At 42.6% G+C, this 144,179-nt stretch overlaps 2 protein-coding genes and 1 pseudogene across 4 annotated transcripts; all 3 read right to left on the bottom strand.

Moving 5' to 3' along the window:
- Positions 1 to 4,394: 4,394 nt before the first annotated feature.
- Positions 4,395 to 6,349, bottom strand: LOC101018879 (autism susceptibility gene 2 protein). Its single transcript, XM_009203200.4, has 2 exons — positions 5,024 to 6,349; positions 4,395 to 4,806 (listed from the first exon to the last, which is right to left on the bottom strand). Exons 1-2 carry the CDS (start codon positions 5,298 to 5,300, stop codon positions 4,736 to 4,738), a joined length of 348 nt encoding a protein of 115 aa, XP_009201464.1. The 5' UTR covers positions 5,301 to 6,349; the 3' UTR covers positions 4,395 to 4,735.
- A 23,499-nt stretch (positions 6,350 to 29,848) lies between these two features.
- SNX10 (sorting nexin 10) lies at positions 29,849 to 114,007 on the bottom strand. Of its 3 annotated transcripts, XM_009203197.4 has the most exons (8): positions 113,824 to 114,003; positions 57,477 to 57,523; positions 46,241 to 46,361; positions 43,118 to 43,204; positions 39,612 to 39,712; positions 39,102 to 39,200; positions 32,214 to 32,426; positions 29,849 to 31,758 (listed from the first exon to the last, which is right to left on the bottom strand). In XM_009203197.4, the coding sequence occupies exons 3-8, from the start codon at positions 46,340 to 46,342 to the stop codon at positions 31,677 to 31,679; spliced, it is 684 nt and encodes a 227-aa protein (XP_009201461.1). In that variant the 5' UTR covers positions 46,343 to 46,361; positions 57,477 to 57,523; positions 113,824 to 114,003; the 3' UTR covers positions 29,849 to 31,676. The 3 variants fall into 3 exon arrangements, with proteins under 3 accessions (XP_009201461.1, XP_009201462.1, XP_031521189.1); XM_009203198.4 differs by lacking the exon at positions 46,241 to 46,361 and having other exon boundaries at positions 113,824 to 114,007; XM_031665329.1 differs by lacking the exons at positions 46,241 to 46,361; positions 113,824 to 114,003 and adding an exon at positions 112,747 to 113,360.
- Positions 114,008 to 132,816: 18,809 nt separating this feature from the next.
- Positions 132,817 to 133,390, bottom strand: LOC108584827 (annotated as a pseudogene).
- Positions 133,391 to 144,179: the final 10,789 nt, after the last annotated feature.

Below are 144,179 nucleotides of genomic sequence, written 5' to 3'. Positions count from 1 at the left end.
TGAATTATAAGGGTATTCATTGAAGTAATAGTTGAAATAGCATACATCTAAACATTGTTATATCCATACCCTGGAATTCCATGCAGTTATTTAAAAGGATGCCACAGATATAAATGTGCTAAGGAGGAGTGAAGTTCAATAGTCACGCATCACTTAATGATGGAGATACTTTCTGAGAGAGGTGTTGTTAGGTGATTTCATCATTGTGCAAACATCATACAGTGTACTTACACAAACCTAGATCACAGAGCTTACTACACACCTAGGCTAGATGGTGTAGCCTATTGCTGCTAGGCTACAGACCTGTACAGCATGGTACTGTACTGAATACTGTAGCAATTGTAATACAATGGTGAGTATTTGTATATCTAAGCATAGGAAACGTACAGTAAAAATACAGTGTAAAAGATAAAAAATGTACTTTGGGAGGCCGAGGCCGGCAGATCACGAGGTCAGGAGATAGAGACCATCCTGGCTAACATGGTAAAACCCCGTTTCTACTAAAAATCCAAAAAATTAGCTGGGCGTGGTTGCACGTGCCTGTAGTCCCAGCTACTCAGGAGTCTGAGGCAGGAGAATTGTTTGAACCTGGGAGGCAGAGGTTGCACTGAGCTGAGATCGCGCCACTGCACTCCAGCCTGGGCGACAGAGTGAGACTCTGTCTCAAAAAAAAAAAAAGAAAAGATATACCTGTATAGGGCACTTAGCATGAATGGAACTTGCATGACTGAAAGTTGCTCTGAGTGAGTCAGTGGATGAGTAAAGAGTGAATGTGAAGATCTAGGACATTACTGTACATTACTACAGACTTTATAAGCCCTATACTCTAGCCAGGCATGGTGATGCACATCTATAATCCCAGCTACTCAAGAGGCTGAGGCAGGAGGATCACTTGAGCCCAGGAGTTCTAATCCAGCCTGTGTAACATAGCAAGATCCCATCTCAAAAAATAAAAAGTGAAAATAATAAATAAACTCTGTATACTTAGGCCACACTAAATTATTTATTTTTTTTCCTTCTTCAATAATGAATTAAACTTAGCTTTCTATAACTTTTTACTTTAAAAACTTTTTAATTTTTTTAACCTTTTATTTTGTAATAATACTTACCTTAAAACACAGATTGTATAGCTGTACAAAATTATTTAATTTCTTTATATCCTTATTTATAGCAGCTGTTTTCTATGTTTAAAATTTTTATTTTTATTGTTTTTACTTTTTAAGTTTTTTGTTAAAAACTAAGATACAAACAGGTACATTAGCCTAGGCCTACACAGGATCAGGATCATCAATATCACTGTCTTCCACCTTCACATTTTGTCCCATTGTAAGGTCGTCAGTGCATGGAACTGCCATCTCATTCATATATATATATGGTTTTTTTTTTTTGAGACGGAGTTTCGCTCTTGTCACCCAGGCTGGAGTGCGATGGCATGATCTCCTCTCACTGCAACCTCTGCCTTCTGGGTTCAAGTGATTTTCCTGCCTCAGCCTCCTAAGTAGCTGGGATTACAGGTGCCTGTCACCACACCCAGCTAATTTTTGCATTTTTAGTAGAGATAGAGTTTCACTATGTTGGCCAGGCTGGTCTCGAACTCCTGACCTTAGGTGATCCACCTGCCTCGGCATCCCAAAGTGCTGGGATTACAGGCATGAGCCACTGCACCCAGCCTCGTCTCCTCTATTAAAATTCTTTCTTCTAGAATCCTTCTGAAGAACCTGCCTGTGGCTGTTTTATAGTTAACTTTTATACATACATATGTGTGTGTGTATATATATGTGTGTGTGTGTATAAATATGTGTGTATGCATGTGTAGAAAGTACAGTCTAAAATAATAATAAATAGTATAGTAAATGCACAAACTAGTAACAGTTGTTTATTGTTATTATAAAGTATTATGTACTTGATAATGTGGCATACTGTGTTATGTGGTACACTTTTAAATGACTGGCAATTCAGTAGGTTTCTTTACACTGACATCACCACAAGCACGCAACTAATGTGTTGCATTAAGATGTTACAATTTTTCAGCTCCATGGTAATCTTACAGGGCCACTATCGTATATGCGGTCCATTGCTGATCAAAACATCATTATGGGGCACATGACTGTATTATTAATTGAAAATATAAGACGTTGAAGAGTAACATTCAGCATTAACCCATTCGTGTAAACAAAGAGTAGATATACAGTCATGCACCACATCGTGACATTTCGGTCAACAATGGACAGAATATACAACAGTGGACCCATAAGATTAACCTGGAGCCTAGTGGCAACATAGCCATCATAATGTTGTAGAGCAATTACCTTTTTAAAAATAAATTTAGTGTAGCCTAAGTGTACGGTGTTTATAAAGCCTACAGTAGTATACAGAATGTCCTAGACCCTCACATTTACTCACCATTCACTCCACTCACCCGAGCAACTTCTAGACCTGCAAACTCCATTCATGGTAAGTACCCTATACAGGGTTTTTTGTTTTTTTTTTTAAATCATTTATACTGTATTTTTACTGTACCTTTTCTATGTTTAGATACACAAATACTCACCACTGTGTTACAATTGCCTACAGTGTTCTTTTTTTTTTGGGGGGGGGGGGATGGAGTTTTGCTGTGTCGCCCAGGCTGGAGTGCAGTGGCACAATCTCTGCTCATTGCAAACTTCACCTCCCAGATTCAAGTGATTCTCCTACCTCAGCCCCCCGAGTAGCTGGAACTACAGGTGTGTGCCATCAAGCCCAGCTAATTTCGGGGTTTTTAGTAAAAACGGGTTTTCACCGTGTTGGCCAGGCTGGTCTTGAAGGTGGGTCTCAGCCTCCCAAAGTGCAGGGATTTACAGGCATGAGCCACCATGCCTGGCCAATTGCCTTCAGTGTTCTGTTACAGTACCACGGTGTACAGATTTGTAGCCTAGGAGCAATAGGCTATACCATATAGCCTAGGTGTGTAGTAGGCTACACCATCTAGGTTTGTATAACTACACTTTATGATATTCGTGCAATGATGAAATCGCCTAACAATGCATTTCTCAGAACATATTCCCATCATTAAGAGATGCATGACTGTATATATTTGTATGTGTTTTTAAGTTACTGGAAGAATATACAAAAATATTAATAGTGCTTGTAACAGTGAATGGTATAGGAGGAAGGAAGGAGGATTCTATTTTTTATTTCATACATTTCTGCAGTGTTTGAATTATTTTTATTGAATATATTACTTTCATTATTTTTAAAAACGTCTTCTTCCCACCTTCTTGTCTTGTCTATTTCAGCCTAGCCAACTAGGTTTTCTCAGGACTGAGGTTATTTATTCCATATTAACTCTGTCTCAAGCTCATATGCATCTCCCAAGATTCTTCTTCCCAAACCACTTTAGGTTTAAGAATGACCTTTCCTAGGTCTTTAGCTTATGATTAAACAAATGAAACCATCAATAGATAGACCCCCTAATTCAGGTGTTGAATTACAAAAATGAATTTTCAGGGGGAAAAATGCTAACTCAATTGTGTTAGTTAAAATATCAATAAACATTAGCGATGACACAGTGTCATGAAGCGGAAGGTCAAAGACTTACACACCCTTCACTGGGCGCCATGGTGGGACTTAACTGGGGCAGTTCCGGTTCTGCCATTAGGACCATGAGCACTCCAATCTCAATGAAATTGTATAAGACACTGCCATTATCCCCGGATCATTGCCACGATAGACCCAAACAACTCCAGTCTATCGTGTCAATGGGTATTTGGGGAGTCTTTAACACACGGATCATTGGCAAGCTGTGTCATAAAAACCCTGTAGGAGCCGTGACCGTGTGTGGAATCAATGCACACTCGGGGACTCCCCCATGCCCGGATCATTTGCAGCGCATCGTGTCAATGCATACTCCGGGAGCTCTTACTCTGAAGCCTGTGAGTGCTGAGGAACAGTGTACACCAAAAATACTTATGAAATAGTGGTTACAGTGCGTACACAGTATTCACTTTTCTAAATGGCATGTCAGCAAGTTCAGTGTGCCACAAATAACTCCTAAAAGGCACAAAACACTCCTAGAGGCCCACCTTCACACAGGAACGGTTGGTCCATGGAATTGTGGCATGGCTGTGGGGGAGTGTAAGTTCTTCTTTACAGTAAAAAAGGGAAAAGGAAGAGACATCTCCTACGCAGTGTTGTCAGGGTTTTCAGCATAATCCCAAACACCTCCTAATTTTTTCCTGGGCATTTGATCCCCAAGATACAAGGACCTTCCCTCCATCCCTGCCTTGTTCCAAAGCACCTGGAGAGCAAGATGAGAGGGCAGAGTTAGAGGATAGGTGGGGTTGGGTCTTAAATGCGGTCCCACAGAAATACAGTGTGAACCACGTGTGTAAATTTAAATGTTCTTTGTAGCCACATTTTTTAAAAAAAGTTAATTCATGATACTTTATTTCACCCCATATACCCAAAATATTATCATTTCAATATGCAACCAATGTTTTTAAAGGATGAATAAGCCAGTTCACATTCTTTTTTTCATACAGTCTTCTTTACAATGGAGTGTGTATTTCCCACTTGGAGAACATCCTGGTCTGGCCTGGCCACACTGCAAGCACTCAGCAGCCTCTTGTGGTCAGTGGCTGCCCCAGTGAGCAGCACAGGGGCAGAGGCCCAGGAAAACCAACCCCAGGAGCGTGGATGTTCACTGCCTTCCTTCAACCACTCCAGGCAGGTGCGTCCACCTTTCCGCCTCATTTCCTTAGCAGGGCTGCAACTGCGGAACAGCAGCCTTTTCTCGGCAGCCTGACAGAATAGCTGTGTGTTGGGTTTCTGTAATCATAAAAATGACCACAAATACGCATTCGGAAAGAGGGACGAAAACTTCTCTAGGCCCAAACTGTAATGGCAGTACTAGGTCATCTTTCTTGGAGACGGAGGTGAAGGGAGGGCAAGGGGCCCCTGGGGAAGGAAAAGGTGGGGGGCGTCGAGTGCGGGGGCGGCGGCCTGACTGCACCCGCTAACTTCCCCAAACCTGCCGCCAGCTCACCTCGCGGCGTGCGGGGTCCCTGGCAGTCGGACGCAGCAGGATGGCTGGTTTCTGGGGCTGAGTCTGGCCGGACACAAAAGAGGAGGGAAAGGAGGAAACGGAGACAAAGGCGCGGGGGAGGACGAGGAGGCGCGCGCGGTCGCGGGGCGAAGCGGGGATGCGGGGCGGGCACGCGCAGCCCCGGGCTCCCGGGACTGGCGGGCGGGAGCAGGCGGAGCGGGCAGGGCGATTTGAATATCAGGCTCTGCCACACTTGGGGCGCCGCTGACAACTTCATTACCTCCGCATATAAAAATGACCGCCGGGGAATGCAAATAGCTAGCGCGTCTCAGCCGCCTGCCCCCGTTCCGCCGCCTGCTGCAGGCGGAGGCCCCGGGAGCCACGGCGGCCCGAGGCGCAGACGCGCCCTGTCCAACATAATGAACTGCCCGGCCGCGGCTCCGCCCACGCCCCCGCCCGGGCCCGCGCCGTCAAGCCCGGCCGGGATGGGGAGCCGGCCGGGTGCGGGAGGAGGAAGGGGTGGGCGGCCGGGCGCGGCTCAGAGGCCGCGCGTTGCTAGTCAGTGTCGGCAAATGCCCTGCCTCTTGACTCTGTCATCCAATTAATGCCGTGAAAATGCCAGGAAAATAAGAGTGCTCGGTGGATTCCACTAGTGACCGCGAACTCTGACGGAAAAGCGGGACCCCCGGCCTCCGTCCCGTGCGCCCTCGTGGTTAAATTGGACGCCAGCATCCCGGCGCTCCGCTCTCGCCTCTACTGCAAGCCAGCGGCAGGTGTACTGCACCCTGCTCCCCAGGCCTGCGGCCCCCGCGGCCACCTGAACGAGGCTGCGTCGCAGTGCAGGACCCGCCTCCCGAACCCTGGGCCTTCCTTGCTGGGCTCCCCGGGTGGCCACCGAGGCCAGCCGCGTGCGGGAGGGAACGCAGGCTTCACGGCGCCTCTCTTCTTGTCCTGGCTTGCTCCCTGGCAAGAAGTCATCTCCTGCCTTCTGATAGCTCTCCCTGTCACCTTGTGAACTTCTCGAGGGGAGGAGCTAGGTCACTTTTATTAATAATAGCAACAACGACAGTAGTAAACATCTACTGAGGATTATTCTATGCAAGGCACTATGCCAACTGCTTTACCTACATTATGTTTATCACAGCGATCTTACTGCTCTCCTGGAAACCAGGCTTAGCAAAGGCTTGCAAGGTGCCCAGCATAAGCCAGCTAGGGTGGAGGGAGCACAGATGAGAACCCAGGCTCCTCTGCACTCTCCATCACTCTGCAGTATTTTCCCCGTCCTTCTTACAGCTCACACAACTGTCCAGCACTCCTTCCTCCCGCGACCGCATCACCCCCAGCCATTTTAGGCCAGGCCAGCCCCCACCGCCCCCATCCCCCCACCCCCTCACCCCCTCCCTCTCCTTGGCCCAGAAGTAAATCCTAAGTAGCCTAAATCGGTTATGACCAACCCCTACCCTTGCCCAGGCATTGGCTTAGAAAAGGGTATGTGACCAGTCCTGGCCAAGGCCAAGCCAGGGGACATCTGCTGGGATTTTCTGGGAAATGCTTCCTTGTTCTAAGAAAAGACACCCGTAGAAGCAGTTCCAGTTTCTTCTGTTGTATAATGTGTATCTCCACCACCTGGCAACCACCGAGGAGCCAGAGAACAAAGTTAGTCTTTGCAGAGATTTACAGCGTTAAGTGAGCTAACTCCAGTGTTAAAGTTTAGGAGAATCATGTTTTAGTCCTATCTCTACCTGCGATGTAGTCATCGTGTTTATTCAGGGACATATTTAAACTTATCTCCTTTTTGAAACATGACAAGATATGAAGATGTAAACAAAGGAAAACTCCAGAAATTTCGTCTTGTCTCCATTAGAGTGTGTTTCTAGGCACTTCAGTGGAACCTGTCACTTCCAGCTTCTCTTCCTGGGCTCTCACCTCTTAACTCATTCAGCTTTTTCTCCCAACTCCCTTTTCCCTCAAAATAGCTCTTTGCCTACACAGCCAAGGCATCTGTTCCCTCCAGGAACATCAGAACCCCCCTTCTAACCATCCTGCACCCACACACCCAGGCGTCTGAGCTTGACTGCCTTTGAAATGTTTACTGGCCTTCAAGTAGTCTCTGAAGAATTTGCATCTAATTTTGAACTTAGGGAAAATCAGGCATAACCAGTCACTTACTAGTTTCCTTGGCAACTGCTTTAAAACAGACCTGAATTGGAATGAAAATGGCTTTTTATGGTTTCACTAAAATCATACACACTTTTCATGAAAATATACCGAAAAAACTATAAAAAATATATATGTACTATATGCTTTATTAATTTATCTGGAATCAATACACAGTAACTAACTCAAATATCTGTTCCCCACTGCTGAGGAAAGGCACCCCACACTCCCTTAGCAAGACATTTAAGACGCTCCACAATCTGCACCTAACCCAGCTCCAGCTTTATTTGTCTACTACAGTACACCCCCAAATCATGCTATTGCATTTCCTCTCCCATGACATTCTCTAGAATGCCCTTGAACTTCATGTCCAACTGTTCAAATACCACCGATCCTTCCAAGTCCAGATTAAATATCACCTCTTCCAAGAAGCTTTTCCTGTTCTTCACATATAATGACACAAATTGAGTTACTTAGTGTTTTTTTTCAGCAATATTTAGCATATTTTATTTACTGATACCCAGTATTGTTAAAATAATGCACATTTCCTAACAGTTGGGGGGCTTACATATAACCATGCAAACAATTAAAATGAGTAGTAAATATTATCAGCAGAATTAAACTCCCAACTTAAGGCTGAGCTGTTCTCTCAGATGTGATAAAATAAAGCTTCATATGCTGCTTGTTTTTCTTAGGATAACTTTGATTTCAGTAATAGAAAACCTGTCTGTAGTAGCTTTAAAAATGAAAAAAATGTGGTATCTCATGTAGGAAGTCCCAAGGTAGCAGATGCTAAGTTTGGTTAATTTAGTGGGTCAAAAATGTTTAATGTTGCCAAGTTTTTCTCGTCTTTCCGAAACTGCCATCCTCAGCTTGCCGACCTTGTCCTTAGCTAGTTCTCCTCAAGGTCTCAAAATGGCTGCCATAGTTCCAGGCATCACTTTAAGACATGGAAAAGCCAGACAAAAAAGTTGACTGTTCTCTTAAATTTTTTAAGAGTGGAGAAATTATACCAAAGATCCCTCAGATCTTTTCTCATTGGCCAGAACGAGGGCACACGACTATCTCTAAACTACCACTGGCAAGGGAGGCAAGATTATCAGAATTGATGACTAATCAGGATTTAGCCTTGAATTACATTGAGGGTAAGGGGAGCCGTGCAGGAGAGCAGGGAATTGACAGGACAGGCAGTGCCAAAACAAAAGCTGAATTTTAGCCAGTTTCCCAGTCATCAATTTCTGCAACCAAACCATCCCAAAGCTTAGTGGCTTAGAAAATTTTTTATTTTTTCTCTAGAATCTGGACAGGGCTCCTAAGGATAAGGAATAAGGGAGGCTGGCTATTGAGTAGGCACTAAAAGTATCAGGAACTTTTTTTTTTTTTTTTTTGAGATGGAGTCTTATTCTGTTGCCCAGGCCAAGCTGGAGTGCAGTGGCGCGATCTCAGCTCACTGCAACCTCCGCTTGCCTGGTTCAAGGAATTCTCCTACCTCAGCCTCCCCAGTAGCTGGGATTAAAGGCACACACCACCACGCCTGGCTAATTTTTGTATTTTTAGTAGAGACAGGGTTTCACCATGTTGGCCAGGCTGTCTCAAACACCCAACCTCAGGTGATTCTCCCATATTGGCCTCCCAAAGTGCTGGGATTACAGGCCTGAGCCACTGAGCCTGGCCAGTATCAGCGACTTATGATGGCTTTTTATTTGAAGATCAAAACCAATCACCCTTTGATTATTCTTATATTGGTTCTTTCTACCAAAAAAAAGTGTTTGAAAAAATGGTGTATATTGAATTAGTCGATAGCAAACTGATTGGCTGAATCCAATTGTTAATTTTCTTAAGGTGCAGTAAAATATTTGCTCTTTTGCTTTGCTTTCTCCTCACTGAATAGCCATGTTATGGATCCCACATAGGATTTTGCCTTTAACAATATAAATGCTTGACTGAATTAAGCCATTTTTGCCCTAAGTTCTTTAGTTTGTAGACATCTGAGAATTAAGTCAGGAGAATAGCAAATAATTATTTTGATTTAGCAAATAATTTGATAACTGGATTATTCACCATCAGAATATTTCTCTTTGAAAACATGTAAATCACAGAAATGTTTGAAGATAAAACTATTAGTCCGTCCCCTCTCAAAGGCAGATAGGAAAATTGTAACATGTAGTCTTTGTTTTGTAATGTCACTTCGTTATCCTAAATAGGCCTTCTAGTTCTCTTTTAATTTATATCTATATATAAGGTAAGAAAATTCTTAAGTAGTGGCTAAGTCATGTCATTTGTCTGGAGTCAATATACGGTAACTAATCAGAATGTCTCTGGTCCCCACTGCTGAGGTAAGGCAGCTCACACTCCCTTAGCAAGACATTTTTAGTCCTGTCATTTACTAAAATACCACATGGACTTCCTTTTGTCATCATATCTTCCATCTTCTAATAAATGTATAAGTGTCTCTAGGACAATACCTGGTCGGATGATGGATGTTCATACCATCATACTCTCCCTTTCTTTTCAAGACACTCATGGAACTGCTTGCACAAAATCTGATGTATTCCAATACCATCTCTGTGAATCATAGAACTTTAAAGCCAGAATGACAGTCCTCTAATTTGACAGGCAAAGAAACTAAGGCCCTAGAATTTAGAGAATTTTCTGGAAGTTACCAGACTTGTTAGTGACACAGTGAGATCTCATTATCTTGTTTTCTGGTTGGTTGCCTCTTAGACCATACATTGGTATTAATGATTAACATGAAGTACAGACCTAACTCTAACCAGGTTATGAGTCAGATTCTTTAATATGGAGTTGGTGGCACTCATTCAACCAGGTCCCTGTAATCTCCACCCCAGCATACCCAGAGATCCCATCAAGTCTCATTCCCAGGTACCTGAGGTCTCCTCAAATCCCTGTTTCATTACCTGTGCCAGCAGCCCACGCAAACCCGGGGTTCAAGGAAGGTACTTGACAAGGTGCTTCTTCCTGTCCCCATTGAGCTGGGGCAGTCAGGGGAAACAGAGGGGACAGCTGGTGATGCATCGCCTCCTGTCTATTCACCTTCACAGTGAATTTAAGTCTGAATCTTCAGATTCACATCTGACAGCTTAATCATAAAAGAAGGTTTTTGCTTCTCAAATGTTAATTGAATTTTCCCCCTTAAACAATTGTTTGAATTTAGACACCCTGAGGCCTGTATTTTTTCAGTGTGGAATTATTCCATTGGCAGCATGCATTCGAATCCACAACTCATGTTTCAAATCATACATTTCTAAAAAGAGAAACCAATGTGCTCCAATTCACTAATACTTTTAAACAATTAAAAGACAACTAAGAAAATGAAACCTAACCACGACTATTTGTACCCTTCTTTTTCTTCAACCAACAATTGCTATAATCCGCACTAATGAGGTAGACTGTGTTAAGAATTTTCTTCACTTAACATTTCTCATTATTAATAAATTCTGCGCTGACAACTATAAAGTGAACACTTTGGATTTATGCACCTAACCTAATTACATATGCTGCATGTACGCATTTCATTATTTACTTGACAGATTCATTCCTTGATATAATAAATAATTAAACAAGAATCAAATATTAACAATCAGATACATGTTAATTCTCCTTAAATCTGTAGAAACAAACTATATTTTTATCTTCAGTTCAACAAGCACCGATTAAAATTTCTTCATTAGGCAAATTTCATAAGCAAAGTTCTACTTTTCTTACTTTCACTGAAAATTAAACCTGGAACAAATTATTCCGGGATTACTTCATGGAAAAAAATAAATGTAACAGTATTTCTAGCAAGCCATTGGATTTGTAATCTTCCATGAGCACTGCTGTATCTTATACATGAAACATTAAGTGTTTGTTAGGAATTCTCGAAGATGGTCTTATTATAAACCAGAAGCCAGTATCAAATTGGTTGCTAGTGGTATATTACCAGAGATGTCTTGTGGGATAATGGTTTTAACCAAACAATTATTTTATAACTTGTTCAAAGAATAATTCCATGACATTATGGACAATGGTAAAACTCAATTTGGGCTGAAAATTTACACTGAGGACAAAGTATAGCTGTTGCTTTTCGCACTTTAATGAGCTAGCTTTAAATTTTTTTATTCACGTATATCAACATCTTCATTGATCAAACTATTCTCACATTTTATCAAATTTGCTTTGGTAGAGGATACAATACAATTTCATCATTTAAAAAATATTAAAGATTCATAGATAGCCACATTATTCATAATGCAAGATTAATGCCAGGCTGACAGGTTTTTGTAAAGATCTGACTCTTTTTTTTCTAAGTGCATATACCATATCTATGTGAAATGTACCTCTGATGTTGCATATTGATTACTCCCTTCTCTTCTCTTCTAATGCTAAAGAGAGAATATTATGAAATGATTGTCAGGGTTAGTGTGTCTCTGACCTACACATGTACTATTAATAATTTATGAGCTGATTTGAAATACGGCACCAAGAAATCAACTGAGGACCACAGCCGCTCCCAGGATGACATAGACTCTGGGTTGACAGCATGTGTGCCCAGATATTGAGGTTCTATTTGTTAAAATTCATAGAGAGACACAAATTCTTTGAGTGCCAGAGTTAACCGAATGGAAGGAAGCCACGCTTCTTTGTTAGAAATTTCAAGTAGCTACATTTATCTCTTTTCATCCAATCCTTTCTGCGACATGAAATTTCCTTTTTAAATTATTTAATCAGGTTGTCAAGTTAACTCATAGTGTCCATAAACACTGGAGAAGCTAAATTCAAATAATATGGAGGCACATAAAGCAAAAGATCAGGTCTTCTGTGTTATTTCCCCCATGCCTTCACACTCAAAGTTTGTCCAGTGTGTATCCTTCCAGACTGTTTTCTGTGTCCCTACAAAGACAGAGGAGGTGGGGAGAGAGAGTTCCCACTATTCTCAGAAATGTTCTCACACTCTACACACAGTGCTGCAGGCGGCTTTTTCCACTCAACAACATGTCAAAGACACCGCCCACATCAGCACATACATTTGTAGCTCAACTTTTAAACAACAATGTAGTGTTCCATTTTAAAGATGTCCTTTGATTCATTTATCCATTCCCTTATTAATATATTGGTAAGCTGTCTCAGATGTTTCATGATTTACAATGCCACATATACTGAACATACATACTTACGCCCTTGCTCAACTATTTCTCTAAGATAAGAGTCCTAGAAGTGGAGTTGCTAGGCCAGTAACTGATTGTTAAATATCCTGAATCCACTAATTAGGGAAGGATAGATAAATATTCTTACTTAGGATTTAAATAATGTAACATTACACTAACATATATGCTCATAATATTTAAGTTCATTTCTTTAAAAAAGTTGGCTGGGCTCGGCAGTTTACGCCTATAATCCCAGCATTTTGGGAGGTTGAGGTGAAAGGATCACTTGAGCCAAGGAGCTCAAGACCAACCTGGGCAACACAGCAAGACCTGCCTCTATCTTAAAAATACAAAAATTAGCCAGGCATGGTGACATTCGCCTGTGGTTCCAGCTACTTGGGAGGCTGAGGTGGGAGGACTGCTTAAGCCCAGGAGTCTGAGGCTGCAGTGAGCTAAGATAGCACCATTATATTCCATCTGTTTTAAAAAAAGAAAAAGTACATTTTTAAACTTTAATAAAATTGAGTAATTTTAAAAATTAGTTATATTAATTTCATGTGTGAGTAGCTTTATACAAAGCAAACTAAAGTCTAAGTTTTTTTAATGCTTTAGCAATATGTCATCAAGCCACACATCTATATATATTATTTTCAAATCATTGTCCAAAGCAGCCAGTCTTCATTATAGCAATACTACAAATAACTAGCACTTGAAAAGTGTGTTTATAGAGATTGACAACTGTTAAACTACTGAATGCTTTTCAAAATATATTCAAAAAATTTTATGTGTGAAAACATTTCATGTAAGAAATCTAATTATAAACAATGCTGTTATGTTTATTTCAAACCATCCCAGGCAAGTATATTTGTAAAATTCTCTTCTTTTCACCTAAATTGTTTCAAGCCTTCTACAAAAAGTATAATGGTTACCCAGTGTGTCTGTCAAGTTCTATTATATGAACTAAAATATGCTTTCAGAAAAGATACCTCGCATCCGATGACAGGCACTTCCTATCTGCTAGGATTCATAAAAATTGGAACACTGATCATTTCTTGTAGAGATTTTCTTTAGCAAGAAGATAAAGGGAAACCTTGTTATGCCAAATGACTTACTAGTCAAAAGTAGCCAGGACACTGAAACCTGGAAACTAGTTAATGGTTCGTAACAAGTCAGAAATAAAGATGTTCAACCAAGAAAATGACATTAAGCAGCACTGGCTACAAGAGAAAAGAGCAGCCTGTCAGAATCATGCAAGGGCTGTGGTGACAGGTAGACAATAAAATGGGATGACACGGGTTCCTCTCAGCAGGGGGTTTTAAACAGCTTTCTCTTGGGAGTTTCCATGCACTTCCCTTATAGGAAACCTTCTCTCTAAAAATGGCAACAGGCCCCTTGGAGGTCTTATTAAAATTCTCCCCCTGTGTTATAAAGTGTGTTGGATAAGGCAGATGACAGTACCTGAACAGTTAATTCTTCATTGTATAAAGGAAAGTAGGGACAACAGTCACACCAGGAAGGTAGCTAGGTGGCCGACATAGCCCAGTAATACTGCACAGTAGGCATTGTGGAACAGGAAATGAGTGAGAGGGGAAAATCCATCCACAATCCTACCTAGAATGGCAGACAGCAGGAATCCAAACAGAAGCAATATCATATATATAAATATTTCATATTTAGATTGGTATCCATTATATCTGTAAATGAATTTCATATACTAGTTTAAATCTCCATAGTGGTCAGTCCTATAGCATCATTAGGATGAATATTGTTTTCATTTTTAAGAGAAATTTTCTTTCATTCACTTTCTGCCACTAAACTGCGGCCATAACAGTGTATCTCTAGCTACCTCATTACGGGCCATAAAGGATATGCCAAGAAAGAATGGAAAGAAAGCAAAGAACCCAGTGATTGCCTGATGAGTTCCTTAATATCCGTAACATCAAGGGTTTGATCTCTACTTTATCCACAATAATGCTATTTCAGTTTTTTACTTAACCTTGTTTCAACGCAAAGTTATATCATTTCATATATGTTTATTTAAAGAGTTTTAATGCCACTAAACTAATTTCCAATAAAGTAATAGCTGTTAGAACAGTCTTTGTTCTTATAAACCATTTCTCTCTTTTTTATTCTATTTCCAACATATTTTAAGCATCTAACAAAATAAGCATTTCATAACCTTTTTCAGCTAAATTTTTTTTCTACTAATGTCATTTCAACTAGTGGGAGGTCTACATTTTCCACACTGCACTTCTACATTTAAAATTATTTCCGCTATAGATTAGTTGTCCCTTAGTGAGCGATGCAAAAATCCTAGCCTCTTTAAGCCCATCTTGTTTGACAGCATGCGATATTTGCATGAAATAAAAAACAAATATTTGTTCTTTTTATACAAGCTGTCAGCACAAGCTTAAGTTGTTTAGAAACCTATTCTGACAAACAGAATTGGTGTTTTCCACATGATATATGATGAAAGGTCAACAATAGGTAAAATCAAAATTATTTTAAAAGAAGAAAAGAATTGGCATGCTTTTTTTAAGACAAGGTCTTGTTATATTGTCCAGGCTGACTTTGAATTCCTGGGCTCAAGCGATCCTCCTACCTCAGCCTCCCAGGTAGCTGAGACTATAGGCATGCACCAGTGCACTCAGCCGATATGCATTTCTTAAACCAAAGGTGATCCTGTTGTGCCATAAAGTACATAGTACACTGACAATTAAAACTTCTTTGTTTACTTGTTTGTTTAAGAAAGCATGGACTTAATTCAAATTGCTCACTTACCAATGTATTAACCTTAGGTCCACCACAGGGATAGGTATAAGAAAATGTTCTTTGTTACCTTAAAAAGTTGCCAATTAAAGTTGCATTTCAGCTCTTTTCTCCAGGGAGCTTTCTGATAGCTAATAGGAATATATTCTGAAGTCAGGCAAGCTGAGCATTCCTGATAGCACTGCCACCTAATCAGAGCCACTGAGCTACCACCTCCAGTTGCCCAACAGAGTCACGCTTCTGCTTATGAAACTGATGACTTCTGAATATGCAGGAGCAGTGATTTACCACAGGATGCTTTCAGGGGCAAATGCACTTTCACTCCACCTCTAGAACTTGCACTGTCAAGGCTGCCCTGGGGAATGCCTCAAGCCTGGGGACAAATTTCACCCACCCCTAGATCCACTCTGTCCTGTAGCCACAAGGACAGAGCTTGTTCTGCTTCCTGTGGACGGTGTCCCATCTGCTGAACACACATTTTAATACATAAACTCTATTTCCAGGAATAATACCTATTGATATTAACAAGAAAATAGCATTTCTACAAGATTCCGTGAAAAGAAACCCTGTCAGTGCCACTCATTCTACCTTCAAAGACAAGTCCCTGTAATTACTTTCTCCTTATTTCCTTGTCTGGCTAAAGCAACAAGATCAAAAGAACCTATCCATTTTCCCCAGATACCTTCCAAAATGTGCGTTTGCTTTGCAGTCTGGGATCAGAAATTTCATTATCTGTATTTGTATTAGTAATTCACTGCACAAAGAGAACAGAGGGCAGAGAAAGAGAGCACGAGTGGAAGCAAACATCACAGACAATTGTATATATGCAAATGCTTGCAAATTTCTGCCAGCATCTCCCTATCTACAACCAAGCAACATGGAAGTCTATTCATCCCTCCAGCTTCTTTGCTGCCAAATGTGGTTGTGGTTTTGAGGAAAATATTCAGAAAATGTTGAACTTTCAGTCACCAGGACTAAATCTAACTCAAAACCTACAATATAAACGGCGAATGCATAAATAAAATTAGTGATTTTCTAGAAAGACTTGGGATATGCAACATTCTGACTACAAAGGGTAAAAAATAAGATTGGCTTGCGAGGGGGATGGGGGAAGGAAGGGAATGGTTGCATGCAGCTCTCCAACCCAACTGACAGAGAACTGAAATGTTGCCTCTTGTCTGTCTGGGGTTGTGCATTTGCATAAATAGCCTAAGTAAGAAGGGGTATAAGAAAACCGGGAACAGTCCTGATAAAGAAAATGCCCCAAATTCAAACCCATAAATGCAAGTGCTCATTTTCAAATATATATGCGTAGTGTTTGAAAATGACAGCAAGAATGATCATGTATTTTGTTTTGTCTTGAAATCAATTATTCCCAAACAGTAATGGTTTATCAAAATTTTTCATGACTTTCTTTATTTGTAGATATTTATTCTACCCACTGCAAATCAGTGATAATGGTAATAATTCACATATATACATGTCATTCACATATAATCATTCAGTGCATCCTTAAAATCATGCTTTGAGGTAGGGTCAGCATTATACCCATTTTACAGGTAAACAGACCAAGGCTCCGAAGTTTAGAGAGTTACTCAAATTTACATAACTAGTAAATTAGTAAATGGCAGGACTGGAATTCAAACCCTCATGCTTGACTCTGAATCCCAAGAGCCTCCAATGATGCTGTGCAACATTACCAAAGATGTAGTGGCCTCGGCCATATTTTGCCCCTCAGCAACATTTGCCCCTGCTGGCTGTGCTGCTCTGGAAACCCTCTGCTTTCCTTATTCTTGGGAATTGCTCTTTGATTTGTCTTCTGCCTCTTAGATTGTCTCAGTCACTTCCAGGGTCTCCTCTTCCCAGGTCTTCTGTCTACCCTCATCTATCTCTGCCGTCAGTGAGCAATCTCACACACTTCCACTCCTTCATTTATTAATTCAACAAATAGACTTTGAGCACCTCCTATGTGCCAGGCACTAGTCTAGGCATGTGGGACACCACCGTGAACAACAGCCTGTCTCCGTCCTCAGATAAAGCTTATATTGTCATGGGGATGCAGAGGACATAAATAAAAACAAATAGGTATCTACTTAGATACAGGTGATTGATGCTATGAGAATACAAAGCAGCGAGGAGAGATGGGGAAGGTAAGGAAAAGGGAATTAAGGAGATTGCAATTTGGGAAGGCCTCACTGAGATAACATTTGTGGAAAGATGTCCTTCATCAATTCTCCTCTCAGAAAATTTCTAAATGTTCCTCTCTACCTCTCGCCCTATTCCAACCTCACATTTTCACCTCTGGGCATATCATCTCTTCCTGTACCCACATCCTGGCTGCACCTGAATTCATCCTCCCCTTCTCTTCCTCCTGCACCTCTTCCTGTGCTTCCCACTCTAAGTAACAGCACCACCATTCTTTACGCCATGAATATGCACCCAGTCAAGAAATATGTAAGTGGCCCCTTCTAAGTGAATGCACTATTGTATTCTAGGTGCTAAGAGAATACATTGGTTTTATAACAGCTATTTTCTCCTTGAGAAACCATATAGGGTATTAGAAACAGACCTGATTCTGTGTTCAATCCCACCTTTTCCATTAATTAGCAGCAGGTTCATCTATACAATGAGAATAATGGTACCCACTTTCTATTAATGTTGAAGTAGTCCCCCCATCCAGTGGGGTATATTCAAGACCCTCAGTGGATGCCTGAAACCTCAGATAGGCTGAAGCATGTATACACTATGTTTTTTCCTATATGTGCATACCTATAATAACATTTAATTTATAAATTAGGCACACTAAGAAATTAACAACAACAATAATAAAATTGAGGGGTTATAACGATATACTGTAATAAAAGTTATGTGAACATGGTCTCTTTCTCAAAATATCTTATTGTACTGTACTCACCGATCTTTAGACTGCAGTGGATGGCCAGTAACTGAGACCTCAGAAAGCAATTTGGGGAACTACTATATAGGGATTAAATGCATCTGCACAGGTAAAGTCAGCAAGTGAGCGAATGAATGAATAAATCAGTGAATGATATGCTTACTGCAGTGCTTGACATGGGAAATATCCAACAGTTTTAAAGGATGTCATCAGGACCCACTCAATTCATCTCTCAGCTCTATTACCTTTGATGTGGGCTTCATTTTCAGGCAGTGGTAATATGAGCTTCCCAGAGTTCCAGGCTTTCATCCTATCCAGCCATCCCAGAGGAAAGAGTTCCTTTTCTCAACAGTAGCACAAATGTCATTGGTTTTGACTGGGCATGTGACCACTTATAAACCACTCATCAGTTGGGCCAGGAAAATACAATTGCTCTGATTGACTAGACTTGGGTTACAACTCCCTGTGGGGATGAAGGTTGACTCAGCTCCACTCAAACCACAGGAACTGAGAGTGGAGAGGGGTGGTCCCTGAGAAATATCAAGAGTCTTGCAGGAAGAGAATGGATATTGGGCAGGTGAGACTACCCCCAGTTACGGCACCTGATTCATTCTGTCTTACGTTGTAGTTAGATGTTTTCATGTGTGTCTGCCCTCAGATTGAGAGCTTCCAAGAACAGGGGTTGAAGGTTTGTTATCATCTATCTGCCGGAGTACCCAGCTCAATCTTCGGAATATAATACATGCTCAATAAATGTTTTTAGTATGAATTGATTCATTACACTAATGTAAACTATTTCTTCTTTTGCATATTTTAAGTTCTGTGGTGTCTTGTTCTCTTCTTATTACAGGAAAATACATAAAGTCTAAAATACACATACACCTTATAACACCTTAAAAGACAGGTTTCCAACAGCAGAAGCACATAAACCATCTTCATAATTTAAATATATATTGACTTTCTCTCCTCTAAAATCATTAACTCAGCTAAGTTTACATAGGTGAGAAAAAGAGCAAGAGCGGTAGTGCCTTTCTAAGCCACTTCATCTTGCTATTCGATTTGGCAAATGCTGCATTTGCTGAAAATATGAGTGCATAAGATTTTCAAGACTTGCACTGCAGCCCTCACAAGGTGTCAGTATGCACTGGGCATCAGTTGGATTCGACTACAGTGTAGAAATGTCCTTGATCTTCCTCTGAGCCACGTGATTTCAACCTCTACGGCCTTTTTCAAGGCTACCTCCTCAAATCCTGTAATCCCAAATGTGGCATTCTCTCCTTCTTCCTGGGTACACGGCTGCCCAGCTAGAGACATGTCCCAGCCTTGCTTGTGTCTGGTGTGATCATGTAACTGAGTTGTCACCAAGTGATGTGATGATGTGTACAATTTCCAGATCATCTTCTTAAAGATGTCTAAGATTTGCTTTTAAATATAATGCAGCGAAGCTGTGGGGGACCTATTTGGGGGATATAAATGGTACAAGTTTGACCATACAAAGGTAACTGTTGAAGCTCAGTGACAGGCACATGGGAATCTCTTATACTGCATTATCCCTACATTTGTGTATGTTTGAAAATTTCTATTGAAAAATAAATTATGCTGCTAGGCACGGTGGCTCACACCTGTAATCCCAGCACTTTGGGAGGCCAAGGTGGGCTGATCACGAAGTCAGGAGATCGAGATCATCCTAGCTAACACAGGGAAACCTCATCTCTACTAAAACTACAAAAAATTAGCCGAGCGTGGTGGCAGGCACCTGTAGTCCCAGCTACTCGGGAGGCTGAGGCAGGAGAATAGTGTGAACCCAGGAGGCAGAGGTTGCAGTGAGCCAAGATGCGCCACTGCACTCCAGCCTGAGCGACAGAGCAAGACTCCGTCTCAAAAAAAAGAAAAAATAAATGATGCCAGGCATGATTTCTCACACCTGTAATTCCAGCACTTTGAGAGGCTAAGGTGGGAGGAAGGATGCTTGAGCCCGGGAGTTTGAGACCACCCTGGGGAACATAGCAAGACCCCCATCTCTACAACAGATAAAATTAGCTAGGCATGGTGATGTGCACCTATAGTCCAAAGTACTGAGGAGGCTAAGGTGGGAGGATTGCTTGAGCCCAAGAGGTCGAGGCTGCAATGAGCTGATACTGCACCACTGCACTCCTAGGTGACAGAGTGAGACCCTGTCTTAAAAAAAAAAAAATTAAAAGGTGCTTTCGCCAGTTATGTTCTCTCCTTTCCTAGCCTGGTTAGAAAGAGGGCTGACTGGAGCAATCCTGGAAAGAAAAGCACGTATTGAGGATTGCCGAGCCACTCCTCCAGTCCAGGTCCCTGGGCGGCTTCCTGGAGCAGGGCTTGCTTACCTCCTTCGGAGAGTTACCTGAAAGAGAAATTGATTTCTCCCTCATTGGAGCCATTGCCATCTGGGGTGTCTTTCGACAACAGCTACAGTGTTGTCCAGGTGCCTCTACCTCCTTATTTATTTCCATTTTATTTCAAACCATCTCCTCTACTCTAACAGACAGTATAATCTTACCTGCCTTCACCAAACCTTTACTTATTTCTGCCTCTCTTATAGGTCAGAACAATGTTAGAGCCCAAGAAATGTTTACTATGTTTACATTTTTTGTTGTTTTGAGGTCAGGCTGAACCACCAACTACAGAAATAACTAGACTCCACTAAGACAACTTCAATTAAACTGTTCACAATACAACTCACTGTCAAAACCTTTACACCAATTTCACATTTGAGTTTGGAGGTCATTATTTAACATAGCTATGAACAAACCTTTGATTCAGAAAAGAACCATAAATTACAGTAAAACTTAGGATGAAATATTAATGTTGAGAACATTTCAACTAGAAAATAAAAGGTTCAGGAAAACTTAATTTTTTTCAAAAAAAATATAAAATACAGTTGTGTTATAAACCCTGCAAGCTGACTGCAACCCACAGACACGTTTTATCTTCCCCTCTCCAAATGCGGCACAGTTCCACACAGCATTTCAGGAGTCTTGAATGTCAGTGCCCTTAGAGGGCACTAGTGCCTCCTCCCTCCCCACTGGCCTTGCACAAGGGCCTCCTTACACATTTACCCTGAGGCCTGTGATCTGCCCATAGATTGGGCTTAATGGGGGCATGAGGCATGTAGACAAAATCATTTTCTAAAAAGAGTGGTTAATCCTCATCGTGGATTGCCAAAGAAGGTCATAGACCTTAGAAATATTCTTAGAAATAAGGTTGGTTTTCACACAGTGGTTTTGGGGTGAAGTCCCCTGAAGGTCAGGGGATAAACTTGGTAGGTAGACCAACAAAGAGGAAAACAAAAATTGGGTGCAAGCTGGTGTTCATGACTACTAAACAAAATTAGGAGTTTCAGGAAAACCTTTTACAGGGTTAGACTGCAGGCTTGTCTCTGATCACCACTGTGACAGCCAGTGTGCCCACCTGCTCCCACCCTCCACTCTCCCTCCCCTCCTCCACTCCCCTACCTCTCCCTCCCCCTACCTCCCCCCTCTCTGCCCTCATACCCCCACCCCAGACTGCTCAGGTGAATCCCATCTTTGTCAGACTAGTTCCTAAGCTATGGCTGCAAAGATTGGAATTAGAGCGGGGAGGAGCCGAGAGGGCCAGGGACTGCTGTGTCAGATTTACTCTGAGAGCTACCGGCAGAACAGCGAGGAATAGATCTGGAGGGTTAAAGAAAAGGGTGAGAGAGACAAGAGCCAGTGTGGGCTGGGTCTGGAAAATCAGAAAGAGGCTAAAGTCAGGAGTTTGAAAAGAAGCTGAAGAGGAATGGGATAGAGAGAGATACGTTGTTATGTGCTGCATAGTTTTAACATCTCAGTCAACAACAGACTGCATGTGCGACTGTTGTCCTATGAGTATCATGGAGCTGCTCTCTACAGGTGTACCATTTTTTATCTTTTATACAGTATTTTAACTGTACCTTTTCTATGTTTAGACCACATATATTCACCATTGTGTTACAACTGCCTACAGTGTTCAGTACAGTTACCTGCTGTACAGGTTTGCAGCCTAGGAGCACTAGGCTGTGGCCAGAGTGTTTAGTAGGCTATGCCATCTAGGTTTGTGTAAGTAAACTCTGTGATGTTCACACAACAAAATTGCTTAATGACACATTTCTCAGAACATGTCCGCATTGTTAAGCAATGCATGACTGCATATGATCCCCAACCTAGGGTGGTTTGATTCATGACTTTTTGACTTACAATGACATGATAGCAATATACATTCAGTAGAAATTGTACTTCAAGTTCACATACAACCATGCTCTTTCTCACTTTCGATATCATATTCAATAAATTACATGAGGTATTCAACACTAGATTATAAAATAGACTTTGTGTTAGATGTTCTTGCCCAACTGTAGGCTAAAGTAAATGTTCTGAATATGTTTAAGGTAAGCTAAGCTAGGATGTTCAGTAGGTTAGATATATCGAATGCATTTTGATTTATAATATTTTCAACTTACCATAGGTTTACTATTACATGATAGTATGACATACTGTCATAAGTCAAGGAGCATCTGGTGGGGTGAGAAGACAGAGAGAAACAGAGGCTTTTAAGTTTGAGAGGCCAGGCAAGGTGGCTCATGCCTGTAATCCCAGCATGATCGCCTGAGCTCAGGAGTTTGAGACCAGCCTTGGCAACATGGCAAAACCCTGTCTCTACCAAAAATATTTTAAAAATTAGCCAGACATGGTGATGTACACCTGCAGTCCCAGCTACTCAGGAGGCTGAGGTGGGAGGATGGCTTGAGACTGGGAGGTGGAGGCTGCAGTGAACCACGATTGTGCCACCACACTCCAGCCTGGGCAACAGAGCAAGACCCTGTCTCAAAAATAAATAAACAAACAAACTTAGTACCATACTCCCTGCCTCTCTGTAGAACCTCTTCTCTGAAGGGGAATCGTTCTCATTTAGTGATATCCACATGTTCCTTGCACCCTGGCTTCAAGAACACCTAGGGTGAATGCAAGTGCCCCTTAATCATTTTCAGAAGGAATCCAAAGTACTATAGATTCAAGGGATCACTGTTCACCCTTGTTTTCGAATCAGTTTAGGAAAACTGTGCACGGTACCCCTACACACAGACGCATACACACACACACACACACACACACACTTAAAGATTCACAGTGAATTTTTTTTTTCTTGAGGGTCTTGTTCTGTTGCCCAGGTGGGAGTGCAGTGCCATGATCACGGCTCACTGCAGCCTTGACCTCCCAGGCTCTGGCGATCCTCCCACCTCAGCCCTCCAAGTAGCTGGGACCATAAGCATGTGCCACCATACCCAGCTAATTTTTTTTTTTTTCTTTGTAGAGATGGGTTTTTGCCACCTTACCCAGGCTGGTCTCAAACTCCTAGCCTCCAGCGATCCACCTGCTTCGGCCTCCCAGAGTGCTAGGATTACAGGTGTGAGCCACTGCCCTGGCATCACAGTGAATATTACCATATGAAAGTCACTGAGAAGTCCTGCAGAAAAATTAATATTAAACTTTATTTAGCCCAACGTGTCCAAAACGTAACTGGCCATGGAAACCTCCATCCTGCTTTTTTTTTTTTTTTTTTAACTTATTAGCATTCTTCAGAACTAGCGCTATAGGGAACACCTTTAGAAAGTTCTGTATCCAGTCTTTTTATTGTACTGAGGAGGAAATTGAGGTCCAGAGAGGTTGGGAACTGCCTTTGGGTACGTGCCAGCCACAGAGCCAGAACCTGATTCACCAGACATCCTTCCAAATCAACACTCTCTCCGGTAAATCACACTTCAGTATGTCTATTCCATACCTCTAATATATAAACAGTACATACAGCACATGAGTTGATAGCCTTGTAACTGCCAACTTACAAATCACCCTTTAAAAAAATACTAAGAAATCGCTAGGTGAGAGCTGAGATCATGTATACAAACTTGAAGTGTGTTTATATACACTATTAATCGCCCTTGTCATGGTTTATACTAGTTAGCCAAGTCTTGCTGGTATCAATTGTTTATCCTCATTGCCTTCTCACTGAAATACTACTACCAGTAACAAATACTGGCTCCCTTTTTGCTCTCAGTGTGAAGGATAACATTAATATAGTGATGCAAATTTCTAGCATTTATCTTTATGCATTCATTTAAATGGAGCCAAAACTAAAGAAATCACTTGTTAACAAGATAACAAAAAACAAATCCTTATACTGCGCACTTCATTGATAGATCAAATCCCATTATCACTAACTAAAAGGGAAATTCTTTACTTTGGAATTTGGTTGAAATTAAGACAATTTTCAAAAAAGAAAAATAAGAATGAAGAGAGGGGCATGGAAATCTTTGTTTTTGCAAGTTATAAATATTTGTCATATTAAAAAGTAAATTATGTTTGATTGTAAACTTTAAAAGGTAGGTAACATACAAATTTTTTTTTTTTTTTTTTTTTTTTTTTTTTTTTTTTTTTTGAGAGGGAGTCTTGCTCTGTCACCCAGGCTGGAGTGCAGTGGCCGGATCTCAGCTCACTGCAAGCTCCTCCTCTCGGGTTCACGCCATTCTCCTGCCTCAGCCTCCCGAGTAGCTGGGACTACAGGCACCTGCCACTTCGCCCGGCTAGTTTTTTGTATTTTTTAGTAGAGACGGGGTTTCACCGTATTAGCCAGGATGGTCTCGATCTCCTGACCTCATGATCCGCCCGTCTCGGCCTCCCAAAGTGCTGGGATTACAGGCTTGAGCCACCGCGCCCGGCCAACATACAAATTTTTTAAAATCATATTTTGAGAGCAGTCAGTACCCAACTTTAAAAAGTATTTATGAATAATAACATATTAGGAAAGATCAATTGGAATTTCTGTCTCAAAAGTTAAATATTCAGTGCCTGTGATCTGTATTTGTTACTGAAGGCTTCTTTATCAGCAGAAAAGGCAAATGATACCCTGCAAATGATTCCAGCATGCAACTTTGCTTATCTCCCTGTATTAATGATCCTTATGGCAGTTGTTACATTAACCTTATCACATAGTACAGCAGTAAGGGAAGACTATTGTGAAGGAAAAAAACCATTTTGTTTAATCTCTGGGACCTTTTTTGAACCTAGCAATTTTCTGATTGTCAAGGATGGAAAAAAAAATGAAAGTTAAACTTTTACTGAGTTTATTTACAATCTCAAAGAAGAAACTGGACATTTCCAAATGGGTGATTCAGTAAACATCATAAAATTTGAAGAGGACACAGATTAAATTATCAACTAAATGCTCATTATGTGAGTTCTGGGTTTCATGGGGTCCACTAGGGCGCTCCCACCAGGAGTCAGGAAGTGGCTCCTGAGAAAGGCAGTCTCTCCTTCAGGGCTCTGAACTGCTCATTTGTGAATATGACATTACCAAAAAAACTCCCATTTGCCCCTCGTAAGACTTCTATCTCCTTCTTCATACAGTCTCTATGTGCACACAGATGAAATTCAGAGGCTCTGTCTTTTAATCCCTCTTTAACTTGGATAATATCAAACCTGACCCTGACACCATTCTACCTTCTCTTCTCTCAAGGTATTCAGAAATCACCTAACTCTATGATTGCAATTAATGTTTGGTTCAGCTACAAATGCTTGAGCTCAACCCACATACTAGCAGAATGAACACAAGTCCCTTCCACTCCCCCACCTAGGTAACATGCTTTTTCCTTTTTTTTTTTTCTTTCATTATCCCTTTAATACAGAGCAGGGCTACTGATTAGCAAGAGGCAGTTTGACTCCGGCAATAGGTCTTCTTCAGTAAGCCTCACTGTCATGGAAATTCCAGCTGCTACAAGAATAAGAGGCTCAATCCATATTTGCCAGCTCTAATATGAAATCTGTCAGAGCCCAAATTAATGAGTTCCAAATTCCTTACATCACGATAACAGGTTAAGACTGGTCAATTAATTACATAAATCCTTCCCAATTCATTGTGCGTTTGCAGCCCAGATTGTGTCTTACATTACTCCATGACACAAGGCCTTTTGGCTCCTGTTGTTCTGCAGAAAGGCCCCATTTAAGTGGAGGCTGCCTGCCACGGCAAAATGTTAAATGTCACACGTTAAATTTGCACTTTTCTGTAATTGCTTTTGTTTAAAAAAAAAAAAATTAAACGAAAGCACAGGGCTCCCAGTACACTGCTATGCAGAGAGCTGGGATTGTACTGCACGGATCCCAGGGCAGGTCAGCACCTGTGTTTTACCTCTAATAGCACATGCTCCCAGTACAGGGTCCTCTATACGCAGTGGAACCCAGAATGTGCATATTTGTGAAAATAAGCCAAGTTTCCCTAAGATCTAAGATTCTTATCTTTATGAAAGGATTAAAATAGGATTTTCTACATAGCTAGCTTCCCTTGTCTACCAGTAAAAATATTGGATATCTTAAACACTGTCGATCTAGTCACCTTTCAGAAGCGTGTGCATATTATATTTGCATAGGCCTTTGCCTCCAAAAAAAAAAAAAAGATATTCCAGATGGCTTTGCTATTTGGATTTGTCACTGTAACACACCTACAGAGAGTGGTCTAATTGAGGACCTCATAATCATCCAGGCCAAATCTTTTCCTTTTTATAACATCACAATGTACCTGGAATCACAGCTAGTTAAAACTTGACCTGGATGTGTGACCTCCAGATTCCTAGCGTGGTCCCTCCACCCCACTACATGCCTCTGTGGACTTGTATGCACGTAGTTGCTGGGTACGGAATGGAACCGGTTCTGGTTGCGTTTCCTGAACCACCTTATTGTGGGCTAGGGGTTCTGCGAATACACCAGCGACCAAATGATGCTCTTAAGAACAACCGACACCTACGTAGGGAGCAGGTTCTTTCTACTTGGGAGCCCTAACACTACTCACTACGCGGGCAGCTCGCCAGACCCAACCAAGGGTGCATTCTGCAGAGGGCGGCTGCAGCCTCCGCACTGGCCCGGCAGCGCCCCCTTCTGTCCTCCGGCGGCCTGGCACCTGATGTGTCAAAGGCCGCGCGCTTTTTCCGGGGACTAGAACACAGTCCCGCTTACAGGGCCTCAGCCTAAAGCAGGTGGAAAACTTGTGTCACCCCCCCCCCACACACACACACACACACACACAGAGCACCCTGACCCAGGCGCGTTTCTGAACCTGGAGACATGCACTCCTTCCCCAGTAGCCCAGTCTTACCACCAGGCGCGACTGTCCCCTCCCTCTCCAGACGGGAGGGGGCAGGTTAACGCAGCCGCGCGCCCGCCGGGCAGGTTAGGCTCTTGGGGACCTAGAAGAGAAAGGGGTTAACTAATGTGTGCGATGCGTGTGCAGATGACAAAATTTAGGGCGCGTAGAGTTTGCCCGGCGCCACCGCGTCCGCTCGCGGGGACCCTCGGGGGCTGGGCCCCACGGGGCCGGAGCAGCACGGTGTCGCCCCTCCTCCAGCCGGGCTCCAGCGTCTGCAGAACAAAGCCTGGGGTCCAGCCCCGGACACGGCGCGGCCGCCCCTCACCCAGTCCCCGGGTGGCAGGGCCTGCTCCACGCGCACTCTCCAGCCTGGCGGGGCCCTGGAAGCCGGGACACGCGGAGGCCCAGAGGGTCATCGGCGTTCAAGGCAGCCTCCCACACCAAGCGCACCGCCCGGAGCCCCTCTGCACTAGCGCTTTCTGCTTATTGCTCTTTTCCCCAGAAGCCAGAGTCATCATGGTAGCGCGGGAAGGGGCCTCGCGGGCCAGTCTGCAGCAGGTGCGGTCGGGAGCCGCAGGCCCGCGCGGTAAATCGCTGTCTCTTTGCGGTCGTTGTTCCCATTCACCGCCCGCCGCTCCCCCCTCCACCACGGTTCTTTTTTTTTCTTTCCGCCGCGCAGTTGCCATGGGTTACCAGGGCGGTTGCCATGGGTTACCGGACCGAGGCCGGCTGGCTCGCTACCTGCCGCCAGTCGCCGCCGCCGGCGGAGTGGCCCGGGCTGGAGGTGGCGGGAGCGCGCGTGTGTGGGACGCAGCGCGGGGGATGCGCGCGGGCCGCGGAGGCGCCGCAGCCAACAGGCGGCCGAGGGTGCAGCCGCGGGAGCGCCATCGCCAGTGGGGTGGGGGGCAAAGCTATAAAGAAGGCCCAGAGGTAAGAAACTAGCAAAAACACAACCACAAGTTATGCCCGTGCTGTGCCTCTAGCAGCAAAGACAAGCGGTGTGGGGTTTTGGATGAATCTACACTTCTCGTCGGGGGAGAAAGGGTATTTTCCTCTTTAGCATAAGCCATTTGCATAGTGTCTTTAGACCAGAGTTTAAATTCAGCAGGAAATTGTAGCTTAATGTTTTGGGGTTTTTTTCTCTTTTTTCCTCTATATCTTTTGAAAAGAAGTCTTTGGAATTTTGGAGAAAGAGAAAGGGTCATTAACTACCAGAGTTTGCACAGCTAAAATAAATTAAGTGTCCAATGCACTGCTCATGATCTAGAAAAGTTTCCAGTTAAGACAGTTAAGACTGAAGCGCAATTGTGTCTGCTAAAAAGGGACAATGGTGACTCGTTTGTAAGATGCATATGGCAAAGAATAGAACCAAAGTCCTTTGTATATATAGCAAATGTTAAAGAATGTTGCTTATTTACATCCTTCTGAAATTTTTGAACTCCACTCTATTAAAATTATTAATTTCTTATGACCTTTATTTGCAAAGAAAGTTCTATGCTTTGAATGTCAAATTGCAGTAACTAATTTCCGACAGTATTTTGTATTTGAAAATGTGTTTATATATAATAAACTAAGAAAAGGTCTATATTCCAAACAGAAACACAAAATTGTACTGAAATAAATTGTTTCCTTCATTGAAAATATGTTGCTTTGTATTCATAGGATACCAGCTAAATAATTTAAATATTAAGAGGAAGACTATTTAGAAACAATAAGCTTTGTTATTTTTGTTTTAAAATGTTGAGGCTTCCAATGAAAAGGGGTCGTCTTTTATAGCTCAAATACTGAAAACCTTTTTTGTACCACAGTAGCTCAATAATAATGAATCCTTAAGGCATCCAAAAAATACAAACCAAATTCAAAACAGCATCTAGTTTACTGTTGGATATAACGGTGATTGTAGCCAGGCTAAATGAATTTGTTTAACTTCTTAATTGTCATAAAAGAAATTTTGTTCTTTTACTTTATACTGCATATCACTTGTTTGTATTTAATTATTCAATGAAATGTGGACTAGGTTTGAAAAACTGGCAAGATACTTAACATCTTAAGGAATAGTATCTGCTTAAGAATAAATACTTGTCCCTAGTAATTTTTAAAACTTGAAATCTTAACTAGAATTAAGTAACTTTCTTCTAAGTGAGACTTTGTAAGAAGCCTCAGTAACAGGTTGTTGACGTTCACTGTTGACACCTTTGGGTTATATATAAATCTAGTTCTACAACAAAACACGTAAGTTGGCTTTATAGGTGAATAGTTTACCCTTTCAGAATTAGCCAGGGAAAATGCAGTTTTGCTGTATTGTAACCATAAAGAATCCAGGATTAGAATTATTTATATTTAAGTCATATTAAAAATAGTGTTAAATAAACATCTATTCATGTTAGTTACATCAGTAATTATTTTCTTTTCCCTAAAGAAAGCTTTATAAAAAATATGCCAGGGAAAAATAAGAGACAAAGCAAGAAAACCACTGGAAACTGAAGTTCATCTAAATATCTCGGCTGCAAGAAATCAGTTTTAAGAAGCCAGAGTGTGGACACTGAAACAACTGAACCAAGGCTAAATGCCTCAAATATGTACAACTATAGTTAATATTAAACCATGTTTTACCAAATTTCCTCATAAAAAATAAAAAACACTGAGTTTTGGTCTAAGGCAGAATATAGTCTCTTGTATAAAATAAGTGATCCGGCAAAGTTGATTTTTTTTCCTGTTTAATGTAAAAATGATCTCATGACATTTACATACTAAATATTAGGCATTAATATTAATTTTGATGGTTATGTTACATCATCTAAAAATAATATGACAATTGGTGGCATAGTATGTGTTTTTCAAAACTGCTGTAAAACAGAAATAGTGTGAACTCAAACACATATTGCTGAAGGGATGAGGATCGCTCTTAAATGCCTGGATGGCATAAACTTTACATATTAGCATGGTAAGAAATTACTAAATCTTGTGCACATGTATCCTAGAACATAAAAGTATAATTTAAAAAAAAAGAAATTACTAAATCTTTTTCTTTTCCTGTATTAAAATAATGAGGATCTAAGACACATTAAATCAAAATATTTACAAAAAATTAATAATGTTTTAGACCAAAGAAAAAAAGGACAAATTAAAGAAATCATTCTAAATTTAATTTTTTAAATGTTAGTTCTTAGTTTTGTTAGCTTTTTTTTTCTGTTGGTTCTTTGAAACAAGCATTGTAAAGACTTTTTAATAATACAATAGCTTTTAAACTCCTAGTGAAAATGAAAAGGTTGCTTTTTGTAGTAGCTTCTGCCACTCTTCAATTAGGCTGGGTGACAAAGCAACAAGTTATCCTAGTTATCTGAAAATATCTTCCTGTTAGTTTCACAGAAATATTTTGTACCATTCAACATGGAAGAAACTTGGGTAATTATCTCAAGAAAATGTTGCCTCATCTGAAATCTGAAGTTCAAAATAGTTTATCTAAGATATCTTTGGGACACTAAAAAAAAAGACATTTTATGAAAATTATACCAATCTTCAAGTAGATGCTTTAAAAGAAGGGGTTTTTAAAAAATGAATAATTATTTCTGAAATTAGCAAGTTGACATCCTTTTCTAAATTATGGGAATATTTATTGGTAAAATTAAATTTATTATTTTTATAAAATCCTTCCTCTGATTTAAGTAGTAAGTAACCACCACTGATACTGAAAGTTATCTAGTGATAAGAAATTGCACATTTAGTCAAAAAATAAATCATTAACCTGTAGTTCTAATTATGCAATGATAATGAAAAAAAATGATTTGTCTCCAGAAACCATTTGTTGAAGCTGATTTTGGACAATGAAAATGTATTTCTGAATCTATATACTGGAATTATAAGTAATATTACTAGCACTATCTATGTTTTTTCTAAGATGTAAACATTATTTTAATATGTCTCTATTCATAAGATACATTTCCATCTAAGCGTGAAACAGAATACTGGAAAGGTTAAATACTCTTAAAATATTTCAGTCGAACACCCAAAAGCGTATAGTGTTTTGCCAGTGCACAGGAGGTATCCACAAAATATCAGCCACATGTCTGAGAGAGGCAGTCTGGTCTACAATGTTACTCTTCATAGGGGTTAACAACATATACACCGTGTTTACTGTTTACGGTAACACTGCCCCACTGATACAAGAAGGAATGCTCTATCTTGATTTTAAATGCTACTTAGTTGCCTATCTTTTTAAATTCAATAAAACCAACTAGGTTTTTTAAAGCATGTAAGTCATTTCATTTGAGGGCAAGATCTTGTTTACCAATAATGCCTGCCTGTAAAGGATAGTATTGCATTCACAGGATTTTTAGCTTTACACAGAAGCCTACCTAAAATAAGACAACATAAAAATACCACTAATAAACAACCCAACAGCTTTAAGAATTTAAATACCTAACATCATGACAGTGAGCTTTAGGTAAGAATGTATTATTACGAAGCTTTCTTCTCTATGACTGGACATAATTTGCTATTCCTAAGATAGTAACATTAGAATTATTTTTCAGGATTCCTGCGGAGCTGTATTTACTTTACATCCATGTGAACTGCTGTCATCACTACTGTGTCCAAGCCCAGAGGATGAACTGGAAAAGAAGAGAGGGGGAAAATAATAAAAAGAGGAAATTGGTTTTCACAACACACTCAAAGCCTGAGTAACAGAGGAGAACTTTAATTATCTCCAGTCACAAAGAGAGACAGGAAATTTGGACTTTTAATTAGCCATTTGGAGTGCAGTTGGGTATTTTTTTAGCTAGATAATTTAAACGCGAATAATTCAAGTCTGACTAAATGAAAGTCACATAATCAGAATGCAAATAATTGAATTCCTACTGCATTCATTAATTCAGTGTGGAGGTGTGTGTGAAGACTACTATGATGAGCTGTCACAGCTCAATAAAATCTCAGTCAATTAATTTTTTCATTATCTTAGTATTATATCAACAAAAAAGTGAAGTGTGTATATATATCTATACACATGCATATGTGCACTATGTGTTACATAAATACATATACATTAAATCAAAATGCAAGGAAATACCTTTCTGAATCGTAATCTATATCATTTTCTTTTTTTCCTTCTTCATCTTCTTCAGGGAAACGTCTGTTCATCAAGGCAAACTTGTGAATTGCTTCTTCCACAGAATACTTAGTCTGCCCAGAAACACACGCCTCAATGTCTTCTGAATTCAGATGGCTCTGTAAGAAGAGGTGAAGGCTGCTATCTGAAAGCAAAAGTGCATTCTGTAGGACTCTGTATTAAAATAGAAAAAAAGGAAAAATAATTGGTGAACAGGATGGTCAGTGATAGGGTAGAAGAAAGAAAAACATTAGAAAATGTACCACTGAAGGTAATTTCTCTCCTGTGGTAAACTTTGTATCAATTATGGGCTCTGCCCATTAAGGGGAGGAAAGCACATGTTAACTTTTATTCAATTATTTGGAAATTTAGGTGGGTAAAAACATGAAGCTAATAGTTAAGAACATCTGTTAAAAGAATAACTTCAAGGACATTTCTTCAATTTACCCATCTGTTATTACCATGTGGATTAATTATGGAAATATTTTGCTTAAATAGTCATAGAAATTTATTCTACTTTAAAAAATTTACTGCCAATAGCATGTCAACTCAGTGATCTTTATGGGATAGGCTGTCATGAAACATCAAAACTTTCAACTACTATTAAAAATTATATGAAGAAGTCGATACAATTCTCAGCATATTTTACATTTTAAAACTTTACAAGTATAGTTATATACTTAAGTGCATGTTTACAACAGCTCATGAGAGAGATGGCTTTTTTTTAATACTTAAGGTTAACTATAAATTTCTCCAAAATCTTTAGGAGCACTGAATCTGTGTGTTGTCAAAATGAGGAACCAAATAAAATTGATCCCAGCCAACTTTACCATATATATAATTAAAATATGATAATGTTGTGATGAGTACATACTGCTCTTCCCAGATTCAAGATCAAAGTTTACAAAGACAGAACAGATTTCAACCAGGGCATCAGGACTACATGGAAGATTAAAAACTATTCTGTAGCAAAATCTATAGATGCTCAAATTCATATCAGTGAATGTGTTTTCTCTGAAATGCACATCTTAGAATATGAAATCCAATCAAAGTATACCTTTATATTTAAATAAAAACTGATTTATCTTTTAGCAAAGATGTTGACATATGATAATTTAGTCTGTACGAATAATAGTTCAATAATTATGTAAGAGGAGACACTAAGACCAGATATAGGGGACAAAACTAAAACACTAAAACCAAGTAGAGTTTTGTTCAACAAAAGATATTTCCAGTATAACGATCTGTGAAAAATAGATGATGTATTTCAGACCAAATGAACCTTACCTTATATTCTGCTTGTTTAAACAAGTAATAAGGAAAGTAAATCTCTTTTGGCCATTAATATCAGTTTAGTGAAAATCCAAGGCCATTATAATAAGTCCTTTTCTACAAAATAAAACAATTATTTCTCAACAAAGGCAAAAATGCCTAAAAATGCACAGTATTAAAACCAAAATCTAGCTGTCCCCTTTGCTTCAGCAGGTTTACAGTTTGAGAAAATATTCTTTATTGGTCTATTAGAAGGAAAAGTAAAACCTTTGTGCTTTTTAAAAGGCAAAACCTCAAGCAAAACAGCTAAATCCTTCCTTTTCCCTCTGTGTCCTCAGCCCTGGGTCCTCCCAGAAGATGACCATGTCACATGATAATGATTAATTCACCAAGTACAAGTAGCTGAGTAGTAAATCCCTCTTTACTCTTTGAGATTTATTTTCTACATTTACAAATGTTTACCATTCTGGTTTTAAATACTTCAGATTAAGAGAAGAGTTATAGACAACAATCCATTAATATGAACTTGGATCGTGAAGTCTGTGAAGTGAGCAGACTGTTTCCTGTGGCCTCTGTCAGCGGTTTCCTGCCTGCCATCAGTACAAGGAACTGTTCATGGGATTGTACTCACAGCTTTGTTTCTGTTAGAAATGTGTTTTATTTTCTTTATAAAATAATGGGTAATCTTTAAAATTGATTTTAGATGGTTTGAGGCATTACACCACAAAAGTAATGAGCACTAATGCCAATGATACTGGACACAAATTCATTTTAGCTTTATTTCATGTCTGAAGCAATTCTACTGAGCCTTGAACCGCTCACGTGTTGTTATTAACTTGCTAGTAACTTAACACATGGGTACAGCAAACAAAAGTGATCAGAGTCCAGGTTGATCGGGACCTCAAGGCTACTGTCCTTTTTCTTGAGCTATAATTCAATTTCCAATTTTACTGTACATTAGACTCATTATTTCCCGGTGTTTTCTTTTTCTGCTCAATACTGCCATCTGGAGGACACACAGATGAAAAGAGAAGGAGCCAGGCTCACCCAGCTCACAATTCCAAAGAGGGAGAAAGATGTGGCTGAGGAGGGGACATCTGAACACTTCCCCAGGCCTAGAGTTCAAACCAGTCAGTCGGCTAGACCGTTTTGGTCTTTGGAATCTCCTCTGTTTCTCTGGCTAAATTCATGCCACCATACTCCATGAGTATGAGTTTTAAATAAGCAAAAATAATTTTTAAATGTATTTATATGCTTTTTATTTTATAGTCAGTTCATTCTGAAATTTAAAATGAAAATTTTTGAGAGTGTTTTCCCATCTGGTTAGGTGAGCATAATTAATTTATTCTGAGTACTATTTGGCTTACTATCAGAGAGGGCTGTGACTGCCACCATCATAATATTAAATCTTATTTTTTCCTTAGTCATGTTTGTGCCATATTTTCCACAAACAAATCTAATAGCAGAAAATCAATTTCAAACCTAATATAAAGAGTACTTTGTAAAACAGTCAATAAAATGTCATTTGTAGAAACCTCCATTTAAAAAGTATATGATTTTCAAATCTTTATAAAAGGAATGAAAAATAGCCTCTAGGATTTTAAAATAATTTCTAAAAAGATATTTATAGTGCAAATCAGAAGTTATTCCTTTCCCCATAACAATTTTAGACTAAACAAAGAAAAATCTGGTTTTTTCCCTAAATTGGACACAGTTGAAAAGCACAGTTTTCCTCAACATGACTTTATTAGATGTATTATATGATGGTTTAGCTAAGAACAATATATAGCTATGCAAAATCATTTCATCCTAACTAAGGATGTCCTGGGTCTACTGAACCCAATACAATGATATATATACACATCTGTATAGTACATGGAAGATTAGCAGTTTGATGTAGGAAAAAAAATTAACTCAGCCTGTTTAGCTCTTACTATAAGAAAAAATAAAACCTACAAATCTTCATTGAAGACATTCATGATCTGTGCTGTGGTGCCCTCTATTGAATACAAAGACATAAAAATCGTGTGTGTGTAAAACTAGCTGTCATGGTTCAACACTAGCCTTTTGTAAAAAAAACTTTAATATTCCTTAATATTTGAAGAAATACAAAACCATGATACTACTAAACTGTAGGGTAAATGTAGTTGTATTAATGGGATGAATTCAGTAAAGAAGGAAAGTAGCTCCCACTCATGAATAAATCTGTTCAAACCTAAACTGAAAATCCCATTCAAACCTAAAAATTAGTAGGAATTCCATTTTCCATCGTTGGAGACTTACTGAGTTTATGTTTTTTAGCCTATAACTTACTTTTCGTAACTATTAGAAGTTACTTTACGTTTATAATTACTCAGGGGCAAGAATACAAAAGGGAGATTATAGTTAAGACTGAAAAAAAATGAGTATATTTGAAAAATCTCACAATCATAGCAAATTTAGCCAGCATTTAAGAGTACTGCTAATTTTAAATTTGCCAGGTCCTGGGATTCATATAGTACATCCACCTTTCCTATAATTTCTTTATCTATAAAACTGAGATAATATCCAACTCCTAAGATTTTTGTAAATACTGAGACTAAAACATGTAAAATGCCAAGCACATAGAAAGTGTTCAATAAATGGTAGAAATGATTCTTATTTGGCACCTAGTCAAAGAAACAATTTTCTAATTCCTCTACAAAGATCAGTACTTTCTTATTAAATATGTATCATTTCACAAATGACCTTAAAGAAAAATAGGTATATATACACATATACAAAGACATTGTGGTTTCAAAAGGTTTGAACATATTTAGTGCTTCTGGTTCATAACTTCAAAACTTACATGAAAACCAGGCTTTAAAAATACATGCTAAAAACCTACAATACAAGCATGTTTCCATGTTTTAATGCTGTGGTTTCTAAAATTCCTCTACGAACAAGGTACAGGCTATTGATGGCTGGCCCTACTTAGGTAACCAATGGGGGTTCAGAGGATGTCAGACTGGGGCCAAGACACAGGGCCGAGGTATACATCACATCCAGTTTCCTAAAGTGGACCTGGGTTGGGTGAGGGTAGAGCGCACCACGGGCAAAGACGTCGAGGGTGCTGCCTTACACAACCCAGGGAAGCACAGATCTGAAGGACACAGAAGGGAGGCTGGGGAGGGTCAGCAGGGGCCGCAGAGCTCAGGTCAGGCCTGAAGCCAGCCCTGTGGTATTTGACTCCTCACTTCCTTCAGGTTTAGGCTGTGCAGAAGCACCAGCTTTCATTTTTAAAGTGAAATATTAACTTGTAGGCAAATGTTCACATAGCACAGTGGAACAAATGGTATCACAAGAGAACCCCCTGCCAACTCCATGATTTGACAACCCAGTCGGATGGCAATCCAGATTCAGCGTTAATGAATCTAGCCGTAGCCCTGGATATGTACACAGTGCTCCCCACTAGAATGGAGGTGTCAGGAGGACAAGGACTTGTTCATTCTGTGCAGTCCTATGTCCGCAGCACACAGGATTAAGCATTCACTTAATAAACCTCTGTTGAATGAAGGATCGCTGCATGGTTTTTGGAGGTTTCTTCAAGTCCTTTTCATCTGTAGGACACAACCACTCAGTGAGGTTGGCTATGGGTGGGTAATATTACCCCACTCTATAGCAAACAAAGGCTTAAAAGGAATGAAGTGACTGCTCCAAGGCTCATATACAGCTACCAAAAAAACCAGGAATCATGATTATGGGAGACCTAGAACTCAGCTCCTTGAGTTCCTGAACCAGGACACTTTCTACTATGACATCTGCATCAAATACAACCAGCAAACAGTCAAACCATGCACTATGCAAAAATAACCTGGCACAAGCATAACCCCACTATGGCTGAATGACACTCACAAGGTCATTAATTTGGGTAGATCAACTGTGGATAGAAAGGTTGTGTTCAAAACAACGAAGTAATTCCTCGTCAAAAACATATACCCTGCACTTAACTAGCTATATAATTCAGAGGCATGTGCTGTCTTCTGACCTGAAATAAGACTTCCCTATAGAAGACAAGCTGCCACAGCTTGAGGGACAGGCAACTCTGTAGAATTGTGTGGCGGGGACCACATCTCAAGGGAGAGGCCATCAGCCACCTTGGCCTCATAGAGACAACAATTAAAATCAGAGGCCTCCTCTAGGGGAAAAGGCAGGAAAAACCTGGCCAGGTCTCTGTTCTGCCATGCCTGTGATATCCCCCAAAAATACAATGAAATGTTTTTGGAGGACTTGGCTCTGTTCATCTGTTCTTCTGGTCTCTTGCCATGTTTAATCCTCTGGCTTCTCTTCATTTGCCCACTCTCCCTCAATTTATAATCTTGGATCTTTTTGTATGTCTCTAGGACACCTTCAAAGGAAAGGCACTAAGTCAATCTAATAGAAATAAATATTAATATTAATGTGCATACTTAATATCCAAACCCTTTATGAGAGAGCCAAATGGGGAGGAGGCAATATATTATTTCAGGCTAGCTCTAAGGTCCTATTTAGTGAACCCCAAAGGAGATGACTTCAGATCCTGAAACTACTAGAAAAAGAAACAGTTCAGGAGATTGGGTCCTGTCACTAACCAGCAGTCACATGACTCAGCCTATTTCCTTATCTACAAAATTGGAAATTAGGAAAGCACAAGCTGTCTCATGTCTAAGTACATTAAGATACTAACAGCCAACATGAAGACAGCACACACTGCATGCCAGACACTGTCATGAGTGCTTTACAGTCACTAACTCGTCTATCTTCTCAACAACCCTATGAGGTAGGTACTATGATTACCCCATTTTACAGATGGGAAGACACAGGCAGAGAAGGTAAATGATCTGCCCAAGCCCCCAGCTAGTAAGTGGCAGAGTGAGGATTTGAAACCAGCTAGCCTGGCCTCGGAGTCTGGGTGTAAATCAGTGTGCTATATGGCCTCTAGCATTCTGGGTATTCCAGCATTCCAAAGAGTAGCCGGGGAGGGGCAGGGCGGGGGAATCACTGGTAGTGTGAACTCAGGCAGCTTTAACTGCAATGCCCACCATCACAGAGTAATCCAGAGTTAATAACTCACTGAGACTGTTCACATGCCACCAAATACTCCTTTATAAACATTCCCTTCAAAGATCAGCATTAAACCATTAGAGGAACCCAGAAGGATATTAGCAGCCCATTATTGAACTGATTTTGGTCTGTAAATTCTAAGCATTGTAAACAAAGGCAGTTTTTAAGAAGCACCTTTTGATAAGTAGGCATATTTGTTTCCTGGCAAATTTTTACTTTTGTCAGCTAAACTCCCATGTAATTTGGATCTGCCTGACAGCTTAAAGGACCATGTATTTGTTATCTAATTGAATTCGTTCATTGTTTTCTTCCTGGAAGACTTGGTCCCAAATATGTACCAGATGATGTGAGCCACAAGATGGTGCTCTAATATAGGAAATGGACCAGTGGGTTTCGCTTTAGTGCAGATTATTCGCATTTCAGAAACAGGAACATTCTTCCCCACGCCACCATGCAGCTCTTGCAAAGCGCTTGCTCACACCCCTTGTCTGGCCACAGAAGTGTCTGGACACTCACTTTCTGAGGAAATCTTCCAGACCCTGGCGACGCTGATCCACATGCTGGCGATTGTTCATGTTGAAAAACAGGTTTTTAGATGGAAGTTCTGGAAGTTGTCTTAGGAGAAAGAAAAAAAAATGTTTTTAGATGATTAATTCAAGGTGCTTCTGTTACAGAAATCCCTCAAAGTGAAGGCAAATTACGTATGATGATTATTATCACACAATTATTCTATAATTATGATTACACATTATATAGTTATATAATAAGAATATGCGGAAGTCAGTTTAAAGAAAAACCTGTCTTTAAACATTTCTGAGGCCTTTCATGGCCTATACCTATCAAAGTTGGTAAAATTTAAGTGATAAATTTTAAATTCAGATGCAGTAGCTAAAAAACTAAACATACATCTTGTAATCAAGGCAAAAGCCTATAAAAATCCTTCATATCTTATATATCTTAATGAACATCAATTTCAAATATTCAATATAATGACAAAGTCTCCTCAATATACTCTAAATCACTTACACCAGCAACGCATTACTTTGGAGTCTTTGCCTCAGCCACACGAATTCTCTGTATCTTCTTCGTACACAGGATGTTTTCATTGTAAAACACATGCTATTAGTCTGTACAGAAAAAGTAGAAAAATGAGTCTCACCTGAGGAAAAAAAAATGCATTTCTTGTATCTATAATTCACAATATGATCCCAATATTCATTCTAAATAGGATTTAAACCACGAAACATATATTTATATTTATGCCAGTACTCTGAAATCTTGCATATAACCCAGGAAGATAACAGTCGTGAAGACAGCCGGGATGATGGAAATAAGCAGTGTTGCCCCAGGGCGAGGTATGACCTGGCCACTGCCTGCATCCTGAAGGAGCCTCCTACTCACCTATGAGCACTGCTTTCAAGAATAAATAATAAAAAATAAATCCTAACATATAAATGACAGGTAGGAGCTCCGGTTCATCCGTTGCATTTTACCACCATCCACGTAAGCTGGAGGAGCCTCTGGGGCTTAGAGACACCTCCTCACGACCCTTTATGAGACATTGCAGAAATCTTCATCTCCTTGACATGGCCACCCTGCAGATCACACAAATCACCAGGAATCCTGAAATCACTTTTAAACTAGAGAACAGCCTTCCCTTCTCTACTGTATGTGAGACAGAGTATGTCCATCCAAGCCAGAGAACGGCTGTAGTGCGTGGGGGATAAGCATCTGGCATGGAGGACAGGCCGACCGGATTTCCAGTCCTGGTTCTGCTACAGGGCAAGTCACTCAAACTTCAGTTTCCTGAGTGCTAAAATGGGATGAACTAGTACATCTCTAATTCATAGGGTGGTTGTGAGGATTGATAATAAGCACTTGGCCAATGTTGTCTATTAATATTACCATTAGTTACTAAGTGTTGTTTTCCTTCCAGATACCCTAAGGCAGACTTGGAAAAAGCCACCAATGGCGTCCCCATGCTAAGCTCAGCCACAATGCTTCTCCTTTGGGTAAATGTAAGACGAGAGTAAATATTCTCCTTTGAGTAAAACCTAGCAAAATATTTGTTTCTCCTGGTTTTTGAAAATATGAGTATCTCTATTCTCTGTATTTCAAAATCCGATTTTCTAATCTAAATGAGAAACAATTTTTTACCCCCAAGATGAGTACTATTTCAAAAATTGTTATTCTACCACTTCATATGCCCAGTGATTGTTTTCCTTGGGAAATCTAAGTAATTATGTGCATTAGCTCTTAAACTGTTCTCATGAAATATATGACATGGTTCCTGGTATTCTTACACTTTGTAAAGTTCAGAAAACTTCAGAATGTAGACAGGTTAAGAGGCTCACCTCCAAGGTAGCCACTGGTCTAAATCCCATTATCTTTAACGATATGGCAGCAAAACCCGCTGGAAGGAGTTTGTGGCAAATAACATTCTGTGGGTGGACTTAGAGCACACCAGGGCGTCACTCTAATGTGCTCTTTGGGGACTAGGTTTGTAGACCATGTTATACCAGAACTAGTGCCCTAATGAGGCTTGAGCAGGTATCTTCCCAGTACCCTCTCCCTAAAGAACCCCTGACCACTATAGGGATTCCTGACATCTCAGACACAGGCTGGGTCCATTTAAACTCCCTTTAATTTCTCTGCTCACAACCACCAGGGCTGTCAATATCTAAAAATCCACCTGGACCTACACCAGACTGAGGTCCACCCGTAAGTCCTTCATTTGCAGGGCAGGTTCAGGGGAGTATTTGCGATGGCTACCCAGCTCTAGGGTCTACTAGTTTAAAATTCCAAGTAAACGTTAAGATCCCAGAGTTGCGTGACATCATCTTCCTTGAGGTTAATTTAAACAAGTTGTAAGACCAGCTTCTCTACCTCAAAGCTCTATGGGTTAACAACTAAGAGAAGCCAACCAGAACTCCCTGGCTCTGCCCTCCACTTTTAATTGTATGACAGGTGGAAGTCTCTTCAAGATTAGAGGATACTGAGATCACTAACTGATTAAGTTCCTCTAAATCTATTTGCTTGTTTTTGCTGTCCACCAAGCCAAGGCTTAGCCATTGTCAATTTATTAGCGTTTCAGAGAAGTGCCAGGACACCATCAAATACTATTTGTGGAACCCATCATTTCTGGCTCCAGATGGAGATTTCTGAATTTACATCAGGCTATTTATAGAGCAGAGAAAAATCTATACTTCCATTCACTCCTGGGAATAATTAAATTTCATGCCTATCATGAAGTGCGTGATAAGGACGCACAATTTTTTTGGAGAAAGTTAGAAGGCAACTAAAAATATTTCATTTTACTTCAAATGCTTATTCTTATATAGTCATAATTTTCCACACAGAATGCAACTCCAGTGTGAGCTTATGAATAAAACCAAAACAGAATCAAAATCCATGGCGTATCCTGGAATGGCTTTACAACACAATCAAAAAAGCAATTCTGGGTTTTTCTTTTATTTTTTGAAGTTGGGGAAACTTCAGAGAAAAAAGGGAAGAAAGGAGAATTTAAAAAAAGAAAAGTTCTATGGCTGGTGTTTGGGTGTCCAATATACCAAGTGAGCTATTTATAATGGGAAGATTAAATAATGGTTACATTTTACTTCACTTGTGCTATGAAGTCACGGATACAATCTGGGTCAGCTTCTATGCTCCCCAATTGAACTAATTTAGTTTGCATCTGATATGCATCTGATTTAGAGGCAAAAAGTATTGTCCTCAAAACTGGGGCCAATAAACTATAGCCTGAGGGCCAAATCTAGTCTGAGACCTGTCTTTGCACATAAAGTTTTATTGGAATACAATTATGCTCATTCATTTATGCAATGTCTGTGGCTGCTTTTCACCTGCAACAGCAGAAATAAGTAGTCTCGATAGAAACTGTATGGCCCACAAACTGAAGATATTTACTACCTTTACAGAAAAAGTTTACGTACCCTTATTTAAGATGGTCACAGAAGGCCACACACCACACAACACTGTTCAAGAGATTGTAACACAGTAGGATCCACGCAAGGCACATCATTTCTAGTTACATTAATTACTCAGATTCTAGACAAATTAATCACAATAATTGCACATATCCATTTCCCACCTTCTGATTCTATATATAAAACACCACACATCTCTTTTTCCAAAGAACTCTATATCCTCTCAAACTTGAAGGTTATCAGGCATCATATGATTCAGAAATATGCTATAGCAGATCATAAGAAGTGCCATTAATGAGCTATAAGTACTCTTTACCCGTGCATTTTAGATGCATGCGCATCTTCGTATGTGAAGGCAATAAACATTAAAATATTAATATTAACAAAGGAACAATAAGGGATTCAAATAAGTAATTTTTCAACTTTAGGAACCATCTTACTAGTTCATGTAAGATAAAAGCATTAATTGTAATCATTCAAATTCAGTTTTTTGAATCAGAAAAACTTTTACAAGTATCAACTTTATCCCATAAAATGTATCCCATAAAAGTCCCTCAAAATTACTATTTCTACTGACTTCATACTTACATGAATACATATCTCATAGTCAATGTAAGAATGCCAGAAGTCCTCCTTCTGAATCCTAGGATCTCGAACCCAGACACTTACAAATTCCTGTAATGGCATCATAAACAAAGAATTATCCTTCAGAAGTGCAAGTAGGACTGGAAAGAACTGAGCAAATGACTGCACTAAAACAAAACTGAAATGAGCTTTAACCAATGTGGTACTTGTAATACTTTAAAAAACAAGAAGTAAAGTTAATGAATCAGGCACCACGAGCAAATCCAGAAAACACTTTTGCCACATAATGGAATTTTTTAAATAATGCAAAACTGAAGTGGGAGCACTTCTGGATAGTTTTACTGGTTATCTGAAGACAAAGTATACTGTAAAACTGACTTTTAATTTTTAATCATAAAAAATTGGTCCAGGTTTTTTTCGAATTTAAAAAGTGATCATTTCTTACTTTCTTCATCTCTCCAAATTGAAACAATGGGCCCTTCTGGGTAAGTTGCTTATTAGGACACAAATAAGAAAGGGCACCAGGCCAAGCATGGCAGCTCACACCTGTAATCCCAGCACTTTGGAAGGATCTCTTGAGCCCAGGAGTTTGAGACCAGCCTGGGCAACATGGCGAAACCCCATCTCTACAAAAAATACAAAATTAGTCAGGCACGCTGGTGCACGCCTGTGGTCCCAGCTACTCAGGAGGCTGAGGAGGGTGGATCACTTGAGCCTAGGAGGTCAAGGCTGCAGTGAGCCTTGATTGTGCCCCTGCACCCCAGTCTGGGCAAAAGAGCAAGACCCTGTCTCAAAAGAAGAAAAAGAAAGGATACTAAAGGTCATGGGAAAAGTAAGCAAAGAGGGTTGAAGTTGACTTTGTGCATACATCCCAGCCACATGAGAATAAGCAATAACAACTTATTAACAGAAAGAGGAACACCTTCTTTTACATAATACTTTTCTATTTTTAAAATACATTTCCCCTACATTAAATCATTTCATCTTCATAATCTTTGTGTTATACATAGAAATTAGGGATATTAAAAGTCATATACAGTAGATAATTTTGTTCTTTTATAAAGATAATAAGAATAGAAAACATGGGGTAAAATTTAAAACAATAGGCCGGGCGCAGTGGCTCACGCCTGTAATCCTAACACTTTGGGAGGCCAAGGTGGGCGGATCACAAGGTTGATTGAGACCATCCTGGCCAACATGGTGAAACCTCATCTCTACTAAAACTACTAAAATTAGCTGGGTGTGGTGGCGCGTGCCTGTAGTCCCAGCTACTCATGAGGCTGGGGCAGGAGAATCACTTGAACCCAGGATGCGGAGGTTGCAGTGAATCGAGATTGCGTCACTGCACTCCAGCCTGGCGACAGAGCAAGACTCCGTCTCAAAAAAAAAAAAAAAAAAGAACAAGATAACCCTATAGTGATGCTCTTTGGCCATTATTTCTTTTCTTTTTTCTCATTTTTGAGATAGGGTCTCACTCTGTCACCCAGACTGGAGTGCAGTGGTACGATCTTGGCTCATTGCAGCCTCAAGCTCCAGGGCTAAAATGATCCTCCTACCTTAGCCAATCTCACCCCCAGTAGCTGGACTATAGGCGGGTGCCACTATGCCCAGCTAATTTTTTAAATTTTTGTAGAGACAGGGTCTCGTTATGTTGCCCAGGCTGATTCCAAACTCCTAGGCTCAAGCAACACTCCTGCCTCAGCCTCCCAAAGTGCTGGGATTATAGGTATGAGCCACTGTGCCCTGGCCATTATTTCTTCTTCTCTATTTCTTTTTTTTTTTTTTTATGTGCATTAAGAGACAACCATCATTTCTTAAAAGCATATTCTAAATTACAAGAGGGACTAAAAGACCATTTTTAAACCAAAGTATCCATAATATTCCCTAATCACAGTGTGATAAAGCAGATTCTGCCCAGGGATGGAAACAGAAGCAAAAATCCAGATACTTTGCTCTTGGTCTATGCTTTTCACCTCCATCTCTTGTCACTGTGTATGCGGGTGTGTCTCTTAAAACTTTAAATGTACACTCAAAATTCATTGCAGCACTAAGACTCCACATATTTTTTCAATCCTGAAAATACTTAACTTGGAGTGCTAAATATCACTATTCTCTTGTGGATGACAAACTTCTTCTCTGCTCCCTGAAATGTTTCTGTGCCTGAGTGCCATCCCAGGCCGTTGTTCTCTGCACACTATTGCAATTCTAGGGTGACCTCATCCAAACACATTCAACCCCCTCGCATGGGCTGATGGTCCCCACCCAAAGCTCCATCCCAGTCCAGGCACCTCTCCCATGGATCCAGCCTCTAGCTTGATCCACCTAGAAGTCCCTTGAGCACGCCGTGCCCATACCCTTCCCACATCATCCTGCTTCCCTTCTCAGTGAAGAGCATCTCCCACCAACCCCAGCTAGAAATCCAGTTCTCCCAGACCCCTCTGTTTGACTCATTCCCCAAATCTACACAGACCAAGTCCTTCAGAGTCATTCTCCTTGGAACCACTCACAACTATTCCCTCTGCTACTGCCTTGGTTTAAGGACCTCTAGCCCAACATTAATGCAAGAACTGCTAATTTATATCTGGGCCCATATTCAGTGCATTCCCCACATGAAGACAAGAATGGCTTCAAAACACGTATCTGATGATGTTGCTTTCCTGCTGAAAATACTTCAAAGGCTGCCCCATAACCTTCAAGTTCAAACTCCTAAACTAGCACAATACAGCCTTTATTGATTTTCACTCTGCTTATTTTCAAAGGCTAAGCATAGGTCCCCCTAAGCAACATGCCACTTCACACTTTCAGCCTTCGACCAAGCTGTTCTCTCTGCCTGGACTGCTAGGCCACCCTACTGCCCTTTTTTTTTTTTTTTTTTTTTTAAATCTTCTCTTTTTTTTTTTTTAATCTTCTCTCTCTCTTTTTTTTTAATCTTCTCTTTTCTTCTACTGTTTTTTGCCAACTCCAATTCATTCTTCAAATGCAACTTGGTTCCCACTTTTTCTGGGAACCCTTCTCGGACTCACCCAGTCTGACTTATTTGACCCTCCTCTGAGCCCCTAACGTCTCTGGGATTGCCTTGGGCATAGTCCCTACTCACCATGTCCTACTGTGCTGTATTGTAATTACCTGTAGGCCTCCTCTAGCAGGTGCTAAGCTCCTGTAGGGCAGCTTAGGCTGTCTTGTAAGACTTGAATGCCTGATACATCCAATGCATTCCATTAGTATCATTTAATGAATAAATAAATGCCTGCAGGAATAAACAAACTGCTTTCAGGAAAGGAAAATCAAACTTCACTTGAAATTAAAACCTCATCTACTTGGATTCTTGGGCTCCATGAATTAATGGTAAGTTATTTAGCAGCTGGTCTAAAGTTTATTTTATTTAACAAACCCCTTCCTCTAAGGATGTGCCAATTAACAGCATAAGGATACAAGAGCAATGTTTAAGATCTGGTAGAACAAACTGTTTTCTAGCACCCTAAAGAACCCAGAAGCACCTATTTACATAGAAATAATTGAAAATCCTTCTGATAGCTTCAATAACTTAGTCCCCTAAGACTTGTACCAGGCAACAATTTGTTAGCCTAGTTGGAGCTAAAATATGTACTCGAAAGTAATAAAAGTACATTTATTTTAAAATATTCTATAATTCACATGGGTCTCCTCCTCCCCCACTCTGCAATTAGTAGGAATTAGTTAAGTTTCCCCATACTCTCAGCTACAAATAGCACACCCAGGAAGCCAAGGTTCACCTCTAATCTCTTAATTAGACGCATCCCTCATGACATTGCCCGCCATCCTTCAAAGGAATGTTGACAGGCTGTCAGCCACAGAGGACAGTTCCACAGCCCCTTACCTAGAATCATATGGATTTCCTAGGAAAATTGCTTCAGCAGCTGCAGTTAGTCAATTTAATAACCTTATTAAACACTTTAATGACTTCTTGGGCCTAACGACTATATGTAGTAGGAAAAAGCCAGGCAGAGTGGAATTAAAAATTTAGACTAACTGTCCCTACTGTTCTCCATGTGAAAACAGACTTCTAAAGAAAGACAGACTCCTAGACTCTTTGAAGATCTAATTCCTGTGTTATCCTATAATAATCACCCTTTGATTTCAATTTCCCTGTTTTTCCCCCATCCCCACACCCCAGGTTTGACCATTATCCACTTCTACCCTGTCTTTTTTTTCCCTTAGCCCTTATGTGAGATGAAACTAATAATAACAATAACTGTATTGTATTGTACCAGGGCACTCGACATGTGGCGTGCTTTGTACTGTTTCACAAATGTTTTCTTCAATCTTTACAACAACCCTCAGAGCTCAGTATATTCTCATCCTACTCTACAGATTTTTTATATGAGGATTCTAAAGCTTAAGCAACTGGCCCAAAGTCAAATGACCAGTCTGAGCTAAGTTGCAAACTCACATCTGCCTTCTTCCAAAGACTGTACTCTAAAACATGTTCCATCTAGTGATTCTTTTAGTAATAACAAATATTAGGCAATTTCCAATTTCACTGTAATTGTATTGTTTTGGAGGGGGAAGTTTTTTCTACTTTTATTAGCTAAAATACCAGTTCAGACAACATGCTCTTCTCAAACTCTGTCCTTCTGGCTTCTTAAAGCTTTGTATTTCATTTTTGTATTTCTAGCACCAAGCACGGTACTGGCACGTACTAAGTGCATATTAAATGTTTCGGAATTAACCAACTGATTTACAAGTAAGATCTTTTAAAAGACAGAGGTCCTCTATGCTGAAAATCGTAAGATGCTATTGAAAGGAATCAAAGAGACATACTATGTTCACAAATTGGAAGACCCAACATAATTAAGAGATAAATTTGCCCAAAATTGATCTGTAGGTTTAACACAATTCCTATAAAAAATATCAGCAAGATTTTTTTTGAAGACATAAATGGGCTTATTCTAAAATTTATATGGAAAGGGAAATGTCTTAGAATAGCCAAGAATTTTTTGAAAAAGAATAAAGTGGGAGGAAGCCTTCTTCCCAATGTTAAGGCTACAGTAGCAAGACAATGGAGTCCTAGAGAGGGACAGACACAGTAGATCAATGAAAGAGAACAGAAAACCCAGAGAGAGACCTACACAAATATGCCCACCTGATTTTTGACAAAGGTGCAAAAACAATTCAAAGGAGAAGGAAAAGCCTCTCAAGAAATGGTTATGGAACAACTGGACATCCATAGGCCAAGAGATGAACCTCAACCTAAAGCTTGCACCTCATACAAAAATCAACACTAACCAAACCACAGATGTAAATGTCAAACATAAAACATCAGAGAAAACTTTTAGAAAAACTTTTAGAAAAAAAAAAAAAAACATCAGGCCAGGCACAGTGGCTGATGCCTGTAATCCCAGCACTTTGGGAGGCCGAGGCGGGTGGATCATGAGGTCAGTAGATCGAGACCATCCTGGCTAACACAGTCATGCCCCATCTCTACTAAAAAATACAAAAAAATTAGCCAGGCGTGTAGTCCCAGCTACTCGGGAGGCTGAGGCAGGAGAATGGCGTGAACCTGGGAGGCGGAGCTTGCAGTGAGCCGAAATCACGCCACTGCACTCCAGCCTGGGCAACAGAGCGAGAATCCATCTTAAAAAAAAAAAAAAAAAATCTTGCAGCCTAGGACCAGGAGAAGAGTTCTTAGACTTGATCTCAAAAGGGCAATTCACATAAGGAAAAAGTGATCAATTAGGCTTCACCAAGCTAAAAATCTTTGCTCTGCAAAAGACACTGTGAAAAACGTTAAAAGAGCAAATTACAGACTGAAGAAATATTTGCAGATTACACATCCCATAAAGGACTTGCATCTAGAATACACTAAAAAAAAAAAAAAACTCTCAGACAGGCGAGGTGGCTCTCTCCTGTAATCCCAGCACTTTGGGAGGCCAAGGTGGGAGGATCACCTGAGCTCAGGAGTTCAAGACCAGCCTGGGCGACATGGTGAAACCCCATCTCTATGAAACATTTAAAAATTATTTAAAAATTAGCTGAGTGTACTGGCTCACACCTGTAGTCCCAGTTACTCAGGAAGTTGAGGTGGGAGGATTGCTTGACCCTGGCAGATGGGTGGGAGGTTGCAGTGAGCTGAGATTGCGCCACTGCACTCCAGCCTCAGCAAGAGAGACCCTGTCTCAAAACACTCATTCACTCACTCTAAAAACTTAATATTTAAAAAATAGAATTTAATTAGAAAACAGGCAAAAGACATGAAGAGGCATTTCACCCAAATAGGGCATTCAGATGGCAAACAAGCACGAGGAAAGATGTTCAACATCATTAACCATTAGGGAAATATAATTAACCCCACAATGATATATCATACATACCTATTACAGTTTCTAGGGGGATTACCACTATTTTTTATTTTAGCCATTGTGATAGGTGTGTTTTTAAAAATTTTCCATCATAGCTTAGTTTGAATCTTTGTAGCACAGTAAAGATGAGTAGGTGTTAACTGTAAAAATATTTACTTAGAGGCTGGGTGCGGTGGCTCAAGCCTGTAATCCCAGCACTTTAGGAGGCTGAGACGGGCAGATAACAAGGTCAGGAGATCGAGACCATCCTGGCTAACATGGTGAAACCCCGTCTCTACTAAAAAATACAAAAAAAAAAAAAACTAGCCGGGCGAGGTGGCGGGCGCCTGTAGTCCCAGCTACTCGGGAGGCTGAGGCAGGAGAATGGCGTAAACCTGGGAGGCGGAGCTTGCAGTGAGCTGAGATCCGGCCACTGCAGTCCAGCCTGGGCGACAGAGTGAGACTCCGTCTCAAAAAAAAAAAAAAAAAAAAAAAATTTACTTAGATTACAGAAAGATCACACAAGACGAAAGCTAATAAAGCAGAACATCTAGGCGTTAAGTGAATATTAATTTTTCATAGCTTTGATGAGAATTTTCTACCATAAAAATGCCAACTTGTCTCAGTTTGTTCTTCCTTCTTAGGATATTTTTTTCCTATTTCAAAGTAATGTTTTACATGTTCATGTATTTAAACTATTCATTCATTCACTTAAAATACATTGTATACCAACAATGCGCTAGGTACTTTTCCATAGAACTAATGGTTATAGAATTTACCAGTGTGGGCTGGGTGTGATGGCTCACGCCTGTAATCCCAGCACTTTGGGAGGCCACGGCAGGTGGATTGCCTGAGGTCAGGAGTTTGAGATGAGCCTGGCCAACATGGTGAAACACCGTCTCTACTAAAAATACAAAAATTAGCCAAGTGTGGTGGCACACACCTGTAATCCCAACTACTTCGGAGACTGAGGCAGGAGAATTGCTTGAGTCTGGGAGGCGGAGGTTGCAGCGAGCCAAGATCGTGCCACGGCACTCCAGCCTGGCCGACAGAGCAAGACTCTGACTCAAAAAAAAAAAAAAGAATTTACCAGTGTGTTAATCACCGGAGTGCTATTCAGGACCCCTATATAACAATCTCACAACTAAAATCTAGCACATTTCTTATACTATATTCTTTACAAATAACAAAATAGAAAGGCAGAAGGAATATATCAGGTAACCTTCCTTTATTTCCTAACAACAGCTGTAACAAATAAGAGACATAGGACAAGGGATATTACTTGCCACTCTACAGCATGGAGTATGTTTAAATACCATCCTCTGGTGGTACTGAATGATGATTTTTTGAAAAGCTTTTATTACTTCAGGATAAACAACTGTGGAGAGATTTAGCTAGACCTGCCTTTTACAGGACTTATAATAGTTCACAATGTTTCAAGTTTCTTTACACAAGCAGTATCCCAAATCAGTGAGAGTTACCTTTTCATATCCTGTAACACATTAGGAAAAGTGCAGGAAAAAAAACAAAAAACAAAAAACCTCCTCTTCTGCAGTAAGAAATAATTGGCATCCACAAGGATGCAATCAGCAAAATCTAGAATGTGAAAATCTTTACAAGGCAAAAGATGCAATTTCTTCCACAAATAAATTGCAAAAGGGGGAAAAGAGAGAATTAAAGACTTTAAACAATGTATCAACCAAATGCAACGTGTGGTCCTTATCTGAATCCTAATTAAATAGAGAATTAGAATAACCAAGTATATAATTTTTTTCAAAATAATCAAGGTAATTTGCACATTGAATATTTGATGATATGAAGGAATTGTTTAATTATTTAACATGTGATAATATGGTTCATTTTTTAAAAAGGTCATTTGTTAGAAATGCATACTGAAATATTTACAGATGAAATTATATAATACCTAGAATTTGTTTCCAAATAATTGACTGTGGTAGCAAGAGGAAATAGGTGGGGTGGGGATACAGCTTGGTTATGAGTTAATAATGAGTTAGTAAACTGTTGAAGCTGGTTGGTACATACATGGGGGTTCATTATATTATCATCTCTACCTTGTGTATTTTTTTGTTTCGGGGATTTAAGAGGCGAGGTCTCACTCCGTTGCACAGGGTGGAATGCAGTGGCTATTCACGATCGCTCACTGCAGCCTCGAACTCCTGGGCTCAAGTGATCTTCCCGCCTTGGCCAAGTTGCTGGAATTACATGCATGCACCAACACACCAAGTTTTGTGCAATTTTTTAACACAAACGGGAGCGTAACCTACATTTATAAATACTATTTTGTTTATTGGTTTGTTCACTGCACAGTCTTTCAGAAATCTTTTTATGTGAGCATATATATGTCAATGATACTTGTTTTAATATAAACCTTTTATTTTAAACAGTTTTAGATATAGAGAAATTATGAAAATAGTACAGAGTGGTCCTATACATCCCATACCCAGGTTCCCCTATTATTAACATTTTATATCAGCATGCTGCATTTGTAACAATTCATTAATCAACACTGACATGTTATTATTAACTGAAGTCCATACTTCATTAAGATTGCTGGTTGGGCACGGTGGCTCACGCCTGTAATCCCAGCACTTTGGGAGGTTGAGGCAGGCAGATCCCTCACGAGGTCAGGAGATCATGACCATTCTGGCTAACACAGTGAAACCCCGTCTCTACTAAAAATACAAAAAATTAGCCGGGCACGGTGGCAGGCGCCTGTAGTCCCAGCTACTCAGGAGGCTGAGGCAGGAGAATGGCATGAACCTGGGAGGCGGAGCTTGCAGGGAGCCCAGATTGCGCCACTGCACTCTAGACTGGGCGACAGGGCAAGACTCGTTCTCAAAAAAAAAAAAAAAAGGTTGATTTAATTTTCACCTAATGTCATTTATCTGTTCCAAGATCCCACCTGAGATACATTATATTTGGTCATTGTGTTTCCTTGGGCTCCTCTTGGCTGTGACAGTTTCTCAGGCGTTCCTTATTTTTCATGACCTTGACAATTTGAGAAGCCCTGGTAGGTATTTTGCAGAATGTCTCTAATTGGGATTTGTTTCATGTTTGTCTCATGATTGTCTCATGATTAGATTGGTGTTACAGGTTTTCAGAAGGAAAGCTACCTATTTCAAAAGGTAAAATGCCATTTTTATCATTTCCAGGGTATATGCTATCAACATAACATCACTGTGAGTGTTACCAGTGATCACCTGGCTGAGGAAGTGTTTGTCCGATTTCTTCACTGTAAAGTTACTCTTTTTTCATTTCTTAACAAATGTGAAGATGAATTTATGTTTACTAATTCTTTCCTTTTCTAAGACACTTCTAATTTAAACAGAGCTGGTGAAGTATTTCTTGAAATGTGTTAGAACACTAAGCTGGAAGAGTGAGATATTAAACTATAAATTCTGTATGATCTCAATTTTCTAAAAATGACATATACATATGTATAGAAAAAGACTAGAAAGAAATAGCTCAAAGTTTTATTTTTTCCTGTATACTTTTCCAAAAATGTTCTGCAGTGAACAATTATTTTAAAATCTGGAAGAAGAGTTAAGAAAAAAAAAAAAAAAAAGGAAGGAAGATCTTTCTCTGGGACAGGCTCAGAAAAAAATACCAGAGTCCTCACAGTAACTATAACACAAATGTAGTGCTCAGAAATGATAGCAGCCTTCTCTGAAACCTGGTGTGTATGTGTGAAGACAATATTCCCAGCTGCTTGTCTTTGCTTACAGAAGACTGTAAATTGCCTCTTATAGAAACCTAACTATTTTTTCAAATAGGAACACTTAATAACTGAGTATAATAGAGACTGAGAAAAATGGAGGCGGGGGATTGGAGGGGAAAAAAGGGAGAAAGAAGAAACGAGGGAGAGAGGAACAAATTTAGGTGTTGGGGAGTGGGAAAATGTTCTGTCTTGTTGCTTCCCATCAAAGTACCCAGCATCACAGGATCCTAGATAATATTATTTATTTGTTAATGATATCATCAGTTCCAGCCCAGTCGGTTTCCAGTCAGTTTCCCAATATCAAAAACATGCTTTCCTAGAGCAAGTCCAGAATATGCCCATGGGTCAGCATAAGCGTATCTTGGACATATTAATATTAACCTTAGGGGCTGCTCATCCAAAATGGCAACACATCCCTCCCTGCTGGCTCTCCCCATAGTGCCCCATCTCCTCCCTCAGTGGTGGAGTCCTCATGGTTTGTGCAACTCTCCAGGGCCCACTTCGGCCTGCCCTACTCAGGATATTCCCTGCCAAAGAACTGATGGATGTATCATCGCTAAAATGTCAATAACGGGTAGTTGTCTAGAAGCTGCTGTTATACCTAGTGTGAAGTATGTGCATTTGGGAAGGGGAAAAGCACTTATCCTAAAGGGATAAATCTCTAAAAGTAGAATGCAGCCATCATGATCCAGGAAAGCAGGGGAGATATGCATGCATGCACACATACATTCAAAAGGGTTGTTTCAGCCCACACTTCAGGTCACATCACACAGGGAGGAACAGTCTAGTTACACCAACTGAGCCCTGTGCCAAGGAAAGAGCCCAGTGCCCTTATGGAGGAGGGAGCAGGTGCTTGGGCAAGAATGTCCGACTCCATGAAAGGGACTGTGTGCAGCTGGATCAAATGCTCACTCATACACCCGGCAAGATGAGTTCAGCAAGGCTGAGGCAAGCATCCTGAGTAGTACAGAAAAATCAAACAGCTCACTCTGGACATTCAAATATAAAAAGAACAAAAATGCCTAGCTCCACAAAAGACACTGTCTGAAATACGTTTCCTGTCACAGCCACCTGCCTTTCCATTTGGAGTCTGGGTTCTGTCTCATTAAACAGAAGAGTTGATTCAGTTGGGTCCATCTAATTATTCTTATTAAAATATGTAACCATAATATTTTAATTGTAAATTAAAGTTGCATGCATGAATGAATCTGAATTCATTTTAATTTCACAATGGCCCAATGCCAAGGCCTTTTTATGGAGAAGATCCATCAGCTCGGATACTGCTCTCCTGGGAATTCAAACCACTGTGCAAATGGAACATGTTTAACTAACAAGGGAGATTCTCACTCCCTTTTCTCCTCTTTCTAGATTTATTACAGTCATAAAGCTGTTTTAACAAGAGAGACTACATTTGATTCCTCACCCCCAAAATGTGTAAAAGAAAAAAACAAAACTAAAATTTAAGGTGAGTACTACCACTTAGATAGAACCAAGATGTCACTCCCAGGCTGTATGAATCTTGTTACAAGAATGGTAAATAAATCTCAATTCACGTGCCAACCTCATATTAATTAGTAATGTTTGCAGTGGGTGCTGAGAGGAAAGTGCTTCCATACTCAGTGTACCCTTGGTCGAGATTCCAAAACAATCAGTCATACTGCATTTGGTCCTTACACATTCGATTAGGTGGAACCTGAATTACTTTCCACTAAACAACCAGACACTAGGTACTGAAAAGCTTGACCTAAACCTTCTCTATTCCTAACTGGCATTGACTACAGGATACTGCTGGGAGGTGATTAGATGAAAATATCTTTTACAGTTAAAGGTTTAGAAAGCTTCTTCTTGACTTCTAAGCTGATGCCTGAAGGATAAGGAGAAGTCAGCCAGTCAACACAGTATGAAGGCTAGGGGAAAAGATCATTCCAGGCAGTGGAAAAAAAATCTGTAAAAGTCCATGGGGGTCAGAGTGCATGGAACATTCAAGGCTCTAAAATAAGCTCTGAAATAAGGAAGAAGAAGTGCACTGGAGTGGCATGTGGGGCACAGGAAAGAAGTCTGGAGAAAGGTTTGGATCCTGCAGAGTGCTAGAGACCACATGCAGGTGGTTTTGACTTTGTTCTAAGAGCAATGGATTTGAAGCCAGGCGATCATTCTAGCTACACCAAGTGACTCTGCACACTGTCACACATGGGTGCTGGGAGGATAACTCCGCCCGTGACTCCTTCAGGAGGATGACCAGAAGCTCTGCCCTTGGACCCCACCTGACTGCCCGTGCGTCCAGCTCTTGCTTTGGCTGGTTCTCGTTTGTGTTCTTTCTCTATAACAAGCAGCATCTGTGAGGTTAACAGCTCTTGAGTTCTGTGAGTTTTTCTTGTGAATTATTAAACTTGAAGGTGGTTCACGAAAGCCCCAAACTTGCAACTGGTGTTGGAGGCGAGGGCAATCCTGAGGCAACTATGCCCTTAACCTTGCAGTTTCATTAACTTCATGGGCGGGTATTTCCCGGAGCAAGCAGCTTGGTCTCAGTATTACTTAAAATGAGATGGAAAAAAGCATGCCTGGTATAGGTATTGTGTAAGGTCCCTCTAGGGGTGGAAGTGAGGGGGACTGACTGGAAAGGGGCACGGGGTACCTTCTGGGGAGCCAGAAACATCTATACTTTGATCTGAGTGGTAGTTACACAGGTATATAAAAATCCATTTAGGCCATGCTCAGTGGCTCATGCCTGTAATCCCAGCTCTTTGGGAGGCTGAGGCAGGAGGATCACTTAAAGCCAGAAGTTCAAGACCAATCTAGGCAACAAGGAGAGACCCTGTCTCTATTAAAACAAAAAAACAAAAATCCATTGAGCTACATACATAAGATTGGGACACTTTATGCATTTTACTGTACATATTATAGCCCAGTCTTTTTTCGTTTTTTGTGTGTTTTTTCTGAGACAGAGTCTCGCTTTGTCACCCAGGCTGGAGTGCAGTGGCATGATCTCAGCTCATTGCAACCTCCACCTCCCAGGTTCAAGAGATTCTTGTGCCTCAGCCTCCCAAGTAGCTGGAACTACAGACGCGTGCCACTACGCCCAGCTAATTTTGGTATTTTTAGTAGAGATGGGGTTTCCCCATGTTGGACAGGCTGCTCTCAAACTCCTGACCTCAAGTAATCCAACCACGTTGGCCTCCCAAAGTGCTGGGATTACAGGCGTGAGTCACGGTGCCCAGACAATTATTTTGGTTTTTGGTTTTTGGTTTGAGACAGGGTCTTGCTCTGTCGCCGGGGCTGAAATGCGGAGGCGTGATCTTGGCTCACTGCAACCTCTGGCTCCCAGGCTCAAGGGATCCTCCCACCTCAGCCTCCTGAGTACGTAGGACCACAGGTACAGGCCACCATGCCCATCTAGCCCAATTTTTAAAAGTTAAAAAACAAACCAAAACACTGCCTTTGAAAACCGGGAAGCCCAGCCTAGAGTTAAGGGATGCAAGCAGGCTGGACTGCTGAGAAGAACCTGAAGCCAAAGATAAGGCTGAAATTAAAGATGTGAGAGCTAGCAAAGGACTTTCTGGAAAGATTCTCTGAAATAAATTGTTTCGTGCTTTCAACTTGGGCACGGTGAGCTAGGACCATGTTACTGTGTGAATGTGTGACTCGTGTGCAAATGTGTGCACACTCCCTAGACAGGCCCCTGTGCTGCTTCTCCACTTCATCAGCCTCACCAAGTGATAATGTGCACTGCACCACAGCAGGCAGGGCAACAGGTACTGCCAAAGGAGGGACATCAGCTGGGGCTGGCATGATGGCTGTCCTACCCTCCTCCCAGTCAGGGAGAGGCTCAGGGGGCTAGCATGGAGGCCTGGGAAGCCAGGCTGCAGGCAGAAGGGCCAGTCTTGCCTGTGTTGTATGAAACCAAGCCCAGGCAACAAGTGGGGCAAACCTGAAACTAATGGCAGAAATTCCCCTGGGCTGCTACCTGAAGGGAGGAGAATTCAGGGATGAGTCAATGGAGTAGAAAAGCAGGAAGGCAGACTGGATGGAGACGGCTCCAAGCAAGGGGTGGGAGGCAGAGCCTGGGCGAATTCTGAGTCACGAGCTGTGGGTGGGAATGTGCTCCACAGCTGAGTCACTGGAACCCAAAATGAAGGCCATGCAGGCACCAGTGGTGGGAGTGGAGGAGCAGGTACAGGAGGGTGGGCCTTTGTTCTTTCATGAAACCTCCTCTAGCAACCCATGGGTTTATAGTTCGCGAATGAAGAACTAACCCGTGTGAGTCAAAACATGTGGGTTATTTATTTTTGGATTTGTGATGACATACCTCTTTCTGTTGTTCCGGAAACATCTTCAGCACAGGACACGATCAATCTGAAAAATAAGATATCCACAATGGGTGATTTGCAACCTCCAAACTGGAGTGGATCCGCCGCTCATGGCCTCCCACCCAAATCCCCTGACAGAGCCCCCCGCCCCACAGTCCCTGACACGTGAGCCTCTGCTGCTCCCACGCTGCCCTCTCCTGTTGGCAGGACCAAGGTGCACATCAGTCCACACCAGGGATGAGGAGTCTGGACCCCAACAAGTCCAAGGCAGCTGGATGACGACAGACCTTCAAACTGCAAGGCCAGCCAGTCAGGCGGAGGCTGGAGCCTTAGCAAATCAGGAAGGAAGCTAGAGATGCTGGGGAGCAGAAGCCATGCGCAGGGGGATGCTGGCTGGAAAAGACGCCCAGAGAGATCCACCACCAGAGGCAGCCCTGACGCTTTTACTGGAAGCTCAAACCTTCTGGGACCAGACCCTTCCTGTGACATTTAAATTATTCCAGAGGTCACACAAGAGATGGCATGGCCCTCAGCGGGAGAAAGTCAGGACCTTGACTCTGAGCTTCCGAGCAGTGCAGCCAGCCTGTCGTTTGACACCAGGCCCTGCATGTCTCTGGGGTTGTCAATTGTTCTTTAAACCCACTTGGTATGTAAGCTCATTAGATTTAACACCTGCTCCCTGCCAAAAACAAAAGGCAAATTTAAATCCCCTGCCTATATCCACACATATGTATTCTTACAACTGAGGGCGACTATGACTGCAGGTCCACTATTTGTCTTCACTTTGATAATATTAGCATGTGTCTGAACCCACTTTCCAGGTCCATATTATCCCCCACACGTATTCCCAGAGTCTCTATACTCATGTTTCTGGCACCATAGGGAACACAGGGAAGCAAGAACACAAGCTCTGCCTCCAGGGCCCTGTGGAGGTACAGACGAGAGACCCCACAGAGCCTCTGGAAGGGGAGAGTGAGCCACACCCAGGCAGCAGCAGGAAGCTTTCCAAGAACGTCCCTTTCCCCTAGAGCAGTCAGAGGACACATGAGAGGGAAGGAGAGAGCAGGGGATCTCAGTGTTCAAGGAAGAAAAGCAGGACCTCCAAGGGAGCAACACCACCACCCACAGAGCCTGGTGAAAAGCGTGCCCTATGGTCCAGAGATTGTGACCAGGCCAGATCAGCGGGGGGACAGGGTTCTCAGAGGGTGCAGTCGCGTGGAATCGTGGCTGCCATAAAGATATGTCCATGTCCCGATCCACAGAACCTGTGAATGTGACTTTATTTGAAAAAAGGGTCTTTGCAGATATAATTAAGTTAAGAATCTCAAGGTAAGATCATCCTGAATGACTGGAGTGAACCCTAAATCTGATGGCAAGTGCCCATATAAGACAAAGAGAGGAGACACACACACAGAAGAACATGCGAAGACAAAGACGGAGGAGGGAGAGGGATGCAGCCCCCAGCCACAGAGCCCCTGGGGCTGGAAGAAGCAAGGCAGGATTCTCCCCTAGGGCCTCTGCAGGGGAGCACGGCTCTGCTGCCACCTGGATTTTGGACTTCCAGCATCCCAAATTGTAAGAGGTTCCAAATATCAAATTTGTGGTAATTTATTGCCGCAGCTGTAAGAAGCTAGTCAAGAGGGGACTGGTGGAGATTAGGTTGGAAAGACAGACTGGGGTTGGAACTGGAGATTCTGTTTGGTCACTCTTCATGGAGCTCCTGCTACGTGCCATGAGCTGGGGTGGAAGCGGGACACACGGTAGAGTACACAGCAGGCTTGGAGCTGTTGAGGCGACTTCCTAATTATAACGTGGAAATGACAGGAAAGGACGCCGTGTGATAGGAATGGAAAAACACACAACAGGGCTAAACCTGGAGGACATAGGCCAAATGAAATAAGTCAGTCACATAAAGACAGACACCGTATGATTCCACTTGTATGAAGTACCAAGGGCAGTCACATTCAGAGGCAAAGGCCGGGTGCGGTGGCTCACACCTGTAATCCCAGCACTTTGGTCGGCCAAGGCAAGCAGATCGCCTACCTGAGGTCAGGAGTTCAAGACCACCAGCCCGGCCAACAGGGCAAAACCCCATCTCTACCACAAATAAAAACTTATCCAGGTATGGTGGCACGCCCGTGGTCCCAGCTCCTCAGGAGGCTGAGGTAGAAGGATCACTTGAGCCTGGGAGGCAAAAGTTGCAGTTAGCTGAGATTGTGCTACTGTACTCCAACTTGAGTGACAGACCCCATCTCAAAAAAAAAAAAATTCAGAGACAGAAAGTAGAAGGGTGGCTGCCAAGTATGGGAGGGAGAGGGGGTGGGGGGCAGCTGAGTGAGTACAGAGCTTCAGTTGTGCAAGATGAAAAGAGTTCAGGAGATCAACTGCACAACAATGTGAGCATCCTTCACACCACTGAACTGTACACCTAGAAATGGACCAGATGGTACATTTTAGGTCGTGTGTTTTTTACAACTTAAAACAAAATTTTAAAGAATGGAGGGACTAAGTGGGGGTGGAGAGGGTTTACTGAGAAAATGGCACTTCCGCTGAGGCCTAAAGGATGGTGTGAGATAGCCAGGAAAGCAAAAGAAAAAAGGCCCTCTACACAGAAGGCCTGGGTCGTGCCAAGGGGAGGAGGCCAGGAGGAGGAGTGGTTCAAGTCTGGTTATCATGGGATTCCTGCACCAGAGCCAAGTTAGCTGGTGAGTTCCACCATCTCAGGATCTGGCCATGCTTCCCGCACACGTCGCATGCTCCACACGGCTGAACCTCTGCCCTCATACTTTCACCCTTTCCAGCCACCAGCAAACTCCCGCTCCTCTGCCAGGATTCTGCAAGGAAATCACTTCCCAGGCTCTCTGCCCCGTTACACAACCGCGTGCTGTGCAGTCCCCTGGTGCCATTAACCTCGCTTGCATCACGATGTTTAGATACCCTCTGTCTCTCCTATTTGACTGAATTTCTCCAACAGGGTATAGCTGTGTTTCCTTGTGTAATTAAACTCCACAACTGTCCTATGAGGATTTGAATATCCCCACTTCCCAAGTAAGAAAGCGGAAGGTCAGAGGGGTTAAGGTGCCCAAGGTCACACTATGAAAGAGTGTGAAAGCTCAAGTTCCACTGCAACCAAAGCCAGTCTGCTTCCCTAGGGTGGCCTTCCAATGCCACAAGCTGCCTCCAAGGCTCTGTAATGTGAACAAATGGTTCAAAGTTGGGGTCTTAATTTTCCCCAAAGGGCTTGAGCTTTTCCCAGCCAGGCAGAACTTTGCACTTCTATCTAATAGGAGTCTGATAATTGGCCACTTTAAGATGCTACAGACCAAGTCCAACTATGAAGTAGGAAACTGGCCCCAGTGGCTCACACCTGTAATCTCAGCACTTTGGGAGGATGAGGTGGGCAGATCGCTTGAGCCCAGGAGTTCAAGACCAGCCTGGATAACCTGGCAAAATGCTGTCTGTACAAAAAATACAAAAATTAGCTGGGCATGGTAGCATGCGCCTGTGGTCCCAGCTACTTGGGAGGCTGAGGTGGGAGGGCTGCTTGAGCCCAGGAGGTCAAGGCTGTGGTGAGCCATGATCATGCCACTGCACTCCAGCCTGGGTGACAGTAAGACCCTGTCTCAAAATATAAAAGTAAAATAAAATAAAAAAGAAAACAGGAAACTTGAGAAAGTTGAAAGCAGTTTTAACCAGTTTCAACAAGTTGTTCCAAAACATCACAGTGAACTATCACGGTCAACCTCTAATACTGTAAATCTGTACAGTGAAAATGGTGGTGGGCAGGGGGAGATCATTTCATTTTCTAACCTCTATACACTTCCATATTGTCTGAATTTTTCTAGTAACACATTAAACTTTTTAAAGTAATAATTATTTTAAATACAGTAAATAGCATAATGCTCTCAGAATAAATAATAATTTTGACATAAATTATTTTTATTTCATGTAAAATAAATAGCAAATTCACATGTATTAAAAGATGCTACCTTTATAACACAAGAAAAAGTATCATTTGGTACTAGACCTTGCCATGGCATTTACTGGTGGGGAGAAGGAAATTCAATGATAGCACAATTGTATGGTTTGAGATAAAAGGGCAACTGTCTATAATTTAGCAAACCAAAGCTGCCAATCAAAAATTGCTCCCTGAGGCCAGGCGCAGTGGCTCACTCCTGTAATCCCAACACTTTGGGAGGCTGAGGTGGCCAGATCACCTGAAGTCAGGAGTCTGAGACCAGCCTGGCAAACATGGTGAAACCCCGTCTCTACTAAAAATACAAAAATCAGCCAGGTGTGGTGGCGCATGCCTGTAATCCCAGCTACTCGGGAGGCTGAGGCAGGAGAATCCCTTGAACTTCGGAGGTGGAGGTTGCAGTGAGCCGAGATCGTGCCACTGCACTCCAGCCTTGGCAACAAGAGCGAGATGCATCAAAAGGAAAGAAGGAAGGGAGAGAGGGAGGGAGGGAGGAAGAAAGAAAAGAAAGAAATTGCTCCCTGACAAAACTATGCCCTTTAGGTGAGTTGGAAAATTTTAGATTCATATAGATAGATTTCCAAACTCCCCGGACTAGCTTATGCATCTGTCATAATAATGCACATAGAGGGCTGGGTGTGGTGGCTCACGCCTGTATTCCCAGCACTTTGGGAGGCTGAAGTAGGTGGATCATTTGAGGTCAGGAGTTCAAGACCAGCCTGACCAATATGGTGAAACCCTGTTTCTACTGAAAATACAAAAATTAGCTGGACATGGTGGCATACACAGCTACTCGGGAGGCTGAGACAGGAGAACTGCTTGAACCCGGGAAGCCAAGGTTGCAGTAAGCCAAGATCGCGCCACTGCATTCCGACCTGGTCAACAGAGCAAGACTCCATCTCAAAAAACAAAAAAAAATGCACATAGAGAATTCTTGTCTCACTGAAAGACTGTTATGCCAAGTCTGGATATCTGCCTCCCGGTGATAGGCTGTCTCCAGAGTATTCTCTCTCTCCTCCACCAATGAAGAACCCCCATCACACCTAGATGGCCACCCATTCTCCTTCTCTCTTACCTTCATTGTAAGAATTATTATTTTTATTTTATTTCATTTTTTTAGAGACCGGGTCTCATTGTCACTCAGGCTGGTGTGCAGTGGCACAATTACAGCTCACTATTGCCTCAGATTCCTAGGCTCAAGTGATCCTCCCACCTCAGCCTCCCTAGCAGCTGAGACTACAGGAACAAGCCACCTTGCCTAATTTTTTACATTTTTGTAGAGACAGGATATCCCTATGTTGCTCAGGCTGGTCTCAAACTCCTGGCCTCAAGCCATCCTCTTGCCTCAGCCTCCCAAAGTGCTCGAAAACAGGTATGAGTCACCGCACTCTGCCCATTCCAAGAATTATTAAATCTCACTATCAAGCTGGGTGTGGCTTGGTTTCCACATTATTTGAATTTTTCGTTTAAAAACAAAAAATCAGCCAGGGATGGTGGTGCACACCTGTAGTCCTAATGACTCAGGAGGCTAAGGTGGGAGGATCCCTTCAGCCTAGGTTAGGCTGCAGTGAGCTGTTTGCACCACTACACTCCAGCCTAGATAACACAGCGAGACTCTGTCTCTAAAATAAACAAATGAAAAAAGATAAAATCTCACAACCATATCAAACAACAGGAATGATTTCTCAAACCTGCTGGCAACATTACAGCTGGATACACACAGGCAGCAGACACATGGGTTATCCCCTTCCTGGGAAACATGGCAGTTCTGAAGACTCATCTAAGAGACTCGTGTGTCTCTTCACAACCCCACTGCCCTGAGAGCACGGTACACAGATCTGCCCAAACCAAAAACTCGAGGAGAAAGCTTCTTCTATTTTCTACCCTAGAATATTTTTTCTATAAAATGCAAAATGTCTATGAAGCAAAGATAAAATTCTATAAAGCACCACTCGGCAATCTTTTTGTGTAGAGGGTCAGACGGTAAATATTTGAGGCTTTGAAAGCCACAGGGTCTCTGCACCTCTGACTCAAGTCTGCAGTGCATAGTGAAAAGGCACTCACAGATGCCTAACTGAATGAACATGGTTGGGTTCCAGTTAAACTTTATCTACAAAAACCGGTGGCAGTAGTTTGCAGACCCCCACTACAGAGCAAGCCATTACTGTGCCTTCAATACTTACATACTATATCTTAATAATACCTTTCTGAGGTCAACAGGCCAAAACATTTGCAATAGTAGGCTTGGTCTATATGCCTATGGGAGATCTCACTGATAAGTAAACTACTGACCAAAAGTTTGTGGACTATCCAGGTGAAGAGAAAGGATCACATATTTTTTCAAATGGTGAAATAAGAAATAACAAGTATGGTTCATATCATGATTTAAAATAAAAATGGCAAAGACTTTTTCTAAATCTTTAGATCAGGTGCTCCCTGATTCACGAATCACTAATAAAAGCCAATTTAATTTTTAAACAAAATTTTTTGTAACTTCTTCTTTTGACAGGATCAAAGTCTCAGAACCAACTGTTTATTTAAAAAAAAAAAATTCGGCCAGGTACGGTGGCTCACGCCTGTAATTCCAGTACTTTGGGAGGCCGAGGCAGGTAGATCACAAGGTCAGGAGTTTGACACCAGCCTGGCCAATATGGTGAAACCCTGCTTCTACTAAAAATACAAAAATTAGCCAGGCATGGTGGTGGGCACCTGTAATCCCAGCTACTCAGGAGGCTGAGGCAGGAGAATCGCTTAAAGCTGGGAGGCGGAGGTTGCAGTGAGCTGAGATCGTGCCACTGCACTCCAGACTGAGTGACAGAGTGACACTCCATCAAAAAAAAAAAAAAAAAAAGATCAAGCTCAACAACAACAATGAAAACTACCTGTACCCTAAATGCCTGACTTCACCACTGTGCAACCTGGCATGTAACAAAATTGCACTTGAACCCCATAAATTTGTACAAATAAAAAATCTGATTTAAAAAATATGCAAGACCGGGCACATGCCTGTAATCCCAGCACTTTGGGATGCTGAGGTGGGAGGATCACTTGAGCTCAAAGTTTGAGACCAATCTGGACAGCATGGCGAAATCCTGAAACCGACTCTGCAAAATTATAACTGAGGAAATTATGGCAGTGAAAGAAATCAGACCTAACTGACTCCATCTTGCTTATAATCCTTAAGATGTCCTTGTTCATTCCTGGGCATAAAGCTGAACTAACTATGGGAAGGAAATCAATTCATGGTTTGACTCTGAAATAAAATTGATAACAGCCCTTTCCCGAAAAGACCCCTTTCTTGCCTGGGTTCCAGTCTGCCTTGGCAGGACTAACAAACTAGCTACAAGATTAGAAATTACAATTTAGGGGTCATGTAGTCTGGCTCCAAGGGTCTGAATCTTCCCAAATTGCTCCTGGGGATAACACAGTTATTGTAAAACCTAAGATCCGTGCTTTAGATATTTAGCAGTCCCTGCAACTGCACTCGAAGGATCAGCTGATACCACCCAGAGTAGTAATCTGGCTCAACCAGTTCTGCCATCCCACCTAGGCACAGAAGACAGCAAGAAAACCTCATTTTGACCCTGCTATGATTCCATCTCCGACCTGACCAATCAGCACTCCCTACTTCCTAAGCTCCTACCCACCAAATTGTCTTTAAAAACTCTGATCCAGCTGGGAGCGGTGGCTCACGCCTGTAATCCTAGCACTTTGGGAGGCCGAGGCTGGCAGATCACGAGGTCAGAGATCGAGACCATCCTGGCTAATATGGTGAAACCCTGTCTCTACTAAAAACACAAAAAATTAGCCAGGTGTGGTGGTGGGTGCCTGTAGTCCCAGCTACTCAAGAGGCTGAGGCAGGAGAATGGCATGAACAGAGATTGCACCACTGCACTCCAGCCTGGACAACAGAGCGAGACTCAGTCTCAAAAAAAAAAAAAAGAAAAGAAATAAAACAACAACAACTCTGGTCTCCCACACAGCGGGGTCTGTGTAAATTACTCTTTTGCCATTGCAATTCCCGTCTTGATAAATTGGCTCTGTCTAGGCAGCAGGCAAGGTGAACTCATTGGGAGGTTACAATTCCACCTCTACAAAATACACAAAAATTAGCCAGACATGGTAACACGTGCCTGAAGTCCTGGCCACTCGGGAGGCTGGTGTGGCAGAGCTGCTTGGGCCAGGGAGACAGAGGTTGCAGTGAGCCAAGATCATGCCACTGCACTCCAGCCTGGGTGACAGAGTGAGACTCTGTCTCACCAAAAAAAAAAGAAAAAAAGTACAAAGAAATTGATAGACATTTCTCCAAAGATGACATGCAAATGGCCAATAAACATATGAAAACATGCTCAACATCACTAATCCACAATGAGAAATCAACTCACACCCATTAGGATAGCTACATTAGGATACATCCAAGAAACAAACAAACAAAAAAAAACAAAAAAGCACTGATGAGGATGTGGAGAAATCAGAACGCTTCTGTTGGCAGCAATGTAAAATGGTGCAGCTGCTACGGAAAACAGTATAGCCGTTCCTCAAAAAATTACAAACAGAAAACTACCACATGATCCAGGAATCCCACTTCCAGATATCCATCCAAAAGAACGGAAAGCAGGCTCTCAAAGAGCTATTTGTGGGTCCACATCCACAGCAGTATTATTCACAATAGCCAAGAGGTGGAAGTAACCTAAGTGTCCATCAATGAAATGTAATGGATGAGCAAAACGTGGTCTCTCCATACAATGGGTCCCATTCAACCTTAAAAAGGAAGGAAATTCTGCCACATGCTACAAAGGAGCATGAACCTTAAGGACATTATGCTAAATGAAATAATCCAATCATAAAAAGACAAATCCTTTATTATTCCACTTACATGAGGTTTTCAAGGAAATTAAATTCATAGAGACAGAAAGTAGAATGGTGGTTGCCAAGGGCTAGAGGAAAGGGGAAATGGAGCATTTAAGGGGGAAATAGAACATTCTTGTGTACTGATACAGAGTTTCAGTTTGTGAATGAAAAAGATCTAAAGATCTGTTGTACAACAATGTGAATACGCTTAACGCTACTGAAGTGTACATTTAAAAACTGGTAAGATCTATACACTAGTACCATGTGAAAAAATAGTAAAAATGGGTAAGACTGCAAATTTCATGTGTTTCTTACCACAATTAAAAATAAAGTTTTTCAAAGAAGGTCAATAATCTACTTAAATGTTTAATCTTGCTATTAACAGAAGTGCAAATAAAAACAAGTACCGTATTTTTTTCTTTAAAATTAGAAATTTATTTAATCATATCCACTGCTGGCAAGGATCATGAGAAATGGGAACTAACTACTGTTGGTAGGCATGTGAGCTATTTCAATATTTCTGAAAGATAATTTGGTCATATATTTCAAAAGCAACAATATAAATTGTTTATATTCTTTAACTCAATAATTTGACCTCTGGGAACTCAACCTAAAAAAAATCAGTGCTACATGTGCAAAATATTTGTACAGGAAAGAATGTTCAAAATGTAGTTTTTTTAAGAAACAATCAAAGAAAATGGAACCCTGAACATCCATAAGCAGAGTCAAAAACAATGAATTATGTTCCATCTGCATAACAGACTACATCATAGCCATTATAAATTGTTATAAAAGAATATTAAATGATCGGGGCTGTTCAAACAGTATTGTTGATTTTTTGTTGTTATTTTTTGAGACAGTCTCGCTCTGTCGCCCAGGCTGGAGTGCTGTGGCACAATCTCAGCTCACTGCAACCTTCACCTCCTAGGTTCAAGGGATTTTCCTGCCTCAGCCTCCCCAGTAGGTGGGACTACAGGCGTGCACACCAAGCCTGGCTAATTTTTTTTTGTATTTTTAGTATAGACGGAGTTTCACCATATTGGCCAGGCTGGTCTTGAACTCTTGACCTCAAGTCATCCACCCACTTCAGCCTCTCAAAGTGTTGGGATTAAAGGCATGAGCCACTATGCCCGGCCTCAAACAGTAATATTAAGTGATTTTTTTAAAGTACATATATATTTTTCTTGTTTATTTAAGAACTGGAGCTTATACACAACAAAGTTAAAAATTAACAGTGGTCATTTCTGGGTGGTAGGATTATGACTGATTTTTACTTCCTTTTTTTTTTCTGTATTTCCCCAAAAGATTACAGTGCATTTGTTACTTTTAAAGTTTAAGAACAAAACAGGTTTTTCAAAAGAAAGTAAAACCTAATGTGCTCTGTTACTTTTATTATTCCCTCCCCACAAAAAACAAACAGCAATCAAGTTAATTTCACTGTGTTTCATTTCCTCCCACATGTTCAGCTATTTTTCTATTCAAATAAAAAAATCACTGACTCCTTACTTTCATCTCTTAAGAATATTCCATCTGTGAGGTTATTTTAAATTCAATGTTATGTGCCAAGTTTTCCCGTATCTGCTCTCAATATTACCTATGCCCTTGGCTCTGCACTGGACACATCTGTGGTGGTGCCAGGGCCCTCCCAGATTTGCTGGGGAAGAGCCTACCAAGGTCCTGCTCCTAGGGCAGATCTACGGGCAGCCAGCTCTCATGACCCTCCCCAGACACAGTAGGGAGGATCAGGGATGGAATGGATGTCGGACTCGAAAGAAGCCAGTCAACAGGTTAGAGGGTGCCTAGGGCACAGCCTGGCACAAAAAGACGAAAGCGCTGGGCAATGGCTCCCTCCTGGTACTTGAACTAGGAAATATTACTACATTTGGTGGTTATTTAAGAATGGAGCCTGGAAAGTGATGAAAGAGAAACTGGAGAGATAATGACATCACAGCTGGGGTTCTGAGGGACCAGAGGTTCTTGTGTTATACTCGTATAACACAAGTAAATATGAGCCATGATGTAGATAAAAGATACTAAAGGCCACAGAAATTGGCCACCAGGCAAGTTGAATCACAGGAGCCAGCTTCTGTGGCTCAAATCTGCAGGGCTGCCTGGGGCCACTTTCCCAGTGGCTTCAGTGTCCAGCATCTCTGAGGTTCCCTATGCACAGTGTCCTTAGCATAAGCACCCCTTTACTCAAGGTGGCTTGAAGGTGACCCCAGTTTGGGCAATCAAAGGAACTCAAACAAAAAGAAAAAGAAATTAGAGCTGCACCAAAACATGAAAGCTGGGCTGAAGGCAGGCAGGCGTACACTTTCGGGGAGGGCCCATAGAGCGAGCAGAACCATCTGCAAACCAGGCCCAAACTGTCTCCCTCAGTCCCAGATTAGAACTAGAAAAGGCAAACCAAGATGGAAAAACAGCAGAACTCTGATACTCAGTTAAAGTTAGAAACACAAATAAAATTGCATTTAAGTTTTTCCACCATTCATCACAAAAGAAAAAAAAGAGGATATGACAACACATCTTTTTTTAAAGTTTATTAGCAATCTAAAAAAATACTGGTTCATAGGACATAAATCAAAGAAACCACTAACTTGCTAATCTCTATGACATAGAAATTCCACTTATGGTCATGAACTTGATAGTAGGCCAAATTTAGGGTTTAAAATCCAAGAAACAAACAAACAAAAAAAACTGAAGTTTAACCTCACAATTATTTGAATGTCATTTTGGAAAAGTGCTACCTGAGACAGAGACACTGAGAACATACCTGCATATGCATGTTAGCCCTGACTCCACCTCCCTTTGTACTCACACTAAGAAGTATCCCAGTTACTAAACAGAATAAAAGGAAAGAAGCTGTGAAAAATGACATGAGAGAAGGGAAATGACCACTGGCATAGGTGCTTCCTAACTCATACTGAGACATCCTCTCTCTTCAAAAACTGCCCTTAAATGTTTGAGGTGATGGATATCCCAGTTACTCTGATCTGATCATTACACGTTGTACAGATGTATCAAAATGCTACATGTACCTCAAAAATACATATAACTACGATATAGCAAGTTTAAAAAGACAAAAACCAAAAAACTGTCTTGACCTCCCAAGCCAAATCCAAAAGCATTTTTCCCACTTCCCACTTTTACCAAGATCTTTTGGAACATCAGATAAATCTCAGAAGCTGGGGGAGTGGTATTAGTGATTTAAATATTAGTGTTAATTAGTCCAATCAGATTGCCTTTCTATTAACCAAGAGCTATCTTCAGCTACTCACTCATCAGTCATCCCTTACCACCACACAGGGTTTGGATTAGGATGGGGAAAGGGGGAAATCATTGGTAGCTGGGTGCATGGAGTTCTTTGAAAGCTGATGTATTCCTCGATGCCTTGCCCCAGGATTGTGAAAAACCTGAGAACACAACCTCCTGAATAACAGCAGAAAATGCCCTGCCCTCTGTCCTGCCAACAAAATGTTTTTTCAATTCTACTCACTCTACCCCTTCACCTGATAAGAGTAAGAAGTACTATCACAACTTCCCATCAAAGTACTACCTAAATATAGCATCAAAAGAATAAAATACCTAGAATTACATTTAACAAAAGAAGTACAAAATATATACTCTGAAAACCACAAAACATTGTTGGAAAAAATTAAGAGATTAAAATAAACATACCATGTTCATGAACTGGAATACAATTTAACATCTTAAAATGGCAGTACTGCCCAAAGTGATCTATGGATTCAAGCACGATCACTATCAGAATCCCAGATGACTTCTCTGTACAAACTGACCAGCTATTTTAAAACTCACAGGAATTGCAAGAGACTTCAAATAGCCAAAACAATCCTGAAAAAGAAGAATAAAGTAGGAGGGCTCCCACTTCCCAATTTCAAAACTTACTACAAAGCAACGGCACTCAAGGCATTGTGGTACTGGCATAAGTATAAACAAACAGATCAAAGGAACAGAATTGACAGTCCAGAAATAAACCTATGGGTAGTCAACTGATTTCCCCAATAAGGGCACCAAAACCACTCAATGGGGAAAGAATCATCCTTTCAACAAATGGTGCTGGGACAAGTAGATAGCCACAGGCAAAAAAATGAAGTTGAGCTCCTACTTTATACCACATACAAAAATTAACTGAAAATGGATCAAATACCATTTCGTAAGAGCAAAAAACTATAGAAGAAAACACAGCAGTTAGTCTCCATGGCCTTGGATTTGGCAAAGGATTCTTTGATATGGCACCGAAAGCATGAGCAACAACAAAAAAATAGGTAAATTAGACTTCATAAAAATTTAAAACTTCTGTGCTTCAAATGCCACCATCAGAGACAACCCACAGAATGAGAAAATATTTGCATATCATATATCTAAGGGACTGTGTCTAAACTATATAAAGAACTCTTACGACTTAATAATAAAAACACAAATTACCCCACTCAATAACAAGCAAAGGATCCTGAACAATTTCTCCAAGGAAGATATACAAATGGTGAAGAAGCAAATGAAAAGATGCTTGATATAATTAGTCACCAGAGAAATTCAAATCTAAACCATGGTAAGATATCACTCCACTCCTACTAGTCTGGTTAGAATTAAAAAGTCAAATAATAAAAAATGCTGGCAAGAAGGTAAAGAAATCAGAACCTTCATACACTACTGGGGGAAATAAAAAATTGTGCAGGCCTTTGGGAAAAGTCTGGCAGTTTCTCAAACAATTAAACATATAGTCACCTTATGACTTGGCAATTCTACTCCGAGGTATATATCCAAGAGAAATAAAAACTTGTACATGACTATTCATAGCATCTTAATTAATAACAGCAAAAAAGTAGTAACAATCCAAATGCTTATCAACAGGCAAACAAAATGTGGTATATCTACTCAATGGAGTTACTAGTCAACAATATAAGGGAATGAAGTTCTGATACATGTTACAACTTGGATAAACCCTGAAAACATTACAATAAGTGAAAGAAGCCAGTCACAACAGCCCACATATCATATGACTCCATTCACATGAAAGTCCAGAGATGGAACATAGACTACTGGTTGCTTGCAGTTGGGACTAGGACTGGGACTGGAGGAAGAACTTAGTGGGTAGGGGAGAGACAGCCAAAGGGTACAGAGTTGTTGCTTTTTGAGGTCATGAAAATACTCTAAAAGTGACTGTGGTGACAGGTGCACATATCTGTGAATATACCAAAAACCACTGAGTTATATGCATTTTATTTATATTTTATTTTATTTATTTTTTTGAGACACGGTCTAGCTTTGTCACCCAGGCTGGAGTGCAGTGTCACGAACACAGCTCACAGCAGCCTCAACCTCCCAGGCCCAAGTGATCCTCCTACCACAGTCCCTCAAGTTGGGGGTACTACAGGCATGGGCCACCACGCCTAGCTAATTTTTGTATTTTTTTGTAGAGACAGGGTTTCACCATGTTGCCCACACTGGTCTGGAACTCCTGGGCTCAAGTGATGCATCTGCCTTGGCCACATGAAGTGCTGAGATTACAGGAGTGAGCCACTGCGCCCAGCCTGTATGCACATTTTAAAAGGGTAAATGTACTGTATGTGGATCATATATCAATAAAGCTGTTTTGTAAACATGCTACCTGAAACCCAAAGCCTAACCCATTTCTTTATGCTAATAAATCTTTTTTTTTTTTTTTTTTTTAGTTCTTTTTTTATTGGAGACAGGTCTCACTCTGCCACACAGGCTTCAGTGCAGTGGTGTGATCACAGCTCACTGCAGCCTCAACCTCCCAGGCTCAAGCAATCCTCCCACCTCAGCCTTCCAAGTAGCTGGGACTACAAGTGCATGCTACCACGACCAGATAATTTTTAAGTTTTTTTGTAGAGACGAGGTTTTGCTCTGTTGTCCAGGCTGGTCTTGAATTTCAGGGCTCAAGGGATCCTCCTGCCTTGGCCTACCAAAGTATTGGGATTATAGATGTGAGCCGCCACGCTCAGCTTAGTTCTGTTTTTTAGAGAAAGGTCTTGCTATGTTGCCCAGCCTGGTCTCGAACTGCAGGGCTCAAGCGATTCTCCTGCCTCAGCCTCCCAAGTAGCTGAGACTACAGCTGCATGCCACTATGCCTGGCCTAACCCATTTCATTCACAACCCTCATGTCCAAAGCACCCTCCTACTATAAGCCACAATGTCTGCCCAAGCTGAAGGGCCTCCAACAACATCCATCCTCTGGAGTTCTCTCATCTCTACCAGGATCTGACTCTGTCCTTCCTCCACCCTCTCCTCTTCCTTTTTTTTTTTGGCGGGGGGGGAGGTGGGGGAGAGCTCTGTCACCCAGGCTGGAGGGCAGTGGCTCAATCTCAGCTCACTGCAAGCTCCGCCTCCCGGGTTCACGCCATTCTCTCCTGCCTCAGCCTCCCGAGTAGCTGGGACTACAGGCACCCGCCACCACGCCCGGCTAATTTTTTGTATTTTTAGTAGAGACGGGGTTTCACCGTGTTAGCCACAATGGTCTCTTTATTAGCCACGATGGTCTCTATATCCTGACCTCATGATCCGCCCGCCTTGGCCTCCCAAAGTGCTGGGATTACAGGCGTGAGCCACTGTGCCTGGCCCGGCTCGCCCTCTCCTCTTCTAACCCTTCCTTCCACTATGCCTCAGGAACTCAAGTCAGGGCTGCAAATGCCCCAATTCAAACCCATTTCAGCAACTTCATCTTAACTTCACCCTGGCTTCTCCACCTGCCCCTCCCTGATAACTCTCCCAAGTACCGGCTGCTCAATCCTCATGTGCTCCCCTCTATCCCAGGACCAGGAGAAAACCAAATTGTCCTGGTCACTGTTATCTCCAGACAATAACCTACCAAGAAGTACCTAGAACCTAGAGATGAAACCAACCTCCTCCTCCTCATTTCCTAGCAAGACCTGCTTCTCTCCAGCTTCCTGCTCCTCATGCCTGCGGCTTTGCTGACCCCTCCACACTGACTTCCCCACTTTTTCCTGACCTCCCACAAGGAGAGCCTTGATCATGAGTAAAGCCCTAACATTCTGGGCTCTTTCCTTAGCCTACCTACTCCTTTCCTGTTACCTAACCCTCTGTTTATCAACCCCCATGTGGCCACAGCCCTGGCCATGAAATGTAAAGCTAGAAGTTCCCTCTGACCACCAGGGCCTGCCCTTCCTGATCTCACTTCCTCATTCTCACCCAAGCGGCTATTCCACTTGAATGAAACCACTAGAACCCTCACCCACCCTTCCCATCTCCCTCTGGACCTCCTGTCCTTCCACTGTGTCACATTCCCTCCCTCCGCACCCTCAGCTCCCTGTCCCACTGCCACACCAGCCACTTGTATCTCAGGGCCCTGAACCTGGATCAACCTAACATTTGTCTCCCCCATTTTCTCTCCTGTGCCACCCACCACTGAAGAAAAATCCCACCACTTCTGTGACTGGCTCCATGACCAGGTTACTGTTTGCATCCTCCTCCCTTTGTAATACTGCGTTTATTGCCTGATGCCTTGTTCCTCAAGCAGGCACCTCAAGCAGGTACAAGGTATCGGGCAACAAACACCACATGACAAAGGGAGGAGGATGCAAACAAAGCAAACTAACACTTGTTGAGTGGGAATCCAGGGTTCAGGAGATAAGATCCCAGCAGCTTCAGACCTTTACTCTACCCTCCAGCCTCTCACCTCTGCCTACCCCCTACTCTCTATTCCCTCAGTCAGCTGACAACCGTACCTTCCACTTCATCAAAACAGTAAGACCAGCGGGTGTAGTTCTTTATCTTGGTCCTCTGCCTCCTCGTAATCCACCCATATATTCACCCACTTTCCCTTAGTCTCAAAGCACCAAACTCCCCCATCTTCAGGATCTTTTCCCCTACCTCTTCCAAGGCCTTGGTCCATCAGTTATCCCAACACTTAACTCCAACCTCTTCCTTTTCACTAGGCCCTTCTTCCTTCCCCAACAAACAAGCTCAGGCTCCTCTGATCTCAGTGCTGACGACAGCCCTGGCAAATTCACTCAACTAGTATTTGTTGAGTACCAGTCTTCACTTACATAATAGTGAGAGAATACAAAGTAAACATGTAAGCAAATAAAAGAACAAGATAATGAGCAAGCTTAATGAGAAAAACAAAACTGGGTGATGTTTTTGAGAGTGACTACCAGGACTTGGTGAGGACTACTTCATATGTGGGTGGTCAGGGAAGGCTTCTCAGAGGAGGTGACTTTTGAGCTGAAACCTGACAGAAGGAAACCAGGGACAAAACCGTCTGGGGAAGGAACACTGCAGGAAGAGTGGGCAGCATGTGCCAAAGCCAAGGCCAAAAGAGCCTGGCATATCTGGAGAACAGAAGGAAGCTAGTGTGCTGGAGTGTGAGGGATGAGGGAGAGGATCTCAGAGAAAGAGACGTGGGCCTGGTCACGCCAGGCCTGTGGACCACAGTGAGGAATCTGGAAGCCACCGGGGCACTTTCAGCAGGTGCATGACCTAACCTGACTTATGTTTTAACAGGATCCCTCTGGCTGCTGGGTGTGGAATAGACTGTAGGGGGGCCAAAGTAGAAGAAGGGAGACCTGTTTGGAGATGACTAATGGTGCAGGCCAGAGGTGATGGAGGTCCAGACAGAGAAGCAGCAGTGGACGTGTGTACAAGGGGAAGGAGGTATTGGCGTGTTTCCTCACTTATGCTTATCCAGTGGAGGGAAGAAAAATGAAGATGGGCAGCTACAAGGAGAGAGGAACCATAGCATGTATTCAAGAAGAATTATTTGTGAGACGTGTTGCAGGAGAAGAAGATAGACATTCCATGCAGCCTGAGGCCTGCAACGAGGCCCATGATGGGAAACAAGGCATTCTCCTCATTTCTGTACTGCCTACCCAAGGGCTGGCCTTGACGTGCACAGACAGTGACATATTCTTGGTGGGGCACATGGGCAGTTTCAGTGGTGAGGCGTCACATGTGGCTTCCCAGCAGAAGCCACAGACTCCCTGTCGCCTTCCACTTTAATCAGGGCACTTCCCCAATGGGCCACTGGCAGCCCTCTTCCCTTCCACTCTACACTCATTCTCTGCTTTGGCTACTTCCACTCCCATATCATGTGTAAAGGTGTCCAGAATCAGAACTGCCTTTGAGGGTGGACTAGCCACCTCCTAGTGGTCTCTTCATGAGGACATTCTGCACATAACTCAAACTTACTGTGTCCAAACCAGGCTGGTGGCCACATGATACCTTCTCCCTGCCCTTCTACACCCTAGACAATTCTACTATGTTCTGTGTTGCCCATTTTCATTAATGATGTCAGCATCCACATGGTGGCTCAAGCAAGAATCTTGGAAACTGTCATTGATTCCTTTCCAAACCCAACTGGTCAGCCAGCCCTTATAGTCCTCTCTCTAAACACGTCCTAAGTCCATTCCTGTCTCTCAACCTCCAGTGTCACTGGCCTAGTTCAAGCTCTCATCAGTTCTACTCTTGACTCTAGCTGGAAGAAGGGTACATTCCGTTGGTAGGGCCCAACATACTTAGCAAGTGGCTCACCTGAATGATTTTTGAATAAACAAGAAAAAGAATGTGGCCAGGCGTGGTGGCTCATGCCTGCAATCCCAGCACTTTGGGAGGCCAAAGTGGGCGGATCACAAGGTCAGGAGATCAAGACCATCCTAGCTAATACGGTGAAACCCCGTCTCTACTAAAAATACAAAAAATTAGCCGGGCATGGTGGCAGGCGCCTGCAGTCCTAGCTAATCGGGAGGCTGAGGCAGGAGAATGGTGTGAACTTGGGAGGCAGAGCTTGCAGTGAGCCGAGATCGCACCACTGCACTCCAGCCTGGGGGATACAGTGAGACTCCGTCTCCGGAAAAAAAAAAAAAAAAAAAAAAGAATGCATAAATGAATAAAATGAAGAAATGAGTGATGAAATCAATGAATAAACCAAAAAACAAATTTTTATGTGCAGAGACAAAGAAAATTAAAACATATTCAGCCTAATGGAGGAGATGCAACCAAGCAGGTACAAGCATCAGGCAACAAACATGGTGTTACAAAGGGAGGCAGATGCAAACCAAGGAAACTCACATTTGCTGAGCATCTACCAGTTGTCAAGTACTAAACCAGGCACTTCACAAACAGTGTACTTCTCGCACTCCAGATGAAGACACTAACATTCAAAGAAATAGAATAACTGTCCCACGTCATCTAACACAAAGTAGCAGGGTCCAGACTCAAACCTCGGTCAGTAGGCCACAAATCCTGTGTTGGCTAGTGGACATTTGCTTACTGGAAGGGTCGTACTTCAAAAGATAATTAACAGGAGCCTGGTGCAGTGATTCACACCCGTAATCCCAGCACTTTGGGAGGTCAAGGCAGGTGGATCACCTCAGAGTGCTTATAAAGGATAATCGCTGTTCTAAGCACTTTACATATATCCTTATAAAAATAGTCAGTTCATCTGGGCACAGTAGCTCACGCCTGTAATCCCAGAACTTTGAGAGGCTGAGGCAGGAGGATCACTTAAACCGAGGAGTTCAAGGCCAGCCTGGGTAACACAGCGAGACCTCATCTCTTTCAAAAAATATACACAAATAAAATGAAATTTAAAAAACAAAAACAAAAATGATAGGTACTAATATTATCCCCATTTCACAGTTAAGCAAACAGAGAAATGGAAAAGTTAACAGGTAATGTGTCAAAGGTCATATAGCTATTAAGTGACAGAATTTGGACTTGAACCCAGGCAGCCTTGCTTTGGTGTCCCAGTTGGCCAACATTAAACCTTTTCATTGCATTAATGAAGGAGGTAATATGGGAGGCATGGGTTCCAGGTACAGAGTACAATATGACCCATGTAGGGAGGCAGAAGGTGCAAGCAATGTGTGGGATCAGGAGGTGATTCACTGGACTGGGATGGGGAGGGTAGAGGAAAATGAGGCTCCAGAGAAACGATGGACTCAGACATGAGAATTCCTGCACCTATTCCAGGATCACGTGATTGACTTATTTGAGATTTAAAGTGCCTCTGTCTTTCACAAGGTAGTGAACAGTTACAAGGAAGTGTTCACTGTTTTCTTAGCCAAGGTATTTAGTTCTCTCCATTTTGAAGGTAGAAAAACTAAAAAAGCAAGAGAAGAACTAATTTGCTCAATGTCTTATCATTAACTAAATGGCATAACCTCCCCCACAGTCCATAGAGATAAATATCAGCACCCTAACCCCTTAGTATTTACTTTTAATACAGTTTTAGTTGTAAAAGACTACTCATAACATATTTTTAAAATCTCTAATTTTGGCCAGGCATGGTGACTCATGCCTGTAATCCCATCACTTTGGGGGACCAAGGCGGGTGGATCACCTGAGGTCAGGAGTTCGAGACCAGCCTGGCCAACATGGCAAAACCCTGTCTCTACTAAAAATACAAAAATTAGCCGGGTGTGGTGGTGCACACCTGTAGTACCAGCTACTTGGGAGGCTGAGGCAGGAGAATCGCTGGAACCCAGGAAGCAGAAGTTGCAGTGAGCTGAGATCGCACCATTGCACTCCAGCCTGGGCAATACAGCTAGACTCCATCTAAAAAAAAAAAAAAAATCTCTAATTTTGTTTCATATACTTCAAATGTGAGCCAAAAAAACTGTTACTTGTATGCCCCATTACCATGAAGCTACACACAAATCCATCAAATATAAATTTATATTTGATGGCTGGGTGCTATGGCTCACGCCTATAATCCCAGCACTTTGGGAGGCCGAGGCGGGCGAATCACTTGAAGTCAGGAGTTCAAGACCAGCCTGGCCAACATGGTGAAACCCCATCTCTACCAAAAATACAAAAAAATCAGCTGTGCATGATAGTGTGCACCTGTAGTCCCAGCTACTCAGTAGGCTGAGGCAGGAGAATTGCTTGAACCTGGGAGGTGGAGACTGTGGTGGGCCAAGATCGTGCCACTGCACTCCTGCCTGGGGACAGAGCGAGACTCTATCTCAAAAAAACAAAAAAAAAATTATATTTGGCAAACTTCAGTAGAAAAAAATTCAAAGCCAGATCCCACAAACTAACCTTTAACTGTAACACTGCTTTGGGAAAAGCAAAGGAGAACAGGCCTGTCAAGTGATCTAAGCAAACCCTTAGGTCATTTTGAACCTACTAGGATCCTAATCTTATTAGTTACAGAAAAAAGTCATCTTGGAGTCTGTAAGTGCTAAGCTAGGCCCTTCTTTCATGAGAATGATGGAAGGCAGAGGGGGATGATCACAGCTTCAAAGCCTCCCAGCTGGATTATCCCCGTCCTCAGAGACCACCCATTCTCTGAGACTGTGTCTCCACGGTATCCCTACCACTTCAAAAGGCAAGAGACATTTAAGTGCTTGGTGAAAGAGCCAAAGAAATGTTCTGTGACCTCTGAAAGCAAATATTCTAAAGCAAGATCATTCTTTTTATGTATTTTTAAATTTAAATTAATGTTTAAATAATATAATTCAGGAAGTTTGAAAAACAGAGAAGTAAAATATTGCCCATAACTAGGGTGACCATATGGCCAGGTTGCTCAGGACAGTCTTGGTTTTCTCTTGCCATCACAGTATGTATAATTATTCATAGTACCTTCATTCCCCACTCAGTCATTTGAACTGTGCTCAGAAGTGCTATGATTGAGGCCAGGCGTGGTGGCTCACACCTGTAATCCCAAGATGCTGGGAGGCCGAAGCAGGAGGATCACTTGAGGCCAGGAGTTCAAGACCAGCCTGGGCAACATAGTGAGGCCTCATCTCTACAAAAACAATTTTAAAATTATCCAGGTGTGGTATGTGCACCTGTAGTCCCAGTTACTTGGGAGGCTGAGGTGGGACGATCATGTGAGACAGAAGGATTGAGGCTACAGCGAGCCATGATCACACCACTGCATTCCAGCCCAGGTGACAGTGTAAGACCCCGCCTCAGAAACAAACAACGTGTCGTTATTTGCATAATAAATTATTCCTGGTCACCTTAACCATAAACCACCACAATAAACAATCATTATCACAATTTTGGTTTACTTCCCTACAGTGTTTTTCTCACACACATATTTTTTATTGATATAATCATAAGTGCTTTCACAAGCCTACATTTTCTCTTCTTCAACCTCATTACAACAAAAATATCCATGTTTCTGGATAAGGGGTTATCTTATTCGATGGAGCGGATGTTACCTTACCTGTATTGTTGAGCATTCAGGTCTGCCATGGTGGGAAGGAGGGTAGTAAGGACTTGGGGAATTTTAAAGAAAGTGTATTTGTGAGGTACCTACAGGACCAGTATATAAACTTCAAGAGAAATTTCAACCTAAGTGAGGGTGTGACCAAAAAATGATTAGTATTAGGAGGAAATTTTACAAATTCCTTTCATGAACAGGGCAGTCCTCTGTTACATTCTAGACCAACTGGATTCCCTCATTCAGCCCGTATTTATGGAGCACTCATTGGCTTCACGCACCATGGTAGGTGCTATCTGGAGATACATGTCCTGTTGGCACTACTTCCAAATGTATCCTAAATCTCATCGCCAACTTTATTGCTGAAACCCTACTCCTGGTGACCACCATCCATCAGCCAGACTGCTAAGACAGTCTCCTAGTGACTCTGCAGTCTTGCCCCACACAATCCATTCACCATGCACTTAGAGTGATCTTCTCAATGTAAAAATCAGATCAAAACCCCTTCCTACATAAAGCCCTCCAATGGCTTCCCACTGCAAAAGAAATAAACAGTAAATCCCCTGCCATGACTACCAAGGCCCTGCTTCCCCCACCACTCCTGCCGCCTCCTGGGCACCTCCATCCACTCTCCTCCTCTCGTCTATGTTCTGCTGCCACAGCTTCTCTCTGTCCCTCACACACGCCAAGCGCATCTCACGACAGGGCCTTCGCATCTACCATGCCCTCTTCTTGGAATACTTTTTCCCTAGACTTTTTTCTGGCTGTATCCTCAGCTCATGTTTCCAAAGTCACTTGCTCCAAAACCATAACTCGTTTTTCCCCTAATTCAATCTCCTTCCAATTTACACTATTTTTTTATTTTTATTTTGTTTTGAGACAGGATCTCACTCTCTCACCCAGGCTGGAGTGCAGTGGTGTGATGCTGGCTCACTGCAACCTCCACCTTCCAGGCTCAAGTGATCCTCCCACCTCAGCCTCCCAAGTAGCTGGGACTACAGGCTCACACCACCACACTTGGCTAATTTTTGTTATTTTTTTGTAGAGACAAGATCTCACTTTGTTGCCCAGGCTAGTCTTGTACTCCTGGGCCCAAGTGATCCTTCTGCCTTGAACTCCCGAAGTGCTGAGATTACAGTCACGCGCCACCATGCCCAGTCTGCTATTTTATCTTCTCAACAGCACTTAACACAACCTGAATCTATACTATGTATCTGTTTTCAATTATTTTTCCTGTACTGTGAGCTCCAAGAGGGTACAGACATTTGCTTTTCACTGCGGCGCCCCAGTGCTCGCACATAATCACAGGTGGGCAATGAATAACTGCAGAATGAATGAGCCAACGCTGGACAAGAGAGTCACTAAGACAACACATCTTTATTCCATCCTCCAAGAATACAAAATCTTCTTTTATTTATTCTGCAAAATGACCATTTTGTACTATTAAGTGGAAATAATAAAATAAAATGTTCATCTGAGTACACATCATCAACACTAATAAGCAGTATCACCTGGATTCAAGGAATTAAATTTTGGCTTTGTAAAAATATAAAGAAAAAAACCTCTGGCAGTCTGAAACTTACGACATGGGTTCCTAAATGGTACTTAGGTCTATAACCAATTGTTTAATAACAAATTGGGAAAAAGAAAGACGATGCACTGGACTTTTTATGTAGCTAGAATCTCCCAATTTAAAGGACTCCTCTTTATCCTGAGATTATGTCTTTCTTATTTTGGGAGGGTGACAAAATATTCCTTCTTTTATAAAATGGCAGAGAGTAGATCTGACAGGTTTGGGGAGGTGTCAATGCGTTTTATATAAAGAGCAAAAAGCTAGCAATCCTGTGCAAGACTCCCAACATTCTTTTTTACATTTTAGTAATCCAAGAATTCCACAAATCTGGGTACCACTCAGCATTCCTCAAAAACCCTCTCAAGTATGAACCCTGGAAGGGTTTTCCCAGGCCCTTAGTTGTACCAACTCCAACCTGGTAGGACGGGCTGCCTGGGGTATCAAGAAAGATCCCAAGGGCTTGTCTGGCTCACAGGATCATGTTCAAAAGAACATGATCAATTAGTGATGTCTGCCATGGTGGGAAGGAGGGTAGTAAGGACTTGGGGAATAAAGGCATGGGAGAGTGGCATGAGCAATGCAGCTGACAAAGGTAAGCTGTGGCCTATATGTATCATAGCCCAATGTTAAAACCATTTGGGAGCCAGGCACAGTGGCATGTGCCTGTAGTTCTGGCTACTCAGGAGGCTGAGACTCAGGAGGATATCTTGAGGCCAGGAGTTTGAGGCCAGCCTGGGCAACACAGCAAGACTCCAACTCTTAAGGAAAAAAAAAAAACTGGTAAAGTGAAAAAATTTAATGATTTGCTCAGTCCCTGATGGAGAAGATAATGAAGTAAGGAGGGTGTCCAGCAGTCAGCAGGGGTTCATTCACTCCCTCTTGGTACATGATTCATTTCCTGCCTGAACAAAACCTTGGGAAGCTGTCAGTGCTCAAGTCATTACATCCAGGGTCTGCAGTGCACCTAACCTGGAAAGGAACACGTGGCCAAGGCAGGCAGGCCAGGAAAGAGCTCAGTGGGAAGGGCTCAACACTGACCAAATTAAACAAAGCCAGCAGGAGTCTTCTTCAAAGAAAGCTAATCTTGTGATCCTGTCAGTAAATCAAAGTCCAAAGACGAACAAAATATCCAGAAGGAAAACGAATGAACTTGGGGAGTGGGAAGGAAAACCAAGACTGGCTTTATTCCAGGAGCAGACTTAACATATTAGAGTTCTCTGTGAGTACATCTGGAATGAAGCAAGATTCAAGAGAAAAAGCTTTTACCTTTATACATTTCAAAAGGATGAAATAGGCAGAAATTGTCATCCCCATCAAATAACTCTGCCTACACATGGGGCTGTGAGCTCCATGCTACTCTGCCTGCCTTGTGGAAACAGAAAATGGCCACAAGAAGAAATGACTCCATCTGAAACAGGCCAGTGTTCACACTTTCACCCTGATCCGAACACAGGGCTACTGACAAGTCCAGAGTTCACATAACCTTTGGTTCAGCATCCCTACCTCCAGGCAGGTACCCTTCAGAAAGATCAGCACCCAGAGGCAAAGCCACATGTGTCAGCTGCTCACTGAGCCATGTTTATAACTGGAAGAGGTGAGATAACCCAAATGTCCATTAGTAAGGAAATGATTAAATAAAGTAGGATGTAGTCATGGAATACCTTGTAGTTCAAAGGAAAGACGTGAATCTATAAATGCTGAGATAGAGAGATGTCCATGATGCACAAACAGGAAACAGCAAATGGCTGAACAATATGCAGTACGATTCCATTAAGTGTGTACATATGTGTATACACACTTGTATGCATAGAATATGATTCCAGGCTGGGCGCGGTGGCTCACGCCTGTAATCCCAACACTTTGGGAGGCCGAGGCAGGCGGATCACAAGGTCAGGAGTTCAAGACCAGCCTGGCCAATATGGTGAAACCCCCGTCTCTAGTAAAAATACAAAAATTAGCTAGGCATGGTGGCAGGTGCCTGTAGACCCAGCTGCTCGGGAGGCTGAGGCAGGAGAATCACTTGGACCTGGGAAGCAGAGGTTGCAGTGAGCCAAGATCATACCACTGCATCCAGCCCAGGCAACAGATTGAGACTCCATCTCAAAAAATAAAATAAAATAAATTTAAAAAAAGAAGATGACTCCAGAAAATATATGCCAAGGTAAACAGAAGTGGGATGGGGGAGGGGGACTTTCATTTTTTTCACTTTGTACATTCCAGGATTAACAACTTTTTTGTATATATTATTTTTGTGATTTAAAAATATAGGCCGGGAGCAGTGGCTCTCACCTGTAATCTCAACACTTTGGGAGGGCGAGGCGGGCAGATCACTTGAGGTCAAGAGTTCAGGACCAGCCTGCCAACAAGGTGAAACCCTGTCTCTACTAAAAATACGAAAACTAGTCGGTTGTGCTGGCCGGCACCTGTAATCCCAGCTACTCGAGAGGCTAAGGCAGGAGAATCACTTGAACCCGGGAAGTAGAGGTTGCAGTGAGCCAAGACTGCGCCATTGCACTCCAGCCTGGGCAACAGAGCAAGACTCTGTCTCAAAATTAATTAATTAATTAAAAATATAAACAAATATATAAATACAAGTAACATATACATATAGATATATAAAATAAAGAAGAGCCCCACACTCCTTTCTTCCTCTTTTGCTGAATTAGGAAAAACCAATACTAGAGAAGGAAACGTCCTGGAGAAGTGAACACTTGGCTCCTTCTCTCTGAGGCTTTTTTCATTTCCCCCCGCATTAGCTAGCATATCAGGTTGTATTTTTGTTTAGTTATCATCAGTCAAAATCAACACTTAATTTTTGAAGCAGGGTTTGCATTAGAAGAAAAACAAAATAAGAACTGCAGAGCAAATCCAAATGTTGTGTTTTTTTTTCTTTTTTCCTAGGTTTAGCTCAGCTGAAGATAAGTCCAGATGGTCTAGAAGCAAGCTAAGCCCAGCCCAATATGTTTGTGGTGATATCAGATGCTGACAGACAAAAGCTTTACTGGCCTTCGGTCTCACTGATACTTCTTTCCAACTCCACCCATCTCTGAACATATCATTTATTTATAATGTATCTTCCCCTTGCTTCCAAATGGATTTGAAGCAGCTCCCAGATAGATTTAAGGCAACAAACAGTAGTTGACCTGAAAATGGCAAAACTGTTAACATAGAAGCTGAGGAAGACAAATGGCATGAATGAGGAAGAAATAAAAATGCTATTTTAAACATAAACTCCTAACATTTCATAAGCATATTTAATTTTCAGTTGTTATATACCAGAGTTCCTCAAGGAGGAGATAATAGCCTAGAAAGACACTACTAAAATATCTACATCTACTGATTCAGTGAATAAATCTAATCTAAATTCAACAAGCTTCCCAATGCTTTTCAGACATGACATCGTTTATAAGCCTCTCTTACGACCACAGAAGTATAATAAATCTCTTGACACAGACTCCCCTTCCTCCACTGACACAGGGGTTTGATCATCTTCAATAACTAGCTTGAAAGGCAATATCGCTGGGCGCAGTGGCTCAAGCCTGTAATCCCAACACTTTGGGAGGCCGAGACAGGCGGATCAAGTTGGGAGATCGAGACTCATCCTGGCTGACCACGGTGAGGCCAGTCTCTACTAAAAATACAAAAACTAGCCCGAGGCCGAGGTGGGCGAGCCTGTAGTCCCAGCTACTCGGGAGGCTAGAAGGCAGGAAGAATAAATCTGGGGCCGGAGCTTGCAGTGAGCTGAGATCCAGCCACTGCACTTCAACCCTGGAGGCAACAAGCGAGATCCCGTCTCAAAAAAAAAAAAGAAAGGCAGTATCAAAGTGTTTAGAGTTCACGTTTGGAGTCATTCACATCTGGGTTCAAATCCCCAACTGTGCCACTCATGGGTGTGTGACCTTGAACAAGTTACTTAACCTCTCTGAGAGAGCTTCAATTTTCTCATGGAGATAAAGGGATCTCACGTGGAGAAAAAGTGCCTCTTCCATAGGGCTACTAGAATGATTAAATCAGATAATGTACTTAAACCACTTAGCAAGTGTACAAGAAAAATTAAGTATGGGTTGGGCACAGTGGCTCATGCCTGTAATCCCAGCACTTTGGGAGGCCAAAGCGAACAGATCACTTGAGCTCTGAAGTTCAAAACCAGCCTGGGCAACATGGCAAAACCCCATATCTACAAAAAACAAAAAAGTTAGCCAAGCATTTTTTTGGCAGGCACCTGTAGTCCCAGCTACCTGGGACACTGAGATGGGAAGACTGCTTAAGCCCAGGAGGCAGAGACTGCAGTGCGCCATGATCTCACCACTGCACTCCAACCTGGGCAACAGAGTGAAACCCTCTCTCAAATAATAATAATAACAACAACAACAACAATAATAAATAAGTACGACCACTGGCTGAATTGTGGTACTTTTTTCTTCAAAATATAAGAACAACAGAAGGTGCAAAAAAAGGGTATTATTCCAATAAAAAAGCTGGACTGGATATCTGCATATACACGTACATCTTCACAGACCAGAGAGACAAAAGCAAGACTCGCCTTTCTCAAAGGATGGACAAGGATCCCTGCACACTTAGCTATAAGAAATAACCACATATACCTGCAAACACTGTGGCAAAAAAAAAAAAAAAAAAAATCACTGGGCAAGTAGTCTATGGCCATTGGCACAGGAAATATGCATTAGCCTGGCTATTCAAGATTGACCACCATCAGAAATGTAGGAGATGTGATCTAACACTTGCATCTTAAAATTCTAGTATATTCCGGACATACTCCAATTGCTTTCAAATAAGCTCCACTCTGAATGTGTCTTCAAACCAACAGTCCCATAAAGGCCTTTCCCATATCCTAGACACTGAGGACATTTGGCCTATTAGAAGATCACCATGAAAGCCGGGCGTGGTGGCTCACGCCTGTAATCCTAGCACTTTGAGAGGCCGAGGCAGGCAGATCACAAGGTCAGGAGTTTGAGACCAGCCTGGCCAACATGGTGAAACCCTGTCTCTACTAAAAATACAAAAATTAGCTGGGCGTGGTGGTGTGCACCTTTAATCTCAAAGCTATGCAGGAGGCTGAGGCAGGAGAATCACTTGAACCCTGGAGACAGAGGTTCCAGTGAGCCGAGATCGTGCCACTGCACTCCAGCTGGGGCAACAGAGCAAGACTCTGTCTAAAAAAAAAAAAAAAAAAAGAAGATCACTATTAAATATATATTCATTCAGGCTTCCATTTTCCAAGTTAATTATTCCCAGGTATTTAGTGGCCCTTGCTACAGAGTAAGAGACTTAAATAAGTGTCTCTTCTAAGTTCTCAGTAAAATGAACAGAAAATACAAACGGTAATAAAAACTGAAACTACTGATGACTACGTGTCGGCCTTGTGCTGAGTATGTTGTATGTTCTTAATTCTCACAATCACCCATTTTACAGATGAAGATACTAAGGCTTAGAGAGGTAAAGTAACCTGTTCAAGGTTATCACCACAAAGTGACCAACGTGCTCAAGGGCAATGCTAGAATTCAAATCCATCTGTCACTAGTTAACACTACTCACTTTTCAGATCTTGGTTACAACCTCACTACCCAGGGCACTTGCCCTCACTCCCTCCGACAAGGTCAGCTCTCCCTAGGTAGCTTCCCTTGTACCATCATCTTCCCCTGTAACTCTGATCATAACAATAAAAGATTATTCTGAGAATAAAAATATCATTACCCTTATTCGGGTAAATACTGAATTAATGTCTGTGCCCCACCAAACCGTAAATTACAAATTGCATGGCTCCTCACTATTCTTGTTTATTTAGCATCTCTGGCCTCAATCTTAGCAGTATCAGGCACAAAATGGGTTTTCCATACACATTCGCACAGACAGCATGAATAAATGGAGGAAAAAAGTGCCCAGAAATACTCAGCAGCTTAGGGCACTGCACTGATGAAGCACAGGCTGCCCAGTGTTCATCCACCCTGGGCTCAAATCCGGCTAAGTGACCCTGGTCCACCTGCTTAGCCTCTGTACACCTCGGTATCCTCATCTATAAAACAGTGATCAACAACAGAACCTAATTCTATATAATTATTACAAGGTACAAAGAAGTTAATATGTATAAAACACCTGGCCTAAAGCCTGGCTCATAACAAGCACATAGTAATTGCTGCCATTAATTATTATTATTAGGCTTAAAACCAACAAACAGAACTACGGTTTGTCATTTGTTTTCCCCACTGGCACAAGCCCAGGGAAGATGACTGTTGAAATGCCACAAGAGTTAAGGAACAGGTGCTTTCTTTCCCTCTGGTCACTTAATGCAAGGCAAACCCATTACAGTTAAAGGATAATGTAATCACACCAATGATTCATTGTTCCCATCCATAACCCTGGGTTTCTGGAAAATCCTGGGTTGCTTTCAGGTCTGAAATCATGTGATTCTAAGCCAATTTACTAATTAAGCTAGACCAAGAATCCAAAACTGTCATCTGCTGCACTGAAATGAGATCTCTTTTATTTCTTTTTTTTTTTTTTTTTTTTTTTTTTTTTTTTTGAGATGGAGTCTCACTGTGTCTCCCAGGCTAGAGTGCAGCGGCGCGATCTCAGCTCACTGCAAGCTCCACCTCCCAGGTTCACGCCATTCTCCTGCCTCAGCCTCCCAAGTAGCTGGGACTACCGGTGCCCGCCACCACACTCGGCTAATTTTTGTATTTTGTTTAGTAGAGACGGGGTGTTAGCCAGGATGGTCTCGATCTCCTGACCTCGTGATCCGCCTGCCTCAGCCTCCCAAAGTGCTGGGATTACAGGTGTGAGCCATCGCACCCGGCCAACTCCACGTATAATTTAAGCAAATAAGTTGCAAAAGACACCTTCTAAATATAAATTTGATAAAAATATAAAAATCTCAAATTTGTCAGCTTCAATTTTATTTACATAAAAGAAAGCACCCCCTTTAAAACTGCTTTTCTAATAGAAAATATAAATTCACTTGATTTTGTATTATATTAACTATTTTGCAGTTTTAAAACATTATCAAGTCTTTTTTTTTTTTTTTTTTGAGATGGAGTCTCGCTGTCGCCCAGGCTGGAAGTGCAGTGGCGCAACCGCAGCTCACTGCAACTTCCGCCTCCCAGGTTCACATCATTCTCCTGCCTCAGCCTCCCGAGTAGCTGGGATTACAGGCGTAAGCCACCACACTCAGCCATATTTTGTGATTTTTTAAAAAGCTGTAACACTTTTGGGACAAATGGGGATACATTAATGTGACCCTGTTTATTAGATAATGTACTGTATAAAGTTAAATTTCTAGGGTATGATAATGGCATTATAGTTATCTAGAAAAATGCCTTTGTTCCTAGGTTCAACTCTTTTAAACAAATATTCCTATGATCACATCTACAGGATTTTCTGTGCACCCAAACATACAAATTCATTATTTACTCCTGACCAATCCAATTAATACATTTTGTTTAAATTGCTTTTCTAATTCTTTTTGGTGGACTATTTTCACTACAGATGGCTTCTATTTTTATTCTTTTTCCTGCTATTGTAATCTGCTTTCTAGTCCCTTCCATGGTTATCTTTTTTTTTTTTTTTTTTTTGAGACAGACTCTCATTTGGTCACTCAGGCTGAAGTGCAGTGGCGCGATCTCAGTTCACTGCAACCTCTGTCTTTCGGGTTCAAGTGATTCTCATGCCTCAATTTCCCAAGTAGCTGGGACTACAGGCATGTGCCACTACACACGGCTAATTTTTGTATTTTCAGTAGAGACAGGGTTTCTTTCACCTGTTGGCCAGGCTGGTCTCAAACTCTGACCTCAAGTGATCGGCTCGCCTCAGCCTCCCAAAGTGCTGGGATTACAGGCATGAGCCCCACGCCCGGCCTGTTCTTTTTTCTTAAAATACTTTAGGCAGAATCCCATGCAGTTCACAGGCTATGTTCTTGACACTCACCTATGAAACTGAAAGCCACTAGGAAAAAAGGGAACTGCATATACTACGGAAATAGTTGCTAAATCTCAGCAAATTCACAAGTCAATATAACAACTAAAAGCCCAAAGGTTTCAGAGCAATGTATTTTAAACAAGCCACACAGGACCCATATTATACTTAGTCATAATATAAAAATATTGCCAGCCTGGCTAACATGGTGAAACCCCGTCTACTAAAAATACAAAAAATTAAGCCAGGCATGGTGGCACATGCCTGTAATCCCAGCTACTCGGGAGGCTGAGGCAGGAGAATCATTTGAACGAAAGCAGAGGTTGCAGTGAGCTGAGATAACACCACTGCACTCCAGCCTGGGTGACAGAGTAAGACTCCATCTCAAAAAAAAAAAAAAAATTGAACAGTAGACTCATTATGTCCTTTACAAGAACGAACTACCCTTTGAAAATACATTGACAGACAAGCCATTTCAGTCTAACAAAATTAAAAAGGAATAACTTTTTTAAAAAGAAAATGGTATTTGTTACCTGTCAAAAATTCAGGTTCTTGGGCCAGGCGTGGCAGCTCACACCTATAATCCCAGCACTTTGAAAGGAGACCGAGGTGGGAGGATCACCTGAGGTCAGGAGTTCGAGACCAGCCTGGCCAACACGGGGAAACCCCATCTCTACTAAAAATACAAAAATTAGGTGGGGTGGTGGCATGTGCCTGTAGTCTCCCCAGCTACTCGGGAGGCTGAGACAGGAGAATCGCTTGAACCCAGGAGGCAGAGGCTGCATTGAGGTGAGATCGTGCCTCCACTGCACTCCAGCCTGGCAACACAGTGAGACTCTGACTCAGAAAAAAAAAAGAAAAGAAAAGAAATTCAGGTTCTTCAGCACTCAGGATTTCATTACCTGTCTGATGATGGCTCAATTTCACATTTTTTTTAAAATTATTATTATGCCACAAGGGAACAATGATCCTTAAGAGGAGAGAGAATGTGGGGACAAACAGGAGGTGGGGTTTTGTTACATGAATGTTCAGGAAAGGACAGACTTTAGCCACACTTGTTTGGCAGGGCCCCCAATTCATCTAATGCCTAAATTATTTAACCCTTTGTTAACAGGCAGCCTTTAAAGGCATATAATTCCTCTGAATATTCTTTGCATAGAGTCCCAAATATAGTAAGTCCTCCCCATGCTGGCAAAACAATCACAAAAAGCTCAGTTAAGCAAACTCAGCCAAGAAAGGTGCATCAGGTGAAGTGAAGCAGTAGCCTTGGGAAGAAAGACTTCAGTTTACAGGTTCTAACGAGATCAGGAGTCCACTAGATAAATTAAGCAGCTCTAAAGATCTGCTGTACAACATTGTACCTATGGCTAACAATACTGTATTATACACTGGAAAGTTTGTTAAGAGGGTAGGTCTCCTGGTGAGTATTCTAATCACAATAAAATGTTCTTTTTTTAAAAGGCGGGGGACAGGTATCTGCTAAATGGTTTTTAGTTAGCTTCATTCTCTTTTTGTGGCTGTGTACTATTCCACGACATGAATGCAATACACTTCATTTCAACAGCACCCACGGATAAGACATTCTCATGCTATTATGAACAGTACACAGTGAATACCTACCTGCATGAGTACAGCTAAGGATAAATTTCTGTAAGTGGAATTGTTGGATCAAGCAAGATCATCTGAATCATTAAGATATTGGCGCCGGGCGCGGTGGCTCAAGCCTGTAATCCCAGCTCTTTGGGAGGCCGAGACGGGCGGATCACAAGGTCAGGAGATCGAGACCATCCTGGCTAACCCGGTGAAACCCCGTCTCTACTAAAAAATACAAAAAACTAGCTGGGCGAGGTGGCGGGCGCCTGTAGTCCCAGCTACTCGGGAGGCTGAGGCAGGAGAATGGCGTCAGCCCGGGAGGCGGAGCTTGCAGTGAGCTGAGGTCTGGCCACTGTACTCCAGCCTGGGCGACAGAGCAAGACTCTGTCTCAAAAAAAAAAAAAAAAAAAAAGATATTGGCAAAGCAATGTATTTACAAGTGAGTGGGTTGTTTTCCTGTATCTTCCCTAACATGATCTGTCTGCAAAATGTTTTATCTTTGTCAATCCTAGATAGGCAAAAAATGGTTAATTTCAATGTGATTTAATTAGTATTTTTTTCAATCATGCATAAGAGCAAGCATTTTCCATGTGTGTTTTTTTTTTTTTTTTTTTTTTTTGAGACGGAGTCTCACTCTGTCGCCCAGGCTGGAGTGCAGTGGCACGATCTCGGCTCACTGCAACCTCCGCTTCCCGGGTTCAAGCGATTCTCCTGCCTCAGCTTCTTGAGTAGCTGGGATTATAGGCAAGCGCCACCATGCCCGGCTAATTTTTGTATTTTTAGGAGAGACGGGATTTCACCATGTTGGCCAGGCTGGTCTCGAACACCTGACCTTGTGATCCACCAGCCTCAGCCTCCCAAAGTGCTGGGATTACAGGCTTGAGCCACAGCGCCTGGTGCCACTATTTTCTTTTACACAAATTGTTTATGTCTTTCAATTATTTTCTTACAGAGCTCCTATTCTTTTCCTTATTGGTTCATAGGAGTTCTTTTTGTATTAGGAAAGTTAATCCTTAATATATAACATAAAGTTCAAATATATTTTTCTGGTCTGTAATCTGTTTGTTTTGCTTATGGTGGTTGCTATGCCAATACTTTTTATTAGATAATGAATTTTATGAAGGTTTTCCTTATGGCTTCTAGGCTTTGCACCATCCTTACAAAGACCACTCCTACTCCAAAGTTATAAAAATATTACCCTTTAGATTTTTCTAGAGACCAGTTGTTGCGGGAAGTCAGGGACCCTGAACAGAGGGACGGGCTGAAGCCACGGCAGAAGAACATAAATTGTGAAGATTTCATGGACATTTATTAGTTCCCCAAATTAATACTTTTATAATTCCTTACACCTGTCTTTACTGTAATCTCTGAACATAAATTGTGAATATTTCATGGATACTTACCACTTCCCCAATCAATACCCTTGTGTTTTCCTATGCCTGTCTTTACTTTAATCTCTTAATCCCGTCATCTTCTTCTTAAGCTGAGGAGGATGAATGTCGCCTCAGGACTTTGTGATGATTGTGTCAACTGCACAAATTGTTTGTAGAGCATGTGTGTTTGAACAATATGAAATCTGGATATCTTGAAAAAAGAACAGGATAACAGCGATGTTCAGGGAACAAGGGAGGTAACTTTGAACTGGCCGCCAGTGAGCCGGACGGAACAGAGCCATATTTCTCCTCTTTCAAAAGCAAATAGGAGAAATATCACTGAATTCTTTTTCTCAGCAAGGAACATCCCTGAGAAAGAGAATGCGCCCCTGAGGGCAGGCCTATGAACGGCTGGTCCCCTGTAGCGCTCCCAGACTTATTAGGATGAGGGAAATTCCCACCTAATAAATTTTGGTCAGACAGGTTGTCTGCTCTCAAACCCCGTTTCCTGGTAAGATGTTATCAATGACAATGCAAGCCGAAACTTCATTAGCAATTTTAATTTCGCCCCATCCTGTGGTCCTGTGATCTCACCTTGCCTCCATTTGCTTTGTGGTATTTTATTACCTTGTGAAGTACGTGATCTCTATGACCCACACCTTATTCGTGCACTCCCTCCCCTTTTGAAAATTGCTAATAAAAACTTGCTGGTTTTACTGCTCGGACAACATCACGGATCCTGCCATGTGATTATCTCCCCTGGACACCCAGCTTTAAATTTCTCTCTCTTGTACTCTTTCCCTTTATTTCTCAAACCAGTCGAGACACCTAGGAAATAGAAAAGAACCCACGTTAACCATTAGGAGCGGGTTCTCCTGATACCAGTCATCTGTGAACAGTGAAAAGTTCTGTTCCATGGTCATGAATTATATCCTGGCTGTAACGTGCTATGGGCCATAATGTACAGAAACTAAATTTAATTTTTTTGAAGTAACTTTTGTCTTCCGATATTGTGTAATTTATAGCCGTAATGTGCTATGGGACATAATGTACAAAAACTAAATTTAATTTTTTTGAAGTAACTTTTGTCTTCTGATATTCTGTAATTTATAAAGCACTGTTCCATGACAGCTGATGAGGCAGGCAGTGCAAGACTCATTTGTCCTATTTACCATTTGTCCCATTTACCAGAGAAGTTAAATCACTGCCCAAAGCCACAGAGCCTGGTGCAGACACAAATGCAATGCCAGCTGTTCTCTTATCCCCTCGACACTGTCTCTCTCAGCAAAAGGGCAACATACATGTGCGTGAAAATCTTAAAGGATGTCTCCAAAGTCTTGTTCATACAATTTCAAAATAAAATAACTTTTCTATTCAAAAACAGTATTTATTTAAGTGGGCCACACAGTAATCCAATTAAACAGTGACTCAGCCTCAGAGGTCGGAGCCAATGTTCTCAACAATTGACAGAATTCCATGTTCCTATCGTGTGCCTCTATAACCCTTCAAAATTTAATTGAAAAGTAAGAGATGTAAATGTTCCCAGATGCCCAAGGATTCTGAGTGGGTTTTGAAGAGCTAGCTGTGTTTCTCAATTTGAAGAGATGGAAGGCAAGGTATGTCCAAATCACCATGTCCTCTTTTCAACCCCACATACCCTGACAATCCCCTCCTCCCAGTGCAACAGCCCCACACTAGAAGAATATCTTACGCCTTCTCAAGTATGTCAATGATAGAAAAAAATTTTAAGCCACTGGCCAGGTGCAGTGGCTCACACCTGTAATCCCAGCACTTTTGGAGGCCGAAGTAGGAGAATCGCTTGAGCCCAGGGGTTCCAGACCAGCCTGGTCAATACAGTGAAACCCCGTCTCCACTAAAAATATAAAGATTAGCCGGGCGTAGTGGTGCATGCCTGTAGTCCCAGCTACTTGGGAGGCTGAGGCATGAGAATCCTTGAACCCGAGAGGCGGAGGTTGTACTGAGCCGAGATCGTGCCACGGCATTCCAGTCTGGGCGACAGAACGAGACCCTGTCTCAAAAATAAAAATAAAAATAATTTAATTTAAAAATGTTAAACCACTGTTCCAGATAACGGGGTATGCACTTACACAATCCCTATAAGCCTTGCCCCTTCGGTTCCCTGGTCACCCCCTCAGCCAAGCTCTTCTGCACACTCCAGGTATCTTTTCACAATGACCAGACTATTAACAGTTCCTCGGCTTGGCGGGGCGCGGTGGCTCACGCCTGTAATCCCAGCACTTTGAGAGGCCAAGGTGGGCGGATCAGGAGGTCCGGAGATCGAGACCATCCTGGCTAACACGGTGAAATCCCGTCTCTACTAAAAATACAAAAAAAAATTAGCCAGGCATGGTGGTGGGCACCTGTAGTCCCAACTACTCGGGAGGCTGGGGCAGCAGAATGGCATGAACCTGGGAAGCGGAGCTTGCAGAGCCGAGATTGCTTTGAGACAGAGTGAGACTCCGTCTCAAAAAAAAAAAAAAAATAGTTCCTCGGCTTCCTCCCTCAGGCCCCTCATGCTGCTGTTCTCTCCACATTCTCCCCTTTCCACCTCCCCACCCCCAACTCACCAAGGTGGCTCCTTCCCAGCTTCAGATCTTGGTTTAAAGACCACCTCCCCAAAGAGGGTTCCCTGACCACCGTACACTCCCCCAGGAACTCTATCCTTTCATTTTCTCCTTGGACTTTGTCACAGTGCATATTAATTTATTATTTATCTATTAATCTACTTTCTTGAGGATTCTATGTCCTCTGTAAAGCCCCTTGAGGGCAGGGACCTTGTCCAAATTATTTATGCTTTATAACTTTAGCACTTAGTACAGTGCCTGGCATATTGTCAGTGCCCAGAAAATATGCAGTAAATTAAATTTGACTGAACGAGTTCCAGCTGACTTTCTCCACTTCTGCATCTCCATCAAGTTTCTAAGCAGCCCAATCACCGGGGAAGGGAAGATGGGTACAAGAACGACAGCCCCACCTCTCCCGCCAGCCCACTTGTGAGCCCACTCATGGTTAATCATTCATCTTGTGAGGAAAGAAAGTGTTTAGCCAGCAACAACACAGACTGAAATGGCCTCTGTTTTCTGTCTTTCCTCCTAAACTAACTCCACTGGACTGCGGAGGATGAGACTGGGGAATAACGTTAAAATTATGCCATTAAAAATGCAAAATAGCAGTAAGACCAAAAAAAATTGTTTACTATGTCCCAGACACCATGCAAAGCTTGCAACATGAATTACCTCATCTAATCCTGGTAAGGGCCCCAGAAGCCAGGTATTATCATTACTCCAATTTTGCAAATAAGGCACCTAAGGCTGTGCAGCTGATCAAGTGAACAAGCCAGGATCTGGGTCCAGGTAGCCAGACTCAGAGGAGCCCTCACCCTCACCACAAGGTACCCCTACATCCAACAGGGCATCCAAACATCCCCGTAGAAATAAATGACGAAAAGCCAGCAGTGAGTCAAAAATACCAACCATCAACTGAGTTATTAACGGCTCAAATGCTTTAGGGATGAGGGTTGGGGGTAGATTTCTTCCCATACATGAACCTGGGAGAAGCCAACAGCAGGATACCTGAAAAGATGTAATACTTATCTTCCAAAAAGAGGTAATACTGAGAAAAGTGCAGTGCATTCACTCGGCGGAACTGGTTAGGGTCCCTAGCTATGAAGGGCCACCGAAGGCTAAGCAGAGCACAGTGGCAAGTCAGTCCAATATATAATCACTGAGAGCCGACTGGGTGGGAGTTCCAGGTTTGGTCCTGGTGAGGGATTTTTTTTTGTTTTTGGATGATTAAGTAACACTCCTTGAGTTCTAATACCTAAAGATGTCAAGACTCAGATGTGAAACAGGCTACTTCCAACGCAATGCTCACTGTGATGTGCCAGAAGAAACTGCACTGGTAGCAGGGCTAACGGGAAGAATGGAGGGGGAGGCTTCATGGAGAAGGCAGAGCTTGACTAGGTCTTGATGCTCGCATTAGGACAAGCAGAGAAAACAGAACCAGCCTGCGGTGATTAAGAGGCAGTAATGAGTTTGGGAGAAGTGAGGGGCCCAGTCTCCCATGGAGGGCTGTGCTGGCAGAATATCACAAGGAGGTTTGTCTGAAGAGCTGTCTGAGAAACTCAGACTCACAGCACTTTTTTTAACTCCCTTACTCAAAGACAATCAATCAATATAGAAGATTTCTGTGACCAAGTGTGTGGGGACTTCTTCCCACCAACAAGCAAGCAATCAATTCTGCGGTAGACACCAGCTGGGTGTCCTCCAACCCAGTTCAATTCTGACCCTACCTACCTGGGGACATTATCAGATCCCAGAGGTTGAGGCTCAGACCCAAATGACTGCCTCCACTTAACGTGCCAATTTCAAACCCCAGGCTGTTTCGCTTGTGCTTCTGACTCACTGGCTATAAACGGGGGATCCCAAGACCTCCTCCTTGGGTTTAATTTGCTAGAGTGGCTCACAAAACTCATTACTGGTTTATTATAAAGGATAGTACAAAGGATACAGATGGAGACACACAGGACAAGGTATGGCGAAGGAGTATGGAGCTCCTATGCCTCCCTGGGTGCACCATCCCGAAGGAACCTCCACGTGCTCAGCCTTCCCGAAGCCCTCCAAACCCTGTCCTCTTGGGCCTTTTACAGAGACTTCATTGAACAGGCATGACTGAAGCATGGGCAGCCATGCAGAAACGTGATTGGACAAAAAGGGCGTGACCCTATACTAACAGACTGAGTGGGGAACCCAGAAAGGCCTGTCTGTTCAGATTGTTCTAGGCCTCTTGGTGCAATACTGCTTCCCCCAGAGTAAAGGGCAGGATTCCTCCTGAAAAGAGGGTCTTATGATCTACAATCACACAAGGTAAGTCTGCTAATTTCTTTATGGAAACACAGGGGAAGATTAGCCTTGGGGACAAAAAGGAGCAGGTTGAAGGGAGAACAGGAGAAGGTCAGCAAAAGGTCCTGTTTTCTGAGGCCTAAAACACCCAAACACTGTAACAAGGGCTATGGGATTTACGGGCCAGGAACTGTGGGCAAAACCAACATATATATCACAATATCACAGGCTGTGGTAAGCATTTTAGGATTGGGAAGTCCCTGAAGAACAAGAGGAGGAATTTGGACTTCTATCCTGTTGGAAGGCAGGGATGGAGGAAGTGGAAGCTTGACATGATGGCAGTGATTCATCTGGGATGGGTGTTGGAAGGATTGCCAGGGAAAGAAACTATAAGCCAAGAGCTTCATCAGGAGACTGATGGAATGCGCCAGCCAGAGGAAGAGCTCGTGGACTCAGGCGGGCAGGAAAAATGGAGAAGCACACTGAAAAACAACAAGAAGCAGAGCTGAGGTTTTCTGGGCAGTGAAGTAATTCGACGTGATACTACAATGGCAGATACATGGCATTGCACATTTGTCAAAACCCATAGAACATACACCAGCAAGAATGAACCCTAAGGTAAACTACAGACGTCCACTTTGGGTGACGACAATGTATCAAGGCAGGTTCATCAACGGTTACCAATGTACCCCCGCGGTGCTGATGTTGATAATGGGAGAGGTGGGTTATGGGGAGCAGGGAAGCTCTATACTTTCATTTTTGCTGTGAACCTAAAACTGCTCTAAAAAAAGAAAGACTATTAAAAAAAAAAAAAAAAAGAATGCCAGCCTGGGCAACATGGCAAAACCCCATCTCTGGAACAAAAACCAAAAAAAATGCAAAAATTAGCTGGGTTTCATGGCACGCACCCATAGTCCCGGCTACTCAGGAGGCTGAGGTTGGAAGATGGCTTGAGCCTGGGAGGCGGAGGTTGCAGTGAGCCAAGATCACGCCACTGTACTCCAGTCTGGGGGACAGAGTGAGATCCTGTCTCAAAAAATACAAATAAATGAATGAACAACAAGAAAAAACTTGGACACAGGGCATGATGGAGAAAAGGGAGTCAAGGATGACTCACAGGCCGGATGACTGGAAGAAGACTGGTGTTCCCAGAATGGGGAAGTTGGAAAAGGGGAGCTGTTTTGAGAGGTAAGAAAGAAACCAACTTCAACTAGAACACGTTAGGGTGTTGGGGACGTCCAGACGGGATAGACAGTCTTTAGGCAGCTGGAGAGCAGCTTGCAGCTGAGATAAGGAAAGGACACAGGGATGCAGATGAGAGAAAAAAATTCAATGTTTAATGTTCTGCTTTTAAACAGAGAAAGCAATTCTCTTTTCTAAAGGAAAAGCATTGCAACACACTGGAAATAACCCTCTTTCCTTCACGGTGCCTCTGTCATGAAGACCCACTGCTGAGGAGCAGTTTAGGGGGGAATGCCCCCCTAAAGTGAGCAGGAGGGGCACAGTGAGTGATAAAACTAAGCGTGAGACATTTGACTCCAGACCACCTGGTTGTGAATTCACATTCTGCCCTTTACCAAATTACTTCATCTCTGTGCTTCAGTGTTCTCATCTGTAAGAGGAGATAAATCTACTGTAAAGATCAAATGAGCAAGCATGGAGGCCTATGCCTGGCTCCGACTCTGCCAGCTGCAGTCACTGTTCATTCTCAGACTTTCCCAGGACCCACAACATGAAAAATGCTGAGGTGCCTTCCTCATGATCACAGAGCATTTGTTCCTTTACAAAAATTTTCTGTCTGGGCACGGTGGCTCATGCCTGTAATCCCAGTGCTTCAGGAAGCTGAGGTTGGTGGATCGCTTGAGCCCAGGAGTTCGAGACCTGGGCAACATGACGAAACCCATCTCTACAAAAATACAAAAACATTAGCCGGGGTGGTGGTGCGTGCCTGTAGTCTCAGTCACTCAGGAGGCTGAGGTAGGAGGATCACCTGAGCTCAGGAAGCTGCAATGAGCCATGATCTTATCACTACACTCCAGCCTGAGTGACAAAACAAGACCCTGTCTCAAAGAAAAAATTCTCTTCAGGCATCTTTTTTGTCAGATGGGATAATAATATTTAGGGAGCAGAATATTTTAAATCTAAATGCTCTGAAACTCAGTCACACTGTGGCCACTCCCTGCAAGAGTTGGATCATTTACTCATGGATGTCCAATGCCTGGCCTTGATCTAAGAAGCCTAAGATAAGTAATACAAGAAAGTCCTTTCAAAAAGTTGGTGAGGCCAGGCGCGGTGGCTCACGCCTATCATCCTAGCACTTTGGGAGGCTGAGGCGGGCGGATCATGAGGTCAGGAGATCGAGACCATTATGGCTAACACGGTGAAACCCCGTCTCTACTAAAAAAAAAAAAAATACAAAACTTAGCCGGGTGTGGTGGCGGGCGCCTGTAGTCCTGGCTACTCAGGAAGCTGAGTCAGGAGAATGGCATGAACCCGGGAGGCAGAGCTTGCAGTGAGCTGACATCGCGCCACTGCACTCCAGTCTGGGCAACAGAGTGAGACTCCGACTCAAAAAAAAAAAAAGTGGGTGAAATGTGGCTGGGTGCAGTGGGTCACATCTAAAATCCCAGCACTTTGGGAGGCCAAGGTGGGTGGATCGCTTCAGCCCAGGAGTTCGAGACCAGCCTGGCCAACCTGGCGAAACCCTGTCTCTACAAAAAAAAAAAATACAAAAAAATTAGCCAGGTGTGGTGGCTTATGCCTGTAGTCCCAACTACTCGGGAGGCTGAGGCACGAGAATCGTTTAACCCTGGGAGGCAGAGGTTGCAGTGACTCACAATTGCGCCACCGCACTCCAGCCTGGGCGACAGAGAGAGACTGTCTAAAATAAATAAATAATTTAAAAAATAATAGAAGTGGGTGAAATGCCAAAGTTATTATTCTTAAACTCTTACCTGCTGGCAATAATGACTGTAATCCAAGGGCATTTGACATGTGTCTGTCTACAGACTCAGTATGGCAAAGTCCTCAAAATAGACGCCACCGTTTTTCAGTTTCCCAACCACTAGCAAAGTGAGGTGACTAGCAAATCGCAGCATCCGGTCTGCGCCTGGTTGTAAATCTTTAAGCTGATTTCCCAGCATAGGAAGTTTCCTGTGTGTTTAGACAGAAAGAGCTCAGTTTCTCAGGGTCTGATCATCTGCAGACAAATTGATGAAGAGACTCCAAGTTGTTTGCCGTGAGAGTCCAGAACCCAGAGCTACAGTGACACTGGCTGCCCCCTAACCCCGACAGTGACCTTCGGGGGTGGCAGGAAGAGCACATCTTCTCCCCAGCTCTTCCAAATGCCACTCTACAGTAAAAGCTGCTACATCAGTGAGAAAGGGGAAGAATTACAGTGTGATAGAAAACTCTTTTGGGTGTGTTTGTATTTATAACCTCTAAGCAGTGCTGGTTCCCTACATATAAAGCCCTTTGTTCTGCCCTGTACTTTGACTTGGGTTTGTAAGTTGAAGAGAGGAACTAGGGAGTATCCATAGTTACAGAGGAAGAAGACTAGAGCTCACGGACAAGTGAGGGGGATGGAGTGAGGGGTAGGGATGAGAGGAGGAAAGAGGGACCCAGGAGACTATGCAAGGTCAGGAGCCCCACAGGGTGACTTCTCCACTAACCCAGTAAAATCCACTCAACTAACAAAACACATGGTAGTGGTGGTGGATTTCTCCATCCATGAGGGAAGGGGCTGAGTTTGTGTCGGGGCTAACACCAAGGTAAAAAAGAAAGCACAGGAGGCCTCCCTTAACCACCTCCCCAGGAATTCACAGAAAACGTGGGCAGGGCTTTGGATTTCCCTGGGCCATGGACTTGTGGATTCTCACCAAGCTTAATCAGCTCTCTAAGGAACAGGAATTCAGCGCTAAAAGATGACACTGGGATTAAAAGAGAATATGTGATTCTTCCCCAAAAGTAATTAAACATAGTTTGATTGCACTATTTAGCATCAAACGCCACAGGAATGCACTGAAAGCAAAGAATTAGGGAGTACCCATCCCCATTTGTGTTCACAGGCCTTACACAGCTCAAGTTCTTCCAATGAAAAGTGGTAAAGTGGGACTGAAACCAACAAGTGTAGTTGATAATTCTTGTATACCTCCCCAGACACACCCCCACTTCTTTCAAGGTTCCGGGATGGTCAAGCTTGTGTGGTGTGATCCCACCTGACCCTCTCCCATCTGCCCACACCCCTGGCCCTGACACCAGGCTCAGCCATTTCTATGGACGCATGGCAGGACTGGAGTGACATGTTCTGATGTACTTTAAAAGACTGCGCTGTCTGCCTCTGGGAAATTGGACTGGAGGGGAGCAAAGTGGAACCAGAAAGACTCAATCAGAAGCTAATAGGCAAGTAACAATGGCATCCTGAGATTTGGGGCAAGGAGGTACTGAATTGGAGAATCAAGCAAGACCTTCAGAGGGCTCGGAATTGGGCTGAAGATGACAAAGGCTCCTAGGTTTCTGGTCTAAACAAACAAATGGAAGGCAAAGGCCTTTATTCAGAAGGGGAAGGCTGGAGGAGGCGGTGTTGGGGTGAGTAGGAGAGCAGAGGAGGAATGACCAAAGGCTACAGAAGCCAAGTTCCCAAGCCCTAATCTGCACAGTGCACCACCATGTTCCCACATCTCGTTTTGTATTCTCAATTCTGTGTTCCTTTTCTTACAAAGGACCCCAAACTATGTAAGTGTTAGGCCCTTACAAAACTGGGGAGAGGATCAAGTATTGGGCAAGTTAATTTGAGATGTCTGTGACAAACCCAAGAAGCCACAGTCAAATTCAACGTTAAATATCTAAACCTGGAGCTCTCAAGAGAGCTAGATATCCACACCAGGGAACTGGTAATTTATCAACGACACTTAAAGTCATAGAATGAAACCAGCTTGTCCTGAGCGTGTCACAGCCTCTGGACCACCCAGGAATAAGATACAAGTTCCTAGGTCTCATCCTAGAACTACTGAATTGGAATACTCAGACCCAAAAATCTGCCTTAACAAGTTTCCCAGATAATTCCTATGCACAAAAATGTTGGAAAACCACAGATCTAGGGAGGAAACATAAAGAAGAGGGCTCAGAACAGGCCCCAAGGAGTTGTCAATTGGAAGAATCAGAGACAGCAGAGGAACAAGCAAGGGAATGGAGCAGAGTGGCCAGATGAGTAGAGGAAAGGTGGAGTTCGGCATGATGAAGGCAAAAATGTACTAAGAGGGTCGGAGGAGCCTGAGAGACTGCATCAGAGGGCAGCAGCCCTTGGATGGGAAGCCACGTGCAGGCAGGGCCAGCCAGGCCACATTGAACCATGTGCAAGTAGAGAAGCCCCAGCCAGAGAAACAGGGAGACAGAGTTAGAGGCCTTGGGCCCTTGCGAGAGAAGTGAAGTGCAACTTCAGTTTTTGACTTTCCAGTTCCAAGCAAGGTGCCTCTGAGTTGTCTGTAGTATCCTTACATTAAGCCCCCAACTCCCAATGCTAACATAGGAAAGTTTCTCTTCTTTAAAACCAGCAAGAGCTAAAGTACAAAGGGATGAATTTGCAAGAATATTGTAAATCTTGAAAGAATCACGACAAAGTATTTCGAAGACTTTAGGGGATCTGCCACCAACAGAGTCGAAGCTAATGCATTCTAATTCTCAGTAGCTGATTTTAGCTGAGGAGGATTCTCAATCCATGTGTTACCTCTGATCTCCCTTCCTTTAGGGTCCTCTCTCTCTCTCTCTCTCTCATTTCTGAGACTATCAGAAACAGATTTTTTTTTTTTTTTTTTTTTTTTTGAGACGGAGTCTCACCCTGTGCCCAGGCTGGAGTGCAGTGTGATGTCGGCTCACTGCAGCCTCTGTCTCCCTCCTGCCGTGTTGGCCCTGCTGGTCTCAAACTCCTGGCCTCAAGTGATCCACTCGCCTCGGCCTCCCAAAGTGATAGGATTACAGGCATGAGCCACCCTACCAGGCCAGAAATGTATTTTGTCTAGAGATGGCAAAACTGGGGTCAGGACTCCAAGCCCAGCCTTTGTGAGTATGCAGCAAAAGTGGTCACAGGAACCAGGGAGCAGGGAGGAACAGAAATCGAGGGTGCACCCGGCAGAAAGCAGCCACGCTAGTGAAGGCAAAGGATAAGAGCGCACAACACACAAGACGAGTAAGACATTACCCGAGGGTCCTGGGCTATACGTAGGCCAGGTTGAGGTGCACTGTGCTTAAGAGAGAAGCTGTACAAAAATGTGAAAGAGGAGGCATGCTGCACACAGAGGAAGACCACGTGCATGGAAACACAGTGCTGAGGTGGGGTTGTCTTGGGGCTGCAGAGGTGGCCCCCATTGTCACTGCTGGTGCCAGGCTGGGTAGCGTCCATCTCCTGCCTGCAAAGGAGTTGGCTCTCAAGGTCACATCAGGGCAAGTGCCCTATAATGATGAGAGTTGTATAAGATTCTGGGCCCACACAGCTTGAGATGGGTCTTTCTGTTTCTCTGATACCCAGAGAACTCTGGCCACATGCTAAAGGGGCCTTTGCAGAATCAAGGAAGCATAAAAAGGTACAAAGAAGGAAAATGCACACCTGAGATGGAAAATGGGAAAGGAGGTTGGAAAAAAAAAAGGAGATGAAAATAACCTCACACCACTGATATCAAAGTTAAAATGTTCTGAGATATTTCACAAAACCCTGGTTGTCTATAAGTGAAAAAATGTATGACCCAGTCCCCAAGTGACAGCCTTTTATAATCTACATGGATTATGTGTGAGGATCAGAAGTGGAAACCTCAGAGTCCTATGCCTAATGATATACCCAGTATGACTTTTAAATTTTTCCCTTAATAAAAAAACTTTTAAATCAGAGAGAGTGCATCTTGGCTCTAAAAGCAAACCCAGTGGTGGGACTCTTAAAATAAAGTACTGAAAAAAAATGGGTATGGGAACAGCTGTTGGTTCAAATCCTGTCTCCTCCACTTGTTCAAGTCATGAAATATCTCTGAATCATCGAAAATGGCTGTAGCAACTCCTATATCACAGGATTAAATAATATAACGTAAACTGAAGTACCCAGGACAGTGTGTGGTACATGTGAGTAGTGAATAGATGTTTCCATCTCTTTCCTAAAACATGCCATGTCAAATAAACACAATATGTTCCTGGAAGCATGTCAGAAAGCCTTGTCACACTTCTTGGACACAGGACTTGTCCTGGGTGAAGTCTGTCTTTGGCCTTTGGTGCCCCTTCTGTTCCCCCTCACCCTCTTTTTTGTTCTCCCATCCCCAGGAATCCAAAGCTTCTTAATGCACTGCACCTTGGAAGCTATTAGGAATTTATTAGGCATTTCCGGCGTGAATCTGAAAAGGGGCTCAAGACTTCCCTTTCAGGGGATTCTGAAATCTTCCTAAGGGATTCAGACCGCATGGGGAAAAGAAAAACATCAAGGACATGACATGTGTAGTTCCTCGTAAATTCTGCCTTACCAGCCAGCTTTCTTGAGCACAAGAGAATATACACGTTTAACTATACAAATGAGTAACATAAGATCTGGTCCTGTTAATGGCAGAAAGCCTGGTTAGACATACACTCTGTGTGTGGTTTTTGGGGGAATTTGGGAAGGGATAGTGATGCTGAGAAAACACCAATGCATACCAATGATGAAATAACAGAACTACTTTTAAGCTATACCCAGGAAACACAACCAAAACTGCTAATTTTGTTTGTTTGTTTGTTTGTTTATTGAGACAGAGTATCACTCTGTCACCCAGGCTGGAGTGCAGTGGTCCAATCTCGGCTTACTGCCACCTCCGCCTCCCAGGCTCAAGTGATTCTCCCATCGCAGCCTCCCGAGTAGCTGGGACTACAGGTGCTCGCCACCACACCCGGCTAATTTTTGTATTTTTAGTAGAGACGGAGTTTCACCATGTTGGCCAGGCTGGTCTCGAATTCCTGAGCTCAAGTGATTCGCCCACCTTAGCCTCCCAAAGTGCTGAGATTACAGAGAGAGACACAGCACTCAGCCTAATTCTTTTGAAGTACTTAAAGACCATGAAATCCAGGGTAATCACGCTTCTGAATTAAGCAATACTCTTGCTGCATACAACTCCTGCCTTCAGAGATGGAGGCTGGGATAAACCTTTTAAAATAAGTAGCAGAGAAGGCAACTGGGAACACTCACCTGGAAATCCAGAGGACCTGGTCTTCCATTCTAGCAGAGACCACCCCCTCCCCAGGCAGTTCAGCTGGGAGGCTCTAGGCAGGAGGGCCCTGTTAATACTTCAAATCATTTTGTTATTATTTTCCACAGGTTTTAAGTATTATTTTATGTCAGCATAACATACTCATTAGCTTTAAAAATAAAAGATTTAGGGCTAGATGTGGTGGCTCATGCCTGTAATCCTAAACCCTTTGGGAGCCAAGGCAGGAGAATCACTTGAGACCAGGAGTTTGAGACCAGCCTGGGCAACATAGCAAGACACAGTCTCTAATCCCCCGAGCCAAAAAAAAACGTTTATTATTTTGGCACTTTATTTTATTTTATTTGTATTTATTTATTTACTTTTTTGAAATGCACTCTCGCTCTGTTGCCCAGGCTGGAGTGCAGTGGCATAATCTCTGCTCACTGCACCCTCCGCCTCCCGGGTTTAAGCAATTCTCCTGCCTCAGCCTCCCCAGTGGCTGGGATTACAGGCATGCACCACCATGCCCGGCTAATTTTTGCATTTTTAGTAAAGATAGGGTTTCGCCATGTTGGCCAGCCTGGTCTTGAACTCCTGACCTCAGGAGATTCACCCACCTCGGCCTCCCAAAGTGGTGGAATTACAGACGTGAGCCACCATGCTCAGCTTTTCTGCTCTTTTTAAAAGTTTTTTTGAAAATAGAGACAGGGTCTCACTATGTTGCCCAGGCTGATCTCAAATTCCTGGGCTCAAGCAATCCTCCCACCTCAGCCTCCCAAAGGGCTGGGATTACAGGTGTGAGCCACTACACCCAGCCTGCACTTTTTATAAGTTTAAAATTATTTCAAAGTTTGGGTTAAAAAAATAGAAATATAGGCCATACGCGGTGGCTCACACCTGTAATCCCAGCACTTTGGGAGGCCAAGGTGGCCAGATCACGAGGTCAGGAGTTCGAGACCAGCCTGGCCAATACGATGAAACCCGTCTCTACTAAAAATACAAAAACGATCTGAGTATGGTAGTGTGCACCTGTAATCCCAGTACTGGGGAGGCTAAGGCAGAAGAACTGCTTGAACTCGGGAGGCCGAGGTTGCAGTGAGCTGGAAAAAAAAAAAAAATTGGAGGCCAGGCGCGGTGGCTCACGCCTGTAATCCCAGCACTTTGGGAGGCCAAGGCGGATGGATCACAAGGTCAGGAGTTCAAGACCAGCCTGACCAACATGGTGAAACCCTGTCTCTACTAAAAATACAAAAATTAGCCAAGCATGGTGGCGCACACCTGTAATCCCAGCTACTCAGGAGGGTGAGGCAGAAGAATCGCTTGAACCCGGGAGGCAGAAGTTGCAGTGAGCCAAGATCACACCACTGCACTCCAGCCTGGGCAACAGAGCGAGACTCCATCTCAAAAAAAAAAAAAAAAAAATTGAAATATACTGCTGAAATCCTCCATAATGCCATTCCCTTTCCCTTTCTAATCTCACCCTCCATAGGTAATGACTGTCTACAATTAGGGGCATATCATCCTTCCAGATTTTTTTCAAAAAATGAGATTGTATTTCTCCCACTGTTCTTGTACTTTGCTTTCATTACTTAATATAGAGTACAGGTTGAATTGTGTCCTGCCAAAATTCATATAGTAAAGCCCTAGCCCCCAGTGTGCTGGTATTTGGAAACAGGGGCTCTGAGGGATGATTAGGTTTAGATGAGGTTAAAAGGGTGGGGCCCTCGCAATGGGACTGGTGAGATACCAAGCAGAGACACCAAGAGCTTGTTCTCTTTCTCTCCTTTTCCACCATGTGAGGACGCAGCAGGAAGGCGGCTGTCTACAAGCCAGGGAGAGAACTCTCACTAGGAACCAAATCAGCCTGCATTTCCCAGCCTCCCAAACCCTAAGAAATAAAATTCTGTTGTTTAAGCCACCCAGTCTATGGCATTTTGTTATGGCAGCCCAAACTGACTAACACAATGCATAATGAACATTTTCCATTTTGGCTCATTCAGAGCAACTTCCTTTTTTCAAGTAGGCAAGTATTTCAGAGGGATAAGGTTCTAGAAGTGGAAGTACTAATCAGAAAGTATGCAAACTTTAAAATGTTATAAACACTGCTGACATGCCTTTCCAAGAGATGGTACCAATTTACACTCTCCGCCTTATAGAGTGACAATCTATTTTCCCACACCTTCATCAACACTGGATATTACAAACCTAAGCAAAAATGGTTTCATGGTTTTTAATCCACATGTATGATTATTAATGAGACTAAGCATTTTTACATATATATGTGAATTACCTATTAATAGCCTTTGCCCATATTCCTACTGGATTATTTTTCCTATTGATTTCTAAGAGTTCATGCCTGTTATAGATATTGCAACTATTTGCTTTACTCCTTTGTCATCTGCCTTTTTTTTTTTTGAGACTGAGTCTTACTCTGTTGCCCAAACTGGAGTGCAATGGCACGATCTCGGCTCACTGCAACCTCCACCTCCCAAGTTCAAGTGATTCTCCTGCCTCAGTAACTCACCACGCCTGGCTAATTTTTGCATTTTTAGTAGAGATAGGGTTTCACCATGTTGGCTAGGCTGGTCTCGAACTCCTGACCTCAAGTGATCCACCCTCCTCGGCCTCCCAAAGTGCTGGGATTACAGGCGTGAGCCACCGCGCCCAGCCCTGTCATCTGCCTTTTAACTTTGTTTATGGTATTAACATATTCTTCCTTTTTAAAAAATGTGTTACGTATATATCTGTAATATGTATAATCTCCATAAACATATACTAAGGCATGTAAAGCAACGTTTAGAGCCAGCTTTATGAAATAAGAGGTGACAGAGAGGTGGCAGAGGTGCAGCCATTATTTCTTGAAATTTTACATGTATATCTAAAAATATTACTTACAACAAAGGAGAGACAAAGAAAGTGGCAGGTATGGAAGGCCCTGAAAAATCTGTTTCCCGCAGAAGAAGAAAGATGTGAGGAAAGAATGAAGGAGGGTGTCCTGGGGGGAATCCCACCTGCCAGTCTGCAGTGGGGAAGGACAGATTTGGGGTGCCTGAGCTGTGAAGATAGGAAATGTAGCCAAAGGTCATGTTCAAATAAACTACTAGACATGAAGTATAATCTTTCATGAAATTAGGTCTATCAATATTTTCCTTTATGGTTTCTGAGTTTTATTAAACTTGAGGTCTTTCCTACGCCAAAGTTATTTCTAAAAATCATCTTCTGGCTAGCCGCGGTGCCTCATGCCTTTAATCCCAGTACTTTGGGAGGCCGAGATGGGTGGATCATGAGGTCAGGAGTTCAAGACCAGCCTGGCCAAGATGGTGAAACCCTGTATCTACTAAAAGTAAAAAAATTAGCCAGGCATGGTGGTGGGTGTCTATAACCCCAGCTACTCGGGAGGCTGATGCAGAGAACTTCTTGAACCCAGGAGGCAGAGGTTGCAGTGAGCTGAGATCATGCCACTGCACTCCAGCTTGGGCGACAGAGCAAGACTCTGTCTCAAAACAACAACAACAAAAAGCTATTTAAAACCATCTTCCATATTTACATATATTTTAATATTTATAATTTTGGTTTTGACATTTAATCTTTAAATGGAATTTACTTTTGTGAATGGTATGAGGCAGGGATCTAATCTTTTCCAAACTGAGAGGCAATTTTCCCAACAGACTTAATAACAGTCCATTCTATCATACCCTCAATTGCTATCTTTACAATGGAACCATTTGTCGACTTTCTATTCCTAGTTCCAGATGATATATATTTTTAAAAATTGTTTTAGACATGGGGTCTATGTTGCCCAGGCTTGTCTTGAACTCTTGGCCTCAAGCAACCCTCCACTTCAGCCTCCCAAAGCACTAAGATTACACACGTGAGCCACCGCGTCCTACCTCCAGGTGATATATTTTGACAGCTGGCTGAACAAGCCTCTCCTCAATATTCTTTTCCAAAAATGTATTGCCTGCTTGTATGAATCGATTTTCCAGGTAAGCTTTATTAGTATCAGTTTGTAAAATTTACGTCGTGTTAAAAGGCTGGCCTAAACTATTAAAGGTCTCATGACTTCTTAGGTTTTTCTTATTTTTCTTATTATTATTTCTTTTCAGAGTTGGGGTCTCACTCTGTCACCCAGGCTGGAGTACAGTAGTGAGATCATGGCTCACTGTAGCCTCCAGCTCCTAGGCCCAAGTGATCCTCCTACCTCAACCTCTCAAGAAGCTAGGACTAAAGGTGTGTGCCACCACACCCAGCTTTTACCCAAGCTGGTCTCGAAGTCCTGACCTCAAGCAATCCTCCCACCTCAGCATCCTCAGTCACTGAGATTGCAGGTGTGAGCCACCATACCCCAACTCTTTTAGTCTTCTTCTGTCATTGGAGCATCAACCTTCAGCCAGGAGATGGCTTACTTCCCAGTGAGCGACATACTATGCAGAAATCTCAGACTTCAGGGAATTTGGGGTTTATTTGTATTTATTTATTTATTTATGAGACAGAGCCTAATTCTGTTGTGCAGGCTGCAGTACAATGGTGCAATCACAGCTCACTGCAGCCTCAACCTCCTGGGCTCAAGCGATCCTCCCACCTCAGCCTCTTGAGTAGCTGGGACTACAGGCATGTGCCACCACACCCGGCCCAGGGAATTTTGTTTGAATTTCTACATCTCTTAGCAAAAACTTTCCAACACAACAATTCTACCAAGAGGTCTGAAAGGCTGCCTGTGCCTCAACCAATGCATGTCTGCAACATTCCTCCTCTTCTCCCCAAACAGCTTTTCTTTTCCTGGCTCACATCTCTCCAAGTTGTAGATTCCCATACCAAATCAGAGTAAAGTGGCTCAGCTAATAGGATCACCTGCCGAACGATGTGGTATTTTGACAGGCACTTCCAGGCAGCTTTGCTGGCCTCATGCATTGGACAGTCTGGTGAGAGAGCTGGGGATCTCTGGCAATTCATAATTTATTGATCTGGCACCCCTTAATCCACAGGGAACTATCAGGCTATAATGGAAAGAATATGAGACTGGAAGTTCAGGGACCTGAGTTTGAGTCCCCTTTTTACCTCTAATTAGCTGTGTAGTTCAGATTAAGTTATTCTGCCTCTCCATTGAGCCTTGGTAGCCTCATTTGTAAAATGAGATTATTAGAATACAATGGTGAGTAATGACTTTCTTTCCACCATGGGTGACCACTGAGAATCTGAAGAAAGCTACAGATTCTCTCCCCCGGAATAATGCACTTTTGCAAATGAATACGAAATCAGGCTGGCCGCAGTAGCTCACACCTGTAATCCCAGCACTTTGGGAGGCTGAGGTGGGTGGATTGCTTGAGCTCAGGAGTTCAAAACCAGCCTGGGCAATATGGCAAAACCCCATCTCTACAAAAGTATCAAAAAAAAAAAAAAGCAAAAATGAAATAATATATTTGAAAGGGGTTCACAGATCGGATAAAGACTATTTCCCTATCCCCAGGGGCAAAATCACTGAGGCCTAGCACAAGCTTTTAAAAATAACAGAGACTACAACAGAAATACATACAGAACCACAAAGCCTTGAGTAAAGTTGAATCACTTATAGAACTAAAAGCATCTCTTCTGCAGAAACTGGGGGCAAGGAGTAGTTACTTAGGGAAAAATATATGTAAGTATCAACAGAAGTTGCCCTTGATTGAAGCTTGGCTAAGCCCTTTACATTCGCAGGTGGGTGGCTGAGAGTTACTACTGATTCCAGACCCAGGCTCCTAGTTCAAATTTTGGCTCTAGCATTACTAGTTGTTTGACCTGGGGCTTTGTGCCTCAGTTTCCACATCTGTAAAAAGAAATAAGAAGGGGAGAAAAACAATACCTATCTCAAGGGTTGTTAACGTACTTAGCACACTTGTAACAGGGCCTGCCACACAGTAAGCCCTAGATAACTATTAGCTTATAATAGAAATCTGACACACATTTGTTGGGTAGTTAAAACTGCAAGCTGAGGAATTTAGAGAAATCATAAATACTTTGATGCCTTAGTTTCCCCAGACGTAAACTGAAGACAATAAAAGAATCTGCTTCATAAGTCTGTTGTGATGCTTAATGAGACTGACACATAAAAACTCTTCCACAATGCCTGGCCCATAAGTGCTCAATAATGTGACAATGCCTGGAATATGGTAAGTGCTCGATAAATGCCAGCTGTTGTATTAACAGTTCTGGGAGGCAAAGATTACCATCGCCCTTTTTAAATTCTGAATAATAGACAACTCAGAGAGTGTTAAGTGCCCTGCCAACAAAACTATACTCAGAAAAATATTATACCAAGATTTCAACTCAGATAGGTCTGGAATCACAAGTTCTAACCACTATACTGTATACCTTCCTCTTTGAACAGGACTTAGAGAACAGAAGAGCTAATTCATACCTACCAGTTTACTAAGAGAAAGATGTTTGGAGATAACAATGCTAAATTTGGTGGATTCCCCACAGAGTCAACCACGAGCTTGGCCAAAAGCCCTTCTCCGCCATGCTGGGAAATGAAAATCTGCATAGACTGAACCCTGTTCTCAACCAGTTGTCTGCCTTTCGCCAAGTGGTTGTGAAACCACAGCCCTGTCACCAAAAATGGAAAAAAGAAGTCATTTTCCCCAGTAGCTTAACGAGCAAAATGAAGACTTAAAGTAGTGATCCCAGGGCTGAGAAAAGATATCCATTGCTCCAAAGCCAAGCAGAATTGCTGTAAAACACTAACGTTACTCTTTGATTAACATACTTTTATTTTTTTTTTTAATGAACGTGCTTATTTCTATTATTTTAGGTTACCTAACTCAGGGGTACTTCCCATTAGTAAAATAAGAGGAAGTGTGTACCAGCCTGTAGGGGAGACTCCCTGGTGGGGCACAGTGTCAGACTAAGCAAGTCCCACTGTCAACACTGATGTCCTCCCCAGTTAATGGTAATCAAAAGTGAAAATGAAATGGACTGGCAGAAGAAACAGGACGACCGGTCGAGTCCATGCTAATCACTGATATTTCACATCTTTTCACAGTTTCTTCTACATGTATTTTATTTTTGTATTTTTATTAAAAACTGCCCTATCAGTCAATCTCAAGTCTACCCTTCCTTTAAAAAACAGTAATAGGCCGGGCGTGGTGGCGCAAGCCTGTAATCCCAGCACTTTGGGAGGCCGAGACGGGCGGATCACGAGGTCAGGAGATCGAGACCATCCTGGCTGACACGGTGAAACCCCGTCTCTACTAAAAAAATACAAAAAACTAGCCGGGCGAGGTGGCGGGCGCCTGTAGTCCCAGCTACTCGGGAGGCTGAGGCAGGAGAATGGCGTGAACCCGGGAAGCGGAGCTTGCAGTGAGCTGAGATCCGGCCACTGCACTCCAGCCTGGGCGACAGAGCGAGACTCCGTCTGGGAAAAAAAAAAAAAAAAAAACAGTAATAAAAAAACCCTGTAATCCTAGGCAGGTGGATTGCTTGAGCTCAGGAGTTCCAGACCTGCCTGGGGCAACATGGCAAAACCCTGTCTCTACAAAAAAATACAGAAGTTAGCCAGGGTTGTGGTGGCCCGCACCCGTGGACCCGTGGTCCCAGCTACTCGGGAGGCTGAAGTGGGAGGATCACTTAAACCAGGGAGGCGGAGCTTGCAGTGAGCCAAGATCGCACCTCTGCAATCCAGCCTGGGTGGCAGAGTAAGACCTTGTCTCAAAAGAAAAGCAAAAAAAGTAAATAATATTAAGAATAATGAAGGTCCAGCTATGTACCTACCTTAGGAACAGGCATCACTGCGAAGTGATGGCAGAGGCAAGGCAGGAGTCCCTGACCTCACCTCCATTCTCTCACTGAGAAGCCCCTGCAGAAGCTAGTCAACTATCAAAGCAGTCCCTGCTTCTTCCCGGTGAAGGCCTCAGCCTCCAGCCCAGCCCCCTCCCGGGAGAGGAGAGGCAGTTTATGCAATCCAAAACCAGTTCCCAGGCCCCAGAGGTGGACGTCTCCGGGGTGGAAGTCAGAAGCCCGCCAGGTTGTAGGCCTGGTTCTGCTCCCATCTGGCTGAATGATCCTGGTCACAACACTCGGCCTCCCTCGGCCTTAGCCTCCCTGTCTGTAAAATGAAAGATTTGATGGAGATCATGTGCAAGCCTCCTCCCCGTTCTAATTTTCTGATACCATCATTTTTAACGTGTCTTGCAGAGATAGAAGCCCTTCCTTTCAGCAGGACATGTTGCTCCCCATTTCATGACGATCCCCCTCAATTATCCGTGTAATTTGAGAAAAGTATGATGCATCGGAACTGAAAAACAGGCTGCAGCTTTCCTGGTCACCAAATCTGATAATCAGTCAATAATATGGGTTTTCCCTCGGGCCTTCTCCCTCAATCCCACAATCCCACGAATAAACCTGCCTACCCCTCCCAATTCCTCAACTCAAAGCTACCCGTTCATGAATTTAAAAAAAAAAAAAAAAAAAAAAAAAAAAACCTCCCCACCCCCTTCTACCCGGCCTAGTGTAAGGTGCCACAGCACTTCTTCCGTAATCTAGAATCCACCTCTGCCCCACCCTCTCCCCGGGATGTCTTTTTAGCCAGGAATCCCTGCATCCACACGCTCCATCTCCCCGCTCTACCAAGCCAGTTGATCATTTCTCCCTGCCTGGCACCCGGCACACCTCGGCAGAAAAGGAGGCGGCGCCTCCACTCCAAGCCCAAGGGACCCAAACCTCTTTCCAACCCGCAAGGGTGCGGGCACCTGGGCGCAGCGGGAAGGGCCCGCGCCTCTGGAAAGAAGGGCCGCCGTCCCCACAAGGGCGGCGTAGGGGAGGCCCGTCAGCGGGTCTCTTGTCACTTACGGGCGGCTCCTCCGGGCAGAGCAGACCAGGGCCGGGCCGGGCTCGCGGGCAGCGGAGTTTGCTGACTCAAAGGCGCGCGGCGGCGGCAGCGGCGGCAGCGGCGGCGAGCGCCCAGGAGCGCACACGAGCGCAGCCCCGCGCTCCCCGCGCACGTAGCGGCCCCGCGCCCACGCTCGGCGCCAGCAGTCCGCCGGTGGCCGCCGCGCCTAGTGCTTCCGCCGCCCCAGCGCAGCCCAGCCCAGCCCAGCCCAGGTGCGCCCCCGCCCTGTCGAGCTAGCCTCCTGCTTCCTGATATTGAGTTAGGGAGGAAATGCCCCCATTAGCCGGGAAGCTGAGGCTGAAGGTGATCCAGCAGCACCCTTCGGAATTCGCCACCTGAGTCACCTTAAGCTTCCTAATCACGACCCCACAGTTATGGGGAGGATTGCCGATGTTGAGGGGAACGGATAAATAACGTGATAAACAAGAATGGCAGAATGTTCGTAGCATCTAGGTGGTGGGCTTATGGGTGTTTATATAAAATTACTTCAATTTTTGTCTGTTTGAAATGTCTCTTAATAAAACATTTGGGGGGAAAGCTAATGAGATCTGCCAAGGGACCTGACTGAGGAAAGCATTTCCCAAATGGCACCTGAGGCTGGGTCCCCACACCTGTTTCCATGGGAAACCGCAGCCATCACTTAAACTGCTAATAAGTGACTGAATGACACAGAATAATAAACGTAGCCTAATATTTCATTTTCCAAGCATGAATTTTCCCATTAGACACAGTTTGTCGCTGATCATCCTCCAGGGACCATTCCAGGCCCACCTGAAAATGCATCTGTTCACCACACCTACATTAACTCCCTAACAAAATGTATAAATATGCAATGTTGTGTCTTAACATCTTGGATCTTGAAGCTGTATTGCTGAACCCTCAGTCATTGGTATTTAATTTCCTAAAATTGCACCCAAGTGATGACACACAAGTGAATGCAACCATGATCACTTTTGAAAATCAAATTAGGCCGGTGCCGTGGCTCACGCCTGTAATCCCAGCACTCTGGGAGGCCAAGGCGGGTGGATAACAAGGTCAGGAGATCGAGACTATCCTGGCTAACATGGTGAAACGCCATCTCTACTAAAAATAGAAAAACCGAGCTGGGCGTGGTGGCACGCGCCTGTAATCCCAGCTACTCGGGAGGCTGAGGCAGGAGAATCGCTTGAACCCGGGAGGCGGAGGCTGCAGTGAGCGGAGATCATGCCATTGCACTTCAGCCTGGGCGACAGAGTGAGATTCTGTCTCAAAAAAAAAGAAAGAAAATCAAATTAAAGTGTATTTTTTATATTCTTGTCCCTATGCTCCACAAAGAAAAACATTGAGTAGAAAACAAAATGCAGCATGTATCTAAGATCCTAAGAGATTCTGTAAAATTAAAATCTTTCTGAACTTATTGTCAAGAGCATGACTTTACAGCTGTAGACAAAGCAGCAACGAACCCTTGGAGAGTCTACTGACAGTCATTTGAATATCTGTTAGAATTATGACCCTATTAAGAATGGTAAATTGCAACCTGAATCCAGGAAACTTAAGTGATGGTCACCTTTTTTAGGTTGTGGCATTTTTGTTATACCATCAGTGAGGTTGGGTAAAAACTGAGACTCTACAGTGGTTAAGAAAGCTTGCTGGCCGGACGCGGTGGCTCGTGCCTGTAATCCCGGCACTTTGGGAGGCGGAGGCGGGCGGATCACGACGTCAAGAGATCGAGACCATCCCGGCTAACACGGTGAAACCCCGTCTCTACTAAGAATACAAAAAAAAATTAGCCGGGAGTGGTGGCAGGCACCTGTAGTCCCAGCTACTCAGGAGGCTGAGGCAGGAGAATGGCGTGAACCCAGGTGGTGGAGCTTGCAGTGAGCCCAGATCGCGCCACTGCACTCCAGCCTGGGCGACAGAGCGAGACTCCGTCTCAAAAAGAAAGAAAGAAAGAAAGAAACCTTGCCTGCTGGCCAGGCGTGGTGGCTCATGCCTTTAATCCCAGCACTTTGGGAGGCCGAGGCAGGTGGATCATGAGGAGCTTGAGACCAGCCTAGCCAACATGGTGAAACCCCCATCTCTACTAAAATACAAAAATTAGCCAGGCATGGTGGTGCATGCCTGTAATCCCAGCTTCTTGGGAGGCTGAGAGAGGAGAATCCCTTACACTAGGAGGCGGAGATTGCCGTGAGCCAGGATCGCGCCAGGATCGCGCCAGGATCGCGCTACTACACTCCAGCCTGGGTGACAGAGTGAGATTCTCAAAAAAAAAAAAAAAAAGGAAAGAAAGAAAGAGAGAGGGAGGGAGGGAGGGAGGGAGGGAGGAAGGAAGGAAGGAAGGAAGGAAGGAAGGAAGGAAGGAAGGAAGGAAGGAAAGTCCGCCTACTGAAAAGATCACCATAAACATTGCTTTTAAAAACAAACATCAAAATTCTTAATAGATGACCATTTTAACCCTCGGAAGACTGAAAATTGAGTATGAGACATGTAAAAGATTCAAGCCTGTAATATTAATGTTTTGTTTTAAGGAATCTGGGCATATTTGGAATTCTATGTACGTGTTAATGTGTAAGAGAACTTGGCCTACTGAAGTAACCATTTGCCTTGTACGTTAAGTTTTAAAATGTGTAATTTAATAGCTGGATACGAATGAGTTGAAGATGGTCTTATTAACTTAATAAACAGTATTGGAACACTCACTACAATTTAAGATTTACCACATTTATAAATTTAATTTATTAGATGTTGAGTTACTTGTTAATCACACAATTAAAGACCTTTACAAGGGAAACAAATATATTAAATTCACGAATGAAGTTTAAAATATTTAGAGGTAATTAAGTTAATGGGATCAAACATTAAGCAAATGCCTTTTTGGTTGTTAAAGTTTGCTAGAGTTATAAATGGAATAAGATTAAGTGTGATATTATAAAATATATATTTGGCCATCATCCTCATTTCCTAGTATAAAACTCTTAAAATCCTTGGAATCTCCAAAGTGATTTTTTTTGTACGCTAGTGAATTGACTGGTGGCTGGCAGCCCCTAAGTAGCTTCAGGAAGGGGCTGGTCACTGGAAAGACCACACCCTGATTAGAGGATCGGTACTTCCAGCCCCATTCACCAATTTCTGTGGGGTGGGGAACAGCTTAACATTGAGTTGATCACCAATGAGCAATGGTTTAATCAATCATGACTACAAAATGAAGCCTCCATAAACACACAAGAGGACAGGGTTCAGAGAGCTTCGGGATAGCTGAACATGTGCAGGTATATGGAGGGTGGTCCACCTGAGAAGGGCATGGAAGCTCCATGCCCCTTCCCCCATGCCTCGCTCTATGCATCACTTCATCTGTATCCTTTGTACCATCTTTCTGATAAATGTATGTGTTTCCCACAGTTCTGCGAGCCACTCAGTAAATTATTTGAACTGAAGGAGGGGGTCATGGGATCCCCAATTTATAGCCAATCAGTCAGAAACACAGGTAAAACAGCCTGAGGGGAGCTTGCAATTGTCATCAGAAGTGGGAGGAGGCAATCTTGTGGGACTGAGCCCTCCACCTGTTGGATCTGACAGTGTCTCCAGGTAGGTGGTGTCAGAATTGAACTGGGGCGGGGCGCTGTGGCTCATGCCTGTGATCCCAGCACTTTGGGAGGCCGAGGAGGTTGGATCACTTGAAGTCAGTAGTTCGAGACCAATTTGGCCAACATGGTGAAACCCCATCTCTACTAAAAATATAAAACTTAGTTGGGCGTGGTGGCCCACGCCTGTAATCCCAGCTACTCGGGAGGTGGAGGTGGCAATGAGCCGAGATTGCGCCACTGCACTCCAGCCTGGGCCACAGTGAGACTCCATCTCAAAACAAAAAAAAAAAAAAGAGGAATTGAACTGTAGTAGAGAACACCCAGCTGGTGACGGCTGCAGAATTAACTGGTTGCTTGGTGTATGGGGAGAAACCTCCACACCTTTGGCCACAGAAGCCTTCCATGTTGACTGTGGAGTGAGAGCAGAGGAAAAACTTTTTCCACAGAGTTAGGAAAACTTTAAAAACTAAGGAATAATTATACTCTTAAACTTGTAACTTTAACAAATCAAATATTCTAAAAATAGCATCAAAACAATATTTTCTGTGCACAAGAACTACTCTTGGAGGCACACACACACACACACACACACACAAAAACACATAAACAATTATGACCAGGCCAGGCATGGTGGCTCACACCTGTAATCCCAGCACTTTGGGAGGCCAAGGCAGACAGATCGCCTGAGGTCAGGAGTTCTGAGACCAACCTGGCCAACATGGTGAAAACCCATCTCTACTAAAAATACAAAAAATTAGCCAGCGTGGTGGTACATACCTGTAATCCCAGCTGCTTGGGAGGCTGAGGCAGGAGAATTGCTTGAACATAGAGGGGGAAGTTTTCTTTTTTTTTTGAGGCGGGTCTCGGCTTCCCTGTCACCCAGGCTGGGAGTGCAGTGGCCGGATCTCCGGCTCACTGCAAGCTCCGCCTCCCGGGTTCGCGCCATTCTCCACCAGCCTCCAGGTAGCTGGGACCACAGAAGCCGCCACCACGCCCGACTAGTTTTTTGTATTTTTTAGTAGAGACGGGGTTTCACCATGTTAGCCAGGATGGTCTCGATCTCCTGACCTCATGATCCACCCGCCTCGGCCTCCCAAAGTGCTGGGATTACAGGCTTGAGCCACCGCGCCCGGCCCGAGGGGGAAGTTTTCAATGAGCCGAGATCATACCACTGCACTCCAGCCTGAACAGAGTGAGACTCCATCTCAAAAACAAAAACAAAAAAACAATTATAACCATTTCTGCCTCTCTTGGTATAATGTCTTTATGCTGAAGAAAGATATTTTATTCTGTGTCTCATGGAATATCTTCTCAGTTCTTTGTATTTAGGGCTGTAATGGGAGCATTTGGGAAACTTTACTTTCTTGTATTTGTGGTAGATGTACTACCACACCAGCTTCATAGGGCTGTTGTGGAGTTTAAATGAAATAACCCAGGTAAAGCTCTTGTGCCGGGTAAACAGTAAGTGTTCAGTAAATTTTAGCTGTTATTATAACTTGATCCTCTTCTCCAATCTCTCCTGTCTCCAAGCTAAGTGCACTTAGTTACACTCAGTAAGGAAAGCCACCTCCACCCCCATCCTTCCACCATCTCTTAGGAAAATTGCAAAATCCACAGAGCAAAAATGGAAGTTGCCTGGACTTGAGGTTAAGAAATTATAATTGACTGATAATATACATAACATTGTATTCAAAAACACTTTACATTTACATGAATGGTTCTGCCTTCTTGGGAAACACTGCCACAGGAAATATTTGCGATGTAGGGAAGATGGTTTTTATCTTTCATCAAACAACTAATAATGGGATATAAGAAAAAATTTAAACAAATGACAATTTGGATTTTGATTTCTGATGTTGTGATCATAATTACTGTTTTTTCAAAACAATGAAATATAGATTAATGGTGAATAACATAACCACTCTTAAATATCAATCTTATACAGTTTTTCAAAATATTTAACCTATGCACGCCTCTCCAAAAAAGACTAGAAAAACGTTTTGAGCGACCTTACCTGTTTGTAAGACGAAGGGGTTTAACTTCTCATCCATCCACCCACCTCCTTATTCTTGTTAGTGGACTACTCTTCTCCCAGTTAACACCCCAAACGCGCTAACTTTAGCACTTCCTTTGACCCAATCCCTTCCTTTGATCTACTCAGGTCCAAGATCCATACATTTCTTCTTGGCCAGATCATGGTGGAGCCCACCTTCTGTGTTCTACTCTCTCAACTCTCAGAATCCTAGAGTAGCCTCTCTACAGCAGCCTCTCTACAGCGATCCATTTACCGGTTTTTCAAATGTCTTTAGCAATGGAACCCTTTTTTCAAATGAACTCCATTTATAAAACAAAGAAAAACACAATTCCATTACTATACATTTATTTGATGAATTCAATTTTGTAGCATTTGCTAATTATAGAGAAATCAATGACCATCGGAAGCTGTTTCGTTGAACACCAAGATTTGAAATTAGGGATTTGTGAAAGATTGTTAGACTCTCCTATCAGTGTCAACATCCCATTTTTCCCCTCTATTTGATTGCTTAATATTAACAAGATTCTAATCTACTCAGAAAAATATTTGCAAATGGAAACAATTCAGACATTTGAAAAAGGAGTAGTTGAAATTTTTGTTTCAAAGTTGAAGTACTAAGGGCATCTCACATCCTCACATTTTATCACTTACAGAAGTTGCAAGTAAGAAGACCAATCCTTACTGTAAATGCTAAAGTGTCTATAATGGGAATTATCACCACGTGACTTGCTGTATGTTCATATGGCTTTACATAACTGACAGGAGCACACACCCAAGCAGAGGTAGGCACCTTGCCCAGTATTCCCCAGAACCACCAAGGGATGCTCTGCAGTGATATCTTGCTCATTCTGCTCTATCAAAGTAACTTCATTCCTGGGAAAGAGAAAACGAAAACAAAAAAGCTCTTGCATTATCAAAAGCTACATTTTAAGGCCTGACACGGTGGCTCATGCCCATAATCCCAGCACTTTGGGAGGCTGAGGCGGACAGATCACTTGAGGTCAGGAGTTCAAGACCAGCCTGGCCAACATGGTGAAACCCCATCTTTACTAAAAAATACAAAAATTAGCCAGGTGTGGTGGTGCACACCTGTAGTCCCTGCTACTGGGGCAGCTGAGGCAAGAGACTCACTTGAACCCGCGAGGCAGAGGTTGCAGTGAGCTGAGATCAGTCACTGCATTCCAGCCTGGATGACGGAGTATAACTCCGTCTCAAAAAAAAAAAAAAAAAAAAAGGAAAGAAAAAGAAAAGAAAAAAAAAGCTTCATTTTAAAAGCATTCGTTTCAATGGTGAATTTTATTTTATTATTATAAACTAAAAATAAATTGGTTGATTAAAACTGACAAAAACGAAACAAACCTTTAGCTATTACTGAGCATATCAAACATAAACCCATTCCCAATCATCCAATTTCTAAGCCTTTGATATAAATGGCAGTATATATCAAATATACCAACAGATAGTTGGTATAATTGGCACCAACCCTCAATCAAAGAACAAGAAACCAGTAGAGAAGCCATCTTCTTGCATGGAGGAGCTGGGGTTTTTTGTTTTGGGCGGGTTTGGTTTTCTTTAGTGCTCTGCATGTGCTATGTAGCCTTTAGTACCTGTACACGTGGTACTAGTTCTGGATATTGGGTGCATAATAGTCTATAATCATGTGGAGGTAATAGAGTACAGTGGTTAAGGCTCAGGCTCCAGCGCCGAAAAGCTTCCTTCTAATCCCCAAATTCTTTTTTTTTTTTTTTTTTTTTTTTTTTTTTGAGACGGAGTCTCGCTCTGTCGCCCAGGCTGGAGTGCAGTGGCCGGATCTCAGCTCACTGCAAGCTCCGCCTCCCGGGTTCACGCCATTCTCCTGCCTCAGCCTCCAGAGTAGCTGGGACTACAGGCGCCCGCCACCTCGCCCGGCTAGTTTTTTGTATTTTTTAGTAGAGACGGGGTTTCACCGGGTTAGCCAGGATGGTCTCGATCTCCTGACCTTGTGATCCGCCCGTCTCGGCCTCCCAAAGTGCTGGGATTACAGGCTTGAGCCACCGCGCCCGGCCTTAATCCCCAAATTCTTTAGGCAAGTTACTTCATGTCTCTAAGCCTCAGTTTTCTCATCTGTGAAACAGTATCTATCCAACAGGGTTATCATTAGGAAATAATAGATATAAATTACTAATATAAATTACTAAGTCCAGGACTGCAACAGAGTAGGAAAGAGCTTCATAAACATGATTTTGATGTTGTTGGTTTTAGTGTACATCTCATCTTTCCTAAATAAATAGTCGCATAATATCCAAATCTCATTATGACAACTTTTGCAGAAGAAAGTATGCTTATACTCGTTTATACAATTTTCTGTGAATGGACAGAGACAGGACTCAATTTTTTCTAACAACCAACCTATGTATATGTATGAAATTCCTCTGAAAGGATAAACTTTGGTGAGGAGAAATAATGAGGTGGGGGCAAACATGAGAGGAAGATTGCTTTTTAATCTATATCCTTTTGAACCATTCAAATATTATGTAGAGTGCATTCAACAGTATATAAACAGGCCAGGCATGGTGGCTCATGCCTGTAATCCCAGCACTTTGGGAGGCCAAGGCCGGAGGCCTGAACCCAGGAATGCAAGACTAGCTTGAGCAACATAGTAAGACCTTATCTCTGCAAAAAATAAATTAAAAAAAAAAATAGCCAAGCACAGTGGTGCACACCTGTGGTCCTAGCTTCTCAGGAGGCTGAGTTGAGAGGATTGCTTGAACCCAGGAGGCAGAGGCTGCAGTGTGCTGTGATCATGCCACTGCACTCCAGCCTGGGTGACAGAGTAAAACTCTGTCAAAAAAAAATATATATACACACACACAAAACTATATATATATATTTATATATACTATATATATTTCTCTATATATGCTATATATAAATATATTTGTATATATTTATAAGATATACAAATATATTTATAAGATATGTATTTTTCTATATATTTATATAGAAAATAGAGTATAGTGAATAAATATTTATAAATATTTTTATTTATATACATAAATATATATATCTACATACACAAAGAGACAAGCACTGAAGGTATTGTAGGGGCAGCAAAACTCCACCTCTGTCCTCTTTTAGCCTGGGCTGGAGCATTAAATTCACATAAGACAGATTAACAGGAGAAAAGCATGCAAGTTTATTTAATACAAGTGTTAAATGATGTGAGAGCCCCCATAAGGAAATGAAGACCCAGAAGCATTTAGAGTTATTTTAACAAGGTCTGTACAGAAGTTTCTCAGTCTCAACTTTCCATCCTTGATAAGAATGCTGTGGGCGTGGCCGGGCACAGTGGCTCACGCCTGTGGTCCCAGCACTTCGGGAGGCCGAAGTGGGCGGATCACGAGGTCAGGAGATCAAGACCATCCTGGCTAACATGGTGAAACCCCGTCTCTACTAAAAATACAAACAAATTAGCCGGGTGTGGTGGCGGGTGCCTGTAGACTCAGATACTTGAGAGGCTGAGGCAGGAGAATGGTGTGAACCCAGGATGCAGAGCTTGCAGTGAGCCAAGATCGTGCCATTGCACTCCAGCCTGGGCGACAGAGGAAGACTCTGTCTCAAAAAACAAAAAAAAAAGAATGTTGTGGGGGTTTTGGGGGGTTTGTTTGGTTGGTTGGTTGGTTGGTTGTTTAGAGACAAGATCTTGCTGTGTTCCCCAGGCTGGACTCAAACGATCCTCCCACTTCAGCCTCCCAAAAAAATACTGCATCTTTCACATGAGAATTTCATCTCCTGCTTTTAAGAAACAGAATGAAGATCACATTCTTTTTTCTTTCTTTATTTTTTCTTTTTCTTTGAGACAGGGTCTTTTTCTCTGTCACTCAGATTAGAGTGCAGTGGCACAATTATGGCTCACTGCAACCTTGACCTCCCCAGCTCAAGTGATCCTCCCACCTTAGCCTCCCAAGTTGCTGGGACTACAGGCACAAACCACCATGCCCGGATAATTTTGTTTTGTTTTGTTTTGAGACAGAATCCTGATCTGTTGCCCAGGCTGGAGTGCAATGGTGCAATCTCAGCTCACTGCAACCTCTGCCTCCCGGGTTCAAGCAATTCTCCTGCCTCAGCCTCCTGAGTAGCTGGGCTAATTTTTGTATTTTTAGTAGAGACAGGGTTTCACCATGTTGGCCAGGCTAGTCTTGAACTCCTGATCTCAAGTGATCGTCCTGCCTCAGCCTCCCAAAGTGCTGGGATTAAAGGCGTAAGCCACCGCACCCGGCCTTTTTTTTTTTTTTGTAGAGATAAGGTCTTGCCATGTGTTGCCCTGGCTGGTCTTGAACTCCTGAGTTCAAATGATCCTCCAGCCTCAACCTCCCAAAGTGCTTGGATTAATTACAGCCATCAGCCACCACACCCAGCCAGGGGTGTCATATTCTTAACCCCTTCAATATAAATAGACAACTCACAAAAGAGAAAATACCAATAACTAATAAACATAAAAGGAGAATCCATTTCTCAACAGTTTAGTAAAAAAAAAAAAAAAAAAAAAATTTGAGACCGGGTCTCACTCTGTCTCTGTTGCCCAGGCTATAGTGCAGTGATGTGATGATGGCTCACTGCAACCTCAGCCTCCCAGGTTCAGGTGACTCTCCCATGTGTCTCCCAGGTAGCTGGAACTACAGATGCACCCACCACACCTGGCTAATTTTTTGGATTTTTCATAGAGATGGGGTTTTACCATGTTGCCCAGGCTAATCTCAAACTCCTGGGCTCAAGCAGTCTGCTCACTTCAGCCTCAAAATGCCAAGATTACAGTGTGAGCCACTGACTCCAGCCCAAAAAATTTGTTTTACCTTTTATTTTTTATTTTTTTATAGAGATAGAGTCTCACTATGTTGCCCAGGCTGGTCTCAAACCCCTGGCTTCAAGCAATCTTTCCACTTCAGCCTCCCAAAGCACTGGCATTACAGGCATGAGCCACCACACCCAGCCAAGTCAAAAAATTTTTGCATTGAGAATATCACATATTGACAACAGATAGTTTCATGCTTTGCTCATCAGAGTATAAATTGGAAAAGCAATTTAAAAAATTTATTTATTATTATTTTATTTTTGAGACAAAGTCTCACTCTGTCACCCAGGCTGGAGTGCAATGGCGTGATCTCGGCTCACTGCAACCTCCACCTTGCAGGTTCAAGCGATTCTCCTGCCTTAGCCGCCCAAGTAGCTGGGATTACAGGCATGGGCCACCACGCCCAGTTAATTTTTGTATTTTTAGTAGAGACAGGGATTCGTCATGTAGGCCAGGCTGGTCTTGAACACCTGACCTCAGGTGATCTGCCTGCCTCAGCCTCCAGAAGTGCTGGGATTACAGATGTGAGGCACTGCGCCCAGCCTGGAAAAGCAGTTTTAGAGAGCAATTTAGCAATGTCCTACTGAAAGGACAGGCAAGCCCCAAAATTGGGGCTTAGCCTGGGAGGGTTCTTGGCTTCACCCAGGAAAGAATTGAAGGATGAGCTGGTGGTGTTAAACAGCAACTTTTATTGAAGCAGCAGTGTACAGCAGCAGCAGAGGTACTGCAGTTGTGGAGCAGGGCTACCCCATAGGCAGTGTGCCCAGAATAGCAGTTCAGAGGTAGTTCATCGGTCACAGTTACACCCACTTTTAATTACATGCAAATTAAGGGGGAGTTGATGCAGAAATTTCTAGGAAAAGCATGGTAACTTCCAGGTCATTGAGTCATTGCTGTGGAAAGGGATGGTAACTTCTGAGTGTTGCCATGGCAACGGTAAACTGACATGGCACACTGGTGGGCATATCTTATGGAAAGCTGCTTCCACCCTGGCCCTGTTTAAGCTAGTCCTCAATTTGGTCTGGTATCCAAGCCCTTCCTCCAGAGTTGAGTCCCACCTCCTACCTCACTATCACAACTAAACTCCTATGTGCCTTATGGCCCAGCAATACTACCTCAGTATCTCTCCTACAGAAACCCTCACACATGTGCCTGAGACGATAGGTACAAGGGTGGACACTGCAGCATAGCTGGTAACAGCAAAAAACTGGAAGCAAGTTAAATGTTCACCAATACGGAAATGTTTAAATAATCCATAGTATATTCATAGTGTGGCATATTATACATCGGATTTTAAAATTAGCAAGGGCTAGCTGTTCAACACACATAGAAGCCGATATGACATTGACTTTTGAGAAAAGAACTTGACTGGCAAGGAGACAGGAGTCAATTCTCAAATCTCTCTCTCAAGCTGGGGTCTGGGGCAGGTTTTATGGGCAAAGGGGAACAATGGAGGATATAGGAAGATGAAATAAGGTGTGACCTGACTGGGTTCATGCAAAGAAGCAGTAGTCTGATGAGATCATGCAATGAGGTGATGTTGGGTCCTCGGCTTTTAGAAAAGTCCATACTCCAACCAAACAGGGCAACCCTCGCTTTTTAATCTGGTCTCTGTTGCTTGGTCCAAGCACTTAGATTCTGCCTGTGGTTGGCTTTTTCATTCCAGCTGGTTCTGAGGTCAGGACCTGGGCCCGCTTGATTCTTCTGGCCATACTCAGGTTAGGTGACTTGCAACCTGGGGGTCCTTAGGAGCTGAAAAACAACTCATCATTTTGTTACATTTATTGTTGACAAAGTTGAACCAGATTGTATAGTTCCAGGGTTACATATGGTTACATTGAAAGATCTTTAAGGCATACTGAGAAAGGCGAGATAGAAAATATAGTGTGCTACTTGTTAAGGGTGCAGGGTCTTTACTGCAAATTGTCAGGTTCTTGGCATTTTGAACAGAGAATTGGACAAAATGCACAGCAAAGCAAGAAAAGAATTAAGCAACGAAAGCAGAGATTTATTGGAAATGAAAGTACACTTCACAGGGTAGGAGTAGCTGGAGCAGTGACTCAAGGGCCCTGATTGCGGGATCTTCTGGGGTCCAAATACCCTCCAGAGGTTTTCCATAGGCCATTTGGTGGATACCTCATGCAAATAAAGTAGTGGCCAACGATCAGTCTGATTGGTTGCAGAAAGCAATCAATCAAAGGCTAAAGTGAAATTACAAAGTTACACTCCTATGCAAACATCTGATTGGTTGCACAAAGCAACCAATCAGAGGTACTTTCCATTTTCCATCTGCCAGGCCGAAAGTGGGGGGCAGGGGTGGTTTGCAAAGGGTTTGCCTTTGGTCCTTTTGATACTTAGGTGTTGAAAGTTGGGGTTTTCCTTTTTAGTTCTAGGAAGTCAGCATGAATTGGCCTTAGGTTCCCTGCCTCCAGACCCTATTTTGCCCCACTACTGTTTATATATTTAAAGTTTTTTTTTTCATTTATATATTTACCTATTATTTTATTTTGTTTCTATTTTTTTTTTTTTTTTTGGTAGAGATGGTGACATCTCACTACATTGCCCTGCTGGTCTCGAACTCCTGGCCTCGTGATCTTCCTGCCTTGGCCTCTCTAAAGTTTTAAAATAATAAAACTTCTATTTTTCTATGTACATATATTTATGTTATGTGAATATATGGTCTAGAAGGACAACTTCAAACTTTTATAAGGGATTACCTCTGGCGAGAGGAATGATCCAACATAGCTGGTAGCCTATATAATACCTTTGTGAGAACTTTTTAACGGTTACCTTTCTTCCAGACAATTTACTGCCATCTGCTGGAAAATTATCATTTAAAAATGTCAAATGTACTACCCTGTGAATAGTGACCCCTAGGGTTGCTCATGGCACAACTTGCACATAGTCTGTGGCCTTAGAGGATGTTCCTTGAGACTGAGATCAAGTTTTATTCTGAGGTCTATACAAAATAAGTCAATTTGACCACATGGATAAACACTAGCTTTCAATGTGTTAAAATTTATTTTGTAACATTTCTACGTACAAAAGCAGCTAAGTTTTGGAGAGGTGAGTATCGTGGGTTAAATTGTGGGTTATGTCACTGGCAAAATCAGAGACTCACTACTTCCAAGTGCAGGGAGGATTGAGCAGCAGCAACTGGGTACTAAACAAGACAAGTTACCTCTCAGGTCCTTCCTTTCGAATAGCAGGAATGCAGTATATTCTTGCATAATAAAGTATTTCTCAGTACCGGGTGTCCGTTTTCTTCCCTTCATGTTTCAAATCAGGGAGGAAGAATTGGTAAAGTAGTTGCAGCAATTGCTTCTGGCAGTTTACAATATTTTTGAAATATTAAGCAATTCAAATTACCAATTTCTATATATGTGAGTTTAGACATAACACCAGTGAAATATGATACTGATTTTTATATTCTTAAAGCAAAGTAAACATGGCCTGAGAAGGACTCTGTACTTCTTTTTTTCTTTTTTTTTGAGACAGAGTTTTGCTCTTCTCACCCAGGCTGGAGTGCAGTGGTGTGATCTCAGCTCACTACAACCTCCAACTCCCCGGTTCAAGCAATTTTCCTGCCTCAGCCTCCCGAGTAGCTGGGATTATAGGCACCTGCCACCACACCTGGCTAATTTTTGTATTTTTAGTAGAGACAGGTTTCACCATGTTGGCCAGGCTGGTCTCTTACTCCTGACCTCAGGTGATCTACCCACCTCGGCCTCCCAAAGTGCTGGGATTACAGGCGTGAGCCACCATGCTTGACCAGGACTCTAATTCTATATTTGAGTCCTTATGGACACACCATAACCTACCTTAATAGGTAGACAAGATTGAAAACCTAACTTAAGGCCGGGCGCGGTGGCTCAAGCCTGTAATCCCAGCACTTTGGGAGGCCGAGACGGGCGGATCACAAGGTCAGGAGATCGAGACCATCCTGGCTAACCCGGTGAAACCCCGTCTCTACTAAAAAAAAAAAAAAAAAGAAAACCTAACGTAGCAGTATGCACCTGCAACAATATAGCTGAGTCTTGGCCAATCCCAGCACCTGTACTTTAACTACTCATCGCTGTTGAGTGTGCAAACTATGTTTATTTATTTATTTATTTATTTATTTATTTATTTATTTATTTATTTTTGAGACGGAGTCTCGCTCTGTCACCCAGGCTGGACTGCAGTGGCCGGATCTCAGCTCACTGCAAGCTCCGCCTCCCGGGTTCACGCCATTCTCCGGCCTCAGCCTCCCGAGTAGCTGGGACTACAGGCGCCCGCCATCTCGCCCGGCTAGTTTTTTGTATTTCTTAATAGAGACGGGGTTTCACCGTGTTAGCCAGGATGGTCTCGATCTCCTGACCTCGTGATCCGCCCGTCTCAGCCTCCCAAAGTGCTGGGATTACAGGCTTGAGCCACCGCGCCCGGCCAACAAACTATGTTTAAATAAGGCAAATGCCAAGCTGTAACCAATTCAGCTGCTTCTGTACCTCACCTCCAATTTGTGTACATCACTTTCCTTTTTTGTCTATAAATTTGTTCTGACCACAAGGCATCCCTGGAGTCTCTGAATCTGCTGTGATTCTGGGGGCTGTGCAATTCGCAAATCATTCATTGCTCAATTAAACTCCTTTAAATTTAATTCAGCTGAAGTTTTTCTTTTACCAATGTTCAAATTGTGAATAATTTTATTTGTATGAAAATATAAGGGCAAAAGGAAAACTTCCTCTTCATCCTTAGAAAGTTCACTGAAAAATCAACTCACAAAAAACAGATTAAGCCAGGTGTGGTGGCTCACACCTATCATGCTGGCACTTTGGGAGGCTGAGGTGGGAGGATCCCTTCAGGCCAGGAGTTCAAGGCCAGCTTGGGCAACATAGTGAGACCTCGTCTCTACAAGAAATTTTTAAAAATTTTCCAGGCTTGGTGGCACATGCCTTGGTCCCAGCTACTCAGGAGGCTGAAGCAGAAGAGCCCAGGAGTTTGAGGTTACAGTGAGCTATGACGATACCACTGCACACCAGCTTCGGCAACAAAGTGAAATCCCATCTCTTTTTTTATTATTGTTATTTTTATTTTTTCAGACCCCAGTGGGTCCGGAGTTGGTTCCTTCCAGTGGGTTCGTGGTCTCGCTGACTTCAAGAATGAAGCCAGAGGCCGGGCGTGGGGGCTCATGCCTATAATCTCCACACTTGGGGAGGCCGAGGCAGGCAGATCACCTGAGGTGGGGAGTTCGAGACCAGCCTGACCAAAATGGAGAAACCCCGTCTCTACTAAAAATAAAAAATTAGCCAGGTGTGGTGCTGCATGCCTGTAATCCCAACTACTCGGGAAGGTGAGGCAGGATAATTGCATGAACCCAGGAGGCGGAAGTTGCGGTGAGCCGAGATCGTGCCATTGCACTCCAGTCTGGGCAACAAAAGTGAAACTCCGTCTCAAAAAACAAAAAAAAGAATGAAGCCACGGACCTTCATGATGAGTATTACAGCTCTTAACAATGGCAGGGACCCAAAGAGTGAGCCATAGCCAGGCTTATTAGGAAAAGCGAAAGAACAAAGCTTCCACAGCATGGAAAAGGACCCAAGCAGGTTGCCACTGCTGGCTTGAGGGTGGGGAGTGGCCAGGTTTTGTTCCCTTATTGGCCCTGCCCATGTTCCATTTCTGTCCTATCAGAGTGCCCTTTTTTCAATCCTCCCCGTGATTGGCTACTTTTAGAATCCTGCTGATTGGTGCATTTTACAGAGTGCTGATTGGTGCGTTTTACAGAGTGCTGATTGGTGCGTTTTACAGCGCACTGATTGGTGCATTTTACAATCCTCTTGCTAGATACAGAGCACTGATTGGTGTGTTTTCTGATTGGTGCATTTTACAATCTCTCTTGCTAGCTACAGAGCACTGATTGGTGTGTTTTACAATCCTCTGGTAAGACAGAAAAGTTCTCCAAGTTCCCACTAGACCCAGGAAGTCCAGCTGTCTTCACCTCTCACCAGCTCTTAAAAAAAAAAAAAGAGCAGAAATTGGAGTAAAGGCATACAAATGTATTATTGTATGTACAGGTGAGAATCACAAAGTGATTGCCCAGTATCCCAATGGGGCCCAAATACTTATATAGCTTTTTTTTCTTCTTCTTCTTCTTCTTTTTTTTTTTTTTTTGAGACCGCGTCTGGCTATGTCACCCGGGCTGGAGGGCAGTGGCGTGATATCCGCAACCTCCATCTCCTGGGTTCAAACAATTATCCCTGGCTCAGCCTCCCAAGTAGCTGGGATTACAGGTGCCTGCCACTACACTGGGCTAATTTTTGTATTTTTATAGAGACGGGGTTTTGCCATATTGGCCAGGCTGCTCTCAAACTTCTGACCTCAGGTGATCTACCCGCCTGGGCATCCCAAAGTGCTGGGATTACAGGCATGAGCCACCTCGCCCAGTCTTGTATAGCCTTATTTTTAGAAGGGAATGAGGAGATGGAAAAGTGTGGGCTATTTTAGGGGGCTAGTAAATGATTTTTAGGAACAGTCAATGGGCATGAAGAACATACAATGGCCTAGGACAAAGTCTGTTGGGTCCACAGGGCAAAAAATGGTTTGTGACAAAAGGCTGTCTGGGTTTGTTGAGAGACTTTAGTCTTTCTTCCTGTGATAAGAGTTCAGTTAATGAAAACTCAGAGACGGACCAGAGGTCATTGTTTTCTTCTTTGGCAGATCTGAACTCTAGTCAGACAAAGGAATTTTAGAGAACAACTTCATCCTGCCTTTGGAAGGGATAGAGGATTGAGAGACTGTGGCAAGGGGAGGAAGCAGTGGGGTGGGGAACAATTGTTCTCCTTGGTTGGTCCTTCAGATCTTCATGTAGATAGGGGAAAAGTCTCTTCTAGCATCTGTTGATCTCTACAGGACTTTAATTCAAAATATTCATTATACCAGGGAGCCACATTTGGAGATGAAGTTTTCTGTGCACTCAAAAATATTAAGTAACCAGGCCTGGTGGCTCACACTTGTAATCCCAGCACTTTGGAAGGCCAATGCAGGAAGATCACTTGAGCCCAGATGTTCGAGATCAACCTGAGCAACATAGTAAGACTCCATCTCCACAAAAATTAAAAACATTAGCTGCGCATGGTGGCATACGCCTGCAGTCCCAGCTACTTGGGAGGCTGAGGTGGGAGGCTCACTAGAGCCCAGGAGGTTGAGGCTGCAGTGAGTTGTGATTGTGCCACTGCACTCCAACCCAGGTGACAGAACAAGACTGCTCAAAAAATTAAAAAAATAATATTTCATTACGTTTTTAAAACATCAGCCAGGTGTGGTGGCTCAAGCCTATAATCCCAGTACTTTGTTGCACTCCAGCCTGGATGACAGAGTGAGACTCTGTCTCAAAAAATAATAATAATAATAACAAATAAATAAATAAATAAATAATTTCTTTTCTTTTCTTTTTTCTTTTTTTTTTGAGATAGAGTTTCACTCTTGTTACCGAGGCTGGAGTGCAATGGCGCCATCTTGGCTCACTGTAACCTCCGCCTCTGGGTTCAAGCAATTCTCCCACCTCAGCCTCCCGAGTGGCTGGGATTACAGGCGCCCGCCACCATGCCCGGCTAATTTTTTGTATTTTTAGTAAAGACAGGGTTTCACCATGTCAGCCAGTCTGGTCTCGAAATACTGACCTCAGGTGATCCTCCTGCCTTGGCCTTCCAAAGTGCTGGGATTACAGGCGTGAGCCACTGTGCCTGTCCCTAAATAATTTATTTTTAATATTTTATGTTTAGGCTGGGCACGGTGTTTCGTGCCTGTAATCCCAGCACTATGGGAGGCCGAGGTGGGCGGATCACCTGAAGTCAGGAGTTTGAGACCGGCCTGGCCAACATGATGAAACCCCATCTCTACTAAAAATACAAAAAAATTAGCCAGGTTGGTGGCACGCGCCTGTAGTTCCAGCTACTCGGGAGACTGAGACAGGAGAATCGCTTGAACCTGGGAGGCGGAGGTTGCAATGAGCCAGGATCTCACCACTGCACTCCAACCTGGGCTACAAGAGCAAAACCTCGTCTCAAAAAAAAAAAAAAAAAAAAAAAACCCAAGGAAAGAAAGAAAAAAGAAATCTGGTGGGGCGTGGTGGCTCACTCCTGTAATCCTAGCACTTTGGGAGACCGAGGCTGGTGGATCACCTGAGGTAAGGAGTTCAAGACCAGCCTGGCTAACATGATGAAACCCCGTATCTACAAAAATACAAAAATTAGCCAGGCATGATGGCGGGTGCCTGTAATCCCAGATACTCGGGAGGCTGAGGCAGGAAAATTGCTTGAATCCAGGAGGCAGAGGTTGCAGTGAGCCGAGATCACACCACTGCCCTCCAGCCTAGGCAACAGAGCAAGACTCCGTCTCACAAAAAAAAAAAAAAAGAAGAAGAAAAGAAAAGTCTATTAAATAAGATTTATTTTTGCTTTTTAATTTTTTCTCAAGAAACACACCTCTGCCTTCATGTTTTAATTAAATTTATTTATTTATTTGTTTATTTATTTTTGAGGGGACAGAGGACAAATACATGTTAATGGGTTTTAAGATTTTTTTTTTACAACTATAACAGATAATCATGCAATGCTGCCAGTATTGAACCCAATCCGGGGCCACAAGTCTGCACACTCCTTTGCTACTGGTCCTGTAATGGCAGAACCTTTCATCTCGTCTTTATTTTTTATTATGACCCCTGCATTATCTTCAAAATAAAGAAACACTCCATCTTTTCTCCATATGACTTTCATTGTCAAATGACCGCTGCTGGATGTACCTTTTTTCTGAGCTCTGGTTTGTCTTTCTTGACTGTGGCCATCCCCATGTCACCCACACTGGCAGGGAAGTCTGTTCATCCGTCCCTGATCCTCTTCCCGGAGATGATATACGGATTTTTGGCTCCTGTGTTCTCAGCACCGTTGAGCAGGGATCCTACCAGAAGACCCGAGGAAATCCAGAATTTCGCACCAGAGGACTCACTTTATCCTCGCTTCGACATCTTGAACGCCAGAAAGAAGGAAAAAGGCAATTGACTTATCTTTTTTTAGAAACAGGGTCTTGCTCTGTCTCCCAGGCTAGAGTGCAGTAGCTCAAACACAGTTCACTGCAGCCTTCACCTCCTGGGCTCAAGCAATCCTTCCACCTCAGCCTCTTGAGTAGCTGGGACCACAGACATGCACCACCACGCCTAAGTTAATTTTCTTTTTTTGTAGAGATGAAGGTATTGCCATGTTGCCAGGCTGGTCTCAAACTCCTGGGCTCATGCAATCATCCCACTTCGACCTCCCGAAGCACTGGGATTACAGGTGTGAGCCTCCATGCTCAACCTAGCATTTTAATTTTGATAGGTGATATTGAATGTGTTAGAAGATGAATAACTTGGATAACGCATATGGAACTTTTGATTAAAATATATTCAAATTTTGTTCATTTGACTTTAGCTACATCTTATTTTTAATACTTTAGATATTTACTGTTGATAGAAGACAAATTATGTCAAAATCTTGATAACAAAATTAATGATTTAGACAAAATAAAGTTAAGAAAAATAACTTTATGGAATAAATATATAATAATTTTGAATTACGAATGAGTTTATCACTCTTGTAAAAACACCAGTCCATCAACAGAACACCCAGACATGCCCAATAATAAAGAAACTCTGTAATCTTTGATATTTTTCCAAACATAAAAACACGAGTATGAATGTATTTTTCAATTTTGACATTGTGAAGCTAGATCTGTCAAAGTAGGGGAATAGAATATATTTAACTTCACAGTTTGTCAGTTTGATTTATATCTTATAAATATTTAGTCATTTGAAATACAACTCTCGGCCGGGTGTGGTGGCTCACGCCTGTAATCCAGCACTTTGGGAGGCCGAGGTGGGTGGACCACCTGAGGTCAGGAGTTCGAGACCAGCCTGGCCAACATGGTGAAACCCTGTCTCTACTAAAAATATATAAAATTAGCTGGGCGTGGTGATGGGCGCCTGTAATCCCAGCTACTTGGGAGGCTGAGGCAGGAGAATTGCTTGAACCTGGGTGGTGGAGGTTGCAGTGAGCCGAGAGCACCCCACTGCATTCCAGCCTGGGTGACAGAGCGAGACTCCATCTCAAAAAAAAAAGAAATACAACTCTCATGCCAGGTATAGTGGCTCATACCTATAATCCCAGCACTTGGGGAGGCCGAGGCAGGTGGGTCACTTGAGACCTGGAGTTCGAGACCAGCCTCACCAACATGGCAAAACCCCATCTCTATGAAAAATCAAAAAATTAGCCCAGCATGGTGGCATGTGCCTAAAGTCTCAGCTACTCAGGAGGCTCAGGCAGGAGAATCGCTTGAACCCGGGAGGCAGAGGTTGCAGCGAGCCAAGATGGTGCCACTGCACTCCAGCCTGGGCGACAGAATGAGACTCCATCTCAAAAAAAATAAAAAGAAAAAGAAAAGAAAAAGAAATGCATCTCCATTTTACATTTGGCCCAGGACCTATAAATGTTAGGGGCACATTTATGAATATATACATATATATTTTTTAATATCACATGATAAATATCATTTCAAGATACATCATAGATCTAAATATGAAAGGTAAAACTATCTTTAGTTGAGAAATTAGAATGCTGTTTGCTGAATATAGGCAAAAAGTTTTTTAAACGGCATAAAAAGCATTAAACATCAGGAAAATCTGATAAATTGGACTACATTAAAAGTAAGTAGTTCTGTTCATCAGGACACATTAAGAGATTGAAAAAATTAAGAGTGGGAGAAATATTTTCAATATATACATCTGACAAGCTACTTGTATCTAGAACACATAAACAACTCCTTAAAATCAATTGTTTTAAAAAGCCAGAAAACTCAATAGAAAAATGGGCCAAGCTTTGAATTTCCCATAAGATAACCAAATAAATAAGAAATATATAAACATATAAAATAATATTCAATTTTGTTAGTTATCAGTGAAATATACAGTAAAACCACTGACACAGCCGGGCACTGTGGCTCACACCTGTAATCTCAGCACTTTGGGACACTGAAGCAAGATTACTTAAGCCCAGGATTTTGAGACCAGCCTGGCCAACATGAAGAGACACCCTCTCTACAAAAAAGTTTTAAAATTAGCTGGGCATGGTGGTGCACACCTATGATCCCAGCTACTCAAGAAGCTGACGTGGGAGGATTGCTTGAGCCCAGGAGGCCAAGGCAGCAGTGAGCTGTATTCACACCACTGCACTCCAGCCACGATGACAGAGAAGAAACTGTCTCAAGAAACAAAAAACAAACAAAAAACACTGACCAGAATAAAACTAGTAATACTAAATTTTGCTGAGGATGTGGAGCAACTAGAACTCTCATAATTCACTTTTGGGTTTTTTGTTTGTTTGTTTTGTTTTTGAGACAGAGTTTCACTCTTTCTGCCCAGGCTGGAGTGCAGTGGCATGATCTCGGCTCACTGCAACCTCCACCTCCCAGGTTCAAGCAATTCTCCTGTCTCAGCTTCCTGAGTAGCTGGGATTACAGCCACCTGCCATCACACCTGGCTAATTAGTTGTATTTTTAGTAGAGATGGGGTTTCATCACGTTGACCAGGCTAGTCTTGAAGTTGACTAGGCTAGTCTTGAACTCCTGACCTCAGGTGAGCCACCTGCCTCGGCCTCCGAAAGTGCTGGAATTACAGGTATGAGCCACCGCACCCGGTCTCATAATTCACTTTGGAAAATCATTTGGTATTATTTACTATGGACACATCCCCTATGGACCAGTGAATGCACTTCTGGATGTATAACCAGGAGAAATGCACCTGCACGCATATATTTCTAAATAGCATGTATAAGAATGTTCCTAGCAACAATATGCATAATATCCCCAAACTATCAGTGACGCAAATGACCATCAACATCAGGAGAGATAAGTAAATTATGCAATATTCACACAACACTGGGAGTGAACTTACACCAATTGCTGTACACAACAATATGGATGACTCGTAAGCATGATGTTTAGTGAAAGAAGCCAAATGCCAAAGAGTATATAAAATACAAAACAGGCAGAACTCCCTAGAATCACCACTGAGGTTCAGTCTGTGGTTCTGCTGGACGTGACAATGGTCTTAGCCTCCCTGCGTGAGATTATGCTTTCATTGCTTCACTGTTTGGCAAGTTTCTTTTCACTGCCTCTCAAGTATCACTGGAGGAGCTTCAAGGATTTCCCTGCTCAACATTTACATCAGCATGAACTACAGCAAAAATTTGAGCAGTATGACTTCCATGAGGGTTTTCATTCACCACAGGTGGACTCTTCCCTGGGCCAGCATGAACTGACTTTACAGCCCTGTAAAGCATGCTTGAGCCAACAATAAATGATTTTATGTGACTGACTCCATCATAGTGGAACAAATGGCCTTCATGAGCAAATTTTCTGCCATCCCAACTAGATGCGACTATTACATTAATTACTGCACAGTGCATTTTTCTCATTGAACACCATCTTGTATGCAGTTTCTTGAGCTGCTGTCAAGCTACCCTGGCCTCTGATCCAGAGACACAATTGATGATACCCTACTGTTGGTTATGGAGGTATCATCATTATTATTCATTTATTATTACTAGGGGCAGCAGTGGGCGCACCTTTCTGAAACTGGTCAAAAGGAAAATGATGTAGAATGGAACAAGACTTGGGAATTGGGTGGGATATAGTGAGAATGTCTTTTGTGTATATGACTCAGTCCTTTTGGAAAAAAGGAAATTCAAATATGATAGTTTGATATTTTGTCTATATAAAAATATGTCATGTTGAAACATCAATATCAGCTGCAACTAGCTGGGATCAAAAAATTGTCATTTTTGGGTCACATACTATAATAACAGATAACATATAGTCTTTTTAGCCTCAACATCCCAATCACGTTTGTTTGTTTGTTTTTGGAAACAGTCTCACTCTCTCACCCAGGCTGGAGTGCAGTGGCAGGATCTTGGTTCACTGCAACCTCCACCTCCCGGGTTCAAGCGATTCTCCTGCCTCAGCCTCCCAAGTAGCTGGGATGACAGGCGCCCACCACCACGTCCAGCTAATTTTTGTATTCTTTAGTAGAGACAGATCACAAGGTCAGGAGATCCAGACCATCCTGGCTAACATGGTGAAACCCCATCTCTACTAAAAATACAAAAAATTAGTCGGGCATGGTGGCAGGCACCTGTGTTCCCAGCCACTCGGGAGGCTGAGGCAGGAGAATCACTTGAACCCGGGAGGTGAAGGTTGCAGTGAGCCGCGATGGCGCCACCGCACTCCAGCCTGGGTGACAGAGCGAGACTCCGTCTCAAAAAAAAAAAAAGAAAGAAAAAACAATTTAGCAACATTTACTACAATTAAAAGTACATACATCCTTCAAACCCAAAAGTCCACTTCTTAGAATCTATATAAAAAGAACTTTATAAGGAAATTTTACTAAAGGATGGTGATTGTTTATAGGAGCCAAGAACCAAAAAAAAACAAAAAAAACAAAAAAAACCCTCCTATCAACACAGAATGCCTGTATAGGTTGCATTTTATCCACACCATGAAATATTTTACAGCCATTCAGACTAATTAATTAGCACTCTATCAGTTGACTTGAGGAATTTTCATGATTGTAAAATGAAAGGTAAGGTACAGCCGGGCACGGTGGCTCACGCCTGTAATCCCAGTACTCTGCGAGGCTGAAATGGGTGGATCATCTGCGGTCGGGAGTTCAAGACCAGCCTGGCCAACATGGCGAAACCCCACCTTTATTAAAAATACAAAAAAAAATTAGCCAGGCGTGGTGGTGGGCACCTGTAACCCCAGCTACTCGGGAGGCTGAGGGAGGAGAATAACTTGAACCCGGGAGGCGGAGGTTGCAGTGAGCCTAGATAGTGCCACTGTACTCCAGCCTGGGCTACAGAGCGAGACTTTGTCTCAAAAAAAAAGGTAAAGTAGGCCGGGCGCAGTGGCTCAAGCCTGTAATCCCAGCACTTTGGGAGGCCGAGACGGGTGGATCACGAGGTCAGGAGATCGAGACCATCCTGGCTATCATGGTGAAACCCCGTCTCTACTAAAAATTACAAAAAACTAGCCGGGCGAGGTGGCGGGCGCCTGTAGTCCCAGCTACTCGGGAGGCTGAGGCAGGAGAATGGCGTAAACCCGGGAGGCGGAGCTTGCAGTGAGCTGAGATCCGGCCACTGCACTCCAGCCTGGGCGACAGAGCGAGACTCCATCTCAAAAAAAAAAAAAAAAAAAAAAAAAAGGTAAAGTAAAAAAACTATGTATGATCCAATTTTGGATAGCATACACAGACACATACATTTTAAAAACTGCATGTGTGTATATATATGTATATATGTTTATGTGTGTTTATATATGTATACATAATTCTACATATGTATTTCTATATACACAATATATATTTTTATGATCACATGTATACAAAGAAGAATATGAAAGGGCATATTAACTAGGTAGTTAATATAGCTTATCTAGAAGTAAAGATGGGAGTGTGTGAAGTGTTCATGTTGTGGACATGTTACCGGTGGACGCCATCCAAGTTACTCCGAGTTACTGGCAGCGCATCTGTACAGGTCCCCAGCAACTTCAGTTCTTGCCTCCCCAGAAGAAAGAATTTGACTGAGAGACATAAAACAGAAAAAGGGACGAGGCAAGTTTCAGAGCAGAAGTGGAAGTTTATTTTAAAAGGCTTTAGAACAAGAAAGAAAGGAAGGTGTGTTTGGAACAGACCCAGGAAGGCACATGAAGTTTAAAGAGCCAAGTGCCCCATTTAACCGTGATCCTAGGACTTTATAGGCTCACCTCTTTCCCATGATTCTTCCCTTAGGGTGGGCTTTCCACATGTACAGAGCTCTTCTCAACCTTGGGAAGTGAGCACATGCAGTGTGCTTAGGAAGCTGTACCTATGACCACGTGAGACTTTCTTCCCTTTTTCCGGTGGAGTGTACCCAGAAGGTCATATTTTGCCACTTCGTCTCTTAGTGCACATGCCCAAGAAGTTTCTTCCCCCTGACATCTGCATTCAATTAACACTTTTTTTTTTTTTTTTTTTTTTTTTCTTGAGACGGTTTCGCTTTTGTTGCCCAGGCTGGAGTGCAATGGTGCGATCTCGGCTCACTGCAACCTGTGCTTCCAGGTTCAGGTCATTCTTCTGCCTCACCCTCCTGAGTAGCTGGGATTACAGGCACCTGCCACCACACCCGGCTAATTTTTTTGTACTTTTAGTAGAGCTGGGGTTTCACAACGTTGACCAGGCTGGTCTCAAACTCCCAACCTCAGGTGATCTGCCAGCCTCAGCCTCCCAAAGTGCTGGGATTACAGGTGTGAGCCACCACACCCAGCCCACTTAACACTTTTAATGTTAATAGCTGTGGATCATCAGGAGATTGTCTCTCCCTGCCACCCTGAGTGGGCTGCTAAATTATCATTTTTAGAGAGGCAGTGTGATAATTGTTGAACCATTACCTGATGTTCCTAGTGGGTTGGGGGAGAGCCCTCTCCTACCCTGCTCATGCCTATCTAAATATCTGTAACAGATAGAGCTGGGGGAAAGTTTTCCAAATAAATACTGCATGAATGATATGATTCTTTTTACTTACAATTTTATATATGTGTGTTTGTATAAAAAATAATAAAGGCCAGGTGCAGTGGCTCATGCCTGTAATTCCAACACTTTGGGATGCCAAAGTAGGAAGATTGCTTCAGACCAGGAGTTCGAGACCAGCCTAGGTTGATATAGTGAGACCTTATCTCTACAAAAAATTTAAAAATTAGCTGGGCATGATGGCAGGCACCTGTAGTCCCAGCTACTTGGGAGGCTGAGATGGGGTGATTGCTTGAGCCCTTTAGGTCAAGGCTACAGTGAGCAGTGATCTTATCACTGCACTCCAGCCTGAGTGCTGAGCCTGTTTCTCAAAAATAAAAAATTAAAATAAATAAAAATAAGTAAGGCCGGGCATGGTGGCTCATGCCTGTAATCCCAGAACTTTGGGAGGCCGAGGCAGGCGGATTACAAGGTCAGGAGATTGAGACCACCCTGGCTAACATGGTGAAACCCCATCTCTGCTAAATAATACAAAAAATTAGCCAGGCATGGTGGCGGGCACCTGTAGTCCCAGCTACTCGGGAGGCTGAGGCAGGAGAATGGCGTGAACCTGGGAGGCGGAGCTTTCAGTGAGCCAAGATAGCACCATTGCACTCTAGCCTGGGTGACAGAGCAAGACTCTGTCTCAAAAATAAATAAATAAATAAAAATAAAAATAAGTAATAAAAGTTTAAAGAGTAAAATAAAAGTTGAGGCAATACCACAGATTCAATACAATCTTTATCAAAATCTCAGCTGATTTTTTTGCATTAATTGATAAGCTGATCTTAAAATTCATATGGGAATGTGAAGGACTCAGAACAGCCAAAACAATCTTGAATAAAAGAACAAATTTGGAGGACTCACACGTCCCAATTTCAAAATGTGCTACAAAGTCATAGCAATCAGGCTAGGCACTGTGGCCCATATCTACCATTCCAGCACTTTAGGAGGCCAAAGCAGGAGGATCAGTTGAGCCCAGGAGTTGGGCAACATAGTGAGTCCCTGTCTCTATTTTTAAAAAAGTTACAGCAATCAAGACAGTGTAGTATTGCATAAGGAAAGACATATAGATCAATGGAATAGACATGAGTACAAAATAAATTCTTACATTTATGGTCAATGGATTTTTAGCAAGGGTGCCAAGATAATTCAATGGAAGAAAGAATAATTTTTTCAACCAATGGTGTGGGGACAACTGGATATCCATATGCAAAAGAATGAAGTTGGGTTTCCTGCCTCACACCATATACAAAAGTTAATTCAAAATGGATCATAGACCTGAGTGCAAAAACAACAACTATAAAACTCAGAAGAAAACTTAGGAGTTAATCTTTATGATCTTGGATTAGGCAATAGTTTTTTAGATATGACACCAAAAGCTCAAGCAACAAAATAAAACAAATTGTAACAAAAGTTAAACTTTTGTACTTTGGAGGATACCATGAAGAAAGTGAAAAGAGGCTGGCATAGTGGCTAATACCTGTAATCTCAGCGCTTTGGGAGGCTGAGATAGGAGAATCGCTTGAGCCCAAGAGTTCAAACCTGCAGTGAGCTATGATTGCACCACTGTACTCCAGCCAGGGCCACAGAGTGAGATCTTATCTCGAAAAAAAAGAAAAAAAAAAAAGGCTATTTTGTGTAGCCCTGCTCTGCAAGGAGCAGAATTAAAAAAAAAAAAAAAGAAAAAAAAAAAAAGAAAAAAAAGAAGAAAGAAAAATGAAAAGAAAAAAAGAAAAAAGAAAGGGAAAAGATAATTCCACAATATGTGAGAAAACATTTGCAAACAATATATTTGATAAAGGGTTGGAATTCAAGATATATAAAGAATTTTATAACTCAACAACAAAAAAAGATAAACGGTCTAGTTTTTTTAATGGGCAAATGACTAGGTAGACATTTCTCCAAAGAAGATACAAGGATACCTGGTTTTATTGCACTTTGCTTTATTGTGCTTTACAGATAACTGTGTTTTTTACGAATTGAAGGTGTGTGGCAACCCTACATCAAACAAGTCTATGGGCACAATTTTTCCAACAGTTCACAATGTATAACTGTGTCACATTTTGATAATTCTTATAATATTTTAAATGTTTTCATAATTATTATAATGGTATGTTGATCTGTGATCAATGATCTTTGATGTTGCTATTGTTATTGCTTTGAGGCACTAGGAACTGTGTCCATATGAGACAGTGAACTTAATTAACATTGTACGTGTTACGACTGCTCCACTGACTGACCTGTCCCTTATTGCTCTCCCTCTCCTAGGACCTTCCTATTCCCTGAGACACAACAATATTGAAATAAATAACCCTACAATGGCCTCTACATGTTCAAGTGAAAGCAAGATTCACACATTTCTTACTTTACATAAAAGGTAGAAATAATTAAGCCTGGGCTGGGTGCAGTGTCTCAAGCCTGTAATCCCAGCACTTTGGAAGGCTGAGGCAGGCAGATCACCTGAGGTCAGGAGTTTGAGACCAGCCTGACCAACATGGAGAAACCCCCCTCTACTAAAAATACAAAATTACCTGGGCTTGGTGGTGCATGCCCATAATCCCAGCTACTCGGGAGGCTGAGGCAGGAGAATCACTTGAACCTGGGAGGCGGAGGTTGTGGTGAGTCAAAATCATGCCATTGCACTCCAGCCTGGGTGAAAAGAGTGAAACATGATTTAAAAAAAAAAAAAAAAAGAAAAGAAAAAGAAAAAAAAAAAAGAAATAAATAAACCTAATGAGGAAGGCATGCTGAGACCAAGATAGGACAAAACTAGACCTCTTGCATCAAAGAGCCAAGTTATGAATGCAAGGAAAAGTGCTTTTTTAACCAAATAAAAAATCTCACATATATACTATTGAGCCAGCCTACTAACGCAGAGCATATAAACAAAGAGAAAAAACATTTTCCCGGCCGGGTGCGGTGGCTCAAGCCTGTAATCCCAGCACTTTGGGAGGCCAAGACGGGCGGATCACAAGGTCAGGAGATCGAGACCATCCTGGCTAACCCGGTGAAACCCTGTCTCTACTAAAAAATACAAAAAACTAGCCGGGCATGGTGGCAGGCGCCTGTAGTCCCAGCTACTCGGGAGGCTGAGGCAGGAGAATGGCGTGAACCCGGGAGGTGGAGCTTGCAGTGAGCTGAGATCCGGCCACTGCACTCCAGCCTGGGCGACAGAGCCAGACTCCATCTCAAAAAAAAAAAAAGAAAAAAAAAGAAATACTGACCGGGCGCGGTGGCTCATGCCTGTAATCCCAGCACTTTGGGAGGCCGAGGAAGGTGGATTACCTGAGGTCAGGAGTTCAAGACCAGCCTGGCCAACATGGTGAAATCCTGTCTCTACCAAAAATACAAAAATTAGCTGGGCATGGTGGTGGGCGCTTGTAATCCCAGCTACTCAGGAGGCTGATGCAGGAGAATCGCTTGAATCCAGGAGGTGGAAGTTGCAGTGAGCCAAGATCGTGCCATTGCACTCCAGCCTGGGTGACAAGAGTGAAATTCTGTCTCAGAAAAAAGAAAAAAAGAAAAAGAAAAACAAATACTGGCCAGGCGCAGAGGCTCACACTTGCAATCCTAGCACTTTGGGAAAGGCCAAGGCGGGTGGATCACCTGAGGTCAGGAGTTTGAAACCAGCCTGGCCAACAAGGCACAACCCCATTTCTACTAAAAATACAAAAAAAATTAGCCTGGCATGGTGGTGCACACCTGTAATCTCAGCTACTTGGGAGGCTGAGGCAAGAGAATTGCATGAACCTGGGAGGCGGAGGTTACAGTTAGCCTAGATGGTGCCACTGCACTCCAGCCTGGGTGACACAGCAAGACTCCTCAAAAAAAAAAAGGAAAGAAAGAAAAGAAATACACTTTGTAAAGCTATAGCTGCTGTAGATGGTTCCTGTGATGGGTCTGGGCAAAATACATTGAAAACCTTCTGGAAAGGATCCACCATTCTGAATGCCATTAAGAACATTTGTGGGAGGAAGTAAAAATGACAACATTCACAGGAGTTTGGAATGAGTTGATTCCAACCCTCATGGATGACTTGGAAGGGCTCAAGATTTCAGTGAGGAAGTCACTGCAGACGTGGTGGAATAGCAAGAGAACTGGAATTAGAAATGGAGCCTGGAGATGTGATTGAATTGCTGTAATTTCATGATCAAACTTGAATGGATGTGCAGTTGCTTCTTATGGATGAGCCAAGAAAGTGGTGTTTTGAGAAACCAGAAATGTACTCCTGGTGAAGATGCTGTGAATACTGCTGAAATGACAACAAAAGATTTAGA

Source organism: Papio anubis, chromosome 4 (assembly GCF_008728515.1).
Source record: "Papio anubis isolate 15944 chromosome 4, Panubis1.0, whole genome shotgun sequence".
In the NCBI taxonomy this organism is placed as follows: domain Eukaryota; kingdom Metazoa; phylum Chordata; class Mammalia; order Primates; family Cercopithecidae; genus Papio; species Papio anubis.
The sequence above is the reverse complement of the archived record's forward strand: the minus strand, read 5'-3'. Positions and strand labels throughout refer to the sequence as shown.

Bases quoted from the DNA above. Each gene is read 5' to 3' on its own strand.
- LOC101018879 (XM_009203200.4), bottom strand. From the start codon at position 5,300: ATGAAGTTGTCAGCGGCGCCCCAAGTGTGGCAGAGCCTGATATTCAAA. The intron at 4,807-5,023 runs GTGAGCTGGCGG...TTATGATTACAG, and splicing joins GGGACCCCGCACGCCGCGAG to AAACCCAACACACAGCTATT.
- SNX10 (XM_009203197.4), bottom strand. From the start codon at position 46,342: ATGATACTAATGGAATGCATTGGATGTATCAGGCATTCAAGTCTTACA. The intron at 39,201-39,611 runs GTAAGTGATTTA...CTTTCTCCTAAG, and splicing joins CAAAGTAATGCGTTGCTGGT to ACAACTTCCAGAACTTCCAT. The intron at 32,427-39,101 runs GTGAGTGTCCAG...ATTTTAATACAG, and splicing joins CTGGAAGATTTCCTCAGAAA to AGTCCTACAGAATGCACTTT.